Source organism: Gavia stellata, chromosome 19 (genome assembly GCF_030936135.1).
Source record: "Gavia stellata isolate bGavSte3 chromosome 19, bGavSte3.hap2, whole genome shotgun sequence".
Lineage (NCBI taxonomy): Eukaryota > Metazoa > Chordata > Aves > Gaviiformes > Gaviidae > Gavia > Gavia stellata.
Window position 1 is genome coordinate 2,691,712 of NC_082612.1, and position 140,133 is coordinate 2,831,844.

A 140,133-nucleotide genomic window follows, 5' to 3' on the forward strand; every position below is an offset into this window, starting at 1 on the left:
TTCCCGAGGGAGCCTGGTGTGTGATGTGAATTGTGGCAATGGCTCTGAATGTGGCGGAAAAGACGTCAGCATTTGAGCAGGCAACAGCCACTTTGCATGTTGGCGCTGATCTAGGCTATAACCCCTAGCTGGATCTAAGAGGGATGGAGACACGTAGGGTTCCTCCTGCTGTGGGGGAGTCCCAGAGGGCCCTGTGGGTGTCCATGCCAATGGCTCAGAGGCCACATCAGAGTTGAATTTCTTAGGAGTTCAAGCTTGTGTTGTCTTCTCAGAGAGGAAAGATCATTCACAAGACACTGCCTTGGTTTATGGAGCTCTTTCCCCTGTAAAAGGAGAACACGAGTCTGGGAAAAGACCACAACCTTTTCTGGCCACAGAGTCGGGCAGAGTAGCTTCCCTGCTGCAGGAAAGAGTTCCTCCCTCAAATAAACCCCAAGCAAAGCGGAGACCTCAATTAGTGCTTGAGTAAGGACTCGAGGCATTCCCTCAGCATGTGTGTTACGCAAGGGTCAGGTTCTGCTGCCCTGATTCCCGTTCCTCCCTGAAACTGCAGGCATTAAGGCACATGCCTCAAATACATGAGCAGTCCCACCTACTGCCCTGGCCTGCCCCAAAGCGCCCTGCTGAAGCAGAGCCAGCAGCCCTAGTTTCACAAGCACTGACACCCACTGGTCCTATATTTGGGGTCACCCAGCAGCAGGAGCATCAACCCTGCAGTGATGTTCCCCTGTCTTGTGTATCTTATCTCGCTTCCTGCCTTCATAAAGGATCTATAGGAGAGCCAGAATAGGTGCAAGATTGACCTATTGCAGTTTTTTACTGTTTAGAAGCTCATTTATGCTAAATCAGAGAGCAGAGTACATTATAGGACACACTTAATCCGATGAGATTCCTAAAGCCAGCTTGTTATTTGTAAGCTCTCAGCAATGACTGCACTGGACGTCTCTTCCCTGCACCTGGACCCCCAATCCCACCCACTCCCATCTCATAAACATCTATGAGGCAATTTAGGGCAGGGGTCTCTGGAGAAATGCAGCTCTGGTTATGAAACTGCCTTCCCCCTACGAGCCTGGGCCCCATACCATGGCACAGCTCCTTTTCTGCCTGACTCGGATTCTTGCAGCAATGCTTTCCATCCCCAGGCTTGCGAACGGGGCTCTAACTACAACGCAACATGGGTACCCCTTCCTAGTCCTGCCGTGTGCGGAAAGGGACTGGAGGTGCAGGAAGGAGGGGTCGGTATCGGTGCTGCCGGGCAGCCTGGGGCAGTTGTGGGGAGGAGCAGGGCTGCGGTGCTGCCCTGCATTCCTTTCTGCATGGGCTGGTGGGCAAGATGGGCTGAGAAATGGAGTGGGTGTGTGCTACACCCTCCTCTACTCGGGGCTCTCCAGCTGCCGCCCTCTGCCACAGCCAGTCGCTCTCTGAGGATTCTTGCTTGAAGGCCGGACCTTGATCAGCTGCATTTTTAAAAGTGGGACTCGTCCTTAATCTGCTGGGATTAAAGAGGGATGCAGTTTTAGCTACTCCCCAGAATTTAGGTGGTGTAAACAAGTGTTTTGCAAACCCCAGGACCAATGACAATCTGTCGCTGTAAGCAAAAGCAAGCACTCCGCCCTGGTTGGGGCCAGGCTGTGATCTTCACGCCAGAGTTTGAGACCCCAAACCTGTGGTCCCACTAACGCTAGTGATTGTGGTTGCACCCATCAGCTGGTGCCTGCCCTGTGGGGCGCATAGGACTTGCCCTCTGAGGGTTCAGATGTGTTTCCAGTAGAGTTGTTGCATCTTCTCCCTGGTAGAAAAGCGAGAAATGGGAGGGAGGGCAGAGAGGCTCAGACAACAGTTCATTGGATTAATTTAAATGTACATTCTTCAGTAGGTTCAATCTGTTTCACAGCTTTTTTCTGCCTGCTTGGCTTCCTCTTGCGGGACAGTCACCAAGGACCCATTTCCACTGGCAGGGGATGCCAGGGAGCTGTCGCTCAGTCACTCTCACTGCCGGGTAGGTGGGATGCTGCCCCACGGCCATGCTGCGGCCTGAGGCAGGCAGGCAGCGCTGCCCTGCCAGCAGACAGCGAGACCTTGCTGACAGAGGACACGCTGCGGGCCAGGGGCTGTGTGGGGAACATAATCGTGCCTCGGGGTGCCCCCAGGAGCTGCCAGATCTCCCCCGAGGTGGAGCTGCCCAGATACTCCCAGGGCCTGCGCCCACTGCTGTCCCGCACCTGCACCTGGCACCCCAGCTGCAGCACCAGCACCTTGATGACGAGCTGGTGGCCGTGTATGGCGGCCAGGTGCAGCGGAGTGTACCCGCAGCCCGAGCGGGCGTCCACGTCCAGGGCCAGTCCAGCCTGCCGCGCCGCTGCTGCCAGCTCCTGCAGGCCTGGCCCATCACCGTGCTTGGCCAGCCAATGTAGGACTGTGAAGCCTGACATGAAGTCCCGCTGCAGGGCCAACTCCGGCTCTTCCAGGAAGAGCCCCCGCACCCGGGCCCAGCACCCTGCTGACACCGCCACTAGCCAGGCGTGCTCCCGCTGCCCCAGCGGCACCGACAGCCCCCGGCTTGGGACGTTCCTAGTGGAGCTCTTGGAGGGCATGGTGCGGGGCTGCCGCCCACAGTCCTCTGGCAGCGATGGGGGGATACCCTGCACCTCCAACAAAGCAAGCTGGCACCTGATGCTCCTGAAGACAGGCAGCGGTGCTGGGGGGCTTCTCTCTGGGGCCCGGAGTGGTGCGGGTCCCTGTGCTGGCAGCAAGGACTGGGCTGGGGGTGGCCGGGCAGGGGGTGGCTGGGTGGGGGAGTGTGGTGGGGACTGGGCTGGGGGTGGCCTGGTGGGGGGCAGCACCCCAGGACCTGATGGCAGTGGCAGGGTTTGGTACGAGTGCAGCAGCAGGGCTTGACATGGGTTTGGTCCATTTGGGGTCAGCACCCTGGATCCCCTTGGCAGGGATGGGGAGGGCCCGGTGGGGAGTTGCTGCAGGGACCTGGACTGTGATGGGGGCAGCCGGGTGGAGGGTAGCACCGCGGGGCCTGACAAAAGCGGTGGGGATGGGGAGGGGCTGGCAGGGAGGGCCTGCAGGGACCGGGACAGGGGCAGCACCCCTGGGGCGGACAGCAACGGCAGCGACCGGGACGGGGGTGACTCGGCTCGGGGTGGCGGCGGGGACCGGGGTAGGGGCAGCTCGGTGCGGGACAGCACCCTGGGGACATATGACAGCAGTGGGGACTGGGATGGTCCGGTGGGGGGCCGCCCCCCCGGGCCTGCTGAGGGGGGGGGGGGCTTCGGTAGGGGCGTCCTGGTGGGGGGCGGTGGCGGAGACCGGGGCTGAGGCAGCCGATCAGGGGGCAGCACCCCGGCGCCCGATGGCACTGGCAGCGACTGGGTTGGGGGCGGCCCTCTAAGGCCTTGTGGTGGCAGGGACCCGAACGGGGCTGACACAGCGGGAAGCAGCACCCCGGGCCCCGGCGGCAGCGGTGGGGACCGGGACCGGGGCGCTCTGGCAGAGGGCGGCTGCAGGGTCTGGTATGGGGGCGGCCCGGCGGCAGGCAGCGGCGGCGATCGGGGCCGTGGCGGCCCCGCGGGGGTCAGCGCCCCAGGACCCGACGGCAGCGCCGGGGGCCGGCAGCGGGGTGGCCCGTCGGGGCGCAGCGCCCAGGGGCCCGAGGACAGCGGCCGGGTCCGGTACGGGGGCGGCTGCGCGGGGGGCGGCGGCGGGGAGCGAGAGCGGGGCGGCCCGGCGGGGGGCGGCGCCCGGGGGCCCGGCGGGGGGGCGGCGGCGGCGGCTCGGCGGGCCCGGCGGCACTCGCAGCAGGGTCCGCCGCGGCCCCGGGCGGCGCAGCCCCCCGCGACGGCGGCCCCCGGGGGCTGCCCTCCGCCGGGCCGCTCCTTCGCCGCCGCCTCCCCTGGGGGGCCGCGCCGCCGGCCGGGGTCGCGTCGGGGCGGCGGCTCCTTCTCTTCCTCCTGTTTCTCCTGCTTTTCCTCCGGCGGCGGCAGCTCCTCATCGAGGAGGTCGCGGTACCTGCGGCGGAGGACGACGTCCTTGGAGGCGCCGGGGGCGGCGGCGGGGTGGACGGTGGCCAGGGAATTGACGAGGCTCTTGAAGTATTCGCGGCGCTCCCGCCGCTGCTGCTCCGTCAGCGCCGGGTCGCGGAGGAAGCGCTGGAAGTGGCGGAGCAGAGCCGTGTTGGGGGCTCGGCCCCCGGCCCCCCAGAGGAAGTCCAGCACGGCCTCCTGGCTCAGCTCCCGCGCCATGCTCCGGGCTTGCCACCTCTCGGTACTCCGGCTCGGTGCTCGGTGCTCGGCGCTGCACCCAGGTGCGCGGCGCTGCCGCGGCGGGGAAACCCGCCTCTTGCCGCGCTGGGCCTCTCCTCCTCCTCCTCCTCCTCCTTCGCAGCCGGGCCGCCACCCCCCGGTTGCCTTTGCCCGGGGTGGCGGCCCGTGGGGCTGCGCGGCTGGGGTGACAGCGGTGAGAAACGGCGGTGGTGAAGGGGAGAAGCAGGGTAGAGGGGCTGGAGGAGCCTTGCGAGGGCTCCGAGAAGCGCCAGCCTAATTTGCTGGCGTGCAGTGAGGAGAAAGAGCACTTTATCAGTCGTTACGTCAGTGAACAGACGGGAGGCTATGGGCACAAATCGAAATGCAAGAAACTCCGTTTGTGTGCGAGGAAAAACTCTTTTACAGTGAGGGTGGTCAAGTGCTGTAGCAGGTTGCTTGGAGAGGTTGTGGTCTCCATCCTCAGGGACATTCAAAGCTCCACTGGATGCAGTCCTGCTCTGTGTGACCCCGCCTGAGCAGGGGCTGGACCAGAGCACCTCCAGAGGTGCCTTCCAACCTGAACCGCCCCATGCTTCTGTGACTTACGAAAACTGGCAATAAAGATACATGAATGCGATGTGGTTCAGGGTAGCTGTTATTACGAGTGCGTGGCATTGTACCCGTGTACGACAACCACACACAAATACCAGGAGTGCCTGAAGTCAAATTATATCTCGTATCATCTCTGTATTCACCATGTGGCTGAGGTAGTTTGGACGCCCATGGTACTGGAGTGGGGATCTAACAGTGTTCTGTATCGCTAATGCTATTACCACAAGTGTGCACGGTACAGCCGAGAGGGATGGATAAGGTCAGTGCCCCAGTGGGCAGCATGCCCTGGGTACACCAAAGAAATGACAGCCCCTGCCCCAAGGAGTTTGGGGAGTGAGTAGTGGGTGGAAAGCGTGGGAGAGAGGGTGTGCTGTTTTTTCTGTCTTACAGTCAGGGAACAGAAGCATGGAGGGGCTGACCTCAATATAGGCTCACCGACTTTCAAAAGGTCTGCATCGGGCCCTAAGTCACACTCCAGAAATCATCTCTCTTGCAGGCTCCCGGGTATCCATAACTATTTTTAGCTGCCTGTCATCTAGGCAGCTGGAATATCCTCCAGCCCACTGCAAATCCAGAGTAAATGCAACCTTCACAAACCCCGGGCAGAGATTGCAATAGATGGCATGTACAGGCTTGTGATTTCTGTTTTGGTAACACAAAACCTTAGGACAACTTTTAAGGTTCAGACCCTGCAAACACATGCAAGAGGGGATGCGTGTGGTGGTGTTGCTCTCGAGTAAGCAAGCTAGACAGGTCTGTGCCTTCGGATTGCTGACTCTGAACCGTTAGTTTCTGCCACAGTACATTATCATGCTGGTTTGCAAGATAAATTGCCCTGTGGAGCTGCAGGACTGCTAAACTGTAACGTCTGGAGTGGTGGGAGTAGCCTTAAAAGAAACTTTAAAGTTTCTAGGTTAGAAGTTACAGTTTAGGCAATGTATCGGAAAAGTTTTCCGGTGTGCCAAGGTTTGGGTTGCTTGGGTGGCACGGCCAGAGAAACTGCCCTACGTGCTCTGCCACATCCTGCTTTTGGTTTTCCCTGTGGCGTATATTGTAGGAGAGTGGTGTTCATCTGACTAGGGCACAGGTGCCGGGAAAAGGGTAAGGGTCATGTCAGTATTGTATCATTTTGCACATGCTTTTGGTACAGTTCTTCAAGGCATGAACACCTTTCTCTCTCTTCTTCTGAAGAGTCCTGAATTGCAATCACAATTTGATAGCAGCACGCTCTCAGCGGAAGCGGTTGAGATGAAACAAATGGAGCATAATGATATAATTGTGATCACAAATAAGAGAGGAGAGTAGATTGTGAAGATAAAAAATCCAAGTAAATAACAGTGGCAAATGACAACACTACTACGAAAGTGTTGTTTTGGTTTAATGGACTAAGGTGTGAGCAGGAGGCTTTCCATGATATCATATTTTCATTTAAACACCCTTGGAGGCACTATCTTGCTTACTATAAGCTTAGTTTTGACTAAAAATCCAGAGGCTTTTCTCCTGCGAAACATCAGCTCTCTCCCTGTAAACTTTTTTCTTGAAGTTAGTGAAACACGCTCAGGTAACGTTAAGTGTTACCTTCAGGACTGAGACCGGCACTGAGCGCCGATGCTTTTGCATTGCCGAGGTTGGAAATGCCTCACTGAGCTCATTCGAGTGAAATGGGTTAAACTAACGCTTCTCACTTGACAGTCGCTACTGGTCGGGAGCATGTAGCTTGCCGGATAGCTCAGATGATGGACAATAATACGGCAGTTGGTTGTAACCCATTTGGTTATGACTGTCGATATTCTTTGTAGGCACGTACAAAAGTCTGCTGAGAGGGTAGCTCACGTTGATCCAGAGGCAGACCAAATGCTGGCACGTGTATGTCCCCTTACAGCCTGAGCTGCAAATCACATTTTGGGATTAAGGGGGTATAATGCTGCATGCAGGCAAGGAGAAGCGCAGCCCTGCTACCTGGAGTTGCTTCATTGCCTGCTTCACGCTAAGAGGTTTAAAGAGACTCTTGTTTCCCCTTACGCTCTAATGACTTACCCTGTCGGCAAATTGGTCGCTTTTGGTTGCGGGTAGGAGTCTTCAGAATGGCTGAATTTACCCCGGTCTCGCCCTCTTTGGGAGTTCTGGACACAGCAGTCTCTTGATTCTTTGGGTGAAATTTCAGTAAGTTGTGAGTAGTGCTAATCACAAAATGGAGGCGGGATCAAGCATTACTTCAACATTAAAAAAAAAAATAAGCCCACAGCTTAGTTTTGTAGCTTCCTGCTGTTGTGCAAGTAGATGTTGCCTTTAGGGACCTATATACCTGTGTTTGTTTTTAAACGGGAGGTAAGTTAACCCAAATTCTGTGTCTGCTTGCATATTTTCTCATCCCATGTAATTGGACACATTGCCCCGCAGCTGACACAAAAGGCACTGACGTGCCATATCTCCAAAATGATGCAAAACAGCTTTGGAAAAACGGAAAGAGTTATCGCAGGGTCTCTAGGATGAGGGACTGGCAATTCCCTTTGCACGGGTACCCATTTATTAGCAGCAGTTATGAAACTTTCAGGAGCGAGGGGTCTGCTTCTTCCCGCTGAACACTAGGAATGCAAGGAACTACGCTAGCGGAGATCTAGAAAGATTGCAGAACATTTCTTTGTCTTGATGGGTTTTTTTTCCCCTACTCTTTCAGCATGAACAGCCATACCCAGGAAGGTCTGTATGCATGAGTATCGAGGAGAAAACTCGGCCGCAGCTCTCCCAGCTTCGGGCCAAGGAAGGACACGGTGAGTCACGTTCGGGTTTTGCAAACGCAGAAGATGTTTGCATTAGTTAAGTTACGCTGATGCAGGAGTATCATGCATGCCTGTAATTCAGACAAGGGGAAGCTATGTCTGCCTCACCCACAGGTGCAACGAGGGCAACTCTTTAGATACGATCATCAGGTTTCCACTAGAGGCTGCACTGGTCGGAGCACATTTCCCAGTACAAGCACGCTCAGCTCCTCCTCACCTGGAGCCATGCCTGCAGGAGGAATTTGCTACAAGAGCATGAGTCTAATATAGCAGCCTTCCTAGGGTATTAGCAGTAACGCCTAACATGTTAGTGTAATAAAAGCACCGCGTCAACTATGCTTGCAAAATTTTACTGGTGGAAACCCCATTAGCTTTTTTTGGTGTAGCAGCTTTGCTAATGATGGCTGCACCTGTGCCCAGTTAAGGGCTGCTGCCCCAGGTGCAGCTCCTCAGCCCGGGTGAGGAGCCGTGCCAGGTAGTGCTCGTGCGCTTCCTCTGGTTCCCGTTTCGTCTGGGGGCTGCCGGAGCAGACGTGGGTGACTGCTCTCAAATGCCAGCTCCTGAGCCCTTCAAAATGCAATAAAAAGAGCCGCAGGAAGGAAGCGCCTGGACTTTATAGCCCTCTATGAGCAACCATGTGTTTCTTCCTAGTGGTACAAAAGTGACTTTTGGAGCAAAAAGGTAAAAGTTTTAGGTTAAAGGGTGTGCAAACGGTAAGTGTACCCCTGAGGTCTATTTACTTACTACCCTGGATCATTTACTTGTAGGAGGTGGTCTCAGCTTTTATCCTTTTGGCTTTTTCTGTTTTGATTCTGTGGATGTTCACGTAAGGGGGTAGCTCTGATATGGCTGTGATTCAACATGTCCTTTGTGTCTGGGGTGAATCAGGGATCTGTCTTTTGTAGCCTTTTGGGGTTTTACACCTTGCAAAACGCTGCAGGACCTGACCCGGCAGGGCCCTTCCGTCCTTGCCACCTTGGTTAAAGACTTGCAAACAGACATATTAAATTCAGCCTGAAGACTCCCACCTTTGCGGGTAAAGGGCTATCATGCTTAACATCAGGATGTTAAGCATTTTGCCAGTTGGAGCAGCAAGGAGCCAGCTGTGCTTCCCTTCATCCCTGGAAATCACTTACTGGCGTGGGAGAGCAGCCGGCCACTGAGGCATGGCTGTTGTTTGGTATACCCAGCTTGTTTAAAACCGCAGTATGGGTGTGTTTGGCAGAGGGGGAGAGCTGAAAGAGAAACAAGAGGAATGATGTGTTTGGTTTTGCCCTCCGTGTCGTTATACAATGGCATTAGGGGCTCTGTTGGCAAACCGTCCCAGCTGCAGGAGCTCTTGTCTGACCCCCTGTTATAAATACCTCCTTGCTGAATCCCCATCCTCCTCCTTAACCAAACGGGTAGGAGCAGGACCTTGCCGCTCGCTTGCTTGGCCATCTCTTTGCAAGGGCCCCTGGAGCAGAGGGGGCTCTTTGGTTTCAGCTGTGCCCCCATCGCTGTGGGGCTGCCAGGGTCGGAGAGAGTGACGCTCTCAGGTGAAGGGGACGGGTACAGGCGGCCGGGCTGGGGGGGAGCGGGCAGGGAGCAGGCGGGGCTCCCCCTCCCCAGGCCGGCCGGGCTGGGGTGCAGAGCCCCGGAGGGCTCGCTGGAGGGCTCGCTGGGAGAGGGGTTCACTGCAGTTACCGCTGGGGATTGAGTGCAGCCCGCCCGGCTCCCGCCTGCTGTCGGGGTGCCCCGAGCCGTCGCGGGGCTGCAGCCGGCCGGGGCGGCGCCGCCCGGCGGCCCCGGGGGAGGGCCGGGGGGGTCCCGCCTCGCCGCCCGGCCCCTTTGCATTGCGCATGGGCCCTCCCCGCCGGGTGGCCATGTTGCAGCCCTAGCAGGCAGCGCAGAGGCGGCGGCGGGCCGGGGAGCGCAGCGCACTGCACCGCACCGCGATGGCCGTGGCCGTGGGGAGACCGGCGGTGGGTGCGGCGGCGGGGAGCGGGGCCGGGCAGCGCAGTGCGGGAGGACGGAGGGGTGCGGTGCGGGGGGTGAATTGCCCGGGTGCGGCGGCGTGCAGCGCCGGGGATGCCGTGCCCGGGATTGTAGGGGCGCAGCGCCCGGCGTGTAACGCGGAGGGTTGCGGGGGTGCGATGCCGGGGGGGACGGCGGGCTCGCCGGGGCGCCGCCGCTTGTGCCCGTCCCGGGGGGGCTGCGGCGGGGGGGGGCCGCGCAAAACTTTTTCGGCCCCGGTTTGGGGCCGCGGCTCTTTGTTGCAGCGGGGCCGGGCCCGGCGGCGGGCGGCTCGTCCCGGAGCCCTTCGCGTTGAGCCGCGCGGGGCAGCGGGGAGACACCGGGGGTGGTCCCCGGGCGGCGCCCGCCGGGGCTGGGGCCGCGTTTAGTGCCTTGCCGCCGGTGCTTCTGCCCCGCCGATTCCCATGGATGGGAAAACTTGGGACTGGGGAGGGCTGTGCCCCGTGCGGGGTGGGCAGCCGGGCGGGGGGTGCCCGCAGCCCCCGGGGAAAGGCTTTGGGCGCTCGGCTGCGACGGGCAGCAGTCACGGAAATCCCGGCGGGAAAGTCTTCCGAGAGGCACGCATGTTCTGCATCTCCCAGCGTGACCGTTTTTCTGGGGATGTGGTGGCCGGGAGCTTTTAACATCCATGTTGAGAAAGACAAAGGATTTTCCCTTTACAGCGAGAAAGGGGGGGCGAAAAAAACCCCAACAAACCCACAAAAACCCACTAACAGATGCTGTTCCCGGGGAAAAAAAAAGTCTCTCTTGCATGCAGCTTGCAGAAACGTGAATGAAACTCCCCCATGACCAGACTGAATGCACTTTTGTGCATCGTCGGCCGGGGGAGGGAGAGAGACTTGACCGACTTCCCGGTGATTTTTTTTGGCACTTGAGAGTAAAACAGATGTTGCCCATGAGCAGAGGACTTGAATGTGGCTCCTTCTCATAATAAGAAAATGGTCTGCGTTCAAGATGTGACCAGGATGAGGCAGTTTCTTTTAGCCTTTATTATGCGTTTATGGATCTGCGGGGCTATACGGTTCCTCTGATGTGGCAAAGCAAATGTATGAAGATGGGGTTAATGGTGTCACTGGAGGTGGGGAAGTTATGCTACGAAGCAAAATAAGAGCTGATGTTTGTTAACAGAATACCTATAAATTATACCAGCTGTCTGTAAAGCTGCTTTTGAACTGATTCCTTGATCTTAAGGTCTAAAGCGTACTTGGAAATTGAAGTTTGTCTTTCAGTGTGAGATGCATTGAAATCACTCCTTCAGCTGGGTTTTAGGGCAGGTTGAAGGGTATTGCCAAGCGGAGCCGTTTTGCTTTGTGTAGAGTAGCAACCTCACAATGTGAACAGACTGGGGAGCTTGGCTTATTGCGAGACATGATTGCCGTTTGTTCTTGGGTGTGTGTTTTGCTTTATTCTTCTGTCATTAAACTCATGCCACTGCTCAGCCTCTGATGTTTTTGGTTAATCGAAGTCCACTGGCAGTCCCAAAACAGCATCCACAGAGGGTTTTGCACCAGTTAAACTAAATTGATATCTGTGTGCCGCTGAGTACGGTCCAGTGGGACTGACTGCAAAATAAGCATCCTTCAGCGTGAGAAGCATGTGCGTGTGGGAGAGGGAAGGATGAGGGCACTCAGCTTCCTTGTAAGCAGCTGGTGGGCAGAGCGTTCATCCTCCAGAATCGGTGCTTTTTGGGGAAGAGAGTTGTTTTATCTTAGGGTGATAAGAGAAGAAGGGACAGCGGGCTGGTATTTGGTAGGTGTTGGGGGCATTTTGTCTCATATACCTTCTTATCTAATCTTCTCTGCTACCGCTTTGCATGCTGCTATTGTGTTACTGGGAGGATGGTAGGGAGTTTGAAGAAATAGTTAATTATACGGTAGAGCAAGGTGAGGCTGATGAATGTTTGCCTATCAAGCTTTCAATGTAATAATCATATTTTATAAGGGCCCTGAGTGGTATGCGTCTTGTTGGAGGGAGCATGGGGATAGAATTAAAGGAAGGGGAAAAGAAAAGGAATGAAACAAGGAGTTTGACTTAAAACTAAGATAACATTCCTGAGTCACAACCTTTTACGTCCTGGCAGGGTATGACATTATGTTAATTGTAAAAGCATGCATAAAAAATAACTTCAGGGAACTGCTCTGAAGTGTCTGTGTTTAATTGTAGCCGAGCAGGGCGTGTTTTGGTAGGATGGGCGGCTTTCATTTGAAGGCCCTGATCCCACAGATGTGAAGGCACATGTGTAATGCACTGCTTGGAATTTCATTTGACTTAATAGGGACTGATCTTGGTATGTAAATGTAAAGGTATGCATAAGCAAAGTTTTGGCAGGGTTGGTGCTGGGAGCTGCCATGGGACCTCTCAGCTGACGAAAGCCATGCATATGCTTAAACATACTTGGGGGTAGAAGGATGTATACGGTCATCTGTGCTGGCTCTATCTGGGCTCGCTGTGAGATAAGCCACTTGCAGTCTGGAAACTGTTGAGATGTGCTAGAGAGGGGATCCCTTTCTTCCTCCTGGGTTAATTGCCAGCATCTTCACCAGTACTGGGTGGTTTCTCAGTAGTTCAGAGCATGGAAGAGGGCTCTGGCCTCCCTACCTTCTCTTTATTTGTTTATCCTAAATGTTTACAGAATCATAGCTTGGTCTAGTTAAGGGAGCAAAACTAACGTTTACTCATAGGTAAATGCTAACATAGACTCCCCTCCAAGTCAAGCAAAAATTGATGGCAAATGAAGCTGGAATACAAATTTTACGTGGGGGCCATGGAAAACGTTACCTGAGAGATAGCACGGTGTATTCTTCCGTCTGTTTTAAAAACACTTGATAATGAGAGACTGCCAGTTTCCATGGAGGGGAGGGAATGAAAGAGAGAGACGAGAAGGTAGAGCAGGGCTAATAGATAAAGCACGTAGAGTCTTCAGCTCTTTCTCCAAGCAGCAGATCTACCAACACCCTCTGGGGTCAGCAAGAGCTGTGGCGCAGTGCCTTTGGAAAGCCACATCCATGCGTGTTGGTGGGTAGAGCAGAGCCACCACGAGCACTGATTGTAGACGAGGAGATGAGCACTGTGAAAGGGGATACACCCTTGTCTCTGTGAGTCTTCTGGTGCTCTTGCTAGCTGAGTGTCTGGTCGTCTTCACTGACGAAGGTGCGACTGGGTGGGAGAAGAGCTACTGAAGGTGGTGAGCTGAGACGGATGAGGCGGGCCGGGGATGGACCCTAGGGCAGGGGGTGAATTGTCACACTCCAGGCACAGGGCAGCAGCAGTGCTCTGGCTACTTAACAGCTTGGCGCTTTCCAAGTTAACTTCAGGGCTGAGTTGTCCCTGCTGTTGGTTATCCTCCAGGGAGCATCGCGGGGCTGCGGCCTCTCCTCACGCTGAACGTGGCGATGTGGGCTTGGGTGGCACTGCTGGGGCGGCTGAGATGGCCAGGGGCACGGGTTTGGGCTTCCTTGCCAGCTTTCAGCTGCAAGGTGTGGCTTTTTGGGCCTGGCCCGGCTCAGCTGCCTGTGCCAGGGAGGCAGACCTGGGCAGTGCACGCAGGACTGTATTTTAGTTTGTGAACTCCTTGTTTCCTTTATTCACCTCGGTGCCTTGTCTGCAGTAGGAAATTCTTTCAGACAATTCTTGTTGCTCTTGTTGATGTTAACAATGGTGGGAACCTGCCGCCTCCTTGCCTTGTTTTCAGCGCAGCCTCAGTCGTGGGGCAGGTTATGTGTCCAGCCCACCACAAGCTCAGGGCCTCTAGCTTTTCCAGCATGAAGCGAGCTGACCTGGAGTCAGGATCTGATGGAGATACTTGGAAAATCCTTATTTTGTGTAGATGAAATCATAGGGAATCAGTTTTAGTGTCTGAGTAGGGCCTCTGAAATAATGATGGGGATTGATTAAGTAAGCAGCATGAATCTGAGAAGTAAAATATTTACTTAGAGCTGAGGCATGTTTTACATGTCCCCTTCCCACCCTGCAGCCCCTGAGAGAGATGGCTTTGCTGGCTGGCTGCCCAGTCTGGAGAGATTTGAGGGTTGTTGCTTCTTTTGTGCCCTTGGTATGTCTCTTCCTCTCAAGGTAATGCCGAGAACGTGGGCACGAGGCTGCTCAGTAGCTTGTGGCTTGCTTTGCAGGAGAGATGCCAAGGGGACAGGGTCTTCTGTTGGTTTGGCAAATGCTTCTGCCTTGTCCAACCTCTTTGTGGGCTTGGTTTGGCTCTAGGCTTCAGTCCTATAAGCTACAGCGGCTCCTGCGGGAAAAGATACTGAAGCAGTTTCAGCTCAGAACAGCGGGGTGTAACCAGGTGATTTAAAAAGAAACAAAAAAAGCCCCACAATAGTACTTCAAGCTTTTTTTTAGCTATACGATCTAGCTGCCTTCACTTCCAGCTCTGTGAACAGCTCTCCAGCCTACTGTAATAAGTGATGCGTAATAATGGTTTGGACAACCACCACGGTGCTGTTAGCATTCAGCATTAATACTGGTGGAGAATACTCCAGATCAGAGACAGAAAACCAAGTTCAGGGTCTTGCTGTCTTAGCCAAGAGCAGCGCTAACAAAAACTTACCTGCAATGTTCTTCTTTCTCCCTGTATTATAAGTGCTAGTTTGCATGCTGCTATGTGATGCATTCAGTGAGGTGGGAAGAAGTTATGCTCTTTCTTGGCCGCTTCATTAGTTCTGGATCCCTTTCGGTCTCTTCTACGCCATGGTGCCTGGTCTAGACGTATGTGGGCCAGGACTTGCAGGAGTTGCCAGAGCTGTTTTCACCCATGGCTCGGGCAGGTGTGATTAATGTGGGTGTAGGCGTTGCATGAGGTGGTGGAGAAGGAGCCCTGAGAAGGAGGAAAAGCTCCCTGTGGTTTTCCATTAGCAATACCCAGCCCTTCTGCGAGCTTTCTCCCTGTGGCTCCGCTCTCTGCTTGTACAGCGTAAGTGATACCCACTGCTGGCATGAAACACGTAGGCCAAAGGCTATTATTGCCATTTCACTAGTAGTAAATTATTTTGCCCAGCTCTGCAATTGGTAAGTCTTGTGCTATCTTTGGTAGTCCTTATTTAAAAATACAGACTGTGCCTGTGTTTAGAAAAGTGGCGAAGTAGCCTTAGGATCTGAATTTGTAATTAGAGCTTTTGAAGTTGCTGGAAATGTGGAGGAGCTGAATCTTTTTCTTGCAGGCTTATGCTTTTTGTTTTCTTCAGCAGCATCCCACATAAGGTGATGGCAAAGAGCAGACTACTACTGGTTTTTGGCTTTTTTAGGTTTGGTGGGGTTTTTTCCATCTCAGCTTACAGCTTCTTTAGACCTTTCTATTAGCTAATGGGATTTTCTGTTACCATTTTTGCATCCCAGATACATTTTCAGATGGGATTTAGCTGCTGGAAATATGTTATTGAAGTACTGTAATTGCGGATTATTTCTTTACCAGATCTGGTAATGAATGCTTGGCATAAACTAATAGAAGAAGACTTGTTTTAGAAATGTTTTGGTTTTGCCACAGATGTTGCCCGCTTTGCCAGTGGCTCCTGAGAACAGATTCCTGCACACAGCAGTAGTTCTAATAGGAATTGTTTTGGAAATCTGTGTGCATCTCATGTATTTCATTCAGAAATGACATTAACCTCTCTCACATGAAGGGAGTGGAAGGGGAGAAATCATTTGCAGGACTGTTTGGGGCTGTCTGTGGATCTGATGGTGTTCTGCAAAGTCTGTAGGTGTTTTGCCGGGGGGTTAACTGGATGCAATGTAAAATACAATGTCCCTTGTAGGCAAGAGACTCGACAGAATCTGTTTGCCAGATGTGTGTTGAATGCACCAAGTGTGCTAAATGCTTTATTTAAGCACATTACCGTGCCTTGAATTAAGTTTCTGACGGTCTGGTGGTGGCAGCCTCTGTTTTTGTCTGTAAACAAAATTAAGGTGGGAGAGGAGCAGGTTTGGTAGACGGCTTGCTCGGCTTGCTCGGTGACAGCGGGAGCTTGTATTTCCCTCTTCCGCAGGGCAGCACAGTGACAGATTTGCAGTCAGGTACAAGAGCACAAACTGCAGTAGAGATGGGATTGCAAGTCTGCTTTTCGTCTTTCAGATGGAGGTACCCACTTGTAGCCACAGCCAAATCGTAGCGTTTCAAAGCACACAAATCGTGTCTTTTCAGGCCCTGTAAAAACCCATCTCCTCCAATCTGGGTCAGCCTAGGAGCTTTTGGCAGCTTTCAGATGGATGAAGAATAGCAGGGTGACGGTCCTGGCTTTATTTTCCCGGGACAAAATTTGGCAGGCAATAGTCTAACTTAGAAATAAGAAATTTGCAACCTGGAAAGGTGAAGGTATCTGGTTATCACTGACATTTGTTCCTGGCACCTCTCTGCGGTGATACGGATTACCCCACATCCTCTAGATGTGTGTAGGAAACGTACAGGGTTGCCGATGAAGAGGTTGTGCATAAATGTAGTTGGATTTCCCTTTTCTTGCTTCTTCATGTGATTAAAGATTTTCCTTTTCTCCGTCTCCTTGGATTTCTTGGATATCTGCAGAATGAACTTAGAAACAGCATGGCTAATGATATCTCAACAGTTGTTGTTTTGTTCCTAGTTTGAGATGTCAAGACTGATTTTTTTTTTTAATTTTTTTTTTTTCAGAAACTGCTGAATTAAGTAACTGTAAACAGTTCTCATTTATTCTCAGCTTTTACGGCAAAAAGATTAGGTCGTCACACTGTGAGCAGGTATATTGCTAGCTGTAAATGCTAGCAGTGATTTTAAGGCTTAATGCAGCCGTCTGGGGCTGAACATATGCACAGTCCTCAAATCTTCATGTCAAGGCCCCAAGAGGAGCAGGGGTTTTGCTAGATGGTCTGGTGACTTGTAAATCACACCACTTCACCACCACATCTGTTGGCTGCTGCTTTTTCCTCCCCCCAATCTGTTTCTTGTCCAGGTTGAGCTATGGCAGGTCTCACTGTGCCTTTTCTTTCTCAGTCAGTCAGAGTTCCGTGCTCTGAGGGTTTTTTTTTTTGCCTGTGTGTAAGCACAGGGGTGTAGACACTGGGGAGGGGCGGGGGGGGGGGAATAAAAGTAATTCCTCAAATCATCTCAGCAATTTTATCTGTAAAACTTTCCCTAGTTGTGGACAGGTAACTCAACTTGCTGCTGCTCTTGTTTTTAACAGAAGAAACAATGAATCAATGATTACGCCTTTGTTAGCTTATAGAATCAGAAATTAGGGTTTTCAATTCCATTTGAAAATGGTTTTGTTTGGTTCCTTTGTATTGTATATCATTTTCCAAGCCAAGAGAAATCCTTAAGGCTTTTAAATGAACGCTTTTCTGGCACAAAGTATCTTTTATCACAGAAAATGCCAACCTAGTCTCATTCCGTTTCATCTGTCTCATTAATATTGCATACATGGCGCTTTAATATGGCAGCCAAAGCAAAGCAGGGAATTTCAGCTAATATCTGACAATGGCAAGCTGAGATTAAATGACGTCTGAGCACAATCTGCTATATATAAAGTAATTGGCATTTTCCAGGAGCATTTGACCTAATTTATGGGTTTTTCTCCCCCTGCCCCCTCAAATCTGTCTTCAGAGGTTGGTTAGTCACCAGGATTTCTGAGCCTCCAGCCTGCTTTTGAGAAGGTGCTTGGTGCCAGCCAGTCCTCTGAGCACCCGTGGGGGTGAGAGGTGCTAAGCATCTGTGGGGAGTAGGCTGTTGGGGGCTGAGGGTGCTCCCCTGGTCGGTGTCAAGGCTGATGTGCGAGGGATTCCTGCGGGGAGTGGGCACGAGAAAGGTCGGAGAGTGCTGCCTCTGCACCAGCCCCTGCAAGATGCTATTCGGCTGTGCCAGACCCATTTTGGAAGTCATGAAATGAGTCCCTGGCCAGAATCCGGAGGCAGCCCTCCTTCCTGGCTTTGAGTGAGCTCTTGCAGAGCACTCCTGTCTTTCTTGTAGGCCTAATAAATGTTCAGGTCTTGGGGCAGTGGGAGGTTTTGGTGATGGCAGCACAAGTCCCTGGTGTCCAGTGGAGGTGGAAAGTGGCACCAGATCTGGGAGCTGCTTCACGCTGGGGAAAACTTGCCTGCAAAGTCTCTGCTTTGGCCCTGGGCCAGCTCTTCAGCAGAGCAGAGGTAAACCCTTCCTGATGCCTTGAATTACAAAGAAGCTGGGCTGAAAGTTGAAACTAAAGAACTTGGCAAATAAGTGCCTTACCTTCTGGGATGTGGAGTTAATGGTCACTGGACAATTTAGTTTGGTTTCTGATATATAACTGCCCAAAAGTAGTTGTGTCAGGGAACCTTGGGTTTTGTGTTTCCAGGTAGCTGAATATTCGTCCTGCTGAAAAGCACTTTTATTCAGCTTTTGTAGTTATGCAATTATTCATTATTAGATCATTAATTACAAGAGCCACGTGGGATTAGGGCTTGTGTGGTTGGCATGCTGCAAGTGTTCCAGCTCCTCATTTGCTGGCTGGTCTTGGGCAAATACCTTCATTTTAGTATGCCTTTGTTTTCTCTGTTTGTAAAGCAGATGGTAATTCCTTTCCTCGTTCTGTAAGGCGCAAAGCTGTGATCAATGAATTAATAGCATGGCCGTAGTCACCTTTACAAACCGAGCCCTATGGTACCAAATCTAGTGAGATCTTGTGGCACAGAAGCATTACCAGACTAATGCTTTTAATTGAAAACGCTTTTAAGAAAATAACTATTCAAATAGGGTAATGTGCAAGTTATGTGTTCAAGGAGGTTTAACGAGTAATTTCAATAAGGAAGAAGGGTTTAAAAGTGAGCAGCATGAATAACTCCACTGACCGTGTTTCTCTGGGTTTACGTAAATGCAATTGAGGGCAATTTTCACATAGAGCATTCCTAAGACATGGTGAGTTTCTCTGTTGTAGGCCAGAACCACTTAAACATCAAAGCCAGAGGTGTTTTGGTTTTGTTGTTTAAACAAAAACATTATTTGAAATTGTAGTCTGATGTGTGACTGCTGCCTGTTACTGAACACAGCCACGTTTCCCCCGGGTTTGGCCTCGCCAGGAACGGAGCTCAGAAAAGCTTTTTTTCCATGGGATGTGCATTACTTGGGTTTGATGTAACCCAAGGAAAGCAGTATTTTTTTTATGGCCTAACCAAGCAACCTGATGATTTCTTCCAGTGGGATGAGCCAGAAAGCTACAAGTATAAATCCAGGCAAACTAGATGTGATGTGGCTTCCGTGCAACGAAGGGAAGTATCAAGTTCATGCAGGCTAAAAAACTGTTGACGTTTCTGGCATGAAATAGGTGGTTGGTCCCTATGTAAAATAGACAGTAAGGAGTCCCAGGAGAAGGGTGTGCCCATGCTGTCCTGACCCACCTTAACTGTGGTAAATGGGTCTTTTTCTGGACTCTGTGTGTGTGCTGAAATACTTTGGCAATTGGTATTTCTGGTTTGACGTGGTGCTTTGCAGAGGAGGGTCGTGGCCCAGCGTCTGGGGTTCAGTGGTGCTGAATGGTAGGAAGGAGGATGGAGATAGCTGGGTGGGTGCTGTCCTCCTGACTCCTATACAAGTAGGAAGACTGCAAGTCTGTTCTTGAGGTTTATTCTCCAGTTTGCACCCTTAGGGGCTACTGAGTGGCCCAAGGAGATGCAAGTAAAAACATCATGCACCCGAGGAAGGGCTGCTCTCCTGCCTGCGCTGGCTCTCCCGGGGTCAACGTGCGCTGGCCTGCTGCAGAACCAGGCTCTTGTGTTGTGTTGGTACCATGGCGTGCGGAGTGGGAGCCTTAACGCTCCATGTACAAACCCAGCTCTTTCTCCTGGACGGTCGTGAGAGGAAGGGAGAAAGAGCTGGGCATTAGCCGCTGCCTCTGAAGGCTTACCAAGTTCCCGGAGCAGTTATTTACCTGTCAGACCCCAGCAGCTCTGGGGTATAAGCAACCCATGTGGTGCTGCTTGTGGCTTCATGCATCACCTGCTGCTTTGAGCAATGTGGAGGTGGAGACTGCTGCACCTCCAGGCTTTGCGGTGTTAATAAGGACTATGCAGCAGCAGATCACTTGCTCTGGTATCTCTCATTAAATAACTCGAGCCAAGGGCTAAGACATGCACTGCGCATGGGAATTGTGCCCCAGTTTTGGGATAGGCAGGTCTGCAGCGCTTAGAGTTGTAGAGCGTGTCAGAGCAGGGAGTCCCTTCATGTGAACTCATCTTGCCTAGTCCGCTGCAGGAAACGCTTGCTTGGAGCAGGCTGAATTTGCCTTCAGGTATGTTTGTCTTCCCGAATCCTTAGGTTTGGCTCCATAAAGTTGTGACAGGATTTACCTGCTCTGTCAGGTCTTAAAGCCTTGCTGCTACAGAGAGATGAAGCACAGTGCCGTGGAGCCCGCTCACTCGGCAGCACCTCTGCTCATCTGTCGCAGTCGTTCTTGCTCCGCTGTCGACCCGTGCTTAGCTGTTACGTGGTATGCGCTGGCATGGTTAGTTGGCCAAGCTAAGCAGCTCGGCGCTTTGCTTACAGAGAGATACCTGACGTGCCCAGCTGCCTATCCTCGTCCTTCCAGGAAAAAAAAGGAATTGAGATCGAGCTTAGAAAAAGCTCTAGCACGGGCAGCCTGTGACCTGCGTGGGACCCTAATGGGGCTGTGCGCTGACTCGGCAGTCTGCCTTTGCAAATCTCGCCGCAGGAGAGCAGCCTGTCGTGAGCTGCCTCTGCGCTCTCCTGCCAAGGCAGTGGGATGAGAGGTGGCTGGTGCACCTGGGCACTAGATCATGCTTCTTTGGAGTGACATCTCTTAGGGGAAAAAGAGGATGAGAAATGTGAGTAATGCAAGTATAGAACGCTACAGCATAAAGTAACCGCAGGAGATGCAAGGTAATGGCAAATCCTCTTGCTTATTATTGTTATTTGGAGAAACAGCCTTGCAAAATGTTCCATTCGTCCTTTCCAAAAGTTGTCCTTGAGCTGTGTATTTCAACCAGGTGGAGTGCAATGTGTATTGTCTGTACTTAGAAGGTTGCAAGACTTTGAATTCTACCGGGTGTGTGTTTAGCTTGATTGTCTGGGAGAAGTCTGAGCAGCTGGCCTGTTCGGATGGGTAGTGCACTAGAGAGTTTGTTCTGTTCGCTTTTGGGCTGTATCAAGGAATAACATTGGAGGTGTGGGTTTAACTTAACACTAGTCTGTTACAAGCAGTGGCATGGATTGCTGCAGCACAAGTCTTGACAGGAGGGCAGAAATGAAAAGTAAGTCTGGATCTGACTGCTTTTGCTTTCCTTTAAAGCACAAACGTGACTGGGGTGGACAGTCAAGGCAGAATGTGGTGGCCAACATGAATTCATCTGTGGGGGTGGATACTGGCTCCAGTTTAACCTCATAGCAGGGCTCTATCGACAGTGGTGGATGTTGAGCAGCCTCTGTACGGAATGATTTATGAATCTGGAAGAAAACGATTCCAGCGAGCTCGTGGGTGAACGCCAGTGGTTCACAAATCTCTGCCAATGGTCTTGTGAGCAGTGGCCTGCTGCAGGAAAAATAACATTGGATTAGCTCAGGGTGATGTCTGGAGGTGTCACACTTAGTTCCTAAGGACCGGCCCTTCTGCAGAGCAGCACTGGGCTCTAGGCATGATATTCTGAAGCAAGCAGAAACATATTAAATATGAGTATTCTTCATGCATCAAACAAGGAGTGGGAAGCAACACAAGGAGACATTTTTAGCTACCGGCTTTTCCCGGTATTGCAGCCTTTGCAATATGTCTGTCATTTGGGAAGACAATTCCCTTGTTTCAAGTACTTGGACTGTCTGAGCAAATGCCGGGTCGCTTGATCTCACAGCTCCAAGGCAGCTCAGTACCATTACAGACCTGTTACCTGGCTCGGGAGCTTGGTGTTGGGTGCCTTTTCTGCAGCTGAAGAAATGGAAGCTTTGCCTCAGCACCAAACTCGAGAGCCAGATGTGAACCCAGCAGCACTCCCCTGCCTGTTTCCAGCTTTTCGGCCTCCTGCTTTTAATTAAACTGTCGCGACACTGCAGGCGGAGCAGGACTGAGATACCAGAAGCCAAAGGTCCAGCTCAAAGGCGTTTGGGAGCCTTGGTATGCAGATGGGAAGCCTTTGACAGCGCGCAGGGCAGGGTCAGTGCCTGCCTCCCACTAATTGTGGTTTGTTTGCTCTCTGCTCACCCAGCCACTCTGTGGCAGGGCTGAAAACACCATTGAGGTCTGGCTTTTTCCCCCCATGTTGGTTTTAATAACAAAGTGTATCCTCACACCTGAGGAGCACCTTAGATGATAGCTGCCCCTTTGCAAGCCCTCTTGCTTTGCAAAAGTTGATGTGCACCATTTAGCTGTGAGAATTGTTGCTTTGAGAATAGTTACAGAGGGCTACAAGAACACTTGCCATAGTTAATCTGTGTTACCTGGTGTGTCTTTGTACCTTAATGCCTCCAGATGCGGTCACACGTTAGAGCAGTGCTTGCATCTGAGAAGCTGGAGCAGTTGCCTTCTGCAGGGGTATTTTGGTGGTGTTAGAGCCCAGAAACATTTTGTGGTTCGTTGCCTGAGCTACTGGCTGGAGGAGGCATGGCCTTCAGACAGGAGGGTGGAAGTCCTGTGTGGGGTTTGTTTGTGGAGGTTGGGCTGTTGCATCAGATATGGAAACCTGCCAAGCAGAAACTCCTCAAAGACGCACCAGGGCTGGCAGGGTGTTATTCCCTTGGCAATTGGTGCTCAGCAATTTTGTAGCTCGGCCTGTAGTTGTCACCTGTAGGGAAACAGCCAGCGCAGTGTGCTGTCCACCTCACCCTGGGGCTGCTGGAGCTCTGCGGAGGCGGTGCGAGCTCACCGCTGAAGCGGTGGGAACCTCTGCATTGCCCGTATGGGGGGTCAGTGACCAGCTCAAATGCAAGTTCACTGTTCTCTGGTTAAAGACCCCATGTTCCCATAAAGCATGTAATCTTTTAAATAAGTGTTGGATCTAACGTACAGGGTCGTCTTTTTTTTTCTGAAAGAGACTGATAACCAGATCACATTTTTACTGCAGGCCTTTTGATGGTAGAGCCATGGTGCTGGGAAGCATGATGAAGTGTTTATTGCCAGTAAACATCCTGTTTCATAGGAAGAAAAATTACATTTGCAGCTGCCCCCATAGTTTTGGTAAAATAAGCTGGGTCCACAGTTGGTGTGCTCAGGGAGGAGCACCCCCTCTCCCAGCTGCGGGATAGCTGGAGGCTGCGCAGACCTGGCTACGCTGGCGGCTGCTGCTTTCAAAAGCCTCAGATAACTTGTTCGCTGGCCTCATGGAGCGTATCCCTTTGCCTGCCATGAAAGCATCTCCCCTCTCATTTCCAGGCCCAGCTTTGCTCCTACTATGTGTGTGGAAGACTGCTTACCGCCTCTCGTTACAAATGTCGGTCTTTCTAGTGGACAGGTTGAAATGCAACGTACTCCTCCAATGTTCTGGAGCTTCGATACATACCATGAGATCACTGAACACGCAGCTCTGCCAGGGACTGTGTTGGGACAGAGAGCTTTTGGGGAAAACAGCTATAGGAAGGCTGTTTCTGGAACTGCTTGCTGGGTGTAGGGGAGGGAGGATGGGACGACACCCAAGTCAAAACTCCCTTACTGATGGTAATAGGTGTGGGGAAAAAAATCCCATGACTAGAAAGTAAGCTTCCTTCATTTTAGAGATGCAAGTCTCCATACTTTGATCAGGTCAAAAGGTATAAAGCTGTATATTTTGTAACAGATTCTAAAGAGACTTCTATCTGATGTCCAGAGCTCAGAGTTACCAAATGAGAACTGTGCCTGCTAGTTTACGTGGCTCCTGGGTGCTGGCCAGAGGCCATCGGACCCCGCTTCTCTTAAGGACCTGGAAAATGGCAAATCACTGATACAGCCCATAGGATTACAGGCCTTGATGATGAACCTGCTGCCGAGTTACGGACGCACATTGTTTTATCAGAGGGATCTTAGAACAGTCATGGGAAACCATGCAGAGCATAGTTGTGTCTGTTAGACAATTATTCACCATTAAGTGAATTAATTGGATTAAGTGTATATAGTGGTGGTAATGCATGGCTGCTTCCCCCCTGAGTTTATAAATCAGTTTGCTCTTCTGTGCCATTAAATATGTGACTGCAACCTCTTTCATCAGCTTACTGCATGGGTGATGCTGGATGTATTGTTGGAGTGCGCAGCATGGGCTGATCCACCTTGCTGACATGAGGGCAAATTCAAGCCCACAGAAGACAGAGCCGTTTCCTTTCCTGACGGTGTACCCGGGGACTGTTTTCTGAGAACAGACTTGCTGACCATGGGGCTGTTAGTACTGGAAAACCTTTGTGGTTTTTGTCAGGTTAGTGTGCAGTATGTTTGCTGAGGTTATAGGGGATTTGTTGCTTTTTTTTGGTTTGCTGTTTTTTTGTTTTCCTGATGGAATAAACTTTGTATGGCTGGAGCACTGGGCCCTCTAAACTTGATAGTTTTGGATCAAGGTCTCAGAATTATTTATACGAAAAGGTTACAGGATGCATTTAATTAGTGTCTGGAGTTTAGCCACCAGTGTGAGTTTGTTTATAGAAATACTGTTAGTAGTTTCTTTTAGGAGTTTTCGTTTTCGACATGTAGTCATTCAAAGTAACACTTAGTGTTAATAAAACTTTGCAACAGTAAAAAGAAAAATATTTTTTCTCTCGCTTATTTCCTTATGGTGTGCATTTATACACTGTTCCCATTGGGCTTTTTTGTTTTGGAGTGTATGTGTCGCTTTTTCTAGAGCAAAAATTAACATTGTTGGCCAGGAAAAGCTAAGCTTATGAAACCATACCAGTTGGCTGAAGGTTCAGGGGCTGGTAGCATCTGAACCTATATGCCTGAAGGGGAAGTGTGGGACCTTGGTGTTTTATTTACTTACTTTTCATTTCATGTTGGACAGTCTTGAAGAGATTTCCCCCTTCCCAGCCCCAGGAGTTTAATGTGGCGCTTTGTCTTTTCATGACTGCTGCATGACTGGTGTTTGTGGGCAGCTGAACGTGGGATTAGCCTCATCTCTTAAACAATGAGCTTCCTCCCCCGAAATCTAGATATGCTTCTTGGAAACTTGCTGGGGGTATTGACTGACAGTGCTGAGCTTGAGATATGTGCCGGCAGATTGCAGGCTGTAAAATGTGCAACTGCCGGGAGCAAGCGCAGCCTCCATCGGTTGTCGGTGTCTATCGGGTCTGGCGTAGCAACGCCACGGTGCTGCGCTTCACACCCAGAGCACCACCTGAACCTCCTGGGTGCTCTGCGGTGGCAGGGAGTTCCGTTTGGCCTTGAGCGAGCAGCTGCTTGGGCCGTGAGTGGCTTTGCTCTCTCCTTGCTTATGCCAGCGTCCTTTAGCTGGCAGTAATTGGTGTCCTTGCGTTTGCAGGACCCTTGACAGTGGTGGTCTGACCCCGGAGAGTGGGATGAGGAAAAGAGGGGTGTGACTTGGGGGTATCACTTGAGTCTCCAAAGCCCTTGCTGTTAACAGGGGGATTTGCAGCCTCTCTGCTAGGGATTGAATTTTGAGAGAGAAGAAACTGCAACCCCTGAATCTGTATCACTGCATGCAAACTTGGAGTTTGGTCCCAAGTGCTAGGGCATCCAGCTGGATGCAAGTGCTGAAGTACCTTTATCAGAAGAGAAATCGGTTACTGAAATGGCACCTGTAGCAGCTATATCCCCCTCGCACACCCAGCCTGGCAGCACCGAGCTGACTCGCTTTCCAGAGGATGGGAAAGGAGGAAAGGGGTAACTGTACAGGCTTGTGCTTTATTACGAGAGATTTGTGAAGGGGCGTCATTGGCAGGTTTTTCCACATGTAGCGACTGATGCCAGTTCTGCATCTGGCTTTATTTGCATTATTAGGATTAAGCTAATAAATCTGCTTGAAATCCTTGATGATGGGAAATTGCCATTTGCCAGCACTGTGTTGCGGAGGAAAGGCTTTCTCCAGGCTGGGTGTCTGGTCTGCACAACAGGTTATAAAGCTTGTACCACACACTCACGCTCTGTCGTTCTTTTCCTAGTGGGTTGTCACCTGTGACTTAGCTTTTTATATGAAGCCTAACATTGCCTTTATTACAGGCTTTAGAGACTTCTGTAGTACAGAGCCCGGTGTAAAATGGGTAGTTGTTGGGGACTTTGCATAGGTTTCAGTAAAAAGTTGTTCTGTCGGCTTGCGTTTGTGTACGGACAATTTGATTGACAGTGTTGAGCTTAACCTCACAGCAAAGGCAGCGTCTTGTTCTCTGGGTATCCAGGGGGGCTGGGGAAGTGCTAGTCTCGAAGCTGCCCTTGGACTATGCAGGACTACGTGATCGCTTGGCTCTTGCCAGTGCTTGGGAGCCTGGCTGGGTGAACACGCACATACGCACTCTGAGTTGTGTCTTCCCCACAGAGACAGAGGCAGTGTGCTTTATTGTCTTCTCTCCAAATATTGCACAGTCAGTGGGCAAGGGACTGAGTGCTGTTGCAGAAGAGAGCAGTGGTGTCCTAGTTAAGCACCACCACTGAAGAACACTACTTGCCATCCATCTTCCAGAGATGTGCTGTTACATGGCTTTTTTTTTAAATTAAGTGGCAGCTGGCAGGCAGTTTTTAGATGTCCAAAACTGTGCATGTGTTTGCTTGGAGACCACAGAAATATGCTGGTGTCTGAAGCGGAGGACATGCAATGGGCTCTGTTCTGAGCCCGGCTGCTCAGAAATTGTTAGCGTCTTGGTTGAAAGCCTGGTAGTAAGTATGAGCCCTGGCAAAGGAGGAGAGGAGATAGAGGCAGGGAGAAGGGTGTAAGTCATCTCTGTGCTTTAGTTGAGGCCAGAACTAGTATTAGTTCACGATACCAAACCTCTTACTCACTGCCAGGCCTGCCTATAGCACTCAGGCCAGGTGGGTGTGTAGCCACAGCAGTCTTAAAATAACAGGTTTGTCTGCGCTCGTGTGTTTTGCTGAGAAGTTAAGGCCTGGAATTCCCCCAGCTCAGGCAGGCTTTATTTCAGTTGCCTCGGTCGCTGTTCCTGCCTGACTACAGGTAAAGGCGCAAGAAAATACAGACAAATTGCGTGGCTGTTTGTTAGTCCAAATGCCATGGAGTTACCTGCTTTTCCAGGTCCTTTCTCCTTTGCAGCTTTTCCCTTCTAGACACCTCTCACAAAGTTGCTGCTTTTACTCAAAGTGATAAAATCGTAGCCTTCAGAGACTAAGTTCTGCGGCTGGCTTATAACGTGTCTTTTCCTGCTAAGGAGCACCTCGCTGCTAAGTAACCCGCATTAGGGAAACCATCACAACTTGTCTAAAAAGAGTAAGGAATGCTGAGGTGACTACAGGAATTGAAGTTCCTGGTGTGATCCGAGCTTGGTCTGGTGGGAAAGCTTGCCCAGCCATTCAGCGGCTGAGCTGCAAGCTGAAATACAGCTGGGAGCCCACCCAAGTGCTGCGTGTGCTTGTGAAGGGGGCAGCTGGGGTGGGGGGGGCTCAGAGGCTCTGCCAGGAACACGCCACGTGCCGGGGCTGGGCCCACGGCAGGAATTGGGGATCTGGTGCCGACCCTGCCTTCCTGGTGTGTGTCTTAGCAAGCTGGGGGCTGCACGTGAGCCCCTGCCCTCCGTGCTGGCACAGACCCACTGCTTCTTGCCAGGATCTAGCCCCGGGGTGGAAGGTGTGCTCAAACCGCTTGGGATCCTGGTGCATCCAACAAGCTGTGGTGTGGCCTCGTTGCTTTTATAATGTATTCCTAATTGCACCGCAGAAACTATTTATTTTATTCCCCAGGAATTCCTGCCTCAGTAATAGAGGTGTTTAGAAAATACGTCCCTGCAAAAGAAACTCGTCGGACGAGCCTAACATTGGGTGTCATTGCCTGTAACTGGGGGAAAGATCCCTCGCTGCTGTGCCAGGTTCCCAGGCTTGTCTCCTGTGGGAAAACCCCACTCTTGTTTTAGGGTGATGGTGTCTGCCTGAGCCACCGTTGGAGGCGAGAGCACTTGGAGGGTCTGGAGGAGGGAGGGAACAGTATTGCTGTCTGTTTGCTTTGGGAATGGTGTAAAGATGTTTCTATGAAAAAGCCTCCACTTCTCTAGTGCCTTCAGAGGGATTCAGCCTTGCTAGCAACCTGCTCCTCTTTATCCCCGTCTGTGGGTGACCTGCAGCTGGTAAAGCATGAGAACAGTCGGGGCTGCAGGAGTCTTTTGCTGATGCTGGTTGGCAACACCGTCAGGATCCCCTTGAATTATTGGGCTGTGGCACAGCGCAGGGTAGGGAGGCAGCACGAGGTTTCTCCGCCTTGGCTGCAGCGTCTGCAAAGCCTCATTCTGGCTGACTTGTTCCAGATGGTAGGTAGTTGGCTTAATTTGGACTGCCTTCACTTGCTTGCTGACACGGGCTCCTCCTGGGTTACTTAGCAGATGAAGTTGATGGTACCCGTGCTTTGCTGTCTGCAGTCACGGAGGGTCTGATGTATGGGGGTTGGGAGGGACGGGGAGAACGTTTTCTCTACTTTGGTGCTAGCTGGGGCTGCCCAGGCTGACTCCAGTGGGAGAGGTGATTTCAAGTCTCTCGCTTGCCTTTTGGAGACATCTGCATGATGGAACATCTTCGTGACTTTCTACCTAGCTCCTCTGGCCCAGGCAAAAAAAATAGTCATAGGAGCTGGATTTTCTTGCTGGTCTGTTTGCAGTGGAGGCTGAGGACGTGTTTTGGAGAGGACAGAAATGTTCAGCTTCAAAAGGGAGTTTGGCTGTGCTGTGAAGAGGCCTTGGTGGCCTATGCTGTGGTGGGGACTGGCAGTTCGGTAACGTCTTTCACGTTGTGTTACTTGTAGTTAGTTGCGAGCCGCTGGAGTGCAAGGGAAGCCTTTTCCCTTTTTGGTGTGCATGGAGGAATAGCTCAACATAGAAGTGAGGAGTCCCACCCTGCCCCATACCTATTTTCTGTACTGGAGTTTATGGGAGTTGGTTTAGATCTCTGGAATAAAAGACTTAATCTCTGCCACAACCCAAAAACTGGAGCTGTAAAGCTCATCCTTGGATTTCTTGTGACTGGGGAGTTAATCTTTTCTTCTGGTGCTGTAAGTGTTTATTTAGCTGTCTCTCTTAAGCGTTTATGGAGTTGAAGCATTTTGGAGTGTATGTTGGGCAATTGCCGGTGTCCTGTCCAGGGATTCTTTATGACTTGGAGCATCACCAGGATTGTAGTGGTCATCAAATGCCTTTGTGATCCTGCCCCTTTGCAAGTGATGGATGTGGAGAGGACTGTGGGAACATTCCTGTCTGTGGGCTGCATGTGAGAAAAATGTTTTGTCTTGCACTGCCTATCGAGTCCAGAAATGTTAAGTCTCTGTAGCGGTCTATCAATGCAGCAAAACACAAGGGGGGTATAAAGCCTGGTGTAGAGTGGCCTTCTAGTCCCATCTCCTCCTAATGATACCAGTGTTATGACTGTGCCGTGGACCTAGATCAGATGTGCTTTCCTCTGGAAGAACTCTGGCCAATTAACATTTTTTGGAAAGACCAAACACAGTCTTTCAAGGCAACCACAAAAATTTGGAATTAATGAGGGGGAGGGAAGGAAGTACTTCAGCTAAAATGGGGAATTGCTCCTTGAAGCTATGTCCTATTTATGAAAATTTTTGTATAGGCTTTCCCTGTTAAGGGCAGGAAAACAAAGACTTGCTGAAGGCAAGCGGGGAATGTTGTTGCTGTTGAGTCGGTTGAGAGCTTGAAGTCTATGGGTTAATGTTTCAAAACTGTCAGCTAAATAATTCAATAAACCTTGACCTTTTCCTCTGTGTGCCGATTTGGTTCAACTTAATTCCGCTTTCGCTCCTGCAGAAGACTGAAAACTGCATGCTAAGGCTAACAACATTAATTGTAATCCTCTATATTTTTTGATTGCTGACCTTTTCTTACTAACGATGAATGACTTCTGTGGCGCCCTAGAAGAGCTTCACGTACCATAAGGGGCTATGCATGTTCCCTTTTCGAAGCAGATGCAAGGGCTATGGCTTAACGCTCAGAAAATTAGACGGTACTGTGAACGCATTAAAATCTGGTTTTCCTGCTTTGTTGTTGTTGTCTGCATTACTTTGTGTGTATGCTCGAGTGTATGCATTGCTAGTGAGAGTCAAAACACTGGACTTGTCCACATCTGAAATGTTTGCGGTAGTCTTTTATTTAATACCCTTAGTGTCATATATGCATGTGCATGTCATGTGTGAATTTGAGAAGAGGTGGTCTGAGCCCGGTGTTTCAGTCCAGTTGGTACTGGATCGACACTTCCTTGGTGGTGCTGGACTGGTAAAGTTTCCCTGAGGAATTCCAGCCTGTAGCTAGCACTTGTTGGGACCCTAAAAGTCTGGTAAGGATTTTTCAAGGAGTACATTTACTTGCTTCATTTAGGTTCTCCAGTAACTCCAAGCCTAAGACAAGTTGCCGGTGTGCTGACCATGTGAAATCACACAGCTGAATGATGAGCAAGCCAGCAGGGCACAGTATTAATGCAGATCCTGGTAGTAAGTCCTGGGGCTAATTAATTACCCAGAGCATGATACGGGGCACCTTTTGGTCCTGGAGCTTGCTGAATAGGAGCTGACAAAATGTGCCTTCCATGTGCGGCTACGGTTTTTAGGAAAGAAAACACAGGGTTAAGGAACTGCAAGCCAGGCCTGCTGGGCTGTGCCTGCACCACCTCTCAAGGAAAGCTGCTGCTTTTTATGTTTGGAGTGGCCCTTAATTTGATCCAAGGTATTGGAACAGCGCTGCCTTGTTACAGGTTTATGAGCAAGCCCTATGGGCTGCTGTCCTTGCTAAAAATCTCTGTATTTCGCTCTGGTTGTGTTCACACCCCTAACTGGACTGGGGTTGGTGGAAGCCCGGGAAAGGTTTGAGGAAAACTTGGCAATGGGATCAGATGCTCTGTTCTGGGGTTTGTGTTAATTCTACCTGCCTGTGCCTGGGATTGGTGTCCTGGAGAGCTCCCTGCAAAAGGCCTCTGTGCTAGTGTAACCGAGAGTCTCGTCGAGTTCATCTATCACGCTTTCCTCTGTGTTGAGTCCCATGTTGCGTTGTGCCTCCAGCTAAAGGCTTTTAGCAAAGTAGAAATCTGCTTATTTAATGGCCTGTGATGCAGCTGTTTCAGGGCTATTTTAAGTGCATGACAGTGGAATACAGAAGGAAATGGCTGTTGTTGGTTTTTTCCTCTCTGCTGTCTGGCTGGACTGTATCTGTACCTGTGGTGGTGTGGACTGTGTAGCCAGAAGGGCTGGAAAAGGGCAAAAGAACCGGGGGGCTGTGTGAAAAAAAGCGTTCCTAATGTCCGTATAGCGACATGCCTTCCTGCCGTCTCCCAGTTAGCTTCTGCCCTACTGATTTGAGTTGTTTTTGACTCTTAAGATTACATGTTCAAATCTAACAAAAACTCAACCTTCTCCAATACTTGCTGGTGTAAACTGGCCCGCTGTCACAGACCGACTCGTGTGCCGTATTGCTGTGCAGCAGCTGGTGGTCTGCTGTGCCCCGGTCCCCCCCCGACAACCTTTTGTTCAGGGCTGGTGTGAAGGATACTCCAACTTTCTCAGCTGTGCCTGGCTGAGAGAGGATGGCTGGGGATGCTGAAAGGCTTATATTCGCCTTTCCCTGCATGTGGCACCTCAGAAGACAAAAGGCAGGGAAATTGCGATAAATCCCATGCCCTTTTTTGAAACAGGAGGAGTGGAGCATTTCAACCTGGGGAGCCTGGCGCTGAATAATTACTCCCATTTTATTTCATCAACCTCGTACAAGCGGTCAAAGAGGCAGTTAGTTGCATATCGTCCGCCTGTCAGGAGAGAGATTGGCCAGAGAAGCTAAGAGCATCTGGTTCTCATTGGGCTCTGCTTTTGGATGGTCTTCATTCTTGTTTGTCACATTATGTCTCTTTCCCCCCCCCTCCCTTCCTCCTTCCTCTCTCCTTTTTTTTATCCCTTCAGTGAGTTTACAAGCCTTGCTGGAATGCACATATGGTCCTTATCATCCCCAAAGTCCAGCTTTTTTTTTTTTGCTGGTTAGCAGTTTGTGACATAAGGGGCTGTTAGAGGCATTAGTCACTTGTACTCCAAATAGAAAGGTCCGTGGTTTTTGGAAACCTATGGAGGAAAATGTCTTTTATGTCAGTTCTTGGCATAAATGGAACTGTTAGTACTCCGAGCTTGTGCTGACCTTTAGCCAAACGTTTTGCCTGGAAGACAAACGTTCGTTCCCACTCTCTACAGCCACTTCAGAATTGTCAGATTTTGCTGACTTCCCTCTTCCCAGAAGAATGCGACTGTATCCTTTGACTCCATCCTCCTGCTGAGTTGCTGTAGCTTGCCAATGTAAGCAATTCCCCTTGCCTCCCCGCCGGCGTGCCTTGGAGGCGCGGGAACAGCGGCGGCTCTATCGGCTCCAGGGAGCGTTTCCTTGCCGCGTGGCAGGGGCCGCAGCTCGCGATTGCAAGCCTCTGGCAACGAGGATATTTGGTGCTAGATGTCAGGGAGATGGGCCTCGCACTTCCCACCCTACGCTGCATCCGTGCTGGGGGAGCTGGGATTGGGGCAGGGGTTTTGCTCAGGCGGATTTTCCGCTGGCAGGCATGGCCTGCGTGGGCTGCACCGGGGCTGGGGCCAGCTTGCGATGCCTGCTCGCTGTCTCCGGTGTTACCCTGCGATTCATTTAGGGTGCCAGCCTTGGAGGGACGATGTTTGTCTTCCCATCACTTCTGCGTGTTAGTGCTAGTGCTAACGCGTGTCCAGCATCAGCCAGTCTCTGAGGGTGTCTCTTCAGGGGAACCCCTCACTTTGTCTCGCTGGCAGCCTCCTTTGGCTGGTGATTCCCCAAACGAAATCCCATGTATCTGTAGAGCAATAGTCTGTGCAAGGAAGGGGCAGCACGGGACCTACACCTACCCTTCCCTGTCTGCTGCTGCCAGGTGCTTTGTTGACCAAATTGCTTCCAGCCTTCCTCCCACAAAGTAACCTTTTCTGCTATCCCGGTTCTCCGGGATTAAAAGGAAAAGCTAGCACATTCAAGGAGAGACTTTTTGGGTTCCCTGTGACCTGCGTGGTTACTGAGCGAGGGAGCTAACTGTGGCATAACGCTTTGTTGACGGTATTTCTTGTTAGTGAGAGGAGGGAGACCTGGCTCCTTGCTATTGTTTTAGACATGGATGCAGGGCTGGGGCAGGGGATTAGGGAGTGAAGCACACTGTTGAGAAGCTGTGTGCCCCTAAGCAGCCACAGCTGGTGCCAGCTTTTATCCAGAAAGAACAAGATAGTTCACTGAGGTCCAGCCCTTAGGGGCAAGAGCTGCAGCAGCGAGTCACTTGGTGGGTTGGTGGCAGGGCAGGAGGCATTAGCCATCCAGCTTGCCTAGCTGTCTGATGAATCTTCATGGCTTGCTTGACACATTAATCTACAGAATGAGGATATGTCTTCCAAAGGGGTCTGCTCTCCCTGTTGAGAGAGAAGGTAAAGAAAGAAAGGAGGAAAAAAAAAGAAAAGAAGACCTCCCAGACTTCAAGAGCTTGCGGAGGCATCTGCCCGAGTCTGCAGAGAGCCGGCAGCAGAAGCGGGGAGACAGGAACTCCCCCTCCTCTGCTGGTGACACTGATGGTTATCCTAGCTTAAAGCAACAACAAAGAAGTCCTTCCTTTCTTGACTGGCTGCTTGACTGCTATGGGCTGTTGTCTTGTAGCATGACTGCACTAGCTGTGGCAAGGAGGGGAAAGGAATAGTTGTTTCTTTTCGTGTTTCCCTCATACTATTGTACTTGAGTTACCTTGTTCAAGAATTAAAGGTTTAAGTGTCGCTTAAGTCTGTGTGAGGAGAGGGATAGGGGTTGTGGGTGCTCTTTCAGGGAACTTGAACAGTGAGCTTGGCTCTGGCGTAGGCGCTGGGACTAGTTCGTGCCCTGCCGGCCGGGACCCCGGCTCTCAGGTTTAACACAGGGAGAGGGTACGATAGATCCGTCTCTTGCTGACTGCTCTTCGCTTCTGTGCTTGCTGCTCTTTCCTGAGCCACCTTTTTGTTTGAGCAGACTGAAGTGTCTCCGAGGTCCCTGGCTTTGGACGCAGCATCTAAGATGACTTCAGAAACGCAGGAACGTGTGCCTAGTAATGGGGCAAAAATGTAGCTGGCCTGAGCTGCTGACAACAGTAAGAGCCTTCAGAGTTTCTTAAAGGTGCCTCCTAAGTTGTGTGGCCTCAAATAACTAAACACTTGATTCATATTTGTGGTTGGGCTCAATGTTTTGCATACCAGCATTTTTCTCCTCTTGAATTTGAGGCTCGTTTTTGTTTTCTTTAACTCTTTGGAGGCCTTGTGAAGCTGACCCCCAGCTGCCGGGAGCAGTGGGCCAGGAGGGGCTGAAGGGCAGTATTTTGTCAGCAGCCTTAAAGCAGTAGGGGCTCAGCGAGGAGCTTGCTTGGGTTGAGGGAACAGTTATCACCATGGTCAAGTCCTGAGCGAGGAGAGCAGACCGGGGCAGTAAATGTAGGTGTCCTTGTGGGCCCTCTCTCCTCAGCCTTTTGAGAGTGACACTAGTTTTTTCTACCTAGGAGAAAAGCGACTTTGCTTTATCTCAGATCAGCTCCCAGCCACCTTCTGAAGTGTAAGGATGTGACTCTGCTTTGTGCTGCTTCTGGAGAAAAGATGCATTTCTAATCATGGGACCCACCTTGATATCCACCTCCCCATCCGCACACAGGCATACTGTTGCTGACTCCAATGAGGAAGATAAGTTTCCCCATATTCCTGCTAGCTCTGCCAAGCCACCGTGGCTTAGGAGGAATGAGCTGATTCTCTCCTTGCACGTGCCTCGTCAGCCAAATTGTTTTATAAAGCTTCACTGAATTGCATCCAGGCAAACCCACTGTTTGCCACAGAGCATTTTTTGCAGTGTTGCTTGACCTATAAAACCTTTGCCACCAGGAGCCATGTATGAAGAAAACCTGATCTGATGTAGACTTGACAGGCTCTGAGATTGCAAACCCTTTCTTGTCTTTTGTAAGGCGTTTTTTCCCCTTAAAATTAAGAGCACTAGAACATGGGGTCCTGGCAATTAATCTCTTTATAGTGATGCTATGTAGTAGATGCTGTGCCTCTGGAGGCCTGTTTCTGCTTGACTTAACCCTTCTCTTACCCTGCTAGAGTTAAAACCAGCAGGTGCAATAATGGCTTGTGAAAGGTTGTTGTTGACCCAAGAAGTATCAACTGTGGGATGCCTTGTAGGTTGCTCTGCAAAGAAAGTAATATGAGCATCTTTCCCAAAGCCCAAGCATTTGTTAGTTCATGTTACTCTGTAGTTTCTGTAGGGGTTGGCGTACAGCTCTGGAGGTTGGAATCGCTTCCCGCTCATGCGGATGATACCTGAAGAGGGGGGGAAGATTTGCCCTGTAATGCAGGGTTCAGGAAAGGAGGCATGACTGTGTCTTAAGGAAGAGTTTAAAAATAAAGGCTGCGCTTGGGATGTCTTAAGCTCTCTGACATCTGAGAACATCTAGACAGCCAAGTCTAGCAGTGTATTGTGCAAATTGGCTGATCTCTATAAAAGCCTGTGGAGCTGCAGTTTTAGCCATCCTGATCTTGTCCATAGCTCCTGAAGCTGCAAGCAAGGAGAGATGCTTGGCCAACAGTTATTCTTTTAGCATGCTTGCAAGAGGTTGGCGTTTCCAGATTCAGCAACTTTTCTGTGTGTTAATAAGGCATCTCTTGGGGACTGTGTTACCATGAGTGACAGCTGAGGAGTTGTTTTAATCCAGGACTGTATTTGGGTGCAGTATTGGGGAAAGAGAGGAGTTGCGCTGAACTCAAAGGTGTGCTGAGCTCTGTCCGTATTCTGAGGGAAAATGAGGAATACCTTGGCAAGAAGTCAGCGAGGCAGGGTGATGATACGCCGTTCCACTTGGCATGAAGTCCCTGGGGAGCACCACTGCTTTCTTCCGGAAGAAGAGCCCCGTGGCAGGAGGCATAAACCAATGCTTGTAGCGTTGCTCCCCCGGCTTCTTGGGTGCACACGAGGGCTCTGGGCTTGTCTCGGTGGGGCAGGGGCCTTCGCCTATGCCGGCCTTTGACCACTCGTCAGCTGGAGGCACCCAACTGACAGTGGGATGACTCAGTTGAGATCAAAACCCAGCCCACTGACTCTTCTGGCTTCTCACAGCCAGAGCAGTGTGGCCATCGGACTTAGCGTCCCGTTGTTTTTCAAACACTTCTGTTTTGCCAGACTGAAGGTGTGAATCACTTGCCTGTTCTGCTAATTATACACTGAACCATCATGCTTGTTGCTCTCCAGCAGAAGCTTCCTTTCCATGTGGATAAAACCTGAGCTCATGAGCTACTCTTGAGTTTGCTTGAGTTGCAGCGGTTTCAGTCCTTGTCCCCTCCCCAGGTAGCCCGAGGACTGAAGACTGTAGCACTGTTGGGCTAATAAAGCCAGAACTGCCCAGTCTAATGCAATCGGGCTCATTGGTGAAATGCCCGTTGTGGTTTTGCTGATTGGCATCCTTGGCAGACCTGTGCCTTGGCTAAAGGGGCCGCAGAGCCTTGGGGGGGGTGTCCTGCAGCTTCTAGCCTGCTGTCAGACCTCTGCTGGGGGGAGCGCAGGGAAAGGGGCTGGGTTTTTCTCCTGCGTCAGCGTCCCTGCAGTTACCAAGCGGGAGTAAGCTATCCCCTTGAAGAGGGTGAAAGCAAGAGCAGGGGCCTGGCTGCAGCGGTAAGAGGTTATGCAGTGGCGCGCCTCTCTTCCTTCTCGGAGAGGAGCAGCCTGCTTCTCCCCCCAGAAAGTGCCGGCTCTCTGAGTCATCTGCATGCACTGCAGCTGGCTGTTATGTTGCACGATACTTTCATTTGTGTGTGGAGGGAGATACTTAGAAACTCTAGTCCCTTTGGCTCTTCTGCCTTGTCCAAAATGCGTATCTGTGATATTTCTGCAGAAACGCATGTATTTTTGTATCCCCTCTTCTCAGTGAGATGTGCTGCAGTCTGGGGAATACTGAGGGAGGGGGAGTCTTGGGTGTGCATTTCATCTCTGCCCATGCCTTGGGCCTCTGAGCTTTTCATGAGTGTTTTGGTGTTTCGGGCAGATAGCAGGCTCCACTTTTGCCTCCTGTTATGCAGCACAGCTTGTGAAAAATATTTGGCATTGAGAAGTGTAGAGATAGTTTTTGTTTTTTCCAATGTTGATGTTTGCCACTTGCAGGGGAAAAAAAAGAAAGGGGAGGGAACTAAACCAAAGAAGGTATGTGGCAAAAAATAACTGACACAGATGCAAGAGATGAGTCTAACTCCTGTTCCTGCTGAGTAACTGATGATGAGGCAGTACTTGCTTTCCCAAAATATATCAGGGAAAGAGATATTGGTGCTGTGCTGAGAGATACTCAACACCCACCACTTTCTGTGAAGCCTGTGAGTCATGGGCACCTATTGCTTGCTGGGATCTGCTCCAAGCTCCCTTCACTTCATCATAAGCCCAAGCCCACTGGTGTTTTAAAAATACTAATGTTACAATATTTAATTTAACCCATTCACATCAGGCATAAATCCTAGGGTCTCCTTCCGTTGCCTGGGGCTTTTCCAGGTCAATGACGGTTGTGGGTAAATGAGGTGACGGTCTCTTTCAGGTTGTTTTTTTTCACCCAGCCTGAGTGAAGGAGGTGGCATCTCTTCATCACCTTAAGCTCCTGTGGTACCATGCTGGTGAAGAGCTGTCCAGTATATGCAGGGATGGAGGTGAACAGGCTGCTGTGTTGGTATTAAGACTTCAGACAAGCCTGGTTCAGATGTTAAGAGAAGCCTCAGGTATCTAGTACAGGTGTCAAGCTGTGTGTGCCAGCATGGCAAAAAGAAGCCCTTTGCCCCTGCTTCATCCCTCTTGGATATGGTGATGGAACAGACTTGGATGTTTTTACTTTGAGATGTTGTCTTTCTCAAAGGAAAAAAAACAAACAAACCAAAACCCAGACATTTTCCAAGTCTGAGTGGTATTTTCATCAACACTCGGCCCAGATTTAACTTAGTTCTTCCTGCTATTGGTGGCTGGTGTGTATGTTTGGAGGAGGGAAGTGGGGATACTCAGCAGTTGCGCAGCAAGTCCTCCTCTGCTTTTGATCCTTTAACAACCCAAGAGTGTCTTTTTCCATGTCTGGTCCAAAGCCCGCTGATCTTGTGGAAAAGAAGCTGGTCCTTCCAGCATCTTTAAACCAGGCTGAGGCTGCCCATGGCTGTAATTTAGTGCGGCAGTATGGCCTAGGTGGAGTGACTCTACTGGAAACGTTTGGGTTTGGAGAAAGGTTAGTATCTAAAGTTAAGGACAACAAACTTATGTAGAAAAACGTTGTGTGAAATAACAGCAGAGCTGCTCTAGGACTTCTGAGGAGGTTTTTCTTTTTTTTTTTTTTTTATCTGTGCTCAGGATGTTGGCATAAGTGCTATTTGCCGGGGAAGAGGTAACCAGGCTGGCTTCTTTTTCGAAGCCTCTCTGTGAATTACTGTACAGCTGTTGTGGAAAAGTCCTAAATATAATCTTGGAGTTGTGTCAAACCTCCCTTCTGTGAGGTCTGTGCTGCCTCATTACCCTCCACGAAACGGCTTTGGGGTGTTTGATGTGATCAGCTCAGGCCCCCCGGGCAGCCCGGCGGAGGAGGGCGGGTCGTGAGGGGCGACTTGCACCTCTGGAGTGCCTGGCCTGGCCGCCTTCCTGCTGAAGACACGGAGAGGCAGCACGGTGGGTTTCGTAGGTCACGCAGGAAACGCCGGGAACGGTGCCCTACTTTCTCACCTCGTGTCGGATGAGGTTATTTGTAAACCGAGGCATCCGCAGAGCAGCATGCATGCTTTTTTCCCTTCCGGTCAAGGCCCGTAAAAGCTGGAAAGGGATTTAGCTGGCTTTAGAGGCGGTGTCGCCATCTAAGCTATGTCCTGCCGTGGCCGTGCTGAAGGGTTGCAGCAAAACCGCAAGACTGTCACATTTCCATGGCACTGCTGGGAGGATCGAGCAAGTCTGAGAGAGCTGCTCCTTCCCTTTGGCAAACTGAGCCAAGGAGAGCGCGAGCCTGGCTCTCCGCTTGCCTCCGCAGGTTTCTATCAGGAATAGATTTTGGAGTTGAAACCAGGACTACGTCACAACCTGTGTCACTCTTCCATGTGCCGTTTGGGAAAGCTGGCCTCACTGGGGGGTTTGGGGAAGCTCCCACGCTGCTGGGGGAGTCTTGAAAGGGGTGGTTGGCTGGCTTCTGCCGTACGGTGCTGTATGGTGGACGCGGAGGAGGCGGACTCAGCTGCTTCGCCAATTAAACAGGAATTGGTCTGCTTGCAGCTATGACCGTGTTTCGCTGTCTCTCTTCCAGGAGTCTGCCTAAATAATCTTTAGGTAACCCTAGGGACATGTGATGCTGAGGCCTCGGAAACAATGTTTGGGTGTTGCAGATGGGTATAGAATTGTAGTTTATTAGTCGCAGGCGTGAAGAAACAGTCTGCTGGTGTTTGCGTGCCTTGGGCTTGGGGACGTTTTAGCTCCTGAGCCCCGCAGCAGAGAGCTGGATAGAAGTAAAATAGAGTACATACGGGAGGGAAACCTAAGACAGAAAGATCCTGTGTTCTGAGAAGTCTTGTGTTGTTATACAGCTCTGACAGGACTAGGCACAGCCTTCTTTCCTGACAGGGGTGTTGCAACCCTGTTAAATGCCTTTCTTCTTGGTCTTACAGAGCGATGACCTGAGGAACCTGTCCCTCTCTGGCCATGTGGGCTTCGACAGCCTCCCTGATCAGCTGGTCAACAAGTCAACATCGCAGGGCTTCTGCTTCAACATCCTCTGCGTGGGTAAGTCAACCTGTGCCACTGGGCGGTCAGCTCACGCCAAGGGGTGCACGCATACCCATAAATTAGCACCTTCTCCCTCCTGCAAAGGGTAAGATCTGAGCCAGTGGGTACCATAGTGGCAGGGAAGAGACAGTTCCTTCTCAGAGCTGCTCCAGGGTGAAATCTAGTATCCCCCTTTTTCTACCCTCTCCCCTGAGTCAAAAGATAGAAATTTCTAGGTGTTAAAATCTATCCTTTTGATCATCCTGCAGTTTTGCTTTCCCCAAGGGTCGCCCATAAGGAAACTGAGCTAACATGGGAACTAAATGTATTTTTAAAAGAATGTTAAGTTAAATGTGCCTTTCTCTGGGTTGGGTGCGGAATCTGTTCCTCAATAAATTGCATTCCTTCCCTTCCAGGCTTTGGCTGCCTGTCTCGTTATATTCTTAGTTTCTCCAGTTGGAAACGACGCCATTTTTAGTCTCCAAATGATGTACTTGAGAACAAAGCCTGTCACCTGTTCTCTGCTGTATTTAATCTGGGCGCTGCCAGTTGGTTTGATAGCCTGAGTTACCATGTTACTTTTCCCAAATTGTTCAGAGGGTGACATATGGGGTGACAACTTCTTCTCTTGCCTGTAGAGAGAGACCTGCTGTCCTGGCACTCTATGGATGCTGTGCAGTTGGAAACCCATTGCTCAGCCCTAGGAGCTGTGTGCCAAACCAGCTTTGACCTCTTGGTGCAACTCTTCAAGATGCCCCCAGAATGTGGCTCTATAAATTGCCAAAAATGGTGGGGTTCACTCTTCCATTCGTTGTTCATTTAAGCCTGTAAGAAGGGGATCTTGTCCCTTCTAATTAGTTACATTAATTAGCTGGAAAAACCCCACAACCCTCTGGCTCTGGTTTTTCTACAGCAAGTTGAGAATTTCTGTCTGCAGTGCAGGGTGAGCCATCTGAAAAGAAATCTGGCAAACAAACTAGACTCGTCTCTGTAGCTTTGCGTGTCGAAGAACAAGATAAGAGAATAGTTGTACTTCTGCGCACTCAAGCTACCAGCCCTCACGTGACTCTCCTAGCAGCGTGAAGCCATTTAAAATTCAGCAGGGAACATCCCGATTAGCAGGCAGCTCTTTGATCAAAATGGCATAAATTAATTGCGTTTTTCTCTCGCAGTAAATATTCCTCTCTTAGCATGACTTGATATGTCTCCATTAACACAGCAGTTTGATCCAACTCTTCTCTTGTAAAATGTGCTGATCAACCATTTCTTGCCCTGATTTAAAATTTCACACCAATTGCTGCAGTTGTCCAAGGAATAGAAATCTCCCCCTTAAAAAAAACAAACCCAAACCCTTTTGAAATTGTGTTTTGAGAAAGGACACAATTAAGTTTTGGCATTGTAATGTGAGGCTTTTAATTGTGGTCTGCATGGATAAAATGTGGCAAAGCCCATCTAGCACAGCATGCAGCAGCCCTGCATTCCCATCAGGAGCCCACTAAAATATGTAGCTTCAGAGATTAACAGCCTGTGCCATCAGTTAGGACTGATCTTCTCATGTGGGTTGCACTCTATGTGGGCCTGGATTTTGAGCTATAGCATCATGTATGCTTTCTGTCTTCCCCCTCTTTCATTTGTTCATTCTATTTCAAAAGCTTGCTTTACGTCCTGCAATTTCCCAGGGTAGCAATGCTGTGATAACCATACCTCTGCTCAATTATTTTACTGGGCTGTAAGTAAGCGCTTGCCTTCCTGAGCCCAGCACAGAAAATGGTCGAAGTCCGAGACAGCAAAATGAACTGTTGAGTATCACGGAGCAACAGGTAGTTGCAGAGTAGTGGTATCTGTTTCTGTGGACGCAAATACTAAAGGGTTTTCCGAGGTCTTCGAAGTAGGGGTCTTGTGTGTTTTGAGAGAGAGCTTTTTCATGCTAGGAGAGCTGCGTACAGCCTAGAGAGATGCTTGAGGGCAATCCCAGATGCAGGCTCCCCTCTCCCACTTGATATTTTGCTATGCTTTTCTATTATTCACTTCTATTTCAGATTTTGGGGGGTTTAAGAGATTGGGACAGGACCCCTCACAAGCCTGACCCGCAAAAGCCAGAGCCTGCCCACTGCAGACCAAGAGGTCTGTCCCAAATCCCAGCACCTCTTGGTTGGAGCAACTTCAGGATGTTACGTCAGCCCACACCCTGCTCACAGCACTGGTAGCAGCAGCAGTTTGAGAGTGTAATTGCTAAGCAAACACTTGTGACTTAAAAACGGGATTTAGGCTAATGCTTTCATCCATGTTACTAATTGTACCGGGGATTAGTGAACCTGTAACAGTTTTTAAAATTGGTATTTAAGCAGTATGCTATTTTAGATTTTTAAAAACTTTTTCATATATTTCCCTGTCTCAAATTTTCATTGTTTAAGTTTCACTATGGGTCTTCTGTGATTCTCTTGGAAAAGGAATGGAAACTGAGCTGGAAAAAAAAAAAGCACAAAAACATGTCGAGAATCAGATATATCCTTGGGAACCAAATTCGGAGTTGAGAGAATTTACAACTTGCTTCTGTAAAGAAAGTAATATCAGAACCAGGACTTAGCTTACATTATTAAAAAGAGAATTAAGTATTTCTCGATTAAGAACAGCTTCTTGCTGTCCTGAATACAGACGTCGCCTGCAAGGTGGGGAGGTTGGGGCTTTTCATGCCATCAAGCAGGAGGGAGCCTGCATCACCGGTCAGGTCATACCAATGTAAAAACCATAGGCAACAGCCGAAGGCTGCTGAAAGCAAATGCTTTTATGGGAAAGGAATGATTATTTGTCTCTCTTGCGCTGCCAGTGTAGCAAGTCCAGTAACAGGGTTCTAGCAGCGGCAGGCATTTGCTGGTTCATCATGGAAGGAGTCCTTCCCTTTCTCCCAGAGGGGGGGCTCACTTGGCAAATGTCTAAGTAACAGTTCTTAAAACTGCATGGCGTTATTTTTTTTTCTTATTTTTTTTCCCCCCTTCTTTCCAGTTTAGTACCTTTTCTTGAGGGAGTCTCAAAAGCCTCATCCCATCTTCTCCAATTCCTCCGTTTCCCATAGGAAACGTGAACAGTAGTATTACTGGAAAAGACCTTGTGTGTGTGAAATAAGCCCCTTTGCTTCCCCAAAATAATGAAAAACCCCTGAGGTCAGTGGTGCTTAGTATCTCTGGTGATGCCCCTTTGGGTTTCCTTGCCTGTGATTGTGGCACACCTCCCTTGGAAACCCAGCCCACAAATTTCTCTTGCTGTTCCCAGCACAGCAGCCCCGTTCTTCACCTGTGGGTGACGACTTCTAGCTCTGAAGGTGTTTGGTTTATCTTGATGTCTGTCAGGGTAGTAGTTTTCGCGTAGCAGGGGCTCATTTCAGATTTGCATCCCCAGCGTGTGGTGTTTTGATTGGGTATGTCTGCAAGGTGTGCTGCGGAGACCCAGGCGGTGTGACCTGCGGAGGAAACTAGTCGGAGCCCATCAGCAGAAGCCAGAGCTGCTGTCGCCTCCCAAAGTCTGCAAAGTCCCGGGCTCAGTGCTGGGGGATGGGTAAAGAGGGGGACTGTCTCAAAAGACAGCTGTTCCTGCAGGGATTATTTTGCTTAGCTGTGTGCACGTAGCCTAATTCCACTGCTACCCAAGTGGAATAACTCCTTAGCCTGGCAAATGTGCCTGAGAATGAGATGAGGAAAAGCAGTTGGACCATACTAATGTTGCCTTTGTCTGCTCAGGTGAAACCGGCATCGGCAAGTCAACGTTGATGGACACTCTGTTCAATACCAAGTTTGAAAGTGAACCTGCGACGCACAACGAGCCTGGCGTGAGATTGAAAGCCAGGAGTTATGAGCTCCAGGAGAGTAATGTCCGTCTGAAGCTGACTATTGTTGACACGGTTGGATTTGGCGATCAAATTAACAAAGACGACAGGTAAATTTATTTCTCTCAGGAGAAGGAATCCTTGTGGTGGTGTGCTTTGAGATCAGCAGGGCTTGACCCTGTGTGGGGAGTAGGTCCCTCGCTGCTCCTGGGGGTGTTTTCTCATCCAGGCGTGGCAGCTAGCATCACTGCCCCACGAGACAGGTAGAAGTGACGAGAAACTGAAGTGATGAACAAACAGATTGATCAGACTACAGAACTGAGACTGTGTTTCTGCCCTCCTTGTCTCTGTGCACCTTAGTTGAAGTCTCTGCTTGAGTTGAAACATGTAGATATTTGAAAGCATGAGTTCAAATTGCAATTACATGGCATCTTTTAGGGAGCTGGAACTCGGATCATAGTTCCTGTTCACACCATCCTGCAATCACAGAATCACTAAGGTGGGAAAAGACCTGTAAGATCATCAGGTCCAACCATGTTCAAGTCGAAGTGGGTTTTGCTTTAATGTTGTACCTAGGTGCTGATTTTCATGTTGTGTGCGTGAACTAAGTGTTCTGGGCAGCTTATGCAATCCTTTGTGTCCATCCATGTGGACTTCTGCTGTAGTGTTAAAACTAGTCGTTCTGCGATCATGGCTAATATGCCAATTAATGCATTTTCTCTATCTTAGAGCCATACGTTCCCTCGTTACAGTAATCCCAGCTCCCTCTGGAGGGTTGTTTGCTGTCCTCTTCTCTGCATCTTGCCAAGTGAGGGCACGCTGGCTAGCAACGTGTGCGCTGGCCAAAAGCTATTAGGGCACTAGGTAGGTAGACAGCATGAGCTCTTTGAAAACGCGAACTTAACATCAAAGTTTCCACCAAGATCGCCGTTAGCATGAAGATTGAGCGGGTTCTGCTTCCTGTTCCGTAAGGATAACTCTGTAGGTTTATTTTATTAGAAATATCTTACAATGCTTTATTTCCATAACACTTCCTTGCTGCTTGAGCTGGCACCAAAATGCAACTGTTGCTCCTGCTCCTGACTAATGCTACGGAGCCAAAATGGTGAGGGGCGCGTGCTGGCTGGAGGGAGAGCTCGGCACGTCAGACGCTGCCGTATGCTCTCGGGCAGAACAAAAGCTGCTCTGAGGAGGAGCAGGTGCTTGGAGCAGCTTGTTACTGCCGGGTCACTTTGCATTTGCTTCGTTCGGCAGAGAAGAAGAGCCAGCGGTGTTGGTGGTGAAACACCCCCGGCTTCCCTGGCAGGCAACTGGAGAGAGGGGCAGTCATAGGGCAGCGGGGCTTAGGGACAGCTTTTGTCCGCTGTGTCCTGACACATATGGCCGCAGCGGGTGGGGTTTTCTCTGTGCTTCTGCTTTAAGTCCTCCTTTTTAGCTCTGCTTTTTTTACGGTGCTGTCTCTCATATGATCTCCCAATGTAAAGCCTTACTGCTTTCTGTGCAACATGACTCTCTCTGAGGTTTTTGGGGTCTCATGGTCAGAGACAGAATTTCTAAAAGCAAAGAAACGGGAACAGCAGTCACATTACAAACCCACCCAGTGATATTCATGATACGCTCTGCACCTGCAAATTCACGAGCAGTGCTCAGTACTGTCTTATGGGTCTCTGGTGTCGGCAGCCCTCACGCAGCGCTGGCTGTCTTTTGCTATAGCTCTCGCTTGGCAAACCAAGCAAGAGTCTGCTTTGCCTCACCAAGGGCTTTGAGCAACTGCTCAAACAGCTGCACTGGCATCTGGAGCGGCAGGGCCAGACCAGAGCCTTGCTGGCTGACTGTCAGAGGGGTGTTTCTGGAAGACCTGAAAACTCCTCACGGCCTGTTTCTTCCTCACAACTGCTTTTGAGGGAAGGCGTTAATGCTGCTGCAAATCCAGTGCCGACGGCAGCGGCAGTGTTGTCTTGCTGCCTTGGTCTCGGTGCCCTGCTTCGAGAGCTTCCTTGGGCCAGAGGTCCTGAGGCTGCCCTGGGTGGAGGGAGGAATAAACTGAAAAGTTCCCTTTCCAGAAGCACAATCAGTTTGTCAGAGCAGGGCATGTTACGCTGCCCCAACTTTTTTCCTTCAACAAAACGGTCGCCCCGAAGTACACAAAGAGTGCAGTTGTCTCCTGAGCTTTGCTCACAGGCTTCAATTCCTGAAAAGTTCCTTTTATCCCCTTGTGAATCTCCCTTCCCTCTTAAGATCACAAATAGGCTTTTGGACAGGCTAGGGTAGGTGGCGGTTTCACGTTTAAATTTTCTTGTATCGGATGATTCTCAGTGACGTTGGCAGAGCAGCAGCTCAGACTTCATTTGGAGAGACAGCAAAATACGTTCTTTTTCAGGGTAGCAGCCCTGTGTGGTTTCCGTGCACCTAAAAACCAGGGTCTCTGCCGCTTTATCTTGCTAATGTGTCCCTGATACTTTCCCTGCGCACGAATTGGAAACACACACTTGCTGAGGAGGGCATCTAGGTTAGGCGGGGAGGGTCCTAAGAGCAGCACTCGTCCCATAATATACAGAGCACCCACAAAGCTTCCTGAGTATCGATCGGTGACCTGTGTGGTCTCAGCAGCGAATGCCCTGGTTTTCTCTGTGCCGTGTTTTCTCTCTTCAGCTACAAGCCTATAGTAGAATATATCGATGCGCAGTTTGAAGCCTACTTGCAAGAAGAGCTGAAGATCAAACGATCCCTGTTCAATTACCATGACACCAGAATTCACGCCTGCCTATATTTCATTGCACCAACTGGACACTCGCTGAAGTCCCTAGACTTGGTCACCATGAAGAAGCTCGACAGTAAGGTACTTGCTGCTCATGTTATGATCCTCGCATGCCCTGCTAGTGCTTTTATGATCTTGCCACAGGCTTAGTTAAACCTGCTCAGAGAAATAGTTGGGAATTGGAGAGGTGCTGTGTGAAAACATTACCTTGGGCTAGCTGCTAGAATGGGTCGTTATCCACTGATTCATATGCTGCAGAGATTTACTAAGAGTTTGGGCTCCTACCCTCTTCCAGTCCCATGTCGGGTTAGGAAACTTGGCCGCTTGCTCCACAGCTATGCTATAAAGTTCACAATCTGAGAGCAGGAAACTGTATTTATGAGGATGCATTAGGACACCACCGTTCTTCTTGGTTTCCTGTGCATTAACTCGGCCAAGTTCAGTGACAGGTTTGTTCTCAACGGAAAGATCTGTTGGCTGTTGAAAAAGAAAGAGAAGTCTCTTTTCCTCCTTAAATACATAAATAAAAATGAGAGGCTGAAGTTGAACACTGCTAGTTCTAGCACTCAAAGACATCGTTGTCATCTCGACTTCACTTTGTCGAACAGATTAATTAGGTTCTTGTACGAAACCTGATTTGGAAAGTGTGTATGAGATGAGAAGTACATCTAAAACACTTTAGGTCATCTTACTAATCAATGAAAAACAAATCAAAATGCTGTGTCTGCATGCTTTGACTGCATCCAGCTAGACACAAACAGTGATTTGACCTTCTATGGCAAATTCAGGGTTGTTCTAACCATAATCTGATAAACAAGAAGAATTGGAATAAATATGTTACCCGGCACGTGCTTTTTCAGTTACCCTCATGACTAGCAAGAATGGGAACCGAGCTCGGTTCAAACCGTGGTGTTTTAATAGATACTTGCAAGAAGATTTCCTCTCCTCTTCTAGGCAAAATAACAGAGATGCAAATGTAAAACCTGAGTATTTAAACTGAGCTTTCTCTGTGCGTCTCTACATCATGATTAAGCGATTTAAATCAGTCCCCCTTGCACCTTTGGCTCATTGAATCCTCATTCTGTAGAAGATAAATGATGATGATGGTTCTTTGTTTCCTAGAGTGGCCTATCGATTGGGTTTTATGCAGCCATGGAGAAGGATCCCTGCCCTGTTCAACTTAAAATAGGGTTATGGAGATTTACCCAAAGTGAGCTAATTGGCATTGATGTTCTGTCTTGTAGCAAAGGGGGGATTTAATAACTCCAGGCCATCCTCCGAACAGAATTAAGCCATGTAATGCAAGAGGATTTTCAAGTACTGTAGTTAAAATCCTTTCATATAGGTCAGTATCAACATCTTTCTCGCTACAATTTCTGTCTCCTGTTGCAAGGAAAAGCAAATCCTGCTATATCAAAAGCAGAAATTGTCCATCTGGAGGGAGTAGAAAGGGAAAGAAGGCAGGATTTCTCGTCCTTAATGCATTCTAGCCGTCTCGCAGCAAAGCAGACGCTTGCGTGGTGCTCGCTGTGCATCGGTCAGTTCAGCTACGCTGAGGGTACTGTGCTATCTCCCCTTGGCTCCTAGATGCTGTTGCTGTTAGCCATCCCGCTGCCAGTGTTGCAAACAGGCTAAGGAAGAGAGTCAGTAACTTAACTTTAATTCCAATGTTAACCCCATCACGTGGTTCTCTTGGATGATTGTCTTAGAGCTGTGCAGGGAGAAATCAGCCCTAGTCCTGCATATGGTGGCGTATGGGAGCATGTGAGGGCATGCAGGTGGAGGAAGCGTGCCTGTGTTACTGCCAGCCCCCACCCTGTGTGTCGTGTGGTTGGATATGGACAATCTGCTTCCACCTCCAGCGGGGTAACAGCGGCGCTGCTGCCCACCCGGGTGTCCCTGATAACAACACCTGAGCAAACACCCACGCGAGGCTATTGTCTGAGTATGTTTCTTGCAATAATCCAGCCTGCTATGGCGTGGAGGAGAAGTACCTAGATGGTAATTTCCTTTTTTTTTTTCTTTTTGGAACGACTTGTAATAATTCATGACAGCATTTCCTGTCCAGCCAATTCGGATGAGGAGGGGAATACGACAGGACAGGAAATAGCATGTTGCCAAATTGCATTTGACTTCTTTTTAAGGCCATCATTGCTGCTGCCTGAAAATCCTGTCTAAGGCAGTGGTGCTGTCAGCAGCCGCCCCAGGGAATGTCTTCTGCTGCAGGGGGGCGGTGGCTGGTGGCACTTAGAGGGCTGTTGCTGCAGGATGCGAGCTGCTCTCCGTCCTCTCCCAGTGACGCAACATGTGCAGTCCTGTATGCGGAGGTGCTGTCTTTGTCTTGCAGGTGAACATCATCCCCATCATTGCCAAGGCTGACACCATTGCAAAAAACGAGTTGCACAAGTTCAAGAGTAAAATAATGAGTGAGCTGGTCAGCAACGGTGTCCAGATCTACCAGTTCCCAACAGATGAAGAGACAGTGGCTGAGATAAACGCCACGATGAGCGTATGTTTTTTCGGGAGTGGGGTTTGCTTGCCTTGGTTTGCGCGGGCCCATCCTTGACAGTAGGGCACATTGTGCTGTGTTTCTTCTGGCTTCAGAACTGCAGTCTAAGCACAGATATCAGTCTGGCTAGAAAGCTTTTGGAGCTGGAGATACCTGTCACACATGGGCTGCTCGGCCTGATATACTTCATTGTATGGCAAACGATTCTCTTCCGAGCGTGTTTTCATATCTTTCTCCTATTGCAGCGTTCCCATCTTGGGAAAGGAAGAGGATGGGAGGCAGGGCCCCGACGTGGTCAGGGCAAAGGGCTGGGGTTTGGGTTTCCTGTCCCGAACGACCACTTGTTGCCTAGTGGGGGGTGATTCACTTCTGCCTTTGTTTCGCTTTCCGGTGGGAGCGGGGGCGTCATCAGTGATGTTCCAGCTCTCGGCAGGGCCAGTGGCCGTCAGCGGCAAGGGCTTTGGCTTTCTCCTTCCCCTTCCTCTAGCAATAGGGTTGGGATTTGAGGGCAAACAGGGCTAGGGTACACAAAATATTTTAGAGGGGTTTACAGAGGGAAACAACTGTTTGGTTTTTTTCCATGGGCCTGACTTGGAGCACAAGGGGAAGAACCTGAGCTCAGGCTTCTGGCAGTGATGTGCATCATGGCAGTGCTCACAGGGCCCTTGTGTGGCTTTAGCGGGGCATGTTAACACCCAAGAGGGCATGCCAACCCCAAAGCGAGTGCACTCAAAAGCAAGTGCAAGGAGAGGCTGAGTTTTCTGCATTTTTACAGGGAATGGAGACACCAAGATTAAACCATTTCCTTGCAACTTGAAGGCTTTTGTGAGTTGCCCTGCACAACTGCTTGTAGATGGGCAATTGTTATGTCCAGCTGGATATCGGACTCTCTCTAAACCTGTGTATTGCCTCCCTTTTTTCCCTGTCTGTGTTGTGTTCTCAGCAGGGAGAAGCTGGCACGGAGAAGGGATGTGGCTCTGCCAGGGCGCAGTGTGTGCAGTGTGTGTTTTGCCTTCCTCCGGTGCAGCCCAGCTGCTGGGAAACTCCTTTACTGGTTAATCACATCTCCTCTGCCGCTTGGCTCCTTCCCCTCCCGCCCAGCCTGTGACCACGGCTTGGCTGACATGGCACCCGCTCCCAGAGCTTGCGCCCAGCCCTTTTGGGTGCTGTTAAGACAGGGAGAGCAGCGCTGGGGTGGGCTGGCGGCAGAGGCCAGCTCCCTCCTGGCAGCAGCTACGCTTCTGGGAGCGGATCCCAGATTGTCGCCACCACACCCGCGGAGAGGCTGGGACATAGCGGGGCTCGGTGACTCAGACGTGTCAGCCCAGGGCTGGGTTGACTCCGCTCTTCCCCTTGCTCACAGCTTTGCCCTTTTTAAGAGGAAGCATTGCCAGTTATTTCTAGCAGCAGAAACCCCCCGAATTTTTAGTCTACCTTCCTCGGGAGGATGTACTTCATGTTCTTTTTTTATTGTTGGACAGTTATTTTTCCTCAGTGTTCAAATTCAATTCCAGTTTGTAAGACTACTTCTGTGCTTCAGAGAGTCATGCTTTGTAATTACATGAAAAAAAGTACATCTCTTGTATTTTTAGGACTTCAGAATTTTGGCCTGTAAGTCGGAGCAGGTTTCTCATCCAGACTGTCCTGTTGCTTTTTTTAAAACACCAGATGAATTGCAAAGGCGTTTAAGCAACTTAAATCCAGCAGAGCTGCCACAGTAAACAGCTTTCTTCAGAAACAATCCCTGGCAAGGCAATAAAGGAAATCCCTAACCTTACTGTCCCTTCCTTTTTGTAGGTCCACCTTCCTTTTGCTGTAGTTGGCAGCACTGAAGAAGTGAAGATCGGCAATAAGATGGCAAAAGCCAGGCAGTACCCCTGGGGTGTCGTGCAGGGTATGTTACCGAAAGCACAAATAAGACCTTGTCATCCTGTTTCATTCTGATGAAAGGTGCATTGATCTGTGGATGGTCCTTATCAAATTCTGTCTTGAGAAAGCAAGATCACAGCTGTGAGACTTCTCATTAAAATCAGGGCATTGCAACCTAGGTCTGGACATGGAGGAGGTTGGCAGGAGCGTGGTGGTGTCAGCCTAGCCATTGGCTTTGGGAAGAGCAGGGTAACGTTACTAGGAGATGCTAAATAATTCCCTTGAAAAAAGAAAACTTAAATCTCCATGCTCTGTTCCTTATGCTTTTCTGCCAGCAAAAAACCATGAGCAACAGAGAAGGCTTGGACAGCTGAGCGGTTCGGTTTGGGCCTTGCACACAAGCCTGAATGCAAACATGTAGCTGGGGGATTTTCCAGGGAGGTCAGCGGGTGCTCTGCCCTCTCAACTTGAAGTGGGAGCAGAACTAATTCAACCCTGACTGCTTGGTATGTTTTGTCCTGATATTGTAAACTGTGGACAGGCAGCTTAAGTATGCAATCCCCCCTAAAGTCAGCCAAAAGCTCCTTTCTGTTGGAGAGCAGGGTTTGGTTAGGGCTGTGTTTGCAACCCAGGCTGTACTGAAGCTGCCAAAGATAGGGCTGGTCCTTGCTTTCACCAGTGCCGACAAGTACAGGGTTGAGACGGTGGTGGTCTGCTTGTGGCGTCAGCTGCGTATCCCGTTGGAGAATGGTCCAGCAAGCTGCGGGGGAACATTCATGGGGCAATTCTGCAAAACTCACCGAGTTTTTCTCCATAATGCAAGCTGATCCTGAGGCAGCTTCAGACTTAATGTCTTCAGCTGTGCACACCAGAGAGTAGTACTGGGAATAAGTCACAATTAGGAAAGAAGGTGTGTTTGGGAAGTCTTGGACTTGACACGTATCCTGCTGGGTTCTTGCTGTTCCCAGGAAACTAGGACCAGATAGCCAAAGAGATTTAGTTGGGTACCAGAGAGACTTTGAAGATCTGGCCCTGAACTGCCCCTTTGCAGAGACAGCTGGGCTGGTCTGAAGGGGAGCAGCTGGAGTGCTTCGCTGTGTCCCCAGAGGCATGTCTGTTAGCAGCAGAGTTGCCTGCTGCTTGCCGTTGCATTCTAAAGAGCGAATTTCCATTCCTTGCCTTTAAGCACACCCAAACTGCCTGCACTGAAGCGTGCAGCCCTCTGGCTGCAGGCCCTTTGCAGGCTGAACAGCTTGCTCACCCAGCGGCTGACCACGGCATGCCAGAATAGAACGAACGCTCCGAATAGAAGTTGTTAGGGGAAGCCGTGTTATACTCTGTGTGCTGCCTGCCTTCTGTGCCAGGAGCAGGGCTTTAGGGTTCCTTCGTAAGGTTAGCACGCATGGAAAGGGTACAGCATCTCTGGTGGGGTCTCTCATAACCTTTCCTTTCGCCACTGCTGTAAACGGAGACTTTGTCGCCCGCCTGGGCCCCTGTTGTGACTTGGGTTTAGAGTAGATTTGAGTGGGAAGTGCAATCCTGTGTGCGAACGGGTCATCGCCTTGCTGGCACAGAAAAGCACAGAGAGACAGGAGCTCTGTGACAGATGGGCAACACGGGGATCTTGCAGATCTAGTGAAAGGCCTTGAACTGGTACCCATGTGTTGGTATGGGATGGTTTCAGCCCCAGTTCAGCAATGCGTTTTGGTGCGGGCTGACTTGGAGTTCTCCTTGTGTGCCTGAAGAACTCTCAGGCTTGCTAAACTGGGGCCTGGGTCCAGAGAAAGGGGGGACCTGGCTCCTGGGTTTAACGTTCTCTCTGTGGATGGTCTGTCTTGTTCACAGTTGAAAATGAAAATCACTGTGACTTTGTGAAGCTGCGGGAGATGCTGATCCGAGTGAACATGGAGGACTTGAGAGAGCAGACGCACACCCGGCACTACGAGCTGTACAGGCGCTGCAAACTTGAAGAGATGGGATTCAAAGACACGGATCCGGACAGCAAGCCTTTCAGGTAGGAAAGCGCACCTCAGGCCTTGTACGACCGCAGAGAGATTGGAGGTTTTGGGGTTGCCGATGTTTGCAAGAACCAGGGAGGGAATGGCCATGGTCACATAGAGCAGCTGAGATCTAAAGTGCGGCTGGGGAGGAAAACCTTGTGCAATGCAATCTTGCCCTCAGGGGCTAGGATTTGTACAGGGGAAGCATGGGAAACGCTTGGGTGGCTGAGAAAGCCAACTCTTGCCTTAACATCTTGAAAATGTCTGCAACCCTGCAGCAGGGCTGTACAAGCTTTCTAGAGCCTGCAAAATGTCACCAGGGTGCTTGAAGGCGATGTGTTTTGAGGGCAGGATATGACCCATTTCAGATCAACCCGGAAAGTTTAGGATGAAGCAGCATGTGTCCATGGATCTATCTGCACCCTGTTGCTTAAGTTGTATCAGTTTTCTTTGCGCCCTTCTCTGAGCATCCTTTGCTCTGCCATGTCAAATACAAGCTGCTGGCCCTCACTCAGAAGTGTGTGCCTTTCAGTCTATCTCCTACCTGTTCTCTGTCTGCTTGTACTAAAAAGCATTGGAAGGATTGGGTTCTAAATGCTCCTCCTGACAGTCAGTGTGCAGAGCAGTTCCTCATTGGACTCTTGGCGCTGATTTTGCTGTCCGTGTTTGAAACGCTCCAGTGCTCTACGTGGCCGTGAGGCTGCTGTAGTGCAGAGCCTGCCATGAGGATCGCTGCTGTTGCCGGCTTTCTTTTGTCTTCAGCATCGTGGAAGGGGGCACGTTTTTGTAAGACATGACGAGAGAGTTGGTGGTAGTATGCAATCAGGGCTTGTAGGCATGTGTGATTGGGAACAGTTAATATCAGTTAACTGTTCATGTTGTTGAGTCGTCTTTTTTTTTTTTTCAAGCTGGGAGAATCTCATCTTGGGATTGGGAAGTTGATTTTGGATTTTTTTTGCCCTCCACACTTGCTCTTGCTTTTCTAAAACCTGTGAACTGTCCAGTCGTAAGTGAAGCTCATGGTCATCTTCCTACTGGCAGTACTATGAGTTTCATGGAGACTCGAGTGGATCCGTTGAGTAGCGAGTTTGTTAATCCCTTCTAAAATTCCCCCCGGAACTCTTCTTGCCGTGGAGAAGAGCAGGGTTTGAGGTGGTCAGGTGATCTGTTAGCACTCCCTTTCCTCCACTTCAAACTCAACTGTGTTTTGCAGCCAGCTTGCTGGACTGCAAGTCTGGCTGACGTACCATTGCTGGGCTTGGAAAGTGCGGCTGTGTCCTGCGATAAAGGTTCTTGTTGACCCTCCTAGAGCTTTTCACAGCTGGTCCAAGGTGAGCTGTGGAGAGGGCGCAGTGGGCTGATGCTTGAGGTTTGGCTTTTCACTAAATATAGAGTTTATGCTGTCTGACAGCTTTTTTGGTCTGAAGCCCGGGACAACAGCTGTGTGGGAATTTGAGAGGGAGTGTTTGTTTTCTCTTTTTGTTTCCTGTTTCCCATTCTGCCCCAACTTTTCCCCAGTAATGGCACTCGCTGCCTTAGCAGCATCCCACGCTCCTCGCTGCCCCAGGGGAAGGTAGTCAGAACTAAATGTGCATCCGTGTGGGTTTACCCCCGTAACACACGTGCACGTCAGGAATTGGTGGCCTGAGACGGCAGCTGTGCAGGCGGCTTGCGCGGATCACCACAGACATGGTTCATCCCTGATCCTCAATGGTGGGCTCCAGAGCAGGAGGCGGAGTGGGGGCCTTGTGCTCCTGTTTCTGGAAAACAGCGCTCCATGGCGAGCCGAGCAAGGCCTTCGCTACAACACGGAGTTTGCATCAGTTCGGGGTTTTATCTGTGACTTACGGAGTTTACGCAGCTGCATTTCTTTTGCAGCCCAGAAACTCCGCTGCAATCGGTCGAGCCCAGTTCTGTTACTGAGTCCAAGTGTGAAGCTTTATTGGATTTCCTTTCTGGAGAGCAAGGGCTTAAGATGGGCTCAGCCCTTTCCTTTGAGGAATCTGAGGAATTTCCATTGCTTCCTGTACATGAGGCCTCTTTTGACCAAGCTATAAGTAGAGAGGAAATGAAAATGTACAGAATTTCTCCATCTGGTACGTGCTAGTTCAGAACAGCTCTGGGTGCCTCCTCCCTCCAATAAACAAACAAAACCTATGATCCCAAGCTGTTTGGCTGAGGCTGATGTATATCTGACATGAGGAAAACAGTAGGTTTGGTTCTTTCTGTTCTCCCTTCTGAGACCAGGGATCAAAAGCATGCCTTGCCCCCGGGTCCGGGCCCTGGGAGCCCCGGGGACCGCCGCTCGTCAGCCAGTTTGCATCAGCCAGGAGCAGGGAGCCTTTTGCAACTGTCAGGGTGAGCAGGGCAAAAGACGCCAGCAAACCGCTGGCGCTGTGTAGGCGCTTGCGCGAGGTGGGAAAAAGGGAGGCTGGTGATGGTTGTGAGACCCACCGTGCTGGCAGAGCCCCCACCACTTGTCGGAGCTGCAGGAGGTGAGGAGGGAGTGTCAGTGCCCCGGTAGACATCTGCTCTGTGAAATGGGGTCTTCTGTTGCACGGAGACCCTTCTGCTGTTCTGTGTCTGTTGTGGACTGGTGTCTTTGCTGCTCTGGTTGATTTTCTCAAAATATTTTTTTCTCTCTTAAAGAAAATAATTTGCGAGGGCATTGTTCAGGGTGTGGGGGTGTGTTGGGGAATCAAGTTACTCTTGTAATCTAGGTCCATATGTTTGTATACTTAAAAAGCAAATTCCCTTGTCATCTTTGTCTGTGAGAAGCTGCAGGGATCCCAGTTGGTTTGGACTGTTATTCCTTAGGGCTGTAAGTGTTGTGGTTTGGGTTTTTATTTTTTTTTACATATGCAGCCTGGAACTTTGGTTCTCTGGGAGTCAGAGTCACTTCAGTAGAGAATTAAGCTTGCTGGCTTTAGGTTAGTGGTAAGTTTTTAAGATCGAAGCTGGGATTAGCGTTGAACCTGGGATAATTTAACGGCAAGCCCCTGCCACCCTCGCTCCTGCTAGCTTTTTCCTGCTTGCCTGTCACCCAGCATTGTGTTTTTGGAAATGAGCTTTGCAAGAAACTGTTTGCTGTAGAGGATATGATTAGCAGTGTGCAGAGTTTTCCATTTCGGTCCGTAAGGCTCTGCTGCTCCCTAGTCCAGTGTGTTGCTAATTGCAGATTCAGTTTTTGCTCACTGAGCGGTGAAGGCTAATCTGCCCTCAGGGTTTTCCTAGGCTCTAGCCAGACCCTTCGGAAGGGTTTATGAATTCAAGTTTCAGCATCTGCAGTCAGAGGATTAAATCCAAGACTGAATTTTAGGGAGGTTTTGATTCGAGTCTTCTGATCTCCGTCTGCTGTGAGTGCTCTGGTTCTTGATTTAGTTGATAATCCAAAGATGCCTCTTGCCCTGGTCTCCCAGGAAAAGATTTTTGTCATTTTTAGAATCAGCATTTTTGCTTCAGTGCGTGGGAAGCTGGTGTGGTCTGCTGGAATCGTGTGATTCCTCCAGGGTGGCCAGTGCTGTGCAAGAGCAGCTCTGGGCATCCTGTCTGTGGAGTATTTTAGGAGGCAATTGAAGTGCCCATGAATTAGCAGTGTTACACCTGAGAGCAGGGTTTGTCTGTTAAGTTTTGTTCCCCAGCTCAACACCCCCTCCACCACCCCCCGAAACCCCCCCAACAACAAAGCCAAGCAATGAAAAAGCCACCAAAAACCCCACCACGTGCCAGGAAAGGCAAAGGCTTGGCTCTAATGGGATTAAGATATTCCGCTAGCTCAGTGGTTGATGTGTTCCTTGAGCGCATGGATGCAACGTATCTGTGTGATATCAGTGGAGTTTTCATTTAAAAAAAAAAACATTTTCAAAAAAGCATCTTGGGGGAAATAGTTATCATTCCCACACTGTCATTATGGCTGAAATATCCAAATCCATTTAAGGAACAAAATGAAGAGGAATTTGGCATCCAGAGTTCCTAAGAGGCTCTGAAAATCGCAGAGGTGCATGGACAACATACTTTGCGTCCAAGATCTTTGCTGTGGTATCTCAGTGCTGGGGAAATAAAGGAATGCCAAGAAGTAGAGGGGGAATAAAGGAATGAAGGAATCCAGTACTGTGGTTATTTGGAGGAGGAACGCTGCTGCTGATTTGCAAAGGCTTAGCCTCCCTTGACAGCTAAAGGAGAAAGAGAGGTCTCCCAAGGTGGCTTTATTGAAATAGAGGCCCTGATCTGAATCCATTAGCAATGAGTGGCGAAAATTTAGTTTTACTCTGTGTTAGTGTCATGCTTAATGGACTACATAAAGCCAGATTTCGCATGCTGATACGCCTGTCTCTGTTCCACAAATCCTGTGCTTCAGGACGAACAGTAGGAGAAGTGTTCAGGTGTGACTCGAACGGATCAGAAGCCATGTGAGCATCGGGGATCACTGTAGATGCTTACGTAGTGACTGCTTATTTTTGAGGGTAGTCACCCTGCCTGCTAAGTGATCTACAGGATCCTGAAGAGTGTGTTTGGTTTTGCTTGCCAATTTGTCTCCCACTGCTGCCACCTAGCAAGCTAGGACTGGTTTCGGTGGAGGCGATCATGCCTCTGTTGCTGACGATGTTTTGTGACAACACAATGCAGTAAGATCACCAAAGGCTGGAAACTCATGACTGTGCTTGAAACACAGCTCTGTTTGTTTTTTCTGTGTTTTTAACAGTCTCCAAGAGACTTACGAAGCAAAGAGGAATGAATTCCTGGGCGAACTCCAGAAGAAGGAGGACGAAATGAGGCAGATGTTTGTCATGCGAGTGAAGGAGAAGGAAGCAGAGTTGAAGGAAGCTGAGAAAGATGTGAGTATATTGTAACTTGGGGGACTGGGGGCGGGGGGGAGGTTTAGGCTGGGGCCTCTCCAAGAGAGTCCCGAGAAGGTGAGCGTCCACATTCCAACATCAAGCCTTGTAAAGGTGCTTGCTGTGCGTAAACAGTCTCAAGAAGCAGATATGAACTCAGTTCCCAGGCCTGCCGGGGACATGTGGCTTGACCCTGCTATGCAAGTCCTCTGTCACTTTTCTGTGCCTATAAAATGGAGTAGGACTGCTCCCTGAATTTGGGCAGCTGGAGGAGGATATATACCGTGGAGCGAGTGGGAGGTGCTGCACTGCGACAGCGGCTGCGGCTACCTGCCCCACGGACGTGCCAGCCTTGCTGTGCCGTGGGAGTCCTCTCTGCTCTCTCGCCTCTTCAGTCCCACCCAAAGGAGAGAATACATCTGCTACTCGGAGTGATGTTGATGTGCAGTGGATGTTCAGCTACGGTACAGCCAGAGCTGCCCTTTAGCAGTCGCACCTATCTGGAGGCTTTCCGTAAGCAGATAAGGACTTCCCGGAGGGCAGTAAGTCCCACTCAGCATAGTTGTAGAGGGACGTGACAGAGCCACCCTACCATGATTTTCTCAGTGCATGTAGGTCGGCACTGATTGCTGTGGGACAGAGGAAGTATAGATGTCCTGCTAGGGGAGGGAGCTGTTCCTTGGGCATCACGGAGGAGCGTGTACCTCTACAGAGGTACAGAGAAGCGCCCCAGAGAAGCAGATTGCCCTGAATGGCCATGTTGTCTTGCTTTGCACGAGCATGAGAGAGTCCACTAGGAACAAAGCAAAGAGCGATGGAACGTGGTGGTTTGGAAGTGTACACAGACCTGTCATATTCCTACAGGAACTTAAATTCCCACCATCTGTGTGTGCAAGTGTGTGTTAGTTGCAGGGCTTTTCTCACAAAGTCAGGCATGCTTGGGACAGGCCGATGACTTGTTATTCATGCAGTGAGGCCTCGGTGCCAGCGGAACTGCTTCAGGCATCATTACCAGTAATCGGGGTGAAACATTCTTCTCTTCCCGTCCAATTCTCATTGTCTCTGTCCCGGCAGCTTCATGAAAAGTTTGACCATCTAAAGAGGACTCACCAAGAAGAGAAGAAAAAAGTGGAAGACAAAAAGAAGGAACTTGAGGAAGAGCTGAACAACTTTCAAAAAAAGAAGGCAGCAGCTCAGCTATTACAGTCACAGGCTCAGCAGGCAGGTTCTCAACAAACCAAGAAAGACAAGGACAAGAAAAAGTAAGCGGATGTCAGCCATGTCCTTTGCAGGGTTTGTTACAGTTTGGGAGGTTGTTTTTTTCTTTCTTGCTGCATGTCTGTATTTGCTTTTCCCCGTTACCAGACTGGAAACTGGGCTTTTATCAGCCTGATCAAATAAAGTATTTTTTTCTAAAGGGTGGGCCAGGGACATGATCTTAATTTTTCTCTAGAAGAGTACCTTCAACTTCTATGTCAAAGCCTGACTGGTATGGGAGAGCAATCAGATGGTGGAGGTTTGACCTGTGATCTGTCCAGCATCTTCTGGAACAGCTCTGGGATGTTCTGGACTTAGACTTATCTGCCTGAGCCAAAATTTTTAAGGGGGTCTCTACCCGTCCTTTCACCCAAGAGTAGTCTCCAGTTCCCATTCCTTAAGGTTAAATTTGGGAGTAGAAGTAGATTAGAAACCAAAACCACCGTGTTATTTTTACATGGGAAATGCTAGTGCCAAAAGTGAATACTTGGAAGCTTGCTTTAAAGACGAGAAGTTTTGTGCGTGGGTTGTTTTTTTTAAAAAGAAAACCAAACTACTATGGTACTGTAATTGCAGGTAAATGGCATTTGTGGTTGTATCAAGTTGACATAATAAGCTAAGAAACCCATACCTTTTAGTAAAGATAATGGCACTGTTTTCTACTATTTTATATTTGTATGCTAGGAGTATAATCCTATACCCTCCAGTACTCTGAGATTCCAGCAACTTAATAGGCACCGAGTGTATCTGTGGACAGAGTCTGTCCCATGGTCAGTATTTGGAGGTGGGATTTTCAGATGTGCTCAGTTTGGACCTGACTCTGCTTCCGTTGAAACTGGAGGAACATTGCCATCGACTTAGGCTCAGAGTTAAGTCACTGCGGAGCTCCGCTGAAAACCTTGAAGTCTAGATTGATCCAAATGGATGTAACCTCCTTCTTGCAGCCTGTACTTGGAGATGGCTACGTTTAGCTTGCTCTTAGTGTGCAAGATACCCCTATTTATTACATGATACTGGCTACTTCACAGTGTTTTAAAAACGAGAATGCGAGGTCTGCTTAGATGTGATATGTATGGCGAAGCCAGACAAACCTCGCCGAGATGAAGTAGACTGCGCATGGCTTGCTCGAGGCTTCCTGTTATAATTTCCATTCGCTTTTTCCGTTCCTGGTAAGGGGATACTCATCCAAGTCCTTTCTGGGTCATCTGTGATAAGAGGGCTAGTTGGTAACTGCAATCAGGAAAGCTGTAAAGATGGTGATGCAGCAAATCTCACTGGAAAACGCTTTTTTAACCCACACACAAAAACGACAGTTCCACACTTCTCTTAACAGCCAGTAGTGAAGGGGTGCATTCCTTACTAGACTGTGGCAGAGTAACCTACTCAATTAACACTAAGCTGTCACTGTTGAAAGAACCAGAACGCTAGTAGGGACGTGGTATAGATGCTTGCTAACCTGTGAACTTCAGCCAGGTCTGAGCTGTCTTGCAGCGTGAGCCTACGAGGTTCTGTTGTGTTGCACACGTACTAGTATATTTTTACACTTTGGGAAGTTACGCTGACGCTCACTGCATGTCCCTTGTCTCTACTGCTGGTTTGGTACCTGTCACTTGTTGCTTCTGCCCCTGGCTTCCCCGGGGAAGGTGGGGAGGGCCTAGGGCTCGTTCCTCAGCTGATGAAAATTCATGTAGCTCCTATGGAGCCGTGCTGCTTTATGCGAACTGAGAACCTGGCTTTCGGCACCTGCTGAAATACATCAAGTGCTTGTGTGCTGCATGCTCTGCTTGGGTAAAGAAATCATTAAAGACTGACCGGTGTCACGCTGAACTGTAGAAACAGTAAGTGTCGGCAGCTGACCTCCAAGCATGCTAAAATACCGTTCTGTGACGATGCCTGTGAATGGGACAGGCTGAAACACCGGTCTTCTCGCACATGAGAATTCAGACATGGTGACCTGTTTCCTAAAAAGAATAGAGAATTCTGAAGACCCTTTTTCTTACCTCTTAAACAAAGTTGGTAGCTTAGTATTTTTAAGCATTCCGCAGTCAGTTTTTTCACCTCTTAGGTATGAGACCAGTGAGGCACATAATGGTCTGGGGAGGTTTGTAACTTTTGGTAGTCAGCGTTAGCTACTATTTGCTTCTGTGAAGTTGGCTGGCACATGCACAATGTTGCGGGTGTGATACGTGGATGTTTCTAGCAACCATGGCAAACACAGTTTCTGCTTTGCTGATGCGTTCACAGAAATCCAGTCGTGAGGAACGTGCACGTCTTTTAGCGTGTCCTTTCAGTGTCGCTCCACACCAGGTGCTGTAACTGCTTCAGTCGTTCTTTAGTGTCTGAATTACTAACTGAGGCTTTAAAGGGAAATGCTGATGCTTCTGCCTTGTAGCACACCTTGGTTTTTCGAAAGGCTTTAAGTTTCTCCTTGCACTCTAACGAAAAGCTGCGGTTTGTATAGGTAAGGCTTTCAAGCTTTCTCCATGCTGACATGGACTGTGGTGGTTCTTGTGCAGTTGCCAGAAGAAATCCTTGCCATGTATGATCCTTGTAGCCTCCCCAGAAAGTAATTAGCAGGAAAGCTTTTTTCTCAAGGTGGGATTAGATTTCTCCGACTTGGACAATGGAGACTTTCCCCTGTGCTGTGCAAGCCGGAGGGAAGGCTCGGGGTGAAATCTGCTGCTGGCCTAACTCCATGAGGGAGAGCTTGGCCCTCTTGATTTCCAGACTACTCCTGTAGGAACAACTTGTCTCTTTATACCATTGGGTTTTTTCATAATCCATCTCTCGGATTCCTGTAGCTTATGCTTTTTTGATCTAACATGGTTGCAGCTCTGGCCTGATGACAGAAGCGTGCCGTTCTCAGGACGGCACATCTGTGCACCTCAGACACTTGTGTGACTGTAGGATAGACATGTACTCGGTACTTTCCTGAACGTGGGGCTGAGCATACTTATCAAGCCCCTGCCGTAATTTTGGGATGGGACTGTGCTTCAGGCCTGAACCGTCTGGAGATGGTTCCTGGCAATGGACTTGGCCAAACCAAATGGGAGCAGCAAATAGCCTTCTGGTGCTTGCCTGTTGTTTGGTAGATGGCCACACACATGCCTCGACGCCTGCCATTGTGTTACTTGCTCATCCTCAACCCCCCCAGGAGCCAGGATCATCTGTTGGGGCTCTGTTTCTGTTTATTTCAAGCTACTTCTGAAAACCAAATGAAAAACTTTTTTTCCAGTTTCCTTTCTATATGATAGTTTCTAGTCCAACGGGAGTGGTCTGGCCATCATGGGCCATGCTTAGTCCCGAAGCGGTCCCTGAGCTCTAGCACACAGCTATAACCTGAGCTGTAACTCATAGCTCAGGGTCTGGCCCAACGCCCTGTAAAAAGAGGGGGTTTGTGCATGTCTGAAGGATCTGAAAGCTGACGTTGGAAGTGCTCGGAGACATGGTGGTGCCCCGCTCTGAGATACCCAAACTCGGTTAAAGGCTAAGCACACAGCCTTCTGCAAGAGCACCCGTGGAAAGTCACCCAAACCCAAACCGGACGCCTGCAACCATACCCCCCAGCCATGCGCATTCCGAAAAAATGAAGCTTAAGGACACCAACCATTTATAGACTGTAACCTTGACTAGTTTATATGCTTGGTTGTTCAGTAGCTCTGGCCCTTCAGTTTTCCTTTTTGCTTTTGCCTGTCATGGGTTAGAGCCCAGCCTGGAGGTTTAATTTCTTTTTAATTCCATAATCCATCTGCATGCACACCCACCGGAGCGGGTTGCTGGTGTCGGCTCTCCCAGCTTGGATTTTGGTTTTGTTTTTTTTTTTTTTTTCATTTTGGGTTCTATTATTGCTAACTTCTTTTTGTTTTTTGTTCTTTTTTTAACTTGCAGTGCAAGCTTCACATAAAGCCTGTCAAGCCAAGGATGTTCCTGCATTCACCTGCTTTTGCAGTAATGTGTCTTTGCCATCTGTTTTCTTTTTTTATTTTTTAACATGAATAACTATTAACTCATCTAATAACATAGTGGGAACAAGAAGGATTGGGTACAGGACTGTATGCAACTGGAAGTTCAGGGGTGGGTGGAGGGGCAGGGTAATGATACCATGTATTTTCCTGGTCAAAACCAGCAGCAGTAAATCGTTTTTGGCCCCAAATTTGAACTGAGAGTCAGGGCTGGACACCAGCAGCTCGGGTGAGCGTCATTGACTGGATCAGGTCCTCAGTGCCGCTAGCCCACCCAGCTCGGGGAGGGCCGGCTGTGGTAGCCCTGTGCTGAAGGGGTCCCTGGGTCCACAGAAACCAACCTCAGGGAATGACTGCTGTACGAGGGTCATAGCCCAGTCCCCGGTGTGGCTAAACTCGGGAGTTCAGTCCGACCCATATTCCTTCAATTGCTAATGTTTTAGAGCAATATGAGTCCCGCTGTTGGGGGAAAGGGAGGGGGGTATGTGTGTGTGGATAACAAAAGTTTAACTGACCTTGCATGCCATTACATTTGCATGATATTTTTTTATTAGTTGCTATTTTTGTCTGACTTGATCATACTACTTGGCTTGGATTTATTGTCATGTGCTGGCATATTTTTACAGCCACTCTTCCAGTTCAGTGTAGTAGCTACCTGCTGAATGCGGCGGTGCGAACCAAACGGGAGAAGGACCGTTTCTCGTTACTGCTTTCCATGTATTACTTGCCAGACCGTAACCTTTGAAACCTCACTTAAAATAGGACCTGGTTTCCAGTGTGCATCATCTTAGCAAGACTTAGTAGCCCTTAGGGAATTAAATGCTTGGGCAGCGGGGAAGACATAGACATAGCCTTCAAAGTTATCTTAGAGCCTTCAGGAGGATTCCTGCATGCGCTTAAATACAGACTTGCAAAGCTGCGGGATCCAGAATTTCATGTCCAGGGAGAGAGGGCACCTGGACATACATTATCCAAATTCCCCACCAGCCCTCCTGCCTCAGGGACCATGTCCCGTTCAGATGTCCCTTGAACATGCAAAGGAGATGTAGCGCAAGCCAGGTCTGGCCCTGTGGCCAGCGGGGTGTGGAAATTGGCCTGTTTAATGTCTATTTTCTATGTCATTGCTTTTCGGACAGAGTCTTTCCCTTCCTTCCCAAGAAGTGGCGAGCCATGCTTACCCTATGACTTCGGGATTTCTTTCTCTTCTGCTGATGTACAGCCAGCATTTCCACTGCTCCTAGCTAGGTAGTCTCTTTCTTTCTTTAAAGCACTTCTAAAAATAATTCTCTCCACTTAAGTCTCACGCACTGCAGTTCTTTGCATGTTTCTGGGATGGAATCTCTTGCCTCTCTGGCAAAAAAAAAAAGGGCAAAATTATCACCTTTTCTGGAGTGTTGAATTGAGAAATGTGTTTGGAGGTTAGCTTTTGGGTCGTCTTGCTTTTTAACCCTCACTGCTTAAACATGGCTTTGGGAAGAGGATATCCAAATACAATGTTTTGGACAGTCAGCAAAAATTGATTGGAGATAAGTAAGCTGGAAATAAAATAGTTGAGCCTTTTCTTTTTTCATTATTTGAGGTTTTTTCTGGTGGTGTGTGTGTTCGGTTTTTTTTTTTTAAACTGCACCTCCTGGTCTTATGAACCATGATGCACTTTCTGTCAGGTTAAGTAGGTTTGCTAGGAGGTTGTTTGGAAAAATGAAACTAGGGTTCTTTCGGCTTCTGGCAAACCCAGCTTTAAAATCCTGAGTTATCAGGGAGGAAGTTTGGGTTTTGGCATGGGTCTTTTCCAGTCACATCGTATGCACATCGTTGAATGCTTGTGGTGGTATGCTCTGCTTCGGCTGTCTCTGTGCATCTCCTCTTTTTAATTACCAGCATTTTGTGCCAAGTGGAAAACTTTAATTTTAACATTTATTTGTCCTTCTTCATTTAACAGCCCTTCAAGGGACGTTTGGCAGGGGAAATCAGCTGAGTCTAGCTTCATTTTTTTTCTTTTTTTTTTTGACAGAAAGCTGTGGCCAAGTGCATTAATGTATTTTTGGTTGGGTTCCTTTCTCCAGCAAAAAGCAAGCTGCTTTGGAGAAACTGGGAATAAACCGTAAACCTGTAAAAGTTAAAGGTACTGGTTTGGGTTTTTTGCCAAAGGAGTTGTTAATGACTTTTTTCCTCCTTAAATCCCTGGGCCATGTTTAGCTTGTTACTGCTGCATTTCTTACGCTTTACTGATGCCTTTTTTCACAGTAGCCCTTGAATCTGCATGGAGTCAATGATACACTTAAATCTAGTTGGATGTGCTTTCACCTTTGCATGTAAGTACAGTAGTCAGAGACTCACCCTTTCTGCCTCGCTACTGCTATGAAACCAGTTGTGTTTTTCTGAGGGGATTCTTTAAGTCCGCTTCCTTACAAGTGGCATTGTTAAAACTCCTCAAACTTTTTGCAAAAATCTGCTTTTGCTGAGATGTTGACAAGAAGCCATAGGGAACACGACATCCGGCTCCTGTTGAATGCCTAAAGCAACCCTGTCCGCTGTCTCGGCGCTCTTGAAGCTAGCAAGCCAGCTGGTGAAACTGCGGACAGACGGTTGCATGGGCAAAAGCCTGGCTTGAGAGGCACTGCAGCCCTCAATGTACATTAGACAGCAATGATAACTAGCTGATAATGCTGCATGTTCCTGACAAGGGCGATTTCAAACCTTAGAATAATAAAGGAGCAAGAAAGCACACTGAAACGTGTGTTTCTGGGGTGATGGTGTTCCCAGGGCATGGAATGAGCCCCCAGAATGGGAAAGCAAACAAAATCCAGGTCGCTGAGAGGGGCTGCGATTGCTCTGTAGAGGTGGGCACGTGAGGGTCCAGCCATCAGCCAAAAAGACGGAGATGAATAAGGGTTTGCTCCCGCAGAACCTCCCTGGGGTTGCACAGTTACTTTCCAGGAGAGCAGTAAATAGGAAGGCGCCCTTTGAGCTCGTGGGCGTTAAATGCATCGCCTTGAATCTCCTGTGGCGCGTGGCGCTGCCGAGAAAGCAGCGCCTGGCACCCTCCCCAGGCTCCTCCGCAGCCTGAAAACCGCAACTCGTGTCACCCCCTCTGTGTGCTTTTGATGGCTTGAAATCCCATTAAGGAGTTTGGTATCTCTGGTCTCTCTTTAAGCATGTCTCTCTTGAACACGACCAGTGTTTCTCCAGGTAGCTCTCATTGTGCTTCTCCTAAAATGTCCGAGTGAGAATGGAAATGTCTTTTTGTGTGTGATCATATGAGATACGTCCATTTGAAGCCAGTTACCCTTTGCCCTTCGAAGGTGTTAGAAGAGTGCGTATTTGTCTCTTCTCCGAGGACCCTGGTTGCATTTGCAGTGTATGATATCCATGGCGCTCTCGTCAGCGTGTGTCAGCATGGAACTGTACAAATATGAAGGGTTTTTTTAATTAACAGAAAATAAAGCTGTGAACAGCAGTAGAAATATTGTATTTGTATACATTTTTAATATCCTGATTGCCTTAAACTATAGATGTAGAACTTTATTACTTTGCTATTTGAAAATAACCCATGTTTGTAACTAAATAATTGTGTAACCTACATACAGTGTTAATGCAAATTATATGTATGCATCTGTTAGATATTGTCACTTTATTTGATGTTTAAAATATGTCAGTTTTTGAATTACAAATTGAATAATAATCCTATAGCATAAGCTCAGTTCTTTCTGTACATGCTTTAGGTTACATATACAAATAGTGCCAACACTTGAAGTGGGGAGAGGAAATATATTTTTACCCAAACGCTTTGCTCATCACTTGGCCTTTGTGACTCTGTTTTGCCGTTACCCCTTTGTAACGGCGTGACAGGAGGGAGTGAGGAAATGCGAGGTTTCCCGACGGGTTGTTTGGTGCCTTTTGTCCTGTTGTTTGTCAGTCGCTTTTTGTGGCGGTTGTGAGTTGTTCTCCAAATCAGTCAGTGTCTTGAAGAGGTCCAGGCCCCTTTGGTGTCGTAGGGTTATGACACCTCCCCATTGCACTCTTACCTTCATGGCTTACTTTCTTTAAAATGTTGTTCCTCATTTTTTTTTTTTCTTCCCTCTCTCACTTCATTTCAATTCTGAACCTCTGTTTCTTTTCTTTTCTGTTTTTCTCTTGTTCTGTAGCTTCTTCTTTATGTAACGGTCACCTTGCCAAAAGCCCCCACGCCCTCTCTCCCAGTGGACAGTAGGGCGCTGGAAGAGCCTGCGGCTACGGGCACCCCCGCCAGGAGAAGAACCATCTCATTCTTCCATCACGTCCGCCCTTCTCTCCTTCCCCTTTTGTTTTTCACCTGTGCGTCTGAGGGTGCGCTGTGCTGTGGGTCTCTGTGCGGGATCTGTCCACTCCTGGGGCATCTCCGACAGAATTGAGGCTACCAAAAATGACGGAGGTAACGGCTGGAGGAGAGAGCTTGGCCATAATGTGAGATATTGCACTGGGTTAGGTGGTTTGGTTTTTTCTCCCTCCCCATTTTCTTTCCTTCTGCCATAATGTGCACGTGTTGCTGCTGACAAATGGAATTGACAGACTGTGGATGAGGGTGAGCGTACATAGGCGGAGGACTTCATTTGTGCCTCTAGAGATCAAGTCTGGCTGCTTTGGACACCACAACTTCACCACGGTACATCCTGTGCTCCTCTGACATGCTGAAAATAAGTCCTTAGACCTGGGTGACTCCTTGTTTTCAGTATGCAGCTGCATGAAGCGGAGCTGGCTGATGTTGCGTTGATGGAGCCTGTTCTGGACCCTGAAGGCCTTACTGTTTTCTGGCTGATCTGCCTCTGTGTAAGCAAAGGAGGTATATCTCCCCTTGTACAACCGAGCTGCACTGACTTGTACTTAGATTGAGGGCTTCGTTTTATTTTCATGAAGCCTAATTAGTGATTATTTTTTTTAACAATCTCGAATGTGGGGTAGTTGTTGAACTTAACGTGTTTACTTTGGAAGTTAATTCAGTCAAAAAGCTTGAAAAGTGCTAAAGTATTCTTTGAAGGTAAAAATCAAAGCTTGTAAACTTGGTGCGTAGTGACCTCTAGCTGGTTTGGGATGGATGGAAGGAGACAGCCTGATCCTCTTTGGATGTTCTTCATCTGGGGTGATGCAGTTTTGCTTTTTTTAACCGAATACTAGTGACTTATTCTTCTCATCTGTGAACCTTAATCAAGGAATTCACCTTCTTTAACCTGCCATGGAAAAGGTACTATTAAATTGTCAAGGTTTTGCCTCTTCCAATCTGTGTGTGAGGAGTGAGGTGCCAAGGGTGGCTGCTGTGATCTGCTGGGTTGTTTTTTTTCAGAAGCACAATACTTTTCAGTACTCCTCAGTGACGGGGCTAGATCCCTAGAAGCTCCGTCCAGCCAGGTGGCTATTTTTCTAAAGCCACAGAAAAACTGTTTGTCCTGGAAACCTTTCCAACCAACTAAGTGACTTTGTAGATACGATCGGAAAGATTATTAAATATTGGCCTTGTGCGTATGCTGTAACGATGTACCTGGTGTGTAAATGGAGTTGGTGACTGTTGCCCTAACTGAAGGGATATGAGTATTTGCACAAATGTAGCTTAGGACAGAATTTGCTCCATTTTTGGTATTAACGCTTGGTCTCTCTCTTCAGTGGGCTCAGGCGATAGACACCTGCTGAGGGTCTGCCCTCCAGCAACCAGTGCTTACTGCCAGATAGCCAGATCGAGAAAAGTTTTCACATTCTGCCTTCTGAGGACAAAACAGAGCAGCTCATGCCTCACGGGTTGAGACCTTGAGGGTATTGCTGCATTAAACCTTGCCTGTGTTAATTCTTCTCTTATTCGGCAAAACTCTGTGGATGCTTTGCTAACTGGGAAGAGGTTGCACCACTTGCAGGAGGGCATCTTTTTTGTCCTGATAGGGCTTAGACAGCAGTGCTTACGTGCACCGGGCCACCCCTATCTAGCAAAAAGCGATGGGTTGAGCTACGTATTTTCTGCAATCAGTCATTAACTTCGCAGCCGAGGGCTGCTGCGGGACTGGGGCATCCTGGGCCCCGAGCCACCCCTGTGCCTCATGCGGGGCGAGTGTCATCTCCAGCCTGGGGTTCTGCATGCATGAAGGCGGTCGCTGTTTACTGAGACAATGTCTTGCCCATTAAACCCCCCCGTTTACAAGTGTTGTGTCTTTTTTTTCTCTCGGTGTCGGTGCCTAGGCTAGTCTGCAGCGTCAGGGACCACCGCCTTGGGCCTGGGGACCTTGCTGTGCAACCCCCTCCATGGTAGCCTTTAACTTGCCAAAATACTGTGCTGGTTATTTGCCCAGAGGCCAGCCCACCCGCCGGATGGCTCCCGCAGCATCCTGCATGGTGAGACACCCCCCAGTGCCCCTGTTTCAGGGAGGAAGTCCTCTCCTTATGTTTCTCTCATTCCCTAGACTTTTTTTATTTAAAAATTGTGGTATGGGTTTATCTGGTGGTAGTAGGAGCCCAGCCCGTATAATGCCATCACCGTGCTATACACTCTCTCTTGAAATAGTGGGTCTCTTGTTATTATTTACTTCGTTATCATGGATGGGCACAGAGGTATTCTGCTGGGCTCTACCTCATGTCAGGCCACCCATATTGTGCTAGTGACAGTGGTTTAGGACGCAGGCTCAGTCATGGGTGGCTGGGCATCACTTACTGCAAGAAAAAAGGAACAAAACCTAGGTGGTGGTGGGGTTTTTTTATCCTGTACCTAAAAAGAGGCTATCAAGTGCTACAGACCCCATCATCTTACCCCTGTAGCTGTGCCCTGTGATTCTCCGAAATCTTGTGCGTGACAGTAGGAAGTCATGACCAAGTCTGCAGGTTGGCAACACTGGAGAAGTATCCTGATGGACGCCCCTCTGCCGGGTCAGCTCTGGGCTTCTCAAGGAGCCCTTGAGACCTCTGCTTTTAGGGCATTTCTTCTGCACTTAGCAAGTGCTGGGCTGTACGGGAGGAGGTTGTTCTTCATCAGCTGGAGGGGGCTTGGGGCTAGGTGACCCACCAGTAGTGCTGCTGGGTCAAGAAGGCTGTAAGAGGGGCAAACCCCTTTTGTTGGTTGACTTCTAAGCTCCAAAGAGAAATTTTTCTAAGGTTTATATGAAAGAGAAGCAGATAGGCACAAATTAAATGCCATCACTTACATGAACTGCCTTTATCTTGCAGCTCTAGAGTTTTCTGTGCTGGTGCCTCGAGTCCTGCATGCAGCTCTGGACTTCGTGTCTCCAGAAGGACATAGTGGAGTTAGAGAAGGGCACTAATGATAATTGGGATGGAGCAGCAGCCTGCCAGGTGAGACCACAAAGGCTTGGAGGCCTCAGTCTGGAGAGGGAAAGGCTGAGATGAGTGAGGATCAGCCCCGCCGTGAGCTGGAGGTTGCAGCAGATGTCCTCTAGAGGTCCCTTCCAGCCCAAATTTATTTGTGATTCTGTGTTACAAAGTCCTGCTAAGTTGCGATGGCGGTGGATGCCAACCCGCTCGCTAGTCAGCAAAGCATCATGGCTAGAAGCAGAGGGGCACCTCAGCTAGAAGGAAATTGGCTCAAAACATGGAGTAGCTTTCTTACAGAGCGGGTAGTAAACTTCTGGAATTTGTTGCCCCAGGTTGTTGAGGCAGATGGTGTCAGCAGAAGGTTTTGGGGTTTGGTTTTTTTTTTGAAAAGGTGAATTCATGAGGAACAGAGCCATAAGGCATTTTGGGGGGGGGGAACAGGATGAAACATCTGACATCCCTAATGTGGTGGTGGTGGATACAGGGGCAGAGGGAGGGCAAAGGAGAGCAGAAAGCACGTACAGGCTCTGCAAGCGGTGTTTGCAGCGAGGGATGTGTGTCGGACACAGGGCTGAGCTGAGGGAGTGTTGCTGAGGCTTTCCCACACCTGGGTGCTGGGGGGAAGGGGTGGCCATGTGCCCTTTTGGCTCCCTTCCTCCATCACCTGCAGCTGTTTGGGGAAGAGGTGTTGGCATGGTGAGGGGATGGCAGCGCGAAGCCTGTTGTTGGGCAGCCCAGAGAGGTTATTTGTCACTCGGTGTCACCAAATGTCCCCAGCAGAGCTGGGAAAGCTGCTTCATCCACAAGAGTGAGCGTGTGCCCAAGCTTAAAATCACGCTTGAGGGCTTAACCCTCCTGTCACTGCTGGAGGGTAAAGGTGAGCTTTAAGAAGCTCCCAAAACCCAGAGCTAGGAACAGCTCCCAGGTCGGACGTGCTCCATGGCACATGCTTGGGGGGCTGCAGCGCCGTCCTGCTGTCGGCCGCCGTGGGCTGGGGCTGGGTTGCAGCGTGCCTTATTGGAGGGGACTGAGGTGTTGACCGGCCACCTGCTCGAGGAACGCGCGTCTCCCCCGTGTTCGGTACCTGCAGGTCTCGGGTGAGAGATAAATGCTTCCCGAATGGTTTCCCAGGCTAAGCAGGACGAAGGAGGTGTATTGTATCGATCTGAGGCAGTGTTGTGGAGGAAATCGCAGAGAGGTTACTGCTGTCATGTCTTCAAAGCAAACCCTTCTGGGGCGTTAAGGGGAGACAGGGCGTTGCAGAGAGTAATGGCAGCGCAGCATGTGAAGAAAGGTGAGCTGGGATGATTTGCTAGAAGGCCTTTGAAAGAAGCAGCAGGGCCCTGCTACGACATGGCTGCCGTGCACTTGGGTGCTCCCTGGGTTTTGGGGGCCTGTGCTGAGTAATAACATCCGTGGCTTTATGAATGCAGTGGTTTTATCCCAGTGCTCATGGGGGAGGTGAGGCAGCAGGGAACTGAGCCTGCAATTGGAAACTGGTTTCCCTTGGGGCCGGGCATTCACCTGAGCCATGTCCTCTGCCGGACTCCTGCCTTCGCTGCTCTGGGTCCCCGCTGGAGCGGGCAGACCCTGTGCTCAGCACCTTTGGCAGGTCCGGGGCACAAAGCATCGGGATGCCATGAAGCTTGTGGGAAGGCCACATGGCTATGAGGAGTCACTGGCATCGGGGATATTCTCCTGTGGGTAACAGAGCCCTGTCAGCGCTCCAGGACAGCCCTATGTTCTCACAGCGGGAACAGCATACAAGTCAGCCCGCGACTGTAGTAGCGAGGCAATGGGTGGGCGCCACATATGGATTCTGTCATTGCCTGGGGGTTTTTTTTGGGGGGGAAGTGGGAAATGGTTTTTCTCTCTGGCAATGCAGGTTATTTCCAAACCAGCTGAACCTTGCTATGTGGGGGAGCTGATCTGTCTGGGACATGCTTCATTTTCAAAGGCAAGCCTGTCTTTGAGCATCACCTTCTTAGCTGCAAAACCCCGTAAATCTGTACACCAGTGCCACCAGCAGTGCAGAGCTGTGTTCCATGGGCTTCTCACCGGCCCCAGCTGGCCTGGGACACTGGCGGCCGCAGGGCCGGCAGCAGGAGGAGAGCCGCAAAGCTGAAGACCACCTTGTGACGTTGCTGCGGTCCCCTGCGGAGGCCTGCGTGCCAGCCCTGGCCTCCGAGACCCAGGCTGGCCAGTCCCCCAAAGCACGACTCTCCCACAGCGATGTCGACGCCCAGGCGGGAGGGGTAAGCTGGTGCACCCAGTCTGCTTGCGTTGTGTCCACGGCTCACAGCAGAGGTTTTGAAAGTTAATCCTCCATACCCAGCTGCATCCATACACCTTGACGGTGCAACCAGGCTCTTGGGTCTGTCAAGGTACCACAGGCACAACCGGGTGTTTCCTTAGTGGATGCGCGCCATACGTGGTGGTGGGTTGAAAGGGTGTGTTGAAAACTAGTGTGTTCCCAGCAAAGGTAGAGAGGAAGGGAAGAGACAAGTTCAAACGGTGCGTTAGCAGTTGCAGAGACTGGGTTTTTCCTTTTGCATCTGGAAGAGCAAAAGGCAGCAGGATGCTGCTGGGCAGCACAGCCGGAGAGCTGGCCCACCAGTGTCCTAGGGGCTACGCCAGGACGGCCGGGCAGCAGCCTGTCAGCGGGACCCTGCAGAGGTAGGTCTACCAAACGGGGGACAGGTTTTGTCCGTCTCAACCTTGTGTTTTGTTGGTGGAGTTGCCTGTCTCCAGGCGAAAGACAGTTGGTGTGGATTTGTGCATAGCGCCAACAAAATAAAAAGGCGTCTCCCACTGTGATCTGCTCAAACTGGGGCTGGGGGAGTGCCTGTGTGTCTGGGACTCAGGAGGGTGAAAGCTCTCGTGGCAGCGAAGGGGTTTCGAGTCCTGCCTCTTTAGGTATTTGCCTCGCAGTTGCACGCCAAGTCGGCCCTGCGGCTTGGCCGGCTTTGTGCAGCACAGGGAGGCTGGGAAGGTTCCTGGGCAGTGACCCTTCCCAGGGTTGCACTTCATCCTGGGAGAGCCAGAAGTAATGCTGTATTTATTGAGCACGGTTCTGAAGGCAGTGGATGGTACTGTAAAATTAACTGTCGCTTTTCCCCAAAGCAACAACAAAAAAAAAGAGGCTCCTCTCCTCTGGTGCGCGCCTGGGGCTCAGACAAGCTCAGCCGCTAGCTCAGTCACCGCAGAGTCCTTCTACCAGGGCTGGCACGAGCTGGGCATGCGTCTGGCGTGGGGCAGCCCACGAGCTGCTCTGGTCCTGTGGCTTTTGGGGAGGAGAAAATGGTGAGAAGGAAAACTCTTACCTTCTCACAAAGCGACTCGCAACCACGGCTGCGGCACGTCTGTAAGAACTGCTCCGGCAGCACCTACACCTCTCCTTAGGCCCAGCTTCCCTCCCTTCTGTTCCAGCCCAGCCCCTGCCAGCTGGCACAAGCAAACACCTCCCTTTTCCCAGCCCCGTGCCAACGCCCCTCCTTGCGTGCGTCTGCAAATGGGTTTGGGCCATAATCCTCAGGGGTGCCTGTGTGCTGATGCTGCCGAACGAGGTAAGGGGGAATGCGCCCTTTAAACTATGAGGGAAGGAGTGTGTGGAGGGGGAGAAGCCAATGGAAGGTGAGGCTTAGATTCACTGCTGTGGGATGACAATGCTATGGCATGTTGGTCCCCATCTTCTCCTCTTCCCCCCCGATGTGTCTCATACCGTGGGAAGCCAAGTAAAATAAGCTGAGTCCCACACAACTCTCTCCATGGCTTTCTACCACGCAGGCCAATATCGTCGGAAGAGTTACGAGAGTCCTGGCTCACCTCCCTCTGACTGTATACACAGCCGGAGCTCTTAGCAACTGCTCCCTTCAGGATAAGCTGGATGGTTTTAACTGCGGCTCACATGCAGCAAGCGCAAGTGCGCACACAGACTCCCTTCTGTGCAGAAACGGCGGGTGCCTGGCTTGGCTGTCCAGGGGTGTGAAATTACCCGGCTCTGCTCTTTCCCGTGCTCACGTTGTTGGATCTAGTGTTGAAAATTGGGGCAGTTAATTCTATTTAGAGCTGTTAGGCTGTGTAATTTAACTGAAAAAGGTGTGTGCCTTGAAGTGGGTTTGAAGTAGTGAGCACCAGTATTGTGGTAATCCTGCGGGGATGGGCTATTTTGCGAGGGGTGTGCTAGGTGAAGCCCCGAGACTGCACAGCAGCCTGGCTGGATAAGACTAAGCAGCGGGAAGAGAGAAAAGGTCAGAGACTGGTTGCACCATAAGGATGACAGGAAGGGCTGGAGGGGAAGGAAGGTGCACACCCCTTTGAGAAATGCGGCCTGGGGAGGTGGTGTCCAGGGCGGGAAGAGAGCTGGAACCCAAGAGAAGTTTGTCACAGTGGACTGTGCGCAACAAAAAGGATGGCACCTCAGAAGACACGTGGCAGGAGGGGCCGGCTCCTCCTGAAGCGCACGAGATGAAAGCCAGCCAGGAAGAAGGCGAGATTACAGAACAGAATCTATTCTGTAATCTGTGAGTTTACAGAAAAGAGTGGAAATGAAGTCTGTACTAACCTTTTTGTTATCAAATGCGATTTTCAGTGGAAGGATGTCAGGCAAGCAGGAAACTACAGCCAGCCAGGGTATGGGAAACCTGACCCTTCAATGGGGTCTTCAGAGCATCAAAAAGGAGATGGTTACAAGACAGGTGAGAGGAAGCCATGCCCCAGCCGTGCACCGAGTGGCCCGTACTCAGCCTGGAAGGGGAACAGCCTGGTGGCTGTGGAGGGAGTGAGGAGCACCAGTGCCGGGGCTAAAGCTGGAACCGCTGTAGAAGCAATGAGTTTATGTTGGGCAACTCCCCTGGCACCCCGGCTGCCTGGCGCCCCTAAAGCCACTTTCTCACAGGCCTGGCACAGCGCCGCTCCCTTGCAGCCTCCAGGTAAAACTGATCCTGGACTCGGGTGAAAAGCACGCAACAAGACTTGGAATCCAGGACAACTTTCTTTATTGCTACCAGAAGGCTTTCATCAGTACAATGGCTCCGAATACAATACCTTCCTCAGGGCTGTGGAGAGAGCTTACAATTGGGACAGGTCATTCTGAGAAACAGAGGTATAACATTGAAGAGACAAGTTTTTCAAGGTTTTACTCTTGGTTAGAAGTTACATGAACACAAAACTTTAGGGTTAGGGTCTTTTCTTTTGGTTTTGTGGCTGATAATTACACACCTTTCAAATCTCGGGCGTACGCAGCCGCCCCAGCACCTCACCGAGCAGTGCTGGTCACATGCTAAGCTTATAAACATGGGGGAAAAAACCCAGACTCTGCAGAATTTAGGGTTTACACTTGACGTAGAGAGTCAAGCGCGTTGGTGAAAATCCACACTGAGTGCAACATTTCTAGGTGCAAACAAGAAAAAAATACCGTTTTTGTTCGAGTGATACGAAATCCATTAACTGCTTTCTGTGTTTGAAAACACAGACTGTTTTAACGTGGAGAAGTCTCTGTGCAAGGTACAGAGCACAGTGGCCGGCTGCCCTAGTGTTCTTCTAGAGTACGTTCACGCTCCTGTGGTTATTACTTCAGTGTGGAGCAGCTAGCAAGCGTTGGTTTTGGTTTTTTCCTGACTAACCTTTTATTTAAATCCGGTTTTAAAATATTAACACATTTAAACACCAAAGTGCTAACAAAACAAAAAAGGTCTTTTTCTTTAGAAAGGAAAAACAAAGCTGTCATGAAGGTCAGGTAGTACAGAACATCATGCACAAGACCTACGGAGAATTAAAAGAGGAGCAAGCAGAAAGAGAGCAAGAAAGAGCGGATGGAAATCAGATCAGAGAGGTGTCAGTTGTCTGGGAAACCTGGAACAACTCTGCACGACTGATGTGAGCTCTTGGACATGGAGAATGAGTTACAATACACAGGAGCAGAAAAACAGTGGAACTGACAACACTAGAAAGAAACAATTTTTTGCTACTTTTTTTGTTTGGTTTTTTGGGTGTTTTTTTTTAGATTTTTATACTTTTTTGTGGTTTTAAGTGCTTAAATAGTGGAACTATAATTAGCCACACAAGAAAAAAAATTCAAAAAAGGGTTGGGATATTTTTTTTTTCTGTTTTTTGGCTCCCTTCAGTTCAGCCTGACAAGGTATGGCCCCTTCTCCCCCCACTGAGAACACAGGATGCCAGGTTCTGCATGGTTTCTAGAGCAGCTATGGTGGAGCAGGTGGTGTGCGCTCACAGCTACATAACAGACACTGGCTGTAAAGGTGGACAAGGGGAAACGTTGCCCTCCTGCCTCGAGACATCAGCGCCACAAACAGAGCCCATGTTTTCAAGAGCCACTACCTCGGGAGCAATGTCTTCGTTGTAGAGACGCTTGATACCATCGTAGAAGTCATCCACTTCCATCTCTTCCACTTTACGCTTGGCAGAGGCTTGCTTGCAACCGCTGAGAGCTGGCAGACGCTGGTAGAGCGCGGCTGTACCTGTGACTGGCACTTCTGGCCTGCCGTTGTCCTTGGAGAAACCTGGCCCTGGGACAGAGGAGGGCTGGGATTTGAACACTCCTCTGTTACAGGTCACCAGGGTATGCTGGAGGGGACTGTAGACATATACAGGATTGGGCAGCAGAGAAGACTGCAGAGTGGAAAGGTGATGTGCCACAAGCTCCCGGCAGTGGATCAGCTGTGAGCTATCCATCTGGAGTGGGAAGACAAGGAAAGATACCGGCGTTGTGGGATCACCGCCATGGAGAGGAGAGGCTGTCAGCTAGGGCAGGGCTAGGGCTCTGAACACACCGGCCACCCGTGCCCCTCACTTCTCAATGATATGCTGGATGCGGGAGAAAGTAAGGGATAAAGGACCAAAAAAACCCCCACGTGATGACTTCCCAAGATACGGACCCCTGCTCCTTCTTAGACCTCATGGGTGTAGTGTGTGGGGAGAAAGCCTCTCAGAGTGAAAGGTTTCACTGCGTATTTTTAGCAGCTTGAGAGTCTGCCTTACCAGTACTTGTCAGACCACCCCATATGCTTAGAATGAACGGCTGAGTGGCTAACTAGGGTTTTCTCCCCAGTGTGTTGTTCTCTCCCCGGTCCAGAGAGCCGTACGCATCAGGGCACACGGCTCCTCCTTCTGTCACCTAGTAGATGCAGTCACGATCAAGCCTTTGCAGAACTATCCCAACAAACCGTCCCTTCACGCTGAAGCACGACCATCCTCACAAAAGCATAGCTGCAGGCAGAGGTCAGCAGCTGGGGCTCCAAAAGCCCCGGCTGGTTTGGATCACTGGAGTACTGAGCAAGATGCAGCCTTCTGCGGCCCCCGGTCCCTCCCTGCTGCAGTGTGGGGTGCCAGCACCCCCTCACCTGTGCCTTCTGGAGCAGCTCGATGATGAGAGCCAGCCAGTCGGGGAGCAGCTTCTCCAGCTCCAGGCTGACGATGGCCAGCGCCAGCATGGAGCCCTTGAACTGCAGCAGCTGGTAACAGGCCATGCAGTGCAGCAGCTGCTTGGTGAGTGCCGCCACGTGCTGAGAGGGACTCAGCTTGGGCAGGATGGTCAGTAGCTGAGGCCTGTTGGACACCGCAACTGCGTGGAACTGGGGGGGGAAACAAGCACATGATGCAGCTGGCGTCACCGACAGGCAAAGCCAGGTCAGGCCTCGAGAATGGCATGCAACACGTCTTTGCGTAAGGATCCTCCAGCTTAACCTTCAAGGCAATTTCCACACCACGGAAGAAACCCAATGCGTTGAACCCACCAACAGCTTGGTGCAGCTTTTCTGGCAGGACCTGCCATCGTACACATCATCTGCCTGGGGACCAGGCTTCTCAGGGCTCTGCAAAAGCTATCCCCTTCCACCCTTCTCTCAACAACACAGGTCTGGCAGTTCAGGTGTCCTAGACAAGAACTCTTTCTCGAGCAAGCAGAGAGGATGAAATTCAACAGACAACCTCAGGACACTTCCCTCTGTCTTATCTCACCCATGATTCTGGTTCTCTGGCTGTGCCTTTCTGTAGCAGGCACGGAGCACAGCATCAGTGCTTTCTCCATGGTTGTACTTGCTGTTTTTGTGCTGCCTAGCATTTGGCTTTGAGCAAACCACTAACAATAAAGACTTAGGGCAAGGTTTTCAGGAGCTGTGAGGCTTAACATGCCTCAAAACAGCTCAGATGGCAGGCCCATGTTTTGGAAATCATGCCTGAAGCATCACAAGTCTCTCTGAAATTCTCTGACAAGGCTCCTTCTTTCAGAAACTACTTGTACGGAGGAATTACAAACACATCCTGAGGTCTTTGCTCCCCTACAGGTAGAGTTTTTGTCTAGGTACCCTGTTTACACTGACAGACATCAGAAAGAATGTAAATAGCCCCTTACTTACAATATGGAGGAAATCCAGTGGCGTTGCCATGTGAAGATCCCAGTTCAGTTTATCCAGGATAATCTTCTCCATTCTGCGAATTTCAGCTGGAGAACAACCACAAAAGCTATCCCGAGCCAACACCTTCAGTACTGGAATCCTCTGCAAAAGCCAAAGCAAAAAATAAAGAAGAGAACCAATCATTATAAAAATCACACAAAACGCTTCATTCCTGTCCTGGCAAGCGTCAGCCACCATGTGCAAGCGAAGGCAGGACTGGAAGAGTGTATATTCAGACAATGCCAAGGTAATAAAAACAAATAATTACCTCATCTTCCTCAATGGTCTTTGCAGCAAGGAAGAAGCAGCTGATTGCAATACAGTTCAAGTACTTTGGACGGGCCTATGGTACAGAAAAGCAGAGAGGTCTGTGAATGTGATGCAAAAATTACGCATAATCCTTTCTGTTTGGACATCCTGAGCCCCAGGGTCTCAGCTGCCCATCCAACACATTCTGGATCAGCAGGCTGACCTCCAATTATGCCACGCCGGTGGCAAGCCGTGCCAAGCAAAAATCCATACTCCGTGACGTAAGGCAGAACAGCAATCTGCCAGCCCCATGATCGAAATTGGCACCCGCTGATGTGCAGCGCTGGAGAGGAAAGAGCTCATTTTTATGCAGTGCAATAGAAAGAGGAAAGATAAAATCAGAAGGGCCGGATTGTCACCTGGCAAAAAAATCATTGCCACTCTACCTGCTTCAGCAGAGCTCTCCTGTTAGTGCTGCTGGGGGTCTGACACAGAATAGGAATGAACAGAAAATTTAAAAACGCGGTCCTTGCTTAGGGAAGTAAAAAACACCCATAAAGATCACCACACATGTAATTTTGCACTGCAGTTCTCAAAACTGTGGTTCATGGATTATCAAGGGAGAGCTTCTGGTCCCTTCTACAGTGAGTTGTTTTAGGCAAGGTAAGTGAAATTTGAAGGGGAAAGGGTGATTTCATTTTTTTGTTTCCATGTGCATCAAAAATGCCTTTTATGGGCCTTGGTCGGGGGGGTGAGGGGCAAGCAGGACACATGGACTGTAAGTATTTGGATAGTCCCTGTGATGGTCCAGACTAAGCACACGCTCTAAGTGTGGCACGTCTGCTGGAGTTTTTGCTTAGCAGCCATCTTTGTCAATTTGACTGTCTGACAAAGGACTTCCAACATAACCCTAAAAACCACAGGATGTGTCTCCCTGCTCCTTAGTGGCTGGGGGCTAGGAAATGCGGAGGCACTCTTTCTAAACCTTGTCACAGCCGAGTGAGTAGACAGCTGCAGAGCCGTGCCCCCCTCCAATAGCCTACTGGCAACTGCTCCTCTCTGTCCATGTTAGGAGATGCTGAAAGCAAAGGTAAGTGAAAATCCTGCACCGAATGTGAAAATCTACTTGCAGCCTGAACTGTTGCCATGATTTATTCTTGCTAGGTAAATTTAGCAGATGCAACAGAGCTACGGGGTGGTTGAAGGGTGAGATGCTGCACGTTACACTCGCGCAACGAGCTGTCAAGAAATCCAGAATGCTGTTTCCAGAAAGCAACAAGAGAACACAGGATCGTGTCCAAACTGAAGATCTTGACCTATGTTCAGCCTCAGTTACTTAAAAAGGACCATGCTACGCCTAGAGCTTTGGCTTTCTAAGGACATTTAAACTTCAACTTAAATACGCATAGAGAATCCACACTTATGCGCAGGGGTGCACATGCACACATACGCTTGTGCATTCAGGTGTCACTGAAAGCAAAGAGAATACATTCCCTGAGGGCAAGACTGTAACTTGTTCTTGACCACACAGGCAGGTTCAAAGAGAACTGTCAAGTTAGCACAAAATAATGTACAGCAAAAGAGGACACCTTCTGCATCGTATTCAGGGAAAAGCAGGTTCCTACCATCAGGGAAGCTTAGTCTCCCCATTATTTTTAAAAATAATTTTGTTTCCTCGCTTTCCTAAGTGCATCCCTTCTACAGACTGACGTGGAAGGAACAACTCTCTCTTTTGCCAAAGCGTGGTAAAACCTGTCACCCATCCTGGTCTCCTACAGGAGCTTCTCCCTGCCCTGCCCGCTCCTCACACGTGGGCAAGTGCCGCTGAGCCTGGCTGTAACCACGGCTCTGCGGAGGGTTAAGAGTGCTGTGCAGCGAGTTACACCGAACGCTGCTGGCTGGGCCTCCAAAGCATGACTGGGTAACAGCCTTAGGGGCAGCCAGACCGAGCAATTTCAGAGCTTGTTTACAGTGAAGGGAAGGGACTAGTTGTCTTAGTAATAAAATCCCCCATTGAAGCGCCTGGTAAAAAAACAGGAGTTAAGCTGCATCAGAGGAATGACAGCTTCGTGGGAGAGGAAAACTGGGGCAGGGAGTACAAAGCCCTGAGCTGTTTGAACAGTGCTCACCCAGACAAAACACCTTTCCGCGTTCCTGCTCACTGCCTGAAGCACGCAGTGGACTGCTTACTCATATTCTCATACTTTCTTTGCAGACTCCTTGGCTACTGTAAATTACTGAAAGAAAAACTGTACTCGAGGGCATTAGCTATTGAGGGATTTAAATCTATTTCCCATCTCAGTATTTCAGTAAATCAGCTACTTTGAGATCTCCTTAAAAGTAAAAACTTCCATGGCTTGTAATTAAAACATTATCAATGTTTATTAGTATTGATAAGGTAGGTTAACGAATGATGTCACTTGCGTTCTACCAAACTAAGTCACATGGAAATGTAAGTGCACAGGCTGAGAATACGTTCTTCTGCTTCGCTCTCCTAAGCTATATTGCTCACTTAACAGCGTTGGTGATGAGATTAGACACACACACAGATGAAACAGCAGATTTGCTGAGTAGGGGATGTAACTGAGCAAATAGGGCAAGAGATTAAGGCTACCCAATGCCTGACTTCACAACTCAAGGCCAGGGATTTCAGGTTGTCCCACAGTTTGTTCAGTCGCTTGCGCGGGTGCCAAACACGGCCCAGGCACAGCACATCTAACTTGCTTCCGTGGCACACTCACAGGGACAGAAGAGCACCAGATCCCAGCTGCAGGTACCCAAACGCTGGTTTTTAACTTGGTTTTTTCAAACAGTTTCTATGGCGTAACAGCCTTAAACCCAAACAGGCATATATATTCTCCGTTCTGTTCGAGCACAGCAGGAGTAGACAGCCTGTTGCTTTGATGGCCCGCACCCATGCTTGCTTACCTCTCTCTCCTTCACGCCTGTCTGACTTGACGTCAGTCTTAAGTTCTCAGTCTGTCAGACTGGCTATAGAGCAGGTTAGTAGTGAACTACTCCCCCAAAAAGCAATCACTTCTGGCTGTATCTTCTTCCCCTATTTTTTTTTTTTCACTGCCCTGCACTAGCACACTTACCAGGCCCAAACCTGTCCTCAAACATTTATTTCTTTTCTCCAGCTAGTTCGCTGCCAGCAGGTGCTCCCAGCAGTTCTAGGTGGTACAAATGAGATTAAATGCAGTTAAAACCCCAGAGAAATTAAGAGGTGAGCAAGGACTTTCCCTGACTTGTCTGTCAGAAGCCACTGGGCCTACATTTCTAACTGCAGGCTAGTAGGTGTTTCTTTTAGCTTTCCAAGTTGGTTTACATAAGGTAGAGACCGTTCTCTTTTTATCTAAAGCATAACCTCTCTGCAGCCTCTTTTTCTGATTGCTTAAAGGAACAGGTACTGTGCTGAGGCAAATTCAACATTCAAACCAGGTGAAGAGCAAGCATGTAGTTGAAGAGGAAGGGTGCTGCTTTTCTCTTAGGTTAATATACACTTAAACTAATGAGCTGCATTACATGAAGGAAATGGGCAAACAGAGGAAAGAGGGAAAATATTCTTGGCAGGTATAAGCACTGGGTCAGTTCCCCGAGAACTGTGTGTTCTCATTAAAGCAAGGGCTACTTTCTCCAGGTGAAAAATGACTACGGAAAGAATCTACCTCCAAAAGTTCCTGGCGGCAGTGTGTGCTGCCAGTTCCACAACCCAAAATTAAGCTCCTGGAGTAGTGCAGGTAACATCCTATACCTGTGTGAGAGCACAGGGGAGAGCACAGGGGAGAAGTAAGCGTTTCCGTACAGCCTCACCACTAGGACTGTACACAGAAACAGCTGAATGGGTGGTTTAAATCGATTTCAGTTTATGTATCTGCAAACATTTACCTTTACTGCAGCTAAAAACCTGTCCAAAAGGCTGATGGCCAGGGCGAGCGTTTCTGGATAAAGGTGGAACTGGTATTTGAGCTTGGCCAGCCACTGAATGACCTCATCCCTCTGCTTTGGAGAAATGGCTACATCCTGCTGGAGAGAAAAACAAACTATTCTTATACAGAGGCTGAGCAAGTCAGAAAAGACCAAACATTTTACCTCTGCAGGAGTTATTCAGCACGGAAACAAAGACGCCTTTGGAAAGGGGGGGCCTCGAGCCAGCCTAAATCATTGCTTTGTTCTTGCAGTTACTCACCCCATCCCAAGAAATCTGCCCTCGAAATGACAACTTTCCTTACAGTAACTTCAAACATAGCTCAGAAATTTCACTGTGTGTTGGGGAAAAGAGGAAGGATGTCTTGTAGTTTCTCAAGTACTGACAGGGTATTCTCTAGCTTAGCTCCAAGAGATTTATTATTTTTTTAAACCTCGTTAGAACCATGTAGACACACAGAAATGCCCAGCTTGAACAAAACCAGACATGCCGTGGGAGCCAGGCGGGTGCACAGCTCCTGCCAAACAGAAGAGGGGAGGGACTGAGTTGGTGTTTTGAGAGGAAAGGTTTATTTTTCCTTCAAATTATGGGGGTATTTTTAGCTCAGTAGATGTTAAAAAAAGAAAAGTCCAAACAGCTTACAAAAGACCTTTGGCAACAGAGTTAACTAGGAACTGGGGTAAAGCAGGTACAATTCCACCTAAAAGAGGTTGGGTTTGGGGTTTTTTTTTAAGTTTTTGGTCCAAGTCACCACCCTTGATCTGTTTGCACAATAGCTGAATTTCAAACACACATACAGATCAGTCATTGACATAAAATCTTTCTCTCTGACTTTCTTCAGAAACATTTACAGCTTTTCTAGAGCGCTTCAATTCAACCAAGTAAAGGTCTGGTCTCACTTCAATGGGGATTATTTATTTGGGGTGATTAGCAAGGATGTGTCCACGAGTGAGAAGTAAAACCAAACAAATTTCTTCTGCTACGCTCAGGGTCCTTGTGCTCCTTTGGCTACTGCTGCGATGGTTTAAGAGAAAGAAAATGTATGAAAAGCTGGCTGACCAGTTACTGTGGAAAAGAAAGCTAAGGGCTTGCACAAACAAATACCACTGCTGGGCTGGGTTGTAGCTGTCCTCCCAGCAATAACATGGGGGGGGAAAAGTAGGAGAATTTTAGAAAATAAAAACACCCAACATTGATGCAAAATAAATAGTTCAGGCTACATCTATCACCAAAGTACCTACCGCGTGCCTTACACAGACAGTAACGCGCTTTGTAACAGCTCTACTGACTCTCCTGCTGTGGAGCCAAGAACATGTGTGAAAGCAGAGCGTTGTAGGCAGAACTGTAATTACACCAGGGCCTCCACGAGGACACTGGCTTCACACCTTTCATTGTTACCTGCAGTGTGACATCTTTACTCTGTGCTTAACTTCCTTACTGGTGCCAAGCTCCACCTTCACCACCGCGTGGGACAGAAGGTGCAGGGAAGGTGGCAGGGCTCGAGCCCAGGGGCTGAGTTCTGGGCTCCGTGGCAGTAGGTGCACAGCCGGTTACTGCTGCTCACGGCCCCGCGTCCCGCCAAAATGCGGCTGCCCAATTCCCTTAGAAAAAGTACAACAGTAACAGTGCTGCTGTAGCAGGGATCTAGTCTAAAGACACGGGTTGTGCAAGCCAAAGCTGTTTTTTCCAGCTGTACTAGCTGAGCTAATAAAGCGACACTACCTCTGCCTGCAAAATGTGCCTTCAGTGCTATATCAGGTGCTTCTCTGAGAACAAAGTCCTGCCTTGTTTTCTCTCCTGAAGCCCCGACTGCAACAGCGTCAGCAGGACTGGTCTCAGCTGGGACCTCTGGATGCCACTTGACTGTAGCGTGGCTTTTTAAAAAGCACCTACCATTTTTCAGGAGAGAAGAGAAAATTAGTTTCCTCAATTGAAAGAAATAACGATTCTTTCTAAAATTGTCATTGCAATTTTTAAGGGTGAAATCTGAGCCCCACCAGGGGCAGGACACCAGCTGTCTGCAATGCGTTGCGCTCGTTCCAGAAATGCTAGTTCGACGCGAACTGGGAGTATAATGAATACAGTCCACAGCAGTAAGGAGTTTATTAAATGCTCTGCTACAAACATCTTTTGGACAGCAGGATAGGGACCTAGAATGTATGTGGGGAGAAAAATGGGCAACGCTATGTCATTTACTGGTTGTCCTTATAGAGCGTACTTCCCCTATAGCAAAGCGAGACCTGCACAGCTGAACCTAAAACAGGCAGAAAAGGGAGGAGTGGGACGTAAGATGAAGTTCCTTATTGCTTTATTCATTGCGCCCATTTTTAAATGGAGGGAGACAAAGCCATACAAAAGAACTTATAACCACAGCCAGGTTTGGACAATATTGTGGACTTAAAACGTTTCAAGCAGCTTAAAGGATTATTTTGGAAATGCAATATCTGGGTGAATCCAGCAGGTAAGCTCACCTGCTAAAAGCCAACCTGAAACCACCCCATCAAACAAAATAAACTTGACTTTAAAAACCTGCCTCTGACTCTGAAATCACTGCCCTGGTCCTGCCGCAGCAGCCTTACTGGTGAAACCAGCAGGAAGGGGCTCGGGCCCTTGGCCGGCAAGGGGAGAGCTGCACCGCCAGTGCAGCACCAACGGGCAGTAGCCTCTGCCTGCCCTGCGCTCCCTCCTGCACGACATCTGCTCTAACGGAGGGGGCGGAAATGGCATCTGTTGCCCTCCTTGCTGGGGAGGCAGGGCCGTGCCTCAGCAGCATGGGGGGATTTTTCCCATTTCCCCTTCCATTCCTGGCAAATCCTATTCCTGCTAGATCCTGGCAGAAGTGGGCATCACCTTCAGCAGCTCCTGGCAGTGTCTGTCCCGGCTAAGCGCTGTTTTCCCTGTGGGTGCCAACGCAAAAGGTTTGGCCTTCTCCTAAAAACAGCACGGGTGGGAAGGGTAAGATCGTCTTTCCATGCTGCCTCTCAGTCGTCTCTCCTCCCAAGATCTGCCCTTCTATTTTCTCACCCTTCACGGGCAGCGTGAGGCCAAAAGGCAAAATTTCAGAGTCGGGAGTTAGCTTTAAATGGCAAGGCCGTAACATAAAGAATAGCAGCTGTACGCTCAGTCCCTGGTAACATCTGTCCTTTCCATGTGAAAAAGAAAGGGTGTTTAATCTGAACCACTGAAAAACAACAGTGTATCTAAGCAAGATAAAAAATGAAAACGAACAAAGCCCAGCCCCCAAACAGAGCATTATGTTCCTTTAACATGAAGGAACAACTGCAAAGTGAACTCACATCTAGTAGAAGTAAGGCTTCAAAATAAAATCTGGCTGCTTAAGAACTATCGGGGGAAGCAAAGGGAAGGAGATGAATCTCCAGCTCTTTTCTGCAACAACATTACTTCTGCAACAACATTACTTCTACAGAAGTCTACTCCGGTCTCTAACTGCAAATAAAGGAGCCCAAGGGCCGGGGGGGGAAGAATCCCCTCAGACAGAAAGACCAGGTGAGTTTAAACCTCCTCCCATCGGCGCTAGGGAAGTTCGTTATGGGCCATTTTAAGAGGCAGGCAGAAGGAGTAAGAACTGGTCCCACCACACCCACAAACCCTGCTGCTACTTCCAAGCAGGGCAAGGAGCTTCCCACACAAAGGTATCGGTCTTTATCCCTCTCCCTCAAAGGTGTACCCATGTCATCCTAGTAACACAAATAAGAAATGCAGCCCTGTAAAATTAATTAAGCAGTGAGGTCCTTGTTCCTTAGTTATATAAAATTAAAAGCAAAAACGAGACACTACAGTGGCTGAAAGTAAAAAAGTCCCTTTGGGCTGGAAAGCAAAAGTTCCTCTTTGGTGTGGAGGTACTTTCCCATAGACGTCGGCTTCTGCCACTCACTGCGTCCGCGTGTGGCCAGCTCTTTGTTTTGTCACCACAAACCCACCGCTGCAGAACTTAACCCCCGGCCGGGGTGGAAGAGCACGATAGCCCAGCGTGACGGCTTTAATTAGGGAAAACTAACCCAAGCCCAGGCTCCGTTTTCACACAGCAGCAGCAGGTTGCTCCGAGACAGACCTAACAACCACCCTCAGGGCTGAAGAACAATCTCTCTCTTCTGGCTGGTGCTTCCCCCTCCCCTTTTTTTTTTTTGGCGGGGAGGCCAGATCAGAGCAAGGGCCGACCTATAGATTTGGTTGCCCATCCCGGCACCGCAGGTTAGCAGACGCGTGCCTGAGATCCGCCATCACCACAGTGACAGCACTCCCAGCTCTTCGCCACAATCACCACCAGGATCAGGCACCTGACTGGGCCACAGCCCTACTCACGGTGTGCGCCCGTGGGTGCCCAGGACCCCCGGCTGCTGCGGGGGGACGTTACCTGCCCCCCCTCCCGCACCGGCCATCGCAGACTGAGCCCGTGCAGGGGCCCGAGTGCTTTGCTCTGGACTGGCACCAGCTGCTCGCCCGCAGCAGGAAGCCAGCAGGCAGCTGCATGAAGCGTGAGGGATTTCAGAACTGTTTCGCTCCGCGGGAAACACCCCATGGAGCACAGGCAGGACTCTCGTAAAAGTGCCTGACAGAGTTTTACCGAGAGTGAAGACACACAGTGCTGCTGCCGCGCTGCCTTAAAGTAACTTTTACAAACTGCCCTGCACGCTTAGAACCACCTGCCCACAGCTATCTCTTGGTCAACCCTGTGCTTGGCACCCACGGTGACGTGTAACGTGGCAGGCTGAAGGCTCCTGCAGAGCGCAAGGTCAACCACCGCTCTTTAACAGTAGTCCTTCCCTCCCTGTCCATCCTGCTTAGTCCTGCTTGGCACCTCCCTAAAATAACAGAAGAGGTTTCTGCAGCTCTTTTCCTGTCTTGCGCCTGCGGAGCACACAAACACCGCCATCCATCGGGAGGCCGGCGGGAGCAGCGGACAGAATGCTGCACGCCCCGAGCCCTGCCGGTATCAGTGCAAAATGCGAGGAGGAGGAGCGCAACATGCCTGTCAGATGTGCAAACCTATCAAAGTTATTCCAAACCCACGTGTGAGTGACAGACCTGTATCTTCTTTTCCAAGCGGAAGACGTGATGCTAATTCCCACCTTTTCAGAGCACGACAGTGTGTGTAAACCCATCAGTTCCGTTTCAGGACGAACACAAATAAGCCACCTTGCAGAACTACGGAGCTAACAGAATGTGTTTGGGACACAAATGGGGAAGCGGAGGGATGTCAACTTCTCTTTCTTCTTGCGTAAAGCAGGGGTACATCACATTGACCTGCTTCCTGCCATTATTTTCTTGATTCCTTATCGAGAAATATCCTCTCCGTCACCCTATTGACAAACTTGCCTTTAAATGCTGTCAGCGAACAGGAACCTTCTGTGAAGGATTCCTGACAGCTATTTTACATAACATGACACAAGGCCAGTCAACACGCCGGGACCGCAGGTGACTATACCGAATAATGAAATGGCAGCACCGCACTCACCACCTCTGTCATTTTACCCCTCCCAGGTCAGCAATTCTGCCCAAGGGAGGGAATACAGCGCCCCATACAAAACACACAGACTCGAGGCCTCCAGCATCTGTGATGGTTAATATCTTACTTGTCCGATTCCCAAATCAGTACCCCAAGCCCCATTTCTTAGGCATTCTGTCAGAAAGCTGCCTGTGAGGCCTTGGCGATGGTGAGAGGCACACAGAGCTCTTGTTCTGCTTCCCGTTTACCGACAGCCGATTCGCCTGGTTACCGCCTCCGACCCAGCAACCCTGCCGCGGGGCCCGCTGCACGCTCGCTGCCGGAGACAGGCGGGCCGGAGGCCGTCACTCAGGCTCCAGAGTGCGAGCACAGTACAAATCATCTCTAAGAATACCTTGAGACTTTTGGAAAATGCAGTCTAAAAAAAAATATTACCTGTGAACTCAAACATGACTCAATTTTATTGCTGCCTAATCTAGGAAAAACACCTTACCTGATAATTTTTTTCCTTTAGTGTCTGCTGTCCTAGACAGAGATGGTTTTGCTCTTTAGCCTACTTGTTTCTGCCTAGTCCTGCTCCGGGCTCCTCGGGGAGCAAGCAGGTGACCTTTATCAGGACTGGGAGGCTTCTGAAAAGGTCAGCTGTAAACATCGCAGCCAAATCGGTCCTTCCTTGGGTCTCAGGATTGCTGGTTTTAGGCCAGAGAGACCCCCAACTGATGCCCACTGGGTTGCTTCTCACTTGTACCGGTTGGGAATTAGAGGTGCCTTTCCGAAGCGGCATTTTGCAGGGTTTGCCTACGGTTTAGTGGGGCGGCAGAGAGCTCAAGCAGCACAGCCTCTGCCATCTGCACGATACCGTGCACAAACACTGGGGAGAGAGATTACCGTGCACAAACACTGGGGAGAGGGATTACTGCTCGTCAAAGCAGAAGAGCTGGATGCACTAACCTCACCGTGTTTTACAAAATTGGTAAGTCAGTCTCCGATTCGCCCCCAGGCTAAAACAGGCACCAGGAGGTTAAAAGACCGACCCAAGGTCATGTGGTGAGACAGTGGAAAAACTGGAAATAAACTGAGGTCTCCTGATTCCTCAAGAGGTACAGAGAACAAACGAGAAGACAGAAAGAAAGAGCCAGAACGGGCAAGAAAGGAGAAATGATAGAAGTGACACTCGGTTTCCATAAAAAAATAATAAAAAAGTCTTGGCTTACACACCTCTCTGCTGCAAAGTTACTTGGTAACACGCAAAGATCAACCTTTGACCAGCCTTTACTGCTTGATTTCTCAAGCCTTAATCGCATGAAAACTTCTGAATGTCATCTGCATATTGTATAACCTGAGAGGGGTGGGTGGGGGGAAAGAAGGGAAAAAAAAAAAGACCAAATACATTCAGAAGCAGCAGGAGGGTTCCAGACTCAGCCCACGTATTTTTTCAGGCTGAAAAGCCCCTGTGACATCTGGCTTTGATACTGTGCAAGTACCCAGAGCCAGTGGCCTACATTTAAAGGAGGGAAACTAAAAGAATTACACATGCCAGTAGGAAATGGGAGTTTTCACACAAAAAGTAAAACCGAAACAGAAAAATCACATACATTATCAGGACCCAACTCCCCAACAGATTCTGCATCCTGCACTAAAAATGTAAAGTCTTCCTGTTTCTGTAACTACGAGTTTCTTTCTTCCTTTCAAAGACCTCAACTCTGACACATATTTAGAAACAGAATTTATTCCCATTTTAAACAGTAGAACGAAAAATGTCTCCTAAAGACTCAAAGTTTACTCCTGAAAAATAGTTACGGTGTACCTCCAATCTGATCGTTAGATTTTTTTTGTAGACACACTCACATTTTCTCATTTGCAAACCAGATGACTTCATTAAAACCCTTTCTGTAGTCAGCCTACCTTTGTAACAAGGAATGGAAAGTTACACACGCTTCGGGTTGCCAGATCTGATACACAGAAGGATGCAGATTTCCTGACTGTCATGGGAAATAAACAACATTTTCATACAAGTGAGGTTTTAGGCTACTGTAGCTGTTTTCAGAAGAAGGCAGTAGATGTTAGGGAATATGACCTTCTTCCAGATGTTACAGAAAATAGGGTAATTCACACTGCACGTCCGTGACTGCAACATTGCCAAAATGAACGCTGCAGAAGTGGAGGAACATGTGACAGTTTGAAAAGTCAGGTGTCACGAACTGTAGGAACAGAGAGGAATACGTGACTACAGATACAGGGTTTTCAGCTGCACCCTGGCATTGCAAGGGAGGATTTCCCCAGAGCAGACAGCTGTGTTTATGTTCTCCTTTAAATCTGACCTTCGTACATTTTACACATATGCACACAGAGATTTCAATCCAATTTAATGATTATTTACTGCCAGAAAACATTTAATAGTATGGCATTCTAGCTGATAAAGTCAATGTCTGAACTGGCATGTTGGAAAATATCAAGAAAAAGGTTACAAAGACAACAGAGTTCTGGGGGAGGAAATTCCAGGAGCAGAAACCCCAGGGGACAAGCACAGAGGGCCAGGGAACACTCCCAAGCACAGACCTCAGCGATATTGTCAAAGTGCAGGGGAGGAGGGGGGGAAGAGCTCCTTCAGCGTCATGACATAATTGCACATGAGAAGGACAAACTTGGTATTTGTCCAGGCCAGACCTGAGACTCTGCTATCGAGCACAATCTTTACACTGGATTTAGCCGTCAGGCTGTTTCCATACTTGATCCTACTCAGACTTTTCACAGCAGGCAACTGAGCTGCCTCCCCGGTTTCGTATTCGGCAGACGGCCCAAAGTCCTGTTAACTTGTCTGAGTATTTACCACCGAGGACAACGCTTCGCGAGGTGCTGCAAACCTCAACCGCAGTGATGTTAAGACCCCCTCAAGGCCCCTGGCAGCAGGACAACTGCTCTTCACCACAGACGGGGCTGAGGTTAGTCCTTCTGCTGCAGCGACAACTCGAACGTGGCGCAGGTGGGGAACCTCATCTACGAAGGGCAATGACGCAATCCTGCAAGGGAGGGATTGCTAGGAAGACTGTCTAACGCGGGCGGTGGCTTCTGAGCCACCAGAATCAACTTCACCAAGGCAAAAATGCAAGCGTCTTGTCCCTGTGAAATCTTCACGCAAGAATCTGGTTTGGTTACACTGTCTGAGTCCCTAACCTATCTTGTTATACTGTAATCTTATCTCCCTACATTATAATCACTAATCCCAGGAATACTGCCAGCATGGAATAACAGGCTGGTTTACCATAAACCAGGGTCTTAAATCGTACGTGCCCGAAGACAACCACAGCTACAAATATAGTCAACACCTCTGACAACCAGGTCACTTATTTGGAAACCTAAATGTGCATTAACAAAACTAATACTGAGCCCCTTAAAAACGTTATTTGTTCCTACACACCAACAGCAGTTTCTTGTTTGCCAGACAGAAAAAACAAACACCACACTGATTAGCTTTGACAACAGCTGATATGCTTGCGTGAACATTTTATATGAATGAAGAACAGCAAGACTGGATCTGAGCCCATTAGTGTGGTTACTTCTGCCCAACCCAGTGACAAAGTACCAGAAACTCTGTGACAACAGTCCTCACGTTTCACGTGTTGATTTAAACAAAAGTTTGTGGAGTTCACAGGCATTTCTGAGAGCACATGCTAGACAGACCCCTCCTCCGCAAGGAGCACGAACGCAATTCGGGCTGGTAAGGCCGGGAGCGACGTGGTCCAACCTCCCAGCTGGCCCTGCTGCAAAACTTGAGCAGGAGGTTGGACTACGGACGCCCTGTGGTCCCTTCCACCCTGAATCTTCCTCCAGTCCTATGAGAACGTTCCTCACTGGAACAGGCCAGCGCCTGTCTCTGCTTCCCTCGACACAAGCTTGCACCCTGCTCCAATAAATAGTCCTGTTACAGCCAGCGGGGTTCTTCCCGAAGCAGACAGTGCCTTACCAAAGTCAGATCCTCATCTGGCTTCAGCTGATAGAGCTACAGCCTACCCTGCAGAACTAGGCTGATTTACGCTAGGGAAGAATCTGGCTCAGAATGGGAAAAGGTGGTAAAGTCAGGCTGTTTCAGGGGGAGGCCTGAGCTAAGCTAGCGGTAACGGTTCATTTGAGAAGACGTCGTTCCATGTGGAAAGAAACCAGCACTTCAACGCTGTTACTAGTGAACTTTTAGTTCAAGAAAATGAAGCTGCTTTTAAGAACTGTTGCAGAGTTGGTGCCCACTAGACATGTGCGTTTATTATCCACACAATTTGTAAAATGAATTTAATTAAGACAACATATGTACGTGCGTTCACAAGCAACAGCAGAGATCTAACATTGTGTGCTGTACAGTGTGTTCCGTACCCCTCCTTGCAGGTATGTCCCTCAAATAAAAAAGTAATCACTCACTTCAGAGGTTAATTTCCCAGATCTCAAGCAGAAGGTAACTTCTCATGCAATAGCTTCAGTTGTTCACATAAAAATACACCAGAGGATAGTTCACATAAAAATACACCAGAGGACAGTCTCATGCCTTTGCTAAGATGAATGATGTGAAGAAGAGACATTACCTGATTGGGCTGAATTTTCGGCACATGTGCTTTCCACATTTGAGCTTCCCTAGAGATTGCCGTCTCCAGAAGGAGAGACAACCTCTGGCTCTCCAGGGGTCCTGAAAACTTCATGGTGACCCTTGGATCCACCTGCCACCCAGCTGGATACAGCTACCTGCAAAACCAAAGACAGCCTGGTGAAATACTGAGCCGTGCCTGTCCACCGAACAGAGCAAAAGAAAGCACAAAAGTGACTAAAGCTGCAAGAAGCGGAACAGGCTCATCGTAACACAGACAGTGATGGGGTACTTGGCAAACCTACCCAAGGAAACCCAAACCAGTCAGCTCAGATTCAGGTGAGGCTGGGCCAAAATCATCCACAGGTCTCCAAGACCTACGTGGGCTGGAAAGTCCTGCCACTCTGAGGTTTTCTGCTTCTCTCTTATCTCGGCAATCAGGCAAGACCTCTCCCGCTTCAGCAGCACTAAAAAGTAGGGGTGTTTTACAAAAATACTTGAGAAGAGGGAGGAGCTGTATGGCAAATATAAAGCGGATTTCAGGAAGTTGGTTGCCCTGGCCCAAACCTCGCTGAAGTTAAAACCAGTCTACCTGTGACTTCAAGGGAAGTTAAGACTGATATTCAAATGCCTTTCAAAAATCCCAGCCTCGGAGTTTTGTTGGTGCCAGCCTTACCCCAGTACTCTCAGCAGCAACAGGAAGTTCTGTGCAAAACAGAGGAACGCTTGTTTGAAAATTTAAATGATTTACAAGCTGAAGCCCAACAAAAAGATCGATGTTTTCCCTCTCTGTACAGTATGGTTTGTAGCTTCTCGCAGAAGCTGCGACTTGTTTCATGTGCGAAGCAAAGGTACCAGGGAGTTCAGGAAGGTTCCTCTCAGATCTAACCACTCTGAAAATACGTTAGATCCACAAAACTTTAGGGCGCATCTCTAATTTTAGATAGGGAATGCGTTTTAAAGGAGGAAAAAAGCAGCAAAACCAGAGAGAGCCTTTGCAAAGCATGAAAGGAGTACAAGCCAGGTAAGTGACGGAGAAAATTTCTGCAAGGCCTACAGTATTCAGAAATGCCTGCGTCCACTGGCAGAAGCGATGATAAAAAGCATGCAATCTAAAGCAAAACACCTTGCTATACACAAAACCGAAAAAAAGGGGGTCTCCTGGCCCTAGTACAGCCTCACTCAGCAGCAACAATGTGTCAAGAAACTTGTAAATTGGAAATGAAAAACAAAGCAGAGGCAAGAGTTTTAATTTTTTTTTTAAAGACAACCGATTCCACCACCTGCTTAAAAATGGAGAAGATGGTCTGACTGAAAAGGGTATTCAAATTGTTCTAATACTGCCTGCCATTACTCCGGCTGCAAATTTCTTGACAGTATTAAATCACTTAAGCAAAACAATTCAGCCCTGAAGGGTAAATCCATGGGAAAGTTATTTAAACTTTCAGTTCCTTCTGTGAGCTCTTGTGAAATCTGCAACAGGTGGATATTGGCCAAATGCTAACTAGGCCATTTTATAAAGACTAGCTTGTTAATACATCAGTTTAGGCTGTATTTATAGGAAATAAGCAACACGTTGAATCAGAGAAAACCAAAATTCACAGTGAAAGCAATCAGTTTATTATAAATAATAACAACAGCAGCTCTGAACAAATGAAGATTCAGAGTGCGTTCACAGAGTTAAGGGAAACTGTAGAACAAATATTTATCCATTTACAGGAGTTTTTAATGGGCACGATTCACACAGAACCTACAAGAGGCATAAAACCACACTCAAGTCCCACTTATAGCCAAGCAGGTTTTAAGTGGCAAATAAACATCAAGCCTCTCAGTCCTGAACAGAAACCCCTTTTATATTAGTTTTTTAATAAAACAAATGCTTCTCCATGAACAAAGGAGGGGCTGTACTGGCTTGGCATACCCCTACACAAGGTTTACAGCCCGTCAGGTGCTTTGGGCCATATACAGATTTTTCCGGCTGGAGGGAACGCCTCAGATCCACCATTCCTGAAAGGGCTCAAAATGCTCTGCAGTGTGTCTCAAAATCGCTTCCCAGCAGCCCCCAAATGGCTAATTGCCTGTCACTGTGGGCTGCAAAATCCCTGTTGAAAGTTCCCACTTGACAAGAGGGAGACGCTGCCTGGGAAGAGGTGAAACTCCGCTCCTCTAAACAGAACCGTGGCTTGAACCCCAGCTTATTTATGTGCATTTACTCATTTTTGCACATCTTTTTTAAACCTCGGAATGATCCTGAGGACACTCACACCACTGTAAATGGGGCTGCCGGGGATGCTGAAGGGGAAACGGGGATGCACAGTCACAGCCTCCCCCCAGCTCATTCCCCCGGGGGCTTCATTAGCATCTCATTATCCTCCCATCAGTCACTACAGGTCTCCTTGAGGGCTGGGCTGGTTCCCACAGGCGGGATCATCCATCAGGGCTTCCAAAGGAGGTGTAAAGCCCTGGGGAGTGAGGACAGCAGTGAAGGCTGCGCTCCGGCACCCGATGGAAAAAAGCACTTCAAATTGCAGGGCCAGGAGAAATATTTTGTCCTCTCCGGCGTGCGGGGGGAGCACCCAGCAGACAGGGGTTGAGGTGGGGGACCCCACCTTCTCACCTTGCAACTCAAGAACCCCAGAAAAGGGGTTTCTCCAGGCCTGTGCAGAGCAAAAGATGGGTGACTTTTTTTTAAAATTGATTATTTAACTGAGCCTGCAGATCGTCAGTTGCTACGTACCGGGTAATGCTAACTGGGTAACAACCCACAAGGTTATCATCATCAGCTACAGTCTCTCAGACCACACCTGGAGAAGACGGCGATTAAAGGCGTGCCTGAGCGCTCGGCGTTGCACAAGGTGAAATACATGCACAGAGAAGAACGGCGAGGTTAGGACAAGACCCAAAGCTTGGCCAAACCGGTGGCGAGGGACCAAACCAGCCGGGGACCAGTGCTGAGCGCTGAGAGCCAGGAGACAGCGAGCTCCTTGCTGCACGCTTGTCAGAAAAAAAGCAGTAGCTATATTTATCCCGACCACATCTCCTGATATGAAATATTGATGGTTCTTTCTTGGTTCTGCAGGAAAGAGAGTAATTAGCCACCCTCAAATCACTGGAGAAAACACATGAAGAAAACACTGCAGAAAACAGGCCAAAGTGAGCATCCTCAGGCACCTTCTTCTGTTGCGACTGACAAACATTCCCACCGTACTTATAACACAAATGGGTTTCACAGGCCTCTTCTGGGCCCAGAAAAGATCTTTTGGTTACCCTGATCCCTTTTTCGGTTGTCCCTGTACTGCCCTGGCTGGTCAGTGGCGCCAGCAGAGAGCTCAGGGGCGTCCCTGGAGCACCCTTCAATACCAATGGCCCTGCACGGGACATTTTTAGTGAGCGGTGACGGCAGCTCTTCTGGAGTTGCCAAGGGGAAAAGAGAGGGAAAAATAACCTTTCCTTTCTGGATTAGGGAGGTAATTCAATGAGGGCTGAGGCACGATAACCTTTATAAGGAAAAAAAAGAAGGGGAATGACGCGCTTGAAAGTTTCCCTTGGAGCAACAGTGGTGCGCAGACTTTTCCAGCACCGAGAGCACGCCAGGCAACTCGCCAAGCACCCTGAGGGCTGAAATGAGTTTGCATCTAAATTTACATAGCTCTTAATCAGATAAATGCTCGCCATTTTAAAAAAGTGCCAGCATGCTCCACATGTATGCAGCGCTTCACAAAACACAAGGGAGCCGCAGCAAGGCCATCGCTTCTCGGAGAGGATGAGAAACGGGACGGCTGGCACAGCTTCCCGAAATCCAGCGCATGGAAGTCGGGTGAAAACCACAGGGGGACCGGACTCTCCTCCCTCTGCTCAGATCAAGGTGATAAAACCTGAGCATGGCAGAAAAGCAACGTCAAGGCTCCCATCAGCAGTAAGATACTTGCCAATGTAGCAGGCACCTCTGGAGAGAACAGCAGTACCAACAGGAGGGCTGAGCCTGCCCCGACAGCAAAGATTTGCTCCAGCCAAAAACCTGCACGCATTTTTCTGCGACTGAGCCCAAGAGACCCGCGGCCGGAGGAACTGCCGAAGCTGTGACAGTCACCATAAAGTAACCCACCCTAGCTTTCCGCTTCTGTTTCCCTGATTTAAAATTAAACTTTAGCTCCAGGGTGGTGGTGGGTTTTTTTCCTGTGGTCACTTTGGGAGTTTTTAAACCACTGTTCAAACAGTTCTTAAAGTTTCTTAATCTTCGCTGGAAGGTCAACTGCCTACACTGAAACGTCTTAAAGAACAGTTGGGAAGTCAGTAAAGGAGAAGCGAGCCAAGTCAACCCATTGGCTTTGTTTTGACGTCTCCTGTGAGCAAGGTCACAAGCTGCAGGTTGACTCTTGCTCTGAAATTAGAGTCAAAACTTTGGTGTGAAGTCTTCACTTGTGAGAGGCATTAAAAATCACCTGCTTATCCATTAAAAATACCTCGACTTGGTCCAAAAATGTAACCCATCTCATAAAGATCTCTCTTTTTGATCCAAGTTCATATGTAACTTTACTTAAAGAGGTACTTTCAGTTTCTCTAGAGAAGTTTTACACTGTTAAGTGCTGCAGGCTACGGTTTTCAAAAGCAGTTTCTTTCGCGTTTGCAGTAACTGGGGCAGACAGCTACCTAGCCAGAAACACTGTTGGGGTTGGGGGGGCCATTTGTGTAGGATGCAAAATAGTCAATTTTATTTTTTTTAGGCTTTCTAATCACTATCATCTAATGACGATAAGAAGTACCTCCTGCAGACAAAAGATGCAGTTACAGGAACGTATTATCCACTGGCAGAACAAGCTCGTAACACAGTTCCTGATTTTCCCCTGCCTCCAGTTGCAATTCAGCTGTGCCAGTACAACTGCAGTGTAAATAGGATCACTGAAACCATTCAGGGCAATAATAAAAACCTCTTTTGTTTTGGTTGTGGGTTGGTTTTGGGGGGTTTTGTTTGGGTTTTTTTTAATATAGATCATTTCATAAACAATTAACAAGATTTGTAGGACTAGGGACAGCCTGAAATCCACTGTCTTTATTGTGCACATAAATCCAGGTGGGTATTGTGGACAAGAGGGGTAAATTCCAAGAGATCTTAACCACCACATGCATTTCTGCAGACCTTGTAAGTATTTTCAGCGACCAGCAGCCAAATCTGCTTCAGCTTTAGCAAGCAATAACAAAATCTTACAGATGACCTGAAAACAGACTTTTCTGGGCGGGGGAGGAAGGCAAAGCAGAAGGAAGAGAGGAAGGAGACTGAATTCCTCCGAGCTCCAGCCAGCCATCTGTGATTTCAAATGATCAAAATGTATTAGTCTGCACTGCTAGAAGAAATTGTCTAACTGCAAGTTGTGATCAGAAATTTCAAAGCTGGGGGGGGTGGTTGGGTGGGGGAGTGGGAGGGATGCTAATTTTAGTATATGGGGCTTTCTCTTGGCTTAACTCTTTCCTCACCCCATGTCAGTAAGGCAGTCTGGAAACTTATGCCAGACAGAGGTAAATGCCTACAGCGTTGCTTACAATCTGAGAAGAAAAAAAGCAGCAGGCATAACCTTCCTTTAGAATTTTACATCATTTCTGTGCCACGTAATGGTTCTAAGAGGACAATGTTTCTGTGGTTTAGAGAGTAAAAATCCCCAAGAATGCCTCACTACTGGAAATCAATGCTTAGCTTTCTGTCTTTTCAACTTACCAAAGCACAACCTGATGCGCTAGCGATAAGCAGAGGACCGGTGTGGGTTAAGATCAACAGTTTTGAGTTGTAGAAAGTGAATCGTGTAGCAGCCTGATTCGTGGAAATAACTTGACAGTGTTGTGAGACAATGTATGATCTTTTTCAGGTTAATGACTGGGAAAAGATGTTTGGGAATATAGTTTCAAATTTCAAGATCTAAATAAGCGTGTGTATTTGAAGCAATGAACTGACTTCTATGGAATGAATACTAATCTACGTTAAAATAAGAATGCGTTCCCCCATGAGAAATGCCTTAATATGAAACACAAATATACCGCAGGTACGCGTATGATATTGCACCTTTAACAAGCAGCATATTTGACTTGTGTAGAAGCCAGCCAACAGACCTAAATTCGGAAAGAGGTAATTTTATTCAGGCTGGGAAATGAAGAGGGCCCTTGCCATCCGCCTGTGTGACTCAGCCAGAGCTAACTCCCACAACCTGCTACAAAGGCAAGTCTGTGAGATATTTTGGCAGCATCGTTCAGGCGGGCTCATGTACATCACACACTCGCCACTTCTTTTCCTCCAACCAGATTCTTCCAGGGAGTGCAAATAAAGTTGACCTCATTTTCGTGTCGGTTTTCCAAACTGAAGAATTTTTCCAAACATTTTACAGAAACCCGCCAGTTAAAAACACGGGTCTGCAACTGCAAAAAGAGAATGCAGAGCGATGTTTTGATGGGAGGCAAGGGAGGCATTTTTAAGTCTGTTTTGAAACAGGGAAATCCCAGGGCCTATCCCGCAACTACAGAGGAGGAGCAGGAGCCCTCTGGAGAGGGCTGCACCATGACCAGCAGCAGTACACTCTTCACACCACCATCTTACTCCATTCAAAAAGGAAAGCTCAGATGGAATTTGTCACAGCACCATAAACACTTCTAGATTTGTAGAGCGATGTGGTAGAAAACATAGAACATCTTTGGTTCTTCATGGTATTCCCTAAGGGTAGCAAAAAAATCATCAAGAAAACAGGGGGAATAATTCTGAGGAAAAAAAAAAGCCTGGATAAGGGCATTTTATACAGGAGGGAGGGTGCTACGGAGCCACTGGTGAGAGCGGTGGTATAAAGCTGCTGTCTGATGGCTGTCACTCAGGGGGTTTCTGCAGGTACAAGCCTGAGCCGTTCTTTCTTTTTTTTTAAACAGCAGCCACCCCTTTGTAAAATCTCTGCCTGCTGCCCAGCCTTTTCTCTCCTGCAGCCGGCGGCCATAAACCAGACTAGTTCTAAAAAGCCTCTGCTATACATCATTCCCCAAGCCTCATGATTGACACTAGGGTTTTGCTATTTAAGGGGAGCTTAAATGATATTTTCCAAAGTAGGGACTTTTGAAAAACAAGGTAGCAGATGAACTCCTGCCTGAACTTTCAGACAACGTCACCATTCTTCCCTCCTGGCGAGTCAGGCGTGCTTCCAGACCCATGCCTGCCCTACCTTGGAAATGCCGGAGGTTTGTACTTCCTTTTTGTCTCGGCAGCTGCCGAGATGAGTCCGTCCAAGCAGAGTTTGCCCAGAAAGGCCTTTGGTCAGCAACGGCTTAAATTTTCTGTGCCACAACTGGCAAGGGATGCAAACAAGCTGTTTCAATCACAGCTCCTTTCCCTTTTGAGGCAGTGTGTGGCAACATACCAAGTAAACTGTGGATAAAAGGTAAACTCAGAATCCAGCCCTAGGAGACCAGCTCCAGCTGCATAACGTATGCGTTTGATGCAAAGAGGAGATGAAACTCAATATACTTTAATGAGTTCTGCTTTGAGATTTTGGTTTATTTGAACCTAAAAATCAAAGGAAAAGTTATTAACTGATGGAGGCTGTTTGCTTGCATGGATTAAATTAAGCAAAAACAAAACCCTTGCAAACCAAAACCCCTCTATGCCATTTTACGAACACTTGCAAAAGAAATGCTTACATTTTATACTCCTTCAACGCTGTGGGCTCATCATCTGGCTGCTGATATGCACGCAAGATGCCTCATGAAGATGTAAACTCCTCACAACCTTTATTAAAATCAGCCAAGGGACTTGGGCTAACATTTCGGTAGGACTGTGTCTTGCTATCGTTAGGCATGCAGATCTCAATGCTCAGAAACAGCCGTGCTGCCAGGTCGGGCATGTGAGCCTTTATTGTGTGCACTGGGGTATCACACCAAGGGCGGACAGCCCTCGTATGGGACAATTTGTGGTCATATGCTGAGAAGATGGTGCTACCTCCTTGTTCAGAATTGAAGCACGAGACAGGTATAAAGCAACTACAAGTGAGTGTTCACTGAAACGTCACCCATTATTTTTATGTTGTGTCCAACCCCAATGATGGGTAAATCTGAGAAAGCAACAGCTTAGCCCTGTACCAAATTGTACACTGCCGGCAAAGGAACAAGCACAGCTCCCCGAGGCAACCAACCAAGGTTTGCGTAGCAGTCTCTGGGTTCTGCTTTGAGACCTTCTGGATCTTTTGGGGACAAGGTCCAGGATCATTGGGGAAAACCTGGGAACCCTCTGAGAAACCTGAGGGTGTTGCTGTTGCTAGGTAAGGACAAGGTAAGGGGAACCACAAGGTCGTCGGCCTGAGGGAGCTCTAGAAGCTTCTAACGAGCATGATCAGCTGCCCTTGACCCAGGATGCAGCTGCCCCCTAATTAGGGAGGGTCAGCACCCTTTTAGCCAGTGCTTGGGCACGGTCTATATAAGAGCCAGGCCCAAGGCACCACTAACAAATGTGGAAGTTTATGTAGAAGGCTGCCATGAAGGGGGACTGAGCTTGATCTGTTCCAGTGTAAACAGTGTCAGACATGGTGGTGGCACACCACGGGGCAGTTCCCCCAACAGATGCTGGAGCAGCTGCCCCTGCTAGGGTAGAGGTTTTGATGCAGGCAGAGCTTTGGATGATGGGCACGGCCCTTCAAGCCCCAGGCTGCAGGGAGTGCCTCGGGCCTCTCCCCGAGGCTGGAGGAGGTGGCCCTCTGTCCTGCAGGAGCTATGTTGTCTTGGAGGAGCTGCGGTGCCAAGTGAAGGAGTTGTAGGAGGAAGCGAGCAGGTTGCGCAGCGTCGTAGAAGCTTCATGGGAGACAGACAGGATCTTCTCTGGGACTCAGCAGCTTGAAGAACCTCAGCCCCCATCTCCAGTAGAGAAGCAGGCAGCATCCACCCCCACCATCAAGGTAAGTGAATCCTCTGGAGAAGGGGAAGGATGGAAGCAAGTGACTTCTGGGACTAAAAAGAAAGTTCCTGCCCCACCTAAGGGCTTATAACTACAAAATAGGCTCACCACACTTGTTAAAGAGGAGCCCAGTGTGCCTTTAAGCGAAAGACATGGGCCACCTGACCTAAACCACGCAAGACTTCTTAGGAAGGAGGTGTGAGTGATGGTAATGAGTGATTCCCAGTTGGAGGGGACAGAGGCACCCACCTGCCAACCTGACTTATCATCTAGAGAGGTTTGCTGCCTGCTTGGGGCCCAGATCTGGGATGTTGTGGAGGGACTGCCTGGGCTTGTCTGACCTTCTGACTGCTACCCCTGCCATTCTTCCACGCGGGCATTAGTGATACCATCAGGGGCAACCTGGAGAGTGTCAAGGGACTATGGAGATCTGGGGGTGGCAGTCAAAGGCTTGAGGGCCCTGGAGATGTCCTCCTCAGTGCAGGTCAACAGTTGGCTGCAGAACTGGTGTTGGCGACAGGGTTTGGGTTCCGCAGTCACGGGATGCTGCTTGTGGAGCAGCATCTGCTTGGGAAGGACGGGATTTACCTCATCAAGCCGGGCAAAGGCATCTCTGCCAATAGGATGGCTGACCTTCTAAGTAGGGCTTCAAATGAGCTATGATAGGGCAGGGACAGAGTTACCAGGAGCCCCGTGAGAGTGACGGGCAGGGTTGATGAGCAAAGGACCTGGGGTGATATGACAAGAAGGGATCACAAAATCAAGAAAAAAAATGAGGCTTAAGCAGGCTCACTTCCAGCATTTGCATGTAAGCAAGGACGCACCGATGAGGTACCATGATGGAGAAATCCCCCCAAACATTTTTTGGGAAATAAGCATGTTGGGGTGCTTCTCTGAAGTGCATGTATGCTTGTGAACACAGTGTGGGGAATAAACATGGTGAGAGAGACCTGCATGCAGTTGAAAGGCCACAGTCTTGAGATCACAGAGACGTGGTAGGATGGCTTCCATGCCTTGCAACACTACTTGGAGCGTTGCAATGGATGGATACAGGCTCTATAGGAAAGACATGCTGGGAAGACGAGGATGGTCAAGTTTCCCTTGATGTGAGAGGACATCTGGAACGCAAGGAGATTTGCCTGGGGGTGGATGAGGAGCCAACTGAGACCTTACGGGTGAGGATTAAAGAGAAAACAGATATGGGTGACGCTGTAGTGGGTGGAAAAACAAGTGGATGAGGCCTTCTACAGACAGCTGGAAGCAGCCTCATGTTTGCAGACCCTGGCCCTGACATATGCAGGAGGGACAACACAGCAGAGCGTAAGCAATCCAGGAGGTTCCTGGAGTGCACTGATGACACCTTCTCGACCCAAGTGATAGAGAAGCTGAAGGAGAGGTGTTCTGCTGGACCTCATACTCCCCTCCAAGTGGTGGCTTGTTGGGGATGTGAAAGTCAAAGGCTGCCTTGGCTGCAGTGACCGTGGGATAGTGGAGTTAAAGATCCTAAGGGCAAGGAGGAAGGTAACAAGCAAGCTCATAACCCTGGACTTCAGGTGAGCAGGCTCTGGACTCCTCGAAGATCTGCTTGGAAGAGTCCCATGGGGCAAGGCCCTGAAGGGAAGAGGGGCTCAAAAATGCTGGTTAGTGTTCAAAGATCACTTCCTCAAAGCTCAAGAGTTCCACCCCAACAAATACCAAGTCAGACAAAAATGCCAGGAGGCCTGTATGAATAAATAAGGAGCTCTTGGCAAAGTTGAAACACAAAAAGTAAGCATTACAGAGGGTGGAAGCAAGGACGGGTAACCTGGGAAACATTGAGCAGCATGGGATGAGGTTAGGAAAGCCAAAGCTCAGCTGGAATTGTATCTGGCAAGGGATGTCGAAGACAAGAGGGGCTTGAAGAAGTACACAGGTAACAAAAGGAAGGCCAGGAAAAATCTGGGCACGCTATTGAAAGTAGGGGCTGGATGAGCAGACAGTGAGGTGGATTGAAAGCTGGTGGAGTGACTGTCTCCAGAGGATGGTGATCAGTGGCACAAAGTCTAGCTGGAGGTAGTGACTTGTGGTACACACCAAGGGTCAATACTGGGTCCAGTCCTGTGTAACGTCTTCATTAGTGATCTGGATGATGGGCCAGAGAGTACTCTGAGCAAGTTTGCAGGTGACACCAAATGAGGAGGAGTGGCTGATACGCCAGAGGGTCATGCTGCCATCCAGAGGGACCTGGACATGCTGGAGAAATGGGCTGACAGGAACCTAATGAAGGGTAAGTGCAGAGGCCCGCACCTGGGGAGGAACAACCCCAGGAACCAGTATAGGCTGGTGGGTGTCTGGTATCCTGAGATGCATTAGGAGGAGTGTTGCCAGCAGATGAGAGAGGTGAGTGATCCTTCCCCTCCACTCAGCACTGGTGAGGCCACACCTGAGTGCTGCGTCCAGTTCAGGGCTCTCCGGAACAAGAGAGACATGGACATACATACTGGAGACAGTCCAGTAAAGAACCACTAATATGATGAAGGGACTGGAGCATCTCTCCTATGAGGAAAGGCTGAGAGAGCTGGGACTCTTCAGCCTGTAAAGAGAAGGTTGGGGGGGGCATCTTACTAATTGATATATAAATACCTGAAGGGAGGGTGCAAAGAAGATGGATCCAGGCTCTTTTCAGTGGTGCCCAGTGACAGGACCGGAGGCAAGGGGCACAAACCGAAACACAAGATACGCCCTCTAAACATCAGAAACACTTCTTGACTCTGAGGGTGACAGAGCGTTGGCAGAGGTTGCCCAGGAAGGTTATGGGAGTCTCCATCCTTGGAGATACTGAAAAGGCATCTGGACATGGTACAGGGCAATGGGTTTAGTGGCCCTGCTTCAGCAGGGGGGTTGGACAAGATGACCTTCACAGGTCCCTTCCAGCCTCAACCACTCTGTTGATCTTAAGGGCTTTAGGCTCAAAGCAGCACAGTTGTGAGGGCTCAGCTGTACGCCCAGAGCAGCTCATCAGTTCTTAAGGCAGCAAATGCTGAAAGCAGAGCTGGAAGGCTTTAAAAAAAAAAAGGGGGGGCAAACCAAACCTGGCATTATGTAATGTCTCACCACTAGTCTCCTAAAAGCAACACATGCAAAGTATGATTCACTTCTCCCGTCACCAATATAACTTGGTATAAATCAACAGTAACTTGAAGGAAGTTACTCTGAGGAAAATCAAGCTCACGAAGTATGAGAGTGAGCAGTAATTTCATAAAATAGGGCCCGTGGCTTTCAAGCTCATGAAAGCTAACTCTCTACAGGTAAGGGCCAACAGGCATTCAGAATCTAAAGCATCACATGCCACCTTTTGAGTAATATAATCCCCTGGAAACAAATAAATACAATGCCTCTATGGGCAAAAACACAGAAACAGGATTCGGCCGTAGTTCTTTTTGTCTTTCGGCAGTAGTCAGTCATTAACATAAATGAACAGCAACAAAACTAAACAAGTTTATACCCAGTTCAACAGCCACATCCAAAAAACGTGTAATGACAACGGCTTGATTCCTCTTGACAACAACAAAAGATTTTTATATGAAAGCATAAATGCTCACCAAGGCCAATATTTTGCTTTGCAGATTCTGATTGGCTTCAGGATAAATTATCAGTGATTACAGCTAATATCAGGATACAGTGTGAGGCACTAAAAAGAGATAATTATGAGGAAATGAGGAATTATCTGCTGTTGAAACAATAGATCAATTATGAGGTACAGCACAGTAGCTGCAGAGCAGCATTCTTAGGCTCTGAGGGTACTGTCTCCTCTTTCTCATCAACCAAAGAGAACCCACAGTTATAAAGCTTAATTATCCTCCAGGAGCTCAAGCTTGCTGACTAATTAGCCTCTTGTTGAGACAATACAGAAAAGGACCTAATTCCAATTGTCTGCAAAAATAGGATGGCACAGGCACAGTCCTGGCTTTTCCCTATGTACTCATCTCTCCTGCCCACCCAGAGAATGTAACAGCCTTGATATCCCTAATTCTGGACAACCTAAAAGCAACAGTCCTCAGCCTAAAGTAAAATAAACCCAGGGAAGGAAACTTTGGGAGGTGGGGGTACTGATAAAGAGAAAACAGTATGTCTGAGGCAGTATGTCATGGCAGAGAGAGTTCTCCTGCTGCTGCTTCCACAAAGCGTGCTGTGCCAAGTCCCCCTTTGCTCCTATTAATGCAAGTACAGACACATTTGCAGCACTTTCATAAATGGAGACTAAGCTGCATTTGATGGTCATGTTATTACAGCAGTTGCATCTTTGAAGGAAGCAGTCTTTTCAGCTGCATGGCAGCAGTTAGGAGCATTTAAACTCCAAGGTTTACAGTCAAAATTGTTAGGAAGGTAAATGTCGAAGTTCTTGGGAGCCAAGTTCTTGTCTAACAGACCACTGTAGTCAAGAGCTACCACAGCCAAGAAACAGGACCTCGCTGTAAACAGCAAAAAACCACCAAAAAGGCACAAAAGCCTCTGGCAAATGGGTTCATCCAGCACCTCTCATCATCCGGGTAAAGAAAATGTTTGATGCCTGGGCTGATGAGCAGTATCTGCAGTAACATGTTACTCATGAGGGAGCTTTTAGATGAGTTTATTGCATAGCAAGTGCAAATACCCATTATGGTTCATAAATCAGTGTTGATAATATTTACAGTTAGCAAACACACAGGAAGGGAACATTTCAGACCACATCTGCTTCATACTGAGATGGGAGACACCTAAGATTTTCCTTCCATCTGAATGACTTCATCTTGCTTTTTTGGCATTTGAAAATAGCTATTATTGTGCTGAATTCTCAAAGAAACTACCCTCTAGTTTCAGTGAACCAGAATCCCCCTTGAAATCCACCTCCGTGATGGCCAGCCTGTATTTCCTGCGTCTTCATCAGAGTGTCCTGGTGACAAGAACCTGGGTTTGTACCTTCTCTAGCCCCGCTGAAAGTCATGGGAGTGAAGGAAAACAGCCACAATTTGTTCCTGGGCAGGTTAGCTCTAGACACCCATTTTGTATCTTGCAGGGGAGGATCTTCAGATCCCCCACAACAATGTTTCACTCAATCTGGAGATACGTGTCTTCTCCTTTACTCACATTTTGTTTCCTGCTTCGGCAACCGAGTCTAAAGGGTTATCATTTAGCAGTCAAAATACAATGCCTAGTTTTCCTGAAGCCGCTGGTCCTGCGCAGCCCTTTTAAAATCTCTGGCAGGCTACGGAGCAGTGTGAAATAAACTGCAGATTATCTATCTATCTGTTCTATCACCTAGTTTAGATGGGTAATTTACATCAGTGTGACAGCTGCACCAAATCTTATTTCCTAAAAAGTGCCCCCTAAAAAAACATAAAGATGAAAACGGTGAACATATGTGCACCCAAAAAGCCAGTTCAGCGTGAGGTCAAGATTAATTACCACTTTAACCAGCGCACTGCTGCGGGTGTGCAAAGGAAAGCGTCTTTCACAGAGGCCCTGGGGGAAGGCACACTCCACCACACAAACACCGCTCACATTCTGATTTCTGTTGCCGGCACGAGGTACGCTAAGGAGCAACTGAGCACAGAAAAGTTGAGAAGGGAAAATGTAGAAGACTGTAATTACAGGGGAGATGCTCAAAGCTGTAAAAAGCCAAACACTTGGGTCCACCTGCTGACTTGAGAAGTTTATCCCAGAGCAATGATACGAGCAAAGGTAGTGGCATTGAACAGCCTCATGTTTGGACTAAGTCTATTTAAACTGACAAATGTCTGTAAAGATTACTACAACAAATAATCTGAAAATAGGAAAGTAACACATTTTAGAAAGTAAATATTGATTGCATCAAAGTGTTAATGTAAGATGGCAGACGGATAGCTCTGGGTACCGTATTGCCCTGGAAAACATAGGTCCCAACACCTGACTTGTCCATTCCCTCAGACAAAGTCATCCCAAGGTCTCTAGGACGTAGGGATACGGACCACTGAGCTACGACTGTTTCTCTAAAACTACACCTGAACCAACCCAAACTCCCCTTTCCCACCTGGCTGTGCTGAAGAGTCCAGAAGGGAAGGCTGCACAGCCAGCCTGAAGGAGCCACACAGCTGGCCCCAGACTGCGCTCCTGGCAAAGGCCAGGGCACGTGGCCGGGCCGACAACGGCGTCTCTTCGCCCTGCGCGGCCAAGGCTGCTCTCTCCGAGTAGCCCGCACCCAGCAAACCTCAGGCTGCGCTGAAGCACATCAATGCCCTGAACCGCCTCCAGGAACGGCTGCCAACGGCGAGACCAGAGCAGAAACACCCCGCAGGAGCACTGCTCTGCTCGCCACCGGCTCTCATCAACGCCGGCTGCAGCCCCGTGACACCTCAAACGTGAAACAGTGGGAAAGCCCGGCTCCGGCAGGCATCCAGCGAGCAGGACCTTTTGTGGAGAGGGTCCTGATAGAGCAAGGCTCTTATCATGCAACTACAGAAGCAATCTCAGAGTATTTTTGAATAAGGGCCCAGAGCAAACAAAGCACAGGACTTGGTAAGAATACAGAACGGACACAGTACGAAGAGCGTCTAAGATCAGTTCTGCCATATCAAACTATACACAAGCTCTAAAGAGGGGTGAAGGATAATTAGAAGTATATATATACCACGTGAAAGTTCAATTCCTGCTGGGGAGAAGCCAAAAGATCAGCTTCCCACATCCCACGCCAAGGTCTGTGCAGGCACAGATGAGAGCAAGCCGTCCCCCAGCTTTACGAGCCAGCCAAACTACTTTAAAACCAAAACCGAACCATTTCCAGGGATCCAAAATCAAACCCTCGAGACAAGGAAAAGACGCTGTGATTTGCTTTTTGAGAGACAAACTCCTACTCAGCCTCACCTTGCAAAACATGGGCTCCACACGCATCCCCCAGCTTTGCATAGGGGCAGAAGCAGCAGCCAGCCCCAGGGGAGGGGGGGGCACAGCCACATCTGGCCCCTCTGCAGCTAAAAGGTGAGATACGCTCCAGAAAGGGGAGCTTCACAACCACATGCCTTTTGCTCAGTTTAAATATTTAGTTAATAAAAAATCTCACCCTTCTGTCTTTAAAAGGGACCGTGCCACGTACCAGGCTGTCGCAGCACACCATGGAAAGGATGTTTCGGGAGCACGCAAAGGCTGATGCTGAAAAGCACTTTTAAATTCAGGCTCAAAACACTCTGCCTTCTAACACCCTTACTTTTTAAGAGCTGGAAAATGTGGGATTGTTTCTTTTTCCCTCCTTCACAGGGTCAAAAGGGGAGGGTAAGGGAACAGGTTTTTCTGTGTTCAATGGACAAGTTTTCAGGAGGATTTTCCGCAAGTCTGCTTTCTACCACCGGCGTGAAATAACTGGCGGTAACCTCACTAAGTTCACCCCTTTGCAGATAGTTTTATAGAACGCAACGCCACTCTTCTTTCAAGGGAACTTCTTCCACCGCGGATGGGAGGGCAAAGAAGGAAGGGAGGAGAGCGCAGCCCATCTCTGCAAACAAAGTACAAGCGAAGAGAAGAGAACAAAAACAAATTATGTGCGCCGCGATGAGCCCCCCCCCGGCCCAGCGTGGTGACAAGAAGCCACAGGCGGGGTGCAGATCGCTGCTTAGCCCCAGCCGGCGGCGGGACGGGACAGCGGCCAGCCGGGCACCGACGGGACGGGGGGCCGAGGGAGGCACGGCCTGCACCGCACACCGACGTGCAACGAAGGGCGTTGCAGAGGCACGGAGGGGCCGCGCGGCGCCCGGCAGCCTCGCACGCAGGCGGCTTTGCACGCCCGGCGCGCTGGACAGGCAGAGGCGCACAATGCACCGCACCGGCGGGGTGCGCTGCGCGCGGGCGCGCTCTGCACGCACTCCTGCGATGCACGCGCGCTTTGCACAGGCGTTACACACCGAGGCGACGGTGCGCGGCACACAGGCGCGCTTCACGCTCGCGCGCCGCACGGCCCGCGCGTGCACACACACACACACACACACACACACACCCCGCCGAGGCGCTGCACACCCGATTCCGCAGCGGCGACCCCCGCCCTCACCCCCCCTTCCCGCCCCACCGCTCACCTCCCCTGCGCGGCGGCGGGGTGCCCGGCGGGGCCCGGCCATCAGCACCCCATGGCGGGGCGACGGCGGCGGGGCTCCTCCGCGGCGCTTCAGCACCGTGCCGGCCCCATGTCCGGGGCGGCGGCGGCGGCGGCGGCCGGCGGGCTCATGTCGCCATGGCGGGGCCGGTGCGGGGCCGCGGCGATGGGGGCGGGGGGGGGGGGGGGGGGGGGAGGCGGGCCGCCGCCGCGCGGGGAGGGGATTAAAATAAAATAAAATAAAAAATTAAAAGGGAGGGGGGGGGGAGCGAGAGGCAGCCCGCAGCCAGCCGCTTCCCGGGGGGAGCAGGGGAGGGAAAGAAGGGCCGGCGGCGCGGCCTCCCCTCAGCCCATCCCCGCCTCCCGCGCGGGCGGGGCGGGGCGGGGCGGGGCGGCGCGCGCGGCGGCCGTTGGCGTTCAGCACCACGGCGGGGGGGGACAACGCCGCGCGGGGGGCGCCGGCCGGCGTTGGAGGCGGCGGGGCTCTCCCCCGCGGCGCCGGGTCGCTGTTCGCCCTCCGCTGTCCGCGGGCAGGCGCATCGCCGCTCGCCGCCCAGGCCGCGGCGGCGGGGAGCGCCCCGGAGCGGGAGGCGGCGCGGGTCCCGCCGGCGGGCGGCTGTGGCGGGGGGCGGGGGGGGGCGGACGGGACGGGACTCTCTTCCCTCGGGCCGCCCGGCGGAAGGATCGCGCGGAGGTAGCGCGCGACTGAGCCGCTTCCCCGCCGTCCCTCCGCGGCGCCTGCGCGGCTGTGGGGACGGGGAGGCGGCGGTCTCCGTGCCGGCGCTGAGGGGGCTTCGGCGGCCGGCTCCCCGCCGCGACTGCGGGGGTGAGGGAGCCGTGGGGCCCTGCCCGGCCGGTGGCCGCGGCGGGTGAGTCGGCCCCCCGCCGGCAGCCGAGGCGGCCCCCGCGCGGGCGAGGCGGCGGGGGCAGCGGGGCAGGGCCGCGGCGGCGGTCAGCGCTCACCGCCGCCCCCCTTTCCCCTGCGGGCGGGGGTGTGGGCGGCCCCGGCGTCTGCCCGCTCCTTCCAGCAGCCCCAAAATCAAAGGAGGCTGAAGTTGGCCCCCCTCAGTGGCACCTTGGCAGCAGGCAGGTCAAAGCTTTAGTTTCGTTTCAAACAGTCGCGAAGGAGTAAGCAAAAGCGTTTATTGGCGAACACCTTCTTGTGCAGGCGCTCAGCAAAAGCGTCAAGTTCTCTCGGCTCTTACGCCCGTACCGGGTTTCTCGGCCTGTGTTTGCTGGGACACAGCTCCCTGGCACGGCCGGAGTTGCCTTATTGACTGCCGCGCAAGATGTAGACAGGAATTTACCCTTTACTTGCTTTGTTTACTTTTCCGTAGGCCTTTTCTGAGCACAAAGGCCTGCAGCAGGGATTCACTGTCCTTTTTCTTCTCGTTTCCAGATGGCAGGCTCTGTCTGGCAGCCTCACTGACACAGCGGAAGATAGAGATGCCTGAAGTGCCAGGGCAGCCGAGATGTTTTCTCACTGCTCCATTTATTCCTTTTGTCCACTCGACTTAAGAACTGGACAACTACGCTTGTGAGTGTTCCTATTTTTTGTAACATAAGTCTTTTTTTTTTCTTCTCGGAGGCGGCTGGGGGTGTGTTATAATACTGTACAGTAAAGACCAGGAACAGAATAAGTATTTTGCATGAAAATCCTGGCACTGCGAAGACAAGTGGCAAAACCTTGCTATACCACTAGAGGTTGAAATTAACAGATAAAAGCAAGAAGTTCAGAGCAAAGGCAACTCATTTTCTTTAAACTCCTTCCAGTATCTGTAGTTATTAGCTGTTCAGACAGCACACAAAGGAGGATTTCCTTTAGAGATAATAAGCATAGTAACATAAATCAAGTGTAGAGAGAGCATAGAATTTTTTTTCTATTTATTTCCTGACAAATTAACTCTGAATCAGTTTGGTAAAAATTCATCCGTCATAAGCTTTTTTAACCCCTTCTCTAGTAACTCTCAGGCCACACTTATAAGACTGAAATGAAAGGCTATTTTTGCTGTAGCAGCCAAACTCCTCTATGCATAGGGTGAACTGCTCTTCAAATCCAAGCTCGCTGTGTGCTGCTCCCTTCCATTTTTCTTACTTTTTATCTTGAAATAGGAGATGCCTTTTAGAACTAAGAAGGTGCAGAGAGGGGCAAGTCCGACTGGAATTTTATCTAGCTTTCCCAATTTCTTTCTAATTCTTCAGGGTCTCATTGTTTAAGGGTCAGCATTTAAGAAGTCTGTAAAGCTGTTACGGCTTACCAAAATTGGCTGGCCCACTGGTAGTTTGTGGCAATGACCAAGTGAAGATAATTGAGCTGACGCTCCCAGCTGGGAAATTCTTGCTGGAGGTTTGACCGACACTGTCCTGAGATTCTTCCACTCCCGCAGTTACAGCACTTCTTGCATATTCGGACTGTTTCCTCAAGGGATTTCCATCAGGGCCCTTCCCAGAACACTTCTCATGTCAGCACTGGGAGCCCGAGGCGGTGCGGCACATCCTCGGGCCAGCAGACTGTGGAATTGACGGTTTGGCAGGAACCTCTAGTGCTAACATACCGCAAGAGAGTTCCTTTTATTCGCCTTGTGCTGAATATGCCCTCAGCTGGATACGTATGATTACAGTCCTTTGTCCTCAGTAACAGTAGGAGGGAGCAGTTGAGGCGGCACCCAACTGAGTTGAAAGTAGCGCAATAAACTAGTCAGCTACTGGATCGATACTCCTTCCGAAGGAAATCCTGGAGACTGAGGAGTGAGTCACCTGGCGCAGGAGGGACCTCAGAGCAGGTCGTCCTAGCAGGGTGGTCAGCTGAAGGCGAGGTCTCCCAGGTCTGTAGGAGGTGGCCTAGGTCTGGACACAACCGCCCAGGAGTCAAAATAGCAGCACAGTTGTACACACTCCAAGAAGAAAGACACAGCATGTGCCCAGAGCAACTGAGGGTTATGGCGGGCAGGCTGCCATAGGTAAGTGGCTGCCAAGGCCAAGGCATTTAGAGAGACTGCTGAGAAAGAGATGGAGGCAACCAGCAAGAACTCTATGTGTTTGGGCCTGTGGCCCACGGAGAAAGCGAAAGAGGCAATATTAAACCTAGAGAAAAAATTAACCTGGTGAATGTAATGAAGCGCACCTGGAGGAAAGCCATTACACCATTACAAGCAGGTGTTCCACATGCAGGGACTTGACGCACTGTACAAAAATCTGACGCCTTGCAACACTATGAAGACCCCAAGTGCCATGTCAGGCAAGGAAGAAGTACACTTCGGTAGCAGGGAGAAGGCCTCTTCATCCCGGTGGGGGGAAGTGAAGCACGTCTATTTTAAAGAGACTTAACAGGACAACTTCATTGTCACAGGCAGCAGGTAGAGTGGACTCGCTGTCCAGGCGTGCAGGGGGCTTATAGCAATATGGGTTGCTTTGGTCATAGCGAAATGAAGCGCGTCGCAGCCTGGCTCCCAAGACAATGTGACAGCATGCAAGTGTAACTACACAGGTGGCCGCTACCTTAACGCAGACTGGGCTCTAGGTAGGTAACAAACCATTAAATATTAGACCAGTGAGAGATCCACGCTAGTGGAAACAAGAAAATCCCACTTATAAGGCCTTGTAGTACCTGCCTTTCAGCTTACGCAATGCCTGATTTTTGTACCGCTGAGTGAAGGGAAAGAAGAGACGCTACAGGATTCACAGCCAAATCCCAATATGTGGAAAAGGGAAGGACATGTATCTTTGCAGCAGACATTTCCATCTGCGCTGTTTAATGGTCTTGTGGTTTGGCTCTGTGTTCTGCTTTGGAGACCCAAGTGCTATTCACTGCATGACTTTTGACCAGTCAGTTAAAACCACAGATGCAAAGGTTAATACTAATTTTCATATCCACCCAACTTACGTGCACACAAAGTCCAGCATGGGCAAGCAAGCTTGATGAGTTCAAATATGTATGCAGACAGCAACTTCAGAACAAGGATAAATTTACCCTCATGTCAGGTTGGTTGTATAAAGCATTTGAATAACCCGAGGGGCTAGAGACATGCAAACTTTTAATAATAATTGCTGTTTGGATTTAGCTGGTTGAGTTCAGTGTAGCGTGGCAGAATAGGTCTAGTTATTCCTGTGTTTGTGCTTTGACTCCGACCATTATATGACTTGTCTATATTTATTGCTAACCTGCGATCTTTAGAATAGCAAGCAAGTTCTGATCAGCTCAGAGAAGGCAATATTGATGTTGGTTTAAAGAACAAAACACAAAAAACCTTAAAAAGTTAATAAAAAAGTCCTGTTGTTCTTTTCCAAACCGATCTCAGACATAAAATTTGGTGAGCAGCAGAGCTCTTGTCGGAAGTCACATTCGTCACGAAAGAGGAAGGGCCTGGAGCATCTTCGCTGCCTGCCTGTAGGCAGGCTGAGCTTGGGCCGTTGGTAGAGGAAACCCTCGCAGAGGCATCTGAGTGCTCATCGAAGCAATCAGGAGAGAGAAGTATGCTGATAGTACTGAAAAAGTATCATACTGAGGCTTACTCAGGGCTCAGAAAGACTTCTGTTCTTGGAGGGAACTCCTTTTTTCAAAGACTGGAATGAAACAGACTTTCAGGAAGCGATTTTTCAAATGCTGCAAAGAAAGTTACACTCCGTTTTCTTTGTCTAGAGGCACAGTTTGCAAAACAATATTGTGGAACATTGGGAAAAGCAACAGAAGGAAAAGAGGAGAACCCTAAAAAATAGTTTATGGTGAAATTACCTGACAAGACTTTGCTCAGCTTCCTGGGAGTAAGTGCTCATCAAATAAAAATCGTCAGCACATAGGAACTTTCAAAGAGGAATGAAATGGGTTTGAGCACTGAACTGTCTTTGACCTCTGTGAAAAATGAACTATCCAAAATCGCTAGTTATTTTAGCGAAACCTATCCCTTCTGTGCAATGAATCAATCAATGGAATGCTAATTTTCCAAGTAAGTAGTGTGGAAGTCAGTACATACAAATTATAAGACTGTTCTACCTTGTAAGTACATTAACTGTGCTTGTTCTTACAGGCAATAATGAATTGCCCTTTGAAAAAAAAGGTAGTATTCCTGAAGTATGTGGCAAAGGAAAAAAATAAACTAGATGCAGACTTCATTTCTTTCAGCTTAAAAAGTAGATTTCCACTGCAGCTGGACAGACAAACCCTGGCTTCAGTTTCACAAGCAGAATTCAGCTGTTCCATGCATGAAACTGAAGCTAAATTGTTGTCCTGGCACGGAATGGGAAGAAGCATCTGGCCAGTAAGAGAGACTAGCAGCAAGCAAGCCCCCTTTCCAAAGTACGCTACGTTGGTTTGCTTTTTCCAAAACAGATGAGAAAAAAGCGACATAAATTCCCTGTCCAAATACTTGTCAACTTTAGAAAAAAAAAGTTTTACAAAGTAATAAAATAGCTTGCACACTGTCTCAGATACCTAAATCCATTCTTCAATAAAGATAACAGAAAGAGCAGCCATAGCTGCGTGTAGCATGCACAGTCAACAAATTGTGCAATTGTGCAATCTCTTCCATCTATTTTAAATCAATGGTCAGTTTTAGTGCTCTCCCTTATCAGAAGCCATCACCTGTCACACAGGGAGAGGCAGTCTCAGGTATGTAGCCACTTGGTGTTGATTGTGAGTCTGTAGAATTGCATGTCAAAAGAAGTCTGTTGACATTAGAAATCATCATAAGCTGAATCACAGGAGTGCCAGATCAAGTGTAACATCTCCAGGGCCTCTTAGGACTTCATAGCTGTTACCACGCTGCTTTCCGACAGTCTCTCGCAACTTCTTCCTAACAGTGGGAATATAATTATTTACTAGGAAACCAAACCCTTCTATTTGAGCTAAAGAAGATTCCCTTACTATCTGTTCCCACCACAGAGCTTCTTGAAACACTGAGACACACTTCTGCTTTCATCCAGAACCCTGAAATACATGCTTACATTTAGCAAATGAAGTACCTCTTTCACATTCAGTGATTAATTCATAGAGGAGAACTGCAGGCACTGAATTAACCTTTTTACCTGATTGCTTTTTACTAAATAAACGGCCCCATAATGTGATTTTCTCAACCAGAACAGATATTTTCTGCGGTTTGCTTTTATTATTTGGAAAATGTTCGAATCTATTCCAAATCTATTCCATTTAATCGGGTAATAGTACAAGCTACAGTACCTCACCCTAGGGATCGCACCTGTAAATCAATCGTTTTTCCTAAAAAATAGATGACTAGTCAGAAACGCATGTTGCAACATGCAGGAACGCCAACAGTGGATAGGAATGTATCTGCTCCTCTACAGCATTTCCAATTTTACCCTTTTAGTATTGGCAGCGTGAATGATACAGTGGAACAGCTAGCTGATAGTAATATTTCATGCGTGTTTCTCCTTAATTTTGTTTCATATATATGATCCTACGTGCCTGAATCTAAATTATTATAGTGAAAAAAATCCTTCTTAGTTTAACTGTCTGTATCCAAACCTTTTTGACCTGATCTTCCAAAGGATAAAATGGTGCCCAATTTTCAAAAAACTCTTTTCAAATAGTCATCATCTGCCATGAAGTTCAATTCTTGTATAATTTGATTTGAAGAGATGTGTTTTCTTGAATCGCTTTTTAAATGACAATATAATTTCCGATGGCCTTTCTTAATAGTGCTAGAAGCAAAACAGTGTGGTAGTACGGCAGTACAGGAGAAGCAGAAAATGACCTACTTTCACAATCGAAAATCAATAAGTAAATGGGCATTTTAAACGCAAAGGTGTTAACTGCAATAAATAGTTGTAAAATCGAAGAATAACTGAGGTTGGAAGGGACCTCTGGAGGTTTTCTAGGCCAAACTCCTGCTCAGAGCGGGGCTAATTTCAAAGTTAAATGAGGTTAAATAGTTTTCCACATTGCGTGTAACGAAGACGATGGGTAGGTGCATGAGAACGGACATCAAGCTAAATCAAGGCAACGACAGCTGTGTACTCTTGAGCACACCTAACCCAAACAAGCCTTCAGCTAAAGCAGCTTTATCATGGTCTTCAGGAAGGGAGAAAATGTGAGTTACAGCAACTTAAAAATACGTTCTCGCTCATTTAATACAGGTTTTCTTTCATTTTTCCCTTCCAGAACATAAAATTCCTTTCTTTTCTTCACGTGACTACTTAAAGACAGTTCACGTTAATTACCTGACTGTGTTTATACTTCGCTGTAGACATCGTCACCTATAATTGGATATTTTATGTCCTGGAGAGTTCATATCAGCATTGCAGGAGTTTGTAATTTTGCAAAATGTGTAGTATTTCTGTGACACCTGTATACATGCCTTTTTAAATGGATGATTTGCTGCCCAGTAACGTAGTGACTTGCACTTTTCTGTGTGGGTCAGGATCACATTTGCTGATGTTTTTTTGGATAGAAGAAAGGCTGCAGATTTTACAAAAGTGCAATATACTCCTGTTTGCTAAAAATCACCTGGCAGCTCAACTGGATACAACAGTCTTCGTTTCCTGTCCTCGCTCCGTAATCCTTGCTGCTAGGGCCTGGCTTTTCTTCCACTGAAGGAGACGGGAGCTTTGCCACGGACTGCAGTGACAGCAGGAGGAGAGCAGACACAGATTAGACAAGGTGTTGGAGGATTTTCTGCACGCTCTGTAAGTATTTAGGGAACTGTGTGATATGTGATCCTAAATACAAGATTAGGCAGTTTGAACTCTTGAGTTAGACCCAGATATTTCCAGACAGGCAGAGCTACCTACTGACTGTACATCTGAGAAAGTACATCTGAATTATTTCTTCCGGCAACTATGAAAAGTATGTTAGTGAAATGTGCTTGGATATGGTAGCTTAAGATAGAACTATGCTGGAAATGTTCCTGCAGCTGTTACTTGGAAAACATCTGTGCACGGAAATTTGTACATCTCTGATCACACTAGCACGGAGCAATTAATCTTGTGAAAGAAAGTATAAATTATTATTGGGAAATGTGAGAAGGACATTATGCACCAATGGACATGAAATGACTAAAAGTAGTTACCATTTGGAAAGAAAGGGAAAAAAATGGAATATTCTGTTTCTGGCACAGGAAATAATAGAATAAGATCGGCAGACTCTGCGAGACTTCCAGAACTCCCAACTGCTAGTTATTTGAGTAAGAACCACCAATCCGCTAGACTTGAGGGGTGAGGTTTTTTACACTTACAGTTGGAAAAAACCTTCCATCTGTGATAATTTGTGACAGTCTGTGTTTGTATAGTCTGATAAAAGGAAGAATATACAGGCTGACATGATTTCTTATTTACAGTTAATGGTTATCCCTGTGCAAAGTATGAAAGGCATTGCCCCAAAGAACTCAATTTTAGCAAATGACATGCAAGAAGGTAAACTTAAGCAACCCTGGGAAAGGACAATGAGATGTATTTTGTTCACAACACATTCGATAATTAAGGGATTTTTCATCTCTTGAGGCTTTCAAATTAAGCCTGGGTCATTAGAAGGTGTGCTTACTGAAATGTAATGGCCTGTTGTATTCAAGAACTCAGACTGGATAATCTGAAAAGCGAGCGTGTAGGGAATTGAGGATGTCTTTGGTAGCACAGCAGAGAGCGGCGCGATGAGAAATGAGGGGGGATATCTGACTGGCGGCCAGAAATTTGTCACTGACTGCTATAGAGGCAGGGTTTCTGCTAAGAAAGAGCCGACGAGGCGTAAGTTGCAATGTGTGACCCGTCACGCCATCTCCCAATAGCCGCCTGTGAGCTCTGTGGTACAGAACATCTATACTTTGCTATTTTACCTATTTTCTCTCATGATACTTGCATTGCGTGATTAAAAACCAGGTGATTATAAATCAAGATGGAAGTATCTCCCTATTGTTTCGTGGATGCTTTGTACAAGGGGTCTTTCGGCCTCTTAGTGTTTAACCCAAATGATATAAAATGGATTTGCACCATGTTAAATCTGAAAATAAATTTAAACTATCCATTCCCAGTCCTTGTAACTGAATGCCTCCTAGCAAATCATTTTACTCAACAGCTGCCTGGTTCTACAGTCAGAAAGGTGACTGCTCTTTTTCTTGGTTTAACTTTTAATGACTAATTTAAATTCCATTTATGCAGAATCCCTATGATTTTGAAAATGCCTCCTGAAATTATGCACAACTACCTTTCTAAAAAAATACTTTAAAAAGCCTGAAGTACAACATCGCCTAGAATTATCTTGTCAATTAAATAAAAGAACCCACTTGAAATAAGTGACAAAAATATACAGTGAATGAAACACATCTTCCAGTAACAAATCGTTAAAAGAGACCTTTACGCAAACTGCTAGTTACGTGGTCATGCTTAGACAAGCACAAGGTTATTGAAACATACAGCTTCCTTTCAGCCAATTTAGCTTGCACTGAAGGCAAATTATTGCCATAAAAGCACTGGAGCACGTTGCTCAGGCATTTGGTGTAATTCTGTTGGCTTCTAAAAGACTACCCTCGCTGCACAACAATGTCAGTGGGATCAGAATTGGGTCTGCATCTTCAGCTGCCATTACCAATACTGCCTGCGACGTCTTCCTGCAGAAAATCGATATATGCATCTGATATTATTATCTAAAAAAGACAGGAAGCAATATTTTAATAGACTTGAAGATGCAATATAGATTTCTGACAAAAGCTGTAATGGAAATCAGTGAGACTGAGCTGGCTCACAGAGGAGCTGCAAGGGGACTAATACAAAGGGCACCTAAACCCACCCAACGCAGAAATCAGGAACAATAATTGTATTCACTGGGTAAGTTATGACGTGTGTCACAGGTTGGAGTCTTTCCTGGTTCCTTCCATTTTCTCAGCGCACAGAGAGTGGAATTTGAACCAGGTGGGGCAACAACATCCCATGAGCAACAAAACTGCAAATATTCTTGACGTGGCACTGGTGAAGTCATCCACGAGTGCCTTCCCCTTCTCAACCTCTTTACGTGAGGGTTTGCACGGGCGTGGGGATCTAGTTCCCCCTTTCTCTTCTCATACTGGAGCTATTTTCAAGGCCTCCAAAATGAGATTTGATGAAGTTACAAAAGTAGGTGGCACTGGACGCTGCTTGCAAGCTTGGCAGTTAGCTCCTTAACACCACTCTAGATTTTTTCAGCTCTGTGTAGAGAGAGGTCTTCATGAAAACGCTGGCAGAGAATCGGGCTCGCCGAAGAATGCTGTTCACTCTCCGGGCATTTCCTCACGCTCTGTCAGTGTCGGGGATCAGGGATTTCTGTGTTTACCAGCGTACCCTACATGGGATTGCTCAGGGCCGTGAAATAATAGGCAGGGGCCTATCCATGGTGTTTCTCCTGGAACAAAATCCTTTTGCATCAGTGAAAATTCTCAATGAAGACTTGGAATTCCCTTCATGAACCAAGATTTTAGCACTACAAGCAGTTCAGTTTTTGGCTGTGTTTTAGAAGTTTTATGCCAGCTACTGTACAGGGAATAAGAAGGTTTTCTAGGAAAGATTTGTTTTCCAATAGACTTTTTGATCTCTTTCTTCTAGTAACCTCATCTTCCGAGTCAGAAGTTAGGTTTCTCTGTTGTCAGAAGGGATTCAGAAATGCCTCCTGAGACAGTGTAATGTCAAAAGTACCTCAGATGAAACCAGATCAAATGGGTGGGGAGGAGAACAATGCATTAAAACCGCGTAAATTGGATGAAAACAGACCAAATGTTAATCAAGGCAGTGAAAGCGGAGGTCTAAAGTAGTCCCCTTCAGCGCTTCGCATTAGCATTTCATCTCCTCTAGAAGTCTGATGCTGCTCCCTCGGTGGTTAGCTGTAGTTTAACCTTCTTTATACTAGGAAGTTTTGCGATTTAAGTTATACAGACGCATTTCCTCTTGTCCCAGGACTTTGATGCAGCCGTGCTGCTATACGGGTACTTACACCGACATAATGGTATAAATATAGTAGCTTTTTTTTCCTCAGTAAACAAAGTACGTGGTATCAGTACATGGCAGTACATTAGACCTGCTTAAACGCATACATAATTTTAAGTGTATGTAAATATCTGTAATATGTACAAGAATGATAGATGCTTCCTCGAAATGTGCAGTGGAGTTCTAGGGTATATATAACCAGCTCTGTATACAACCAGGGTTCTTTGCATCTGGCCTGTCCCAAAAATGCAAGCTGCTTGGCTGAAGGTGCCCCGCAGTCAGCCGCGTGCGGCAGGCCTCGCAGCTTAAGAAAGATCCCGACGAACAAACGGCACTTCCAGGCTCACTCTCTGGATCCGTCTGAAAAGCGTTTCTGGATGCCCATCAAAAAAAACATGTAAACTTTGCCTTTGCAAAACAAAGCAGTACATGTAAAAAGCACAGCTGTGCTGTTATAAATTTCTTGTGTAGGCTAACTGGCGTTTCCCTTTGTGGTGAGCTTCCTCTTGTAATGGAAATTCCTCTCACCTAGCCATTAACGCTGTTAGATGCTGTTTCTGCACTGGTTTGCCATATGTTGCAGAAGCAAGGCAAAAATCACAGTCTCTAACAGCTTACCGTCTGTCCTAAACTTACTAGGTTTCCATGGATTTGTTTGGGTCTTGTCAGCTCAAAATATTTTCTGCCAAGAAAAGCTCCCTTCTCCTGAGCAAACAAGATGGGTTTCATTTTTCTGCACACCCCCTTCCTAATTTCAACAGCTATTTTGAACTGGGGGTGTGGTCACCGAGGCAGACATACACGCGCTGTTGTCATTGCTTGTCTTGAGATTTGTTCGCGTCGCCAGTGAACCTTTTCCCCAACACCAACCTCATATTTACATGAATCCTTGATCGGCAAGCCTTGCTCTCCTTCCGTATTTTAGGAAGCATGTAAAAAATCTGAATAAAGTAATTTATTTTTGAATCCTGAACCTGACCAACTTCCACGAGCACGAGGTGAAAAGTGTGAAATTACATTCCTCTGTACTGAAGACAGGAGCCCTAACGGGGGGGACACACACATTTACTCCTGTGGCTACGAGAGGATCAAATGTCACTCTCCTTTGGGGGCTTCTCTCAGGGGAACGAGTTTCAAATTCTGGCAGATTTAAGAATCATTTCCTCTCCTAGACTTGTTCCCTCACAAAGGGCCTGGTGAGGGGAAGCCTATGCAAAGGCTTCAGTTTTGATAGCTTTTATCACCAGGCGCTGGTCCCACTGCTTCTAAAAGCAACAGAGTCTGCAAAATATTTCTCAGATACATATATATGTGTGTGTACATATACATATGTATGTAGCCTTTATAAGTGTTTTCTAATATGTATGTTTCTGTATAAAAATAAAATGTACACACTGAGGTTATTTTATTGGCTTCAAGAACCTACTTTTACTCCCTTCAGTTAAACAGAAAACACCCAACTGTCAAATCATTCCATTTAATTAAAACAGAGATTATTTTTTTTAATATGATGCCTCTTAGGGACTTATGAAAGACTAAGCAGCTCTCAAGGGGGGAAAGGATTCTAGGGCTAATCTTATTTGATGCAGGCTCTCCTGATGTGATACTTCACCCGTATTCTCAAATGAACTTGAATTATGTTTGAAAAAAAAGCTAATTCACGCATGAGCGTGAATGTCTTCCACCATTGCAGAAAACAAGGATGTTGGCCAAACCGGACACATTTTTTCCCCCCAGAATTAGGTGCTAAGTCCCTAATCATCATATAGCAGGACTTTGGTCTTAAGGGAAGAGAAATAGTCACAAATCTTTGACTTCCACCTTCCAGTTTTCAGCACTGCTGCTTTCCTGGTGCCGCTGTCCTCCATACCAGTATAATGAGATAGCAGTGGGGCACTTAGATTAATTAGTGGCTGTAAAGCATGTGGAGCTCTTTGGTTAAGTGGTTCAAAGGGAACTGTTGTTTTAAGTGACCCCTATTGTTCTTACCTGGGTATCCAGTTGCCGAGTGGGCAGACTGCTTGTGTCTAGAGTGTTAATTACCGCATGTCCCTTAATCATGAAGGTTTGTAATCCTATTTCGGTTTGGAAATCCGCATGCCACAAGGCCCAATTAACATCTCTGATATCATCACCTGCTAGTCAATACACAGCTATTAGCCATCCATAACTATTCCCAACGAATTGCTGTGCAGACGTGCTGGGACAAGTTTTGCCAAGCCATATTGGAAGATAGTTTAGCAAGGCTAGTTAAAATAATACCTATTTAATTTGATGGCATTGAAAAGTCTCCCATCGCAACAAATAAATGACAAATATTTTTTGTCCTTTAGTTTAAAATTTGTTTTACAGAAGTTAGGGCTTCAGTATAAATCTTCATTTTTATTAGGATCCCAAAAGATTCAGATGGATTTTCCTCCAGTTTTAATTCCTTTTTTTGCTGATTTCACACCAGCCTTCTGGTTCAGTGTAACTCAAGAATTCCCCTCCGAAAGGCTATCGTCACTGTTTCTAAATAATGAGTGCTATAGCATCTGTAGCTAAGGAATTTATAACTTTATTTTCACTTACTGCATCTTTAGGTTCCCAAAGAATGGCAGGAAGGAATTGCTATTCTGTAAAGCACAGCATGTTACAGAATAGACAAATTGTGTTTTCTCATAGTACTGGAAACACTTTTCGTTTCTCCCCCCACATACACACTTCCCTTAATCACAAATAAATACCACATTGAAAGAAAATTATTCCTTGCATAAGTGAAAAAAACACAGATTTTTTTTCTAGACCTTACCATGACTCCTCCTTTGCCCACAACGCTTGATTGTTCTGCCAGGTCCAGACAGCACAGGGAGCAGACTGATTGTCCATTTATAAACGCAAAGCTGATGGGTGCATCACTTATAGTAAGGATCCTTGGGGCTAGGGTTTTTTTTTTCGCGATCCTACTCAGCTTTTTGCAACAGATCAGTTGATTACAGAGGAACAAAGACGGGACAGGGATCCTTCTCTCCTAATGTAGAAGATGAGCCCTTCTGCTGCAAGGCTGCAGAGAAAGCGCTGTTGAGCCATGCTCTTATAACAGATTTCCCCCCCCATCAAACTACATGATACAGGAATTACAGTTTTGCAGAGTGTTCTATTAAGTTTAAATTCGTAAAGGGAAAGCAATGTCTGTGTTCAAGTTGATGTCGGAATTTGCATTTTTAGAATTGTCATGCTATGGGTTTACAAAATGAACCTTTTTTGCTGTTTAGGTACATTGAAATATATGTTCCACTACGTGGCTTAATACAGCAGTCGGAGGAGGAAGAACATGCATATTCCATCTCTGTGATGGCAAGGTACACTTCAGAATGTGGAAAAAAAAAAAGCGGCGACTGCCAAGGGCATTTGGATAACAGAGACTGGAGCTCAGAGCCTCATCCTGTAAACATCACCTAGATGACGCCACTGCAAGGAGTTAGTTTGAAGTCAACTTCATTAACAGTAATCATTGTTCAAACTGGAGCAGATCCACAAGTCTTAACTTCAGAGCCTAAACCTGCTTTTATCCCTTGAAATACTGGCTTCAGTCACAAAAGAAAAAAATCGGTCGGCATGCCAGTTCATTCACCTTGCAGGGATGCTGTGTTCAAGGGTGCTCAGATGTATCTGATGGTACCTACAAGAGCGCTGGCCTGTGTCAGGAATATCCCGAGGAGAAGTTGTGCATGTTTATGGGAATCTAAGAGCGCTTGTCATCAAAATAAACTTGAAGACATTGTTGGCCGTCATCACTGGCATAGCAGACAGGAACTGTGCCTAGAAATAGAGATTGGCATAGCAACATCGCTGACTGTTTTGTAGAGAAGGCGGCTTATTTTTCCAGACTGCGACATTTAACAAACATTTTCTGTTTGTTGAAACTGTGGAACCTCACTAGATCAAACTGAATGCTAATCTGCTCGAGTCGCCACGACAGACTTTTGTCTCCAGTATGTACACATCACGAGTCACTGTGGTTTCGTTGGTTTTGTCCTATGACATTTGTTCCTTTGCCTTTGTCCACAAGAAATAGGACATGGAACTCGTTGAAACAGCCCCACAAATCCTCCAGACAATGATTAATTTTGCGAGATCCTGTTTTATCTTGTCGTTAGGGCTCCGTTAAGCTGCAGGCTGAGAAGCCCTTTGGTGCACCCTCTGACTAGCAATCTGCCAGGCCAGGGGGTCGACAGGCACCAGCGCGGCTGCCAGCTGTTTGCCGCTAGCTGTCTTCTACCTGAAGCGTTGGACCTTGGATTCACACTCCACACAAGGGGACTGATTGTAAAGAGAAGCTTGGAAGTCCACTTCCTGCAAGCTCTGAAACACCAGACTGTAAATATATTTGACTCGTGGTTTGAAGACGTTAAATGGGGCTTTTAAATCCCGATGGGCGTCTTGAACCCTCGAGGAACACCATGAGGAGAAGGGTCTCACGCAGACACCCCGGAGTTAGGCCCACGGGAGCTGAGCTACCTCAGGCCGCCAGACTCGGGGCAGCAGGTCAGCATTTGTCTTTATCCTTTATTACAGCGCAAGAGAGCTGCGGGGACGGGAGGTGTTTCTCGGCGGCTTAGCTGGCCCTAGGCGAGCCCCGCGGGGCCCGGCCGCCCTTGCTGTGGAGCCGAGCGACGGTTGGGCGCCGGCCGTTGGCACCGGCCGTTGGCACCCACCGCCCCCCGCCTCAACGCCAGGCTCCCCGCGCGCGCCCACGGCTCTGCCACGGTTGCTAAGGCCCGGAGCTGTAGGCGGGGCAGAGGTAGAACTCGTCCGGCCAATCCGGAGAGACCCACCCTCAGTCAGCGGCCAATCGCTGCCGGTAAACAACACACCCCCGCGGGGTGGGGAAGGGGAGGGGGGGAAGCCGCGGTGCTGGCCAATCAGCGGCTGGGGAGCGCGGACCAATCAGAGCAGGGGAGGGTTTGGGCGGACTTTTTAAAACGGGTCAGCCGCCGCTGCAGCCGCGCTGCCGGGTCCCTTTAAAGGCGTTCTGCGGCTCTCCCCGTCTCCCTCCGCCGGGGCCTCGCGCTCCCTCCGAAGCACCGCGGTTCCACCCCGCTTCCCGTCGAGCAGGAGTGCCGCTGGATGGCTGTGCCGTGGTCTGACCTCCGGGCTCTCTCGGGGCACCCCTAGCGTGCGCGGCTGGAAGCGGACTATTTTACTTCTCCGCGGCGCCTCACCGGCCGGGCCTAGGAGGGAGCGCTCCGCGCGGGGCCATCTGCGGGCCGCCAGAACAAAAACAAGGGGGCGGGGCTGCGCCGCCTCCATTTTGATGCGGGGCCGGGGCGGCGGCGGCGGGTGAGGGCCGGGGATGGTGCCGCTGCCGCGGGCGTCGCCGTGACTCGCTGGGGGAGGCGAGCGGGGCCCGCCGCGGGCGGGGGCGCAGGCGGCCCTGCCTGGATGCGGGGCCGGTGGCGGAACCCACCCGCGTCCGTGCGGTGACGGGAGCCGGGCTCGCCTCCCCCTCCCCGCCGCGGAGGAGCCGAGCGGTGAGGACCGCGGGGAGGGCCCGGTGGCCCCTCACCACCGCCCCGGGTGAGTGTGCCGGCAGCGCTGGCGGGGCCGGGCTGCTCCCTCTCTGAGGCGGCCTGTCGGGTCCCTTTGTTCGCCTCCCCGGTGCTGGGGGGGGTTCCCCCCCGGGGGGGAGGCGGCTGAGAGGCCTCCGGCGGGGAGGGGGCGGGGGGCGCCCGGCTGCCTTTGTCCGGCGGCGGGGGGCGAGCTGCCAGCTGCTGACGACGGGTGTCTGCCGTGAAGGTAAAGGCTCCGGAGGCGGGGGAGAAGATGAGCAGCGAGGCGCTGTGGCTTTTCAAGCAGCTGAATCTCCACCTGGAGCAGGAGGGGCGGTTTCAGCCCCGCGAGAAGGGGCTCAGCCTCATCGAGTGCGCGGCCGAGGTGAGGGGGGCCCGGGGAGCTGGGCTGGGGTAGGCGCGGCGGGAGGAGGCGGCCTCCTCGGGGCAGGAAATACGTGCGTTAAAAAACCTCTGAGCTACAAGCGAGACGTGCCTTAATGTCGGAGAGTTAATTCTTTCCTCTGTGAGCGCCGCTTGCCTTTTCTTTTAACTCTATTTCAATCTCTAGTTATTAACATACACTACATTATCGAAGAGCTATGACCTACAGGGCAAGTAAAATATTCAGGCGTTAAATATTTATTGCTTAAACTTCGAGTGAACGCAGAACCAAGAGAAGTGTACTGTTTTCATCTCGGGAGCTTTGTAGCACTACGTTGTACTGCTGCAGGAAAGCTGGGATGTCAAATAGGCAATTAATAAATGGGGAAATGATCAGCTTTTCATTAGCAAGGTCTAGGGGAATGAACCTAGAAACACTCGGTGCTTAACAGCAAAAAATAAACTAAGCATCACCATTTCCACACTAATGACTGGCGTTCTTTACTGAGTTTAGGGCAGGCTTACATTCCGTCAGATGTGTGCGAGTTCTTTGGGAAGGGCCTTAATGTTTAACAAAAAGTCTCTGAAATCGGTCTGCTTGTTTATTTTGAAAGCAGAACTTCTGTTGCTTAAATATTGACATGCAGGCAGAGAGGAGAATAAGCTGAGTTCGGTCATCTTTGTTTCTGTAAGGTCAAGAGTCACAGTGTATGCATGCATTTGGTAACTATTGTCCTAAAATAAGTGCGTACTTGGAAATGTGGTTGTGCTGGGTATTGCACCAGTGAGACTCAGGACCTGCCTGTAATCCAAGTACCTTGGGTGTGTTTTGAGTCTCAAGTATCTAAATTAATTTTTTTAATTTAAGAGAAATAAGAGTATTTACAGAAGAAAAGAATTGCTTCCCTTTGATCTAAGTAAAAGATGACTTGGGGAGCGAGCAGTCACAGTCATCACTGCTGCCACTGAATAATTCTGACTTTGTTTCTCTTGCCGTAGAATGAAAATACTCTGTGTCCGAGGCAGAGGAATGCCAAGGTGGAAGATCTTTGGAGTCTGACCAACTTTTTCGGTTTTGCAACAGAAACGTTTGTTTTGGCTGTTAACATTCTGGACAGATTCTTGGCTCTTATGAAGGTATTTTAGGGGGGAGAGGACCTGCTATAGTGTCAGCTGGGAATATGCGAGCTTCCTGTCAACTTTGTTGTCTGACAAAAAGGGGAAGGTTGTAATCTAGGTGATAACTCCGGCTATTTACTCATTATATGCTAGCAACATTTCTGAAGTTCTCCTTTGTAAACTTGGAGTTCAGTTCTTGCATGAAAGATGAGCTTACATTGATATGATGTAGTAACTATTTTATATTATGGCTTCTTTTTACCTCTAAAGGCAAGTAGCAGCACGATTTATTTCCTCTAAGTCTGTGACCTTTGCCATGTAGATGCAAAAGACTAAGAAGGGAGGAGTTAAAAAGGAGCAGACCAATATGTGTTACAGACTATTTCTAGGTGCTGTGTCAAAGCTTAGCTTAGCGCTGGAACTAATACCAAATTATCATTTCCTGGATGTTTTTCTTTCCATGTTCTGCTTTACAGCAGACAATTTGAACCTAAACCAGTTCCCCAGTATTAAGTTGGCGGAAAAACTAGAGTTGCATCAGTTCTCTGTTTTGCCTGTCCTTGAGGTTACACAGAAGATTATGCTGGTACATGGGAGAGAAGAGCAGAGGTAGGAACAAGTTGTGGAGGGATAGGACTGCCTAGAACAGGCTCGGGCTGGATTTGCATAGGTTTTAAATGAGGGTAAGTGAGCACTGCCGCTTGGAGGAGCGTGGTATTGCAGCTCTCACTGCAATTTATTTGTTGTGTACTGATGTGGAACAATGTCAATAGAGGGTGCTCAGCTGTCGAATGTCACTTCCTCTGACTTGGCTGTGGCAGATTGCTATTGCTTTATTGGCTCTGTCAACTGTGTTTCGCTGAAACTTAAGTGATGAAACTAGTCATGACTAGGTGAGGTGTATGAGCTGACGTCAGGTCTAGCTGAGATAAGCAAATCTCTCTTTCTACTGAACTGTGAATATTCGAAAGAGCTCACCTAGGCTGGGTGAGCTGTCAGTGTTGCTGTTTGATAAGCATGGTGTTTATGGGGGAAGTATTCATAGTGTTTCCTCTGATTTTTAGGTGAAACCGAAGCATTTATCTTGCATTGGAGTTTGTTGTTTCCAACTGGCTGCCCGAGTAGTCGAAGAAGAATGCAATATTCCATCTGCTCATGAGATCATCCGGATCAGCCAATGTAAATGCACTGTGTCCGACCTGAAACGGATGGAAAAGATAATTTCAGAAAAGTTGCACTTTGAATTTAAAGCTACTACTGCCTTAACCTTCTTGCACTTGTACCATGCTATTGTACTCTGTCATACCTCAGAAAGGTGAGCTGAATTGCACGTTGATGGTGGTCTATATGTTTGCTAAGCCCTTTTTCTCTTTAGTTGCCTCCTCAGTGATTATGGCATTGGCTGTATAGGAGGCAGCTCCTTAGTTTTTACTTCCTGACAAGTGAATGCTTGTTGATACAAGTGCTTCTTCTCTTGGGTGTCTTACAGGAAAGAAGTATTGAATCTCGACAAATTGGAAGCACAGCTAAAAGCTTGCAACTGTCGTCTAGTCTTTTCTAAAGCAAAAGTGAGTAGAAGTAGCTAGCTTTGACTTGTGAGTAGGTTTTGATTCATGTCATGTTGAGCGGTGTTTTTTGTCCTTCTAGCCATCTGTCTTGGCCTTGTGCCTTCTCACTCTAGAAGTTCAGACTTTGAAATCTGTTGAGCTGTTTGAGATCCTTCTGCGTGTTCAAAAGCATTCTAAGGTAAACACTTTCTGTGGATTGCTTTTGCAGTTGTTGAAACTGGTGTGGTTAATGATGTACAATGTTACATTTAAGGGACCCCTGATGCCAGTGTACAATCTTTACAGGTACTGTTTGGCACCAGCTGAAATAAGCCATGAAATGGGTCTTTAAGCATCTGTCTGCAACTCTTGTAACTAACATGGTTTCCCTGGTAGAATGCCAAATGCAAAAAACCTGCTGCTTAGAGAATGAGGTCAGGTAGTCATTTCACACTGGCACATCTTCGCAGCTGCCTGGCAAGCAAAAGGATTATGGGTTAAACGAGCTTAAATGTATAAAATGAGAAGAAATGCTGGCCTAATGCCTGCACAATACGTGCTTTAACAAGCAGCTGATTTAACTTGTACAGTTCTAGCAGTATGTTCTAGAGAAACTTCCAGTTGGTTCGTAGGACTACAATGACTGCTGGGCTGGCTGCTCTTTTTGCCTGAATAACTAACATAGGATATATAGCTTTGAGCTGCATTCTGCTTTTCACCCTTACAGTCAAATTGAACTAACCCAGTTTCTTGAGGGTTGGAAGTAGTTCCTTAAAGTATGAGATTATTCCATTTTAAAATGGAATAATCTGGGTTTCGTTTTTCCTTTGGGAGGTGATAATGGAAGTGTTAACAGCAACTGACAGGCAAACTGTCGACCCAACGTGGACGTTTCTGGGAGGTGTATAGCAGTTCACCTTCAAAAGCAGCCCAGCTTTGACAAAGGTATCACAGTTATGACTCACATCTTGACTGATATTTTTCCAAGTCTTTTCCGAGAAGGTAAAATGGAGGGAGAGGTTATCTTTAGAGTCTGTGTGTAATAGACTAAATAGGTTCTTTCTTGCTTTTCAGATAAGTGATAGTGACCTACTTTACTGGAGGGAACTGGTCTCGAAATGCCTAGCAGATTATTCTTCTCCTGAATGTTGCAAGCCTGATCATAAAAAGCTAGTTTGGATTGTTTCGAGACGTACAGCCCAGAATCTACAAAACAGTTACTATAGTGTTCCTGAGTTGCCAACAATACCAGAGGGCGGATGTTTCAATGAAAGCAAGAGGTTGGTTAAACTTATACCAGGTGGTTAATTTGTTGGGAATTCTCATTTTCTGGAAATGGTACTGGCAAGTCTGTATAACTAGGCTTATTCAGTACTACTTGGGAAAAAAATTGCTAGCTTTGAAAATACTTAACTTAAACAGAAGAAAAAAAAATGGAGAACTGTCACTGTGGTGTTCAAGAAGTGCAAGTGCTTTGCGGGGTGGGGGGAGGCATTCCATTTTTTTAGGGCAGGGAGGCTTATAAAGCATTTAAGTCTTCTAAAGTAATTTATATTTCATACTTGAACACTGGCTTCTTGGTAGGAGACTTTTGGCATTAGGAGAAAGGAAATTGTACTTTGTTATGATTTAAGTCTTAGTGCTGAGAAGCGTTTAGATCTGGCATGTTGTACTAGGAACAGAACAACTTGCAAGAAAACACAGGATTGAAGAGTACTTTGCCACTTCTAAGGGTTTGTGCTTTGTTTAAATTACCTTTCCTACTGTTCCTTCTAGTGAAGACTCCTGTGAAGATATGAGCAGCGGAGAAGAAAGCCTTAGCAGTTCTCCTCCGAGTGATCTGGAAGGCACCTTCTTCTTCGAACTCAAACCTAAAACAAAGTGGCAAACTCTTAGCTGTCGGTCTTAGCAGTAAGGATTTTTAATGCACCACAGAGTCTTTTGGCAATAATAAATGAGGTGGTAAACTGCATTAAGGCAAGAATTGCTGTGGTATATCAATGCTTTGAATGCCTGCCTTGGCTTTTTTGTTGTTGTAATTTTAAGGAAGAAAAAATCCCATTCATGTCCCCAGTTCAGCAAAAAAAGTTGATGTATAGTTCTGTTGTCAAGCATGAATGTAGTCCTGTACCTGATGGTCCAAAATGGTGAGCAGCTGAACACATTAGCGGTGTGCCCTGGCAGCACTGAAGGCTGACAGCATACTGGGCTGCGTTAACAGGAGCATGGCCAAGAGATGGAGGGAAGACTGGCCTTTTCCTCCCTTTACTTGGCATTCATTGTCATTTGGAACAGTGTGCAGTTCTGGGCTCAAGATGTTGATTGACTGGTGCAAGTCCAAGAGGAAGCTGCAAGGAGATTTAAGCGATTCGGGGCACAGGACCTGTGAGGAGAGGCTAGGCAAAATGAGCTTATTGAGCCTGGCAAAGTGGCCTTTGGGGGAAAATGGGATTGATCAGCAGCCTCTTGGTATCTAAGAGGAGGTTGCTGAGGAGGACATGATTTCAGGGTCTTGACTGAGAAGCATGGAGCATGAATGGGAGGCTTTCATTAAATTGAAGTGTGAAGTTCTCAGTTAATGGAAGAAAATGCTCCATGGGGACAGTCCAACATGGGAGTGGACCAAGAGGGGCTGAGCAGTCTTTGTCCTGGGATGTTGTAGGATTCAACACGACGAAACCCCGAGCTTGGTTTAAATTCAGCATTGACCCTGCTTTGAGCAGGAGGTTGGACTAGAGTCCTCCTGAGGGCACCTCCACCCTTTAGTATTTTGGGATTAGATCAAATTGGCTGAGTGGGTTATGTGGAATGATATGTATACATAGTACCAGGCTAAAATGATCTACTTCTAAATGGGCCAAATACTGAAACTGTTTTCACGCTTTACGTGCTGTGCTCCTTTTCAGGAGGATCTTGAGCTGTGTACTCAAAATAGATTTTTCTTAAAGCTTGGTTTTAATAAACTTTGGGAATCCCTGTTTCACAACAGGAGTATGCGTGGCAAGAAGGAGGTTTCTAGTCAATACTAGTTTTCACTAAAAGATAGTATTAAGTGTGTGGCAGGGAGCAATTTCATATTTTATTTCATACAGATGTTTTTACACTGAAACTCACATTGTATACTTCAGTGTGTTTAAAACCTTAACTGTTAACATGTCAATCCATACTATTAGCTTAGACTTATTAACATGGTAAATCTTGATAAGTCTACATTCCTTTTAATATTTAACCCTGTAGTTGTTTTTTGTATATTCATGTTATTGATTGAGTCATAATCAGACTTGTTTGCATGCTTATGTAAAGCAGTTAGTGCAGGAAAAGTTGATATTATGCAGTAATATCAGGTAAATGTGATGTTGATGAAGTAGTTAATGGTTTTCTCTGAACTTCTGTTGAAGCACAAACTGAAGTATGGTTGCCTTTCTCCCTATTGAGAACATGGCTAGGTAGCAAGTGGACTAATTAGCTCAGAATAATGGTGTGCAGTGTGGTGGTGCCAAAGTAGAAATGAAGGAGCAAACAAGCTAAAGGCTGTTTTGTAGATGCAGGTGTTGTTTTTAGAATGGTAAGAGCGGTGCCGTAAGTTCATAGCTGTTATGTGATTTCAGTTTTATAAGAATACGAAAAGTTTACAAAAATGTATATAAAAATGTAAATGAGAAAATGTACAGAAAAAAATTTAAAACAAAAAATGAGCAGAAAATACTGTATTTTTTTACGTTATATGTAACTTTTTGTAGGTATGTTGCATGTAGATAGTAATTTATTATGTACTCTGTGATATAAATACTGTACATCTGAAGACTTCTTACTGCAAGTCTCTGCGCCTAGAAGCTCACTTCTGAAATAGAGTACTTTGGTTACAGGTAACAAACCTACTGAGTCTTGTTTCAGTTGAAAATAAAAATAAACCAAGTGCTGTATTTGTTAACTGGTCTGAGTTACAGTTGGTTACTTGAGGCTTTTGGCTTGTTTGTTTTTTTTCTTCCAGTCTTCTGAGTGAAACCTGGTCTTGGGATGTGTCTGCGTCTTGGCAATCCAAAACACCTACAGTAACTCATCAAAGGCAAAGTTGAACTCGTTGCTGTTTTGTCTCATCCTGCCCATCTTGCCAAATTATTTCCAAATGGTGCCCATGCTGCAAAAATTAGGGACTAAGGGGCTGTAAATGGTTCTGATGGAAAGATGTTCCCAGCCCTAGAAAGACTGAAAGGGGGGGTCAGGACCTCCACTTGGCTACCTGCTGAGATGGCCGTAAACATCATGATAGACCTGTTGCACCTTGTAGCATGATACGGTTCTTCTTGTCCTTTTTTACTTTCTTGTGCAAGGGAAGGAGCGAGAGAAAGCACAGAGGTGCTCCCTCTGACAGGCCAGCCTGTCTTTCACCTCTGGCTGCTGCTGCTGGGAAGGGAAATCCTGCCTCGGATGTTCCGATGTTGGGGCAGTGTGTGTAGGCTGGGGCTGGGAATGAATAGGGTGCTGTGAGGCTGACAGTGAGTGCTGTCACTCATAGGCCGGCGGCATGTGTGGGAAGAGTAAGGCCACCGATACTGTTCAAATAATCCTCAGGTTTTTTCTTACTGGCCTTCATAGCTACTTTTATTAAAATACAGGAACACTACAAGGCTTCTCACTTCCCACATACAACAGATGAGGGCTGGACACTTGATATTCCTAAGTTCCATGTGAAATTCCCTTCTGTCTAACTCGCGTGTACCACTGAAAGTCAATTATATAATGGGAGTGTTGATTTTTGAAATGTGCTCTTGTTTAAGAGCAGTGGCTTCCTTGCTGTTGGTTGCGACTGCTTCGAATGTGAAAGCTAGTGCGGCGAAGATATTCAGCTTCTACTTCAAAGGTGCCCACTCGGGATGCTTCAATACAGCAACCACCTTGCTCAGGAGTCGGCAGATAATGTGTATGCTGCGTAGGTGGGCTGTTACAAAGGCAGGAAGCCATGGGCAAAATGTCCTTGAGTTTACTAACAGCTTGTGAGATGAGTCTTTAATGAAGTTTGAGGTGTACCATTCAGCCCCTTTCAAGTTTGTCCCAGCATGAAAAGAAATTTGCTTGCAAGAACATTGTCAGGTTTACTTCTGTGGTTTGATAATTTAGGTTCAACTTTGATTTTGCCGGGTCAGATAGCTGTGTATCCCTCGAAGGAGGTTTGCCTGGCTTTGTTCAAAGAATGGGGCTTTTTGTGGTTGGCTTATTTTTAATAGCAGAGGTGTACATGGTTTTTAAATGCTGTTTTGGACTTTCTTGTACCATGAGGTGAAACTTTGAACGGTTGCAGTCTCAAGAGTTGAAATACGTGCTCATTTTCATAAGTGCCATGTCAGTAAGACTGGTTTGGGTGGGGATGAGGGGGCTGAAAAGGAATGTTTCTGAAGGGTAGACATCCCCTGGGACAGCTCCTAGCTGTGTAGTTTTTGTGTGAGCTCTGGGATGTTACTCCCTGTGTCTTTGTGAGATAGTGTGTTGCCTAACCTATTTAAAGTGTAGAGCTGAAGGTTCACATGGGTGTAGATGGGCCCTGGTTTCTGAGAGGATCTTGAGGTGTTACCACGCTGCTCACCTGCTCTCCTGTGGCTGAACTGGGCCACAAGGGATCGGTAGTGGAACTGCTGCTGTTCCTGGTGAATTGTCGTTCCATCATTAACTAATGATAACGGCCTTTTAAACAGGAAACTTGACTTATCCACCACTGGATTATGGAACAAGTGACATGGAGCAATGAGATCTCTGAGCATGAATCAGTTGGTGTGTTCAGGCCCTGGTCTTTAAGAGCTCCCCATTTTTTTTCTGGTGGAATAAGGAATATATTTCTGTTGGTCAGTGCTTAGAGCAGGCTCTGTGCTTGACTATGGCATGAAAAGCTGAACCATACTATAAAGGAAAAGGTTGATCTAAAAGACAGCGCTGCCTCACAACCTCATACCATTTCTTCGCTTGCTTGTGAAGGGGCTAGACTAATAGGTGAATGCCTTATTCTTGTGATACCAGTTAGCTATCAGGGCTTCGAAGCTCAGCAAAATGTGAATTGGGTACTGGGGTGAGACCAGAAACCAGCTTCTGCAGTTTCTAGTTCAATGTACATTGCCTAGGGCCTTTGACAAAGGAAAATGTTTGTGTTTCCATTTCCGAACAAGGTCTAACCCGCAGCTGCTGTCTTCGGCCCCCTAAAAACTTGGTGCATGTGAGATGGATGACTCAAAGAGATTTTAAGGATGTACGCCAGGGACCAGCAAAATGTGCCTTGCTAGCATACGTCTCGGAGAGCGAGATCCCGTTGGCTGTGCACGAGTTAGTGCATGTGTGTACACATGTGCAGCAGTTCCACTGTCACTGGGGAGAGACTGCAGGAGAGATGAATAGGAATGGATGTGTAAGTATAGGTGAAGAAAGCCTGTGCTGGGTGTTCTTGTTTAACGGAACTGCATGCCTTCTTGTAAACGGCAAAAGGCACGGTTTTGACTTCAGGTCTTGACTGTCAGGTTTTGAGTCCTTCCTATGAATTCCTGTTGTGTAAAAGCTGTTCTGGAAGAGAGTCAGAATATAGACGAGATTGTCTAACATGTGCTGGCAAAACTGCCAACTAACTAGCTTCTTGACAAAATGGCCACTGCTATTGCTCAAGCAGAGTGCCAAGTAGTATAAACGGAGAATAGTTAGTGGTGGACATAAGCATGGAAGTCATCAGTTGAGACAGCTGAGAGAAGCTGTAGAATTTAGCAGTGTAAAATAATAAAGCATTAGACTAGAAGGTGTTACAGCCCTAACTATGGTCTCCGTCTCCTATGTATCATATGAGCAGATAATCAGTATTAGTTATCTTACGATAAATGTTGGAACTGTGATGTGTCACACAGCCTTGCTTTCTGGCTTAAGCCTCAAAGAGTCTAGTGTAGTGCATACACTAAAAGAAGAAAGTTGCCATAACAACCGAATGAAATCAATTAGAGTAATAAGCAATTAAAATCTCATCCCTAGTGTTGCATAAACATAGCATTTTGCTCATGAATTATTAGTAATCTTGCCTCTAGACCTGTATGTTCTGTTCCTGATTTGCAATCTCAACAATTTTTGAATTAATGAAGCATTTCATTTCTCCTTCAAAGAGTGCTGGTGGGGTTTTTTTGGCTGCAGTGAGTACGTCTTCATCAGAGAGATGTAAACACTATTAAAACATCCAAATGAAGGAAGTGTTCGTGATGGGATTTCCAGAGCACTGGGAGCTGGCTTCGTTCCCACCCAGTGAAGTCAATGGGAGAACTTGCCTGTGGTGAGAAATTTTGTCTTGGACCTAGAAAAGCAAATGCTACTCCTTCCTTTGTCACATGCTTCCTCCTTGACCTTCTGTGTCTTTCTGCATCTCTCGCTTCCTTTTGTTCCTTCTCAGTAGAACAAAGATAGCAATAGCTCCTTACTGTAGCGCTCAGTTGTCAAGGGTAAATCAGCTGAAAACAGAGCTAGGTAGCTGTTGCGGGAAGGTGGGATGCGTAAGGGCTTGCTGACTTGGGAGAGGAGCTAAGCCACCTGTTTCTTCCCAGCGGGGCATTTCAGTGCTCCTGTACAAGGATGTGCCCCGGCAGGGATTCACGCTCAAATGTAATGTTGCCTTTGCTTGCGGGGCAGGACGGGTGTTAGGAGCAGTTGATAACATCTGCCGTCTGTCCCAGTTGCTGTGGGAGGAGGTGTTCAGCATTTTCCAAGTACAGATACCCTCTGTTTGCTGGGAAGGTCCTCTGCTGTGCCTTGAAGGGTGCTGTGTCTTTAACAGCCTTGTGTGTACACATAGAGCTTTGCCCACTGTGCATTACACGTGGATATGAGGACCGAGCTAAAGAGAGTTGTGGCTGTGCAAGTTACGCAATGGTGGAAATGCAACTTCTCCCTTTACTTCGCAAGGGCCTCTATGCTCGTTCGCTGAGGATTTCATGTAGCTGTGGGTAAAATGTTCCAAAGACTAGAGTTGAATTTACAATCTCAAGTCTCCAAGGAACTTTGGAAAACGTTACTGTGGTCTAGATAGCAGTCTTCTCAGTACAGTGACTGAGCCAGGGATCTGGGAAGTCTTTTTCATCCAGAGCTTCATTATTAACTATGTTAAGGAACAAAAGGACCTGAGGCGATCCCTAGTTTTAGCTTACTGCCCTGCCAAGATTACAAAAGCGAAGGCCGGTAGTCTAATGGTTCGTGCCGCAGATGATCAGAAGCTAGGTGTGGTTCACCTGCCAGCTCCTTGCCCAAGATGTTGGCATGGTGTCAGACAAACAGGAGGGGAAAGCTGTTCTGTGACAAAGAGCAGGGTAGCGTGCTCGTCCCTCGCTGTATCAGGAGAGCAAAGGGAAGCTCCAGGTCCCAGCTGATGCTCTATGCTCCTGCAGCAGCTATGTGCTGTCCCTCGCCCAAACCATGCTGTAAGAAGTAATTTTGGTGTATTGCTTGTGAGGCCGAGATCTCCTCTTCTTGGAATGCCACTTTCCAAATTCAGCAGTGCCAACTTACCAGAGACACTGTCCAGTCCATCCAGAGGTCATCTGTCTGATGCCTTTTGCTTCTCGAAGCATTTACTGTTCCATTAAATGTAATCGTTCTATCTTTATCCTGCCTGGGCAGTCAGGAAAAGCCACATGCTCTTGATGCTGTAATTGTGATGTGAGACAGCTACTTAGATCAGTTGTGAAATCAAATGTGGCTCTGTTGAAGGAATTTGGGCTTTTTCTATTTTCAGGCTGTGTACTCTGATGGGTTACGTCCACCGTCTACAGCTGCCACTGAAATAGCTGCTGTAGTACTCCTACAAGCCTGAGTTAGGGATTCTTGCGCCCCAAACTCTCTAATTCCACCCTAGTTCTCAAGAGTATTGTTTTCTTTAACATGAAGTGATGGTGATGACACATTCTCCTTTGATCTGTATGCACGTATGCCATGTGGCTCTTAATGCTTATGAAAACATGGGTTTCTGTTTTAATGTAAAAAACCGTGCACCCATCTTATCCTGCCAAGCAGAGAGGAATGCACAGTTGTAAAAGCTGAATGTTTGTTTGTAGTTACAAGTTCCCTAAGGCTGTGGCCATGGTTTTCTAGGAAAGGGCCCATTTTCTTCGCTGTCATCCACGGCTGTTAAGGGTATGCGATTTCCTGCAGACTGGAAAGGTTGGTTAAGGCATTTGACTGGCATGAAGATGATGCGGGCTGGATTCCTAGCTTTGTCTTGGGTTTTCGACATGACTTTTGGGTAGCTGCTGTCCCACCCTATAGAAATTTAGCTAATTGTTGTCCTATTTGCAAAATGAGAATGATATTCTCTCCCTATCTTTTTTGCGTGCTTGGCATGTTGCTGCAGTGAACCAAGTGCTGTGCACTTACTTGCTGTGCATGTAGTGTATCTTACATCCATTTGCATATAGCAGTCTCACCTGGTATCTTCGGATACAGCTGAATACAAAAGATGACTATAAGGGCTGTTTTGTTGGCTATAATAATGCCTGGTTTCTTGTCCTCTTATCTGCTAGCTGATTTAATAAACAAGAACTCAACCTGTGGTGTTACCTTAGCACTCTTAAATCTCCAGGATGGATAGGGATTAATTACTTCCAGGGGAATAACAGTGGCTTTAACTTCCACTGGTGTCTAATCTCTGCGACAGTGCCTCTGCTTCTCTACTTCATTCAAGAAACCTGGTAGCAACACTTGAATCCTGAGCACCTACAGTCAACTGTAATCCTTCAGCTTTTCTTCTCTGGATTGAGTTAGCATCAGGGCTTTTAGTCCACAGCTCCCTGTTACATGTCAGCATGCATTCCCTAGTCTTTCCCTCTTCCACCTTTCAGCTCCTCCAGCGAGGTGGTCCTGGAGGCAAAATCTTGGGCTGGGCGGGCATTCCTGCTCACTGGCCTGGAGCCTCCAGCTAGATTCAGCTACCAAAGACATTGGGAGCTGGGGCTATTGCTGTTTTTTGTCCCCTGCTTCCTTTCTGCCCCAGGGACTTGTTTCAGCACTCCTAGGGCATTAGGACCTGAGAGAGCAAAATCAAAACAGCTGACTAAGGGCTTAACAGGGCCAAGCCCGCTGCCCAGCTTGACTGGGTTATGATAATGTGGTCCTCGGGGTGCAGCAGGCAGCTTTTGCTCAGCGGGGGGTTTGGCCCAGGGTATTTGCTGAGCTTTGATCTTGTCAGGCCATAGTTACAAAGCAGAAAAAACCCATTCTCTTAGATGTGTAGTTGACGAAAAAGCAGGCAATTAACCTGCCTGATGATCAGAGAATGGTACTGTAGAAAGAGGGGACCTTTTTATTCCTGCTTCACTGATGAGATAGGCTGCTGGCACCTGCACATGCAGTAAGCATGTGTTCACAAGTCTAAGTTTGGGGAATTAGATGTAATTAAGCAGCAAGTGGGACCAGCCATTCCTGTGCAGAAGGCTGCTGTTCAATGTCTGGGTTTAGGAAACATTTCTTAAGGGTATCGTCTCTCTCTGACTGAATGAACCACTTTGGATCCCTCTCTTTAGTTGCTCCAAAAAGAGACAATGTCTGTTGGAGACAGTGGCTGCAAATGGCTCAGCTGTGTCCTGTTAGTTCCTTCAAGGTGACCTTTAGTTCCTTTATGTGGGACCTCTAACTGGGGAGGCTGCTGGGTGTGTGCACTTTCACAGATGTGCCCTGCTATTAAAAGCAATCAACACATCTCGGGGCCTGAAGGGAAGAGCGGGCAGTGGCTGCAGCTCCGAGAGCACCATGTTGGAGTACCAGGGGAGGCAGGGAGAAGCTTGAGCCACCAGTGTGAACGTACTGAGGATGTGAGCAGTGTGGAAAGTCTTTCTCTGCAAATCAGCAGCCTGGAGAAAGATCTCAATAGCTGGGATTTCAAAGTGTCTTTGGAATGAGAAGGAAGCCTGGTAGCCTTCTCAGAAGTTTATGGGGACTGATGCTAGCATTAAAAAAGTTGGACTGTGGCAGGAACAAGGGTACATGGATGCTGCAACTCAAAGAGGCATCTGAGCTGGCTTTGCAGGTATACCCTGAGGGGGAACCAAGGTCGCTTGCTGCTGCTTTTTGCCTTTTCTTACCATTGCTTTCAGAGTAGCAGGTTGCTGTATAGGTGTGAACAATATTCTCTCTCTCCCAACTAGATAACACTGAATTAATTCGTAAAATCTCTCAATCCTTTAATTGTTTTCCCTTTTCCCTTTTTTAACTTTGGAAGACGAGACGAACGAAGCCCTTCAGCCTTCCTTTTTCTGGAATTCATCTGACTGCCCTGGGAGGGATCTTCAGCC

The 140,133-nt window shown here is 48.4% G+C and overlaps 4 protein-coding genes across 7 annotated transcripts; 2 read left to right on the forward strand and 2 right to left on the reverse strand.

The window, feature by feature from the left end:
• Positions 1–1,979: 1,979 nt before the first annotated feature.
• SOWAHB (sosondowah ankyrin repeat domain family member B) lies at positions 1,980–4,250 on the reverse strand. The gene is made up of 2 exons (XM_059826720.1): positions 3,763–4,250; positions 1,980–3,198 (listed from the first exon to the last, which is right to left on the reverse strand). The coding sequence occupies exons 1-2, from the start codon at positions 4,248–4,250 to the stop codon at positions 1,980–1,982; spliced, it is 1,707 nt and encodes a 568-aa protein (XP_059682703.1).
• A 5,319-nt stretch (positions 4,251–9,569) lies between these two features.
• SEPTIN11 (septin 11) lies at positions 9,570–66,703 on the forward strand. 2 transcript variants are annotated; one of them, XM_059826943.1, is made up of 10 exons: positions 9,570–9,606; positions 39,368–39,482; positions 43,199–43,394; positions 45,937–46,123; positions 48,390–48,551; positions 50,349–50,445; positions 52,266–52,434; positions 57,123–57,255; positions 58,330–58,517; positions 66,620–66,703. In XM_059826943.1, the coding sequence occupies exons 1-10, from the start codon at positions 9,580–9,582 to the stop codon at positions 66,633–66,635; spliced, it is 1,290 nt and encodes a 429-aa protein (XP_059682926.1). In that variant the 5' UTR covers positions 9,570–9,579; the 3' UTR covers positions 66,636–66,703. The 2 variants fall into 2 exon arrangements, with proteins under 2 accessions (XP_059682926.1, XP_059682925.1); XM_059826942.1 differs by lacking the exon at positions 66,620–66,703 and adding an exon at positions 62,401–62,564.
• Positions 66,704–74,735: 8,032 nt separating this feature from the next.
• CCNI (cyclin I) lies at positions 74,736–109,405 on the reverse strand. 3 transcript variants are annotated; one of them, XM_059826945.1, is made up of 7 exons: positions 109,349–109,405; positions 92,385–92,541; positions 82,307–82,441; positions 78,438–78,512; positions 78,131–78,271; positions 77,117–77,347; positions 74,736–76,448 (listed from the first exon to the last, which is right to left on the reverse strand). In XM_059826945.1, exons 2-7 carry the CDS (start codon positions 92,496–92,498, stop codon positions 75,990–75,992), a joined length of 1,155 nt encoding a protein of 384 aa, XP_059682928.1. In that variant the 5' UTR covers positions 92,499–92,541; positions 109,349–109,405; the 3' UTR covers positions 74,736–75,989. The 3 variants fall into 3 exon arrangements, with proteins under 3 accessions (XP_059682928.1, XP_059682927.1, XP_059682929.1); XM_059826944.1 differs by having other exon boundaries at positions 82,307–82,444; XM_059826946.1 differs by lacking the exon at positions 82,307–82,441.
• A 16,395-nt stretch (positions 109,406–125,800) lies between these two features.
• Positions 125,801–132,801, forward strand: CCNG2 (cyclin G2). Its single transcript, XM_059826805.1, has 8 exons — positions 125,801–125,820; positions 126,040–126,177; positions 127,176–127,313; positions 128,360–128,610; positions 128,785–128,863; positions 128,943–129,041; positions 129,917–130,122; positions 130,619–132,801. The coding sequence occupies exons 2-8, from the start codon at positions 126,067–126,069 to the stop codon at positions 130,749–130,751; spliced, it is 1,017 nt and encodes a 338-aa protein (XP_059682788.1). The 5' UTR covers positions 125,801–125,820; positions 126,040–126,066; the 3' UTR covers positions 130,752–132,801.
• The last annotated feature ends 7,332 nt before the right edge of the window (positions 132,802–140,133 follow it).

What these genes read in the sequence shown, in the direction of transcription:
- SOWAHB (XM_059826720.1), bottom strand. Translation starts at nt 4,250, where the DNA reads ATGGCGCGGGAGCTGAGCCAGGAGGCCGTGCTGGACTTCCTCTGGGGG. An exon ending in GCCGCCGCCGCCGCCCCCCC is followed by an intron (nt 3,199 to 3,762) that starts GCCGGGCCCCCG and finishes ATATGTCCCCAG; the next exon opens with GGTGCTGTCCCGCACCGAGC.
- SEPTIN11 (XM_059826943.1), top strand. Translation starts at nt 9,580, where the DNA reads ATGGCCGTGGCCGTGGGGAGACCGGCG. An exon ending in CTTCAACATCCTCTGCGTGG is followed by an intron (nt 39,483 to 43,198) that starts GTAAGTCAACCT and finishes TTGTCTGCTCAG; the next exon opens with GTGAAACCGGCATCGGCAAG. An exon ending in CCCCTGGGGTGTCGTGCAGG is followed by an intron (nt 50,446 to 52,265) that starts GTATGTTACCGA and finishes TCTTGTTCACAG; the next exon opens with TTGAAAATGAAAATCACTGT.
- CCNI (XM_059826944.1), bottom strand. Translation starts at nt 92,498, where the DNA reads ATGAAGTTTTCAGGACCCCTGGAGAGCCAGAGGTTGTCTCTCCTTCTG. An exon ending in CGAAAATTCAGCCCAATCAG is followed by an intron (nt 82,445 to 92,384) that starts GTAATGTCTCTT and finishes TTTTCTCTCCAG; the next exon opens with CAGGATGTAGCCATTTCTCC. An exon ending in AGACCATTGAGGAAGATGAG is followed by an intron (nt 78,272 to 78,437) that starts GTAATTATTTGT and finishes TGGCTTTTGCAG; the next exon opens with AGGATTCCAGTACTGAAGGT.
- CCNG2 (XM_059826805.1), top strand. Translation starts at nt 126,067, where the DNA reads ATGAGCAGCGAGGCGCTGTGGCTTTTCAAGCAGCTGAATCTCCACCTG. An exon ending in CTCTGTCATACCTCAGAAAG is followed by an intron (nt 128,611 to 128,784) that starts GTGAGCTGAATT and finishes GGTGTCTTACAG; the next exon opens with GAAAGAAGTATTGAATCTCG. An exon ending in TGTTTCAATGAAAGCAAGAG is followed by an intron (nt 130,123 to 130,618) that starts GTTGGTTAAACT and finishes TGTTCCTTCTAG; the next exon opens with TGAAGACTCCTGTGAAGATA.